The sequence below is a fragment of the Odocoileus virginianus genome, chromosome 30 (assembly GCF_023699985.2).
Source record: "Odocoileus virginianus isolate 20LAN1187 ecotype Illinois chromosome 30, Ovbor_1.2, whole genome shotgun sequence".
NCBI classification, from domain to species: Eukaryota; Metazoa; Chordata; class Mammalia; order Artiodactyla; family Cervidae; genus Odocoileus; species Odocoileus virginianus.
The window spans coordinates 38,229,865-38,369,993 of record NC_069703.1 but is presented as its reverse complement, the minus strand read 5'-3'; the positions used below and the strand labels follow the sequence as shown (position 1 = coordinate 38,369,993).

General features: G+C 54.3%; 3 protein-coding genes across 13 annotated transcripts; all 3 read left to right on the top strand.

The window, feature by feature from the left end:
* The first annotated feature begins 11,690 nt into the window (after window positions 1–11,690).
* Window positions 11,691–15,253, top strand: IFI6 (interferon alpha inducible protein 6). Of its 3 annotated transcripts, XM_070459011.1 has the most exons (6): window positions 11,691–11,799; window positions 13,090–13,193; window positions 13,572–13,646; window positions 13,733–13,882; window positions 14,840–14,928; window positions 15,016–15,102. In XM_070459011.1, exons 2-5 carry the CDS (start codon window positions 13,121–13,123, stop codon window positions 14,911–14,913), a joined length of 372 nt encoding a protein of 123 aa, XP_070315112.1. In that variant the 5' UTR covers window positions 11,691–11,799; window positions 13,090–13,120; the 3' UTR covers window positions 14,914–14,928; window positions 15,016–15,102. The 3 variants fall into 3 exon arrangements, with proteins under 3 accessions (XP_070315112.1, XP_020764790.1, XP_020764789.1); XM_020909131.2 differs by lacking the exon at window positions 14,840–14,928 and having other exon boundaries at window positions 15,016–15,253; XM_020909130.2 differs by lacking the exon at window positions 14,840–14,928 and having other exon boundaries at window positions 11,701–11,819; window positions 15,016–15,253.
* Window positions 15,254–37,279: 22,026 nt separating this feature from the next.
* FGR (FGR proto-oncogene, Src family tyrosine kinase) lies at window positions 37,280–56,035 on the top strand. 6 transcript variants are annotated; one of them, XM_070459010.1, is made up of 13 exons: window positions 37,280–37,477; window positions 44,895–44,957; window positions 45,918–46,147; window positions 46,621–46,723; window positions 47,494–47,592; window positions 51,126–51,229; window positions 51,687–51,836; window positions 52,517–52,672; window positions 52,801–52,980; window positions 53,746–53,822; window positions 54,060–54,213; window positions 54,985–55,116; window positions 55,222–56,035. In XM_070459010.1, exons 3-13 carry the CDS (start codon window positions 45,928–45,930, stop codon window positions 55,428–55,430), a joined length of 1,584 nt encoding a protein of 527 aa, XP_070315111.1. In that variant the 5' UTR covers window positions 37,280–37,477; window positions 44,895–44,957; window positions 45,918–45,927; the 3' UTR covers window positions 55,431–56,035. The 6 variants fall into 6 exon arrangements, with proteins under 6 accessions (XP_070315111.1, XP_020764793.1, XP_070315110.1 ...); XM_020909134.2 differs by having other exon boundaries at window positions 45,915–46,147; XM_070459009.1 differs by lacking the exon at window positions 37,280–37,477 and adding an exon at window positions 43,428–43,912.
* Window positions 56,036–64,334: 8,299 nt separating this feature from the next.
* AHDC1 (AT-hook DNA binding motif containing 1) lies at window positions 64,335–129,421 on the top strand. Of its 4 annotated transcripts, none has more exons than XM_070459008.1 (7): window positions 64,335–64,423; window positions 65,113–65,210; window positions 107,874–108,051; window positions 113,316–113,427; window positions 113,561–113,598; window positions 113,983–118,893; window positions 128,753–129,421. In XM_070459008.1, exon 6 carries the CDS (start codon window positions 114,057–114,059, stop codon window positions 118,848–118,850), a length of 4,794 nt encoding a protein of 1,597 aa, XP_070315109.1. In that variant the 5' UTR covers window positions 64,335–64,423; window positions 65,113–65,210; window positions 107,874–108,051; window positions 113,316–113,427; window positions 113,561–113,598; window positions 113,983–114,056; the 3' UTR covers window positions 118,851–118,893; window positions 128,753–129,421. The 4 variants fall into 4 exon arrangements, with proteins under 4 accessions (XP_070315109.1, XP_020764796.1, XP_020764798.1 ...); XM_020909137.2 differs by lacking the exon at window positions 64,335–64,423 and adding an exon at window positions 64,442–64,867; XM_020909139.2 differs by lacking the exons at window positions 64,335–64,423; window positions 65,113–65,210 and adding an exon at window positions 91,850–91,871.
* The last annotated feature ends 10,708 nt before the right edge of the window (window positions 129,422–140,129 follow it).

Sequence of the window (140,129 nt, the reverse complement as noted above, 5' to 3'; positions counted from 1 at the left end):
TTAAACCTCCCACCCCGTCCCACCCTTTCAGGTTGTCACAGACCATCAGATCTGAGCTCCGTGGGTCATACAACAAATTCCCACTGGCTGTTTTATATATAGTAATGTATATGTTTCAATGTTATTCTCAATTTGTCCCACCATCTCCTTCTCCAGCTGTGTCCACAGGCCTGTTCTTCATGTCTGTGTCCCCTCTGCTGCCCTGAAAATAGGTTCATCTTTGTAGATTGCATATATATGTATCATATATGATACTTGTTTTTCTCTTTCTGATATACTTCACTGTGTATAATATGCTCTAGGTTCATCCACCTCACTGGAACTGACTTAAGTGGGTTCTTTTTATAGCTGAGTAATATTCCATTATATATATATGCCACAACTTTTTTACCCATTCATCTGTCAATGGACATTTAGGTTGCTTCTATGTCCTAGCTATTGTAAATAGTGCTGCAATGAACACTGGTGCACATGTGTCTTTTTCAATAACATTTGAAAATAGTGACTGTTCTCCATAGTAGCTCTATCAATTTATATTCCCACCGACAGTGCAAGAAGGTTGCCTTTTCTCCATGCCCTCTCTAGCATTTATGTGAAAACAGTTACATTTTAACTTTAATTCTTTAGCTCAGAAGTTGGTAAACTTTCCTGTATAGGGACAGAGAGTAAATATTTTAGGCCTTGTGGGCCGTTATGGTCTTTGTTGTAACTACTCTGCACTGTAGCGTGAAAGCATCCATAGACAATATGTAAATGAGTTAGTGTGGCTGTAATCTGATAAAACTTTGTTTACAGAAACAGGCAACAGGTTTGATTTGGCCCGCAGGTTATAGCTTCCAAATGCTGTCAGGAAAACACAGGTTACGCGAAAAGGAGTTTTAAAGATTTATTCAGTTATTTTTGGCTGAACTGGGTCTTCATCGCTGCGCTCCGGCTTTCTCCGGTTGCGGCGAGCAGGAGTGCTCCTCATTGTGGCGCAGTGGCTTCTCTTGTTTGGACCACAGCACTGAGGCTTGCAAGCTCCAGTAGTTGCGGTACATGGGCTTAGTTGCTCCTCAACGTTTGGGATCTTCCTGGACCAGAGATCAAACCCATGTCCTCTGCGTTGGCAGGTAGATTCTTAACCACCAGACCACCAGGGAAGCCCCATGTGAAAATTTTGACTGTGAAAAATTGTTAGTAATTTTGCTGAAACAAAATCAAGAAAAACACATTGGTGCCCCGGTACCCTTCAGTTCACCAGAAACAGACCTGTAGTTAAACAAGTTGGATTTATAACTCCCAGCAGTGAGGGAGAATACACACCACTGGAAATCATGGGATGTTTCAGAGAGTGTTAGGAAGAACCTGTTATAGGATCCTGGCTAGGGTTGAATGACTTGGGGGAAGGTCTGAGAAAGTGAGGGATTGCTCCAGATTAGACGTTAGAAAGCAAAGCAATTCTGTCATTGGGCGTATAAATTTGATCTATAGAAGGAGGTGACTAGCACAAGGGTAAAACTAGTTGGTAAGAAGTAGCTGTCACTTGGACTTCCCTGGTGGGTCAGCGGTAAAGACTCTGCCTGCAATGCAGGAGACCCAGGTTCGATCCCTAGGTTGGGAAGATCCCCTGGAGGAGGGCATGGCAACCCATTCTGGTATTCTTTCCTGGAGAATCCCCATGGACAGAGAAGTGTGGGGGCTACAGTCCATAGGGTCGCACAGAGTCAGACACGACTGAAGCGACTAAGCAGCCGCAGCAGTCACTCATTTTAGCTAAGGGGGGTTGTTTGATATTTTATGGATGGCACAGTGACTTTGTTGTCTATGCTTAAACAAAATATAAAGTGGCCTTGTTTTGTCTCATTTAATCATGGTCTCAGAGTAACTTTGTCTGAGACTGGTATTCAGTGTGGTCATTTATGTTCAATACCATGACCTAGATGTGAGTACTAAGCCAGCCTCCTCTTTTTTTTTTTCTTTCTTATATGTGCTATGCGCTTAGTCGCTCAGTTGTGTCTGACTCTGCGACCAAATGGACTGTAACCCGCCAGGCTCCTCTGTCCATGTGGATTCTCCAGGCAAGAATACTGGAGTGGGTTGCCATGCCCTCCCCCAGGGTATCTTCCTAACCCAGGGATTGAACCCAGGTCTCCCACATTGCAGGTGGATTCTTTACCAGCTGAGCTACCAAGGAAGCTTTTCTCATATGGAATAAATACATAATAACTTATTAATTGAGTATATATATTTTTTATTTCTCACCTAAGTATTTCCAGTCCATCAATAGAATACCCAGATATGTACTATGATAATTCAGTCATTTTATTTTTTATTTTAATAAATTATTGGTCATATAAAAACCATAGTTTTTCCATATATATTTTTCATTTTGTCATTATGAAACTCTGTTTGTTAAAGTATGAAGATAGAAGATGACTTAATTAATAGATTTTTGTCTTGATTTAGAGTTTTTAAATATTTAGACATCAGGTAGGTGAGCTTCCATTTACAGCATCGTCCCAGGCCCTGTAGAAGTGGGCAGTGGACCTTTTTGTTTCTCCTCATCAGACTCAAGGTGACATGACTAATGTCACATCAGAACTTACCATCCAAGCTCAGAAACCAAATAGATTCAGACAGTGAGGGATAGTCAGAATACTTTCAGAATTCAAGCACTTCTCACACCCCTGTTGTCAAAACTCTGGCCCAGTAAGACTCAGTTCAGTTGCTCAGTCCTGTCCAGCTCTTTACGACTCCATGGACTGCAGCACACCAGGCTTCCCTGTCCATCACCAATTCCCAGAGCTTGCTCTAAGTCATGTCTATAGAGTCGGTGATGCCATCCAACCAACTCTGGCCCCAGTCATTTCAATTTATCCTCTGGGTGGTGGGCTTTGTATTATGTCAGCTAAGCTAAAGCTGCAACTATGTTTCCCAGAGTTCCTTTCCTTGTCTAGTTTTGGGTGACAATTAGCCCCAGAGGGAGATTTAGGCAGGGTCTAGAAGATGAAATGAAGCTGCAGACATGCTTATATTTGGATGGCTAGTACAGGGTCAAGTGCTATGCATGTTTTCACTGATCTACCGCCCACCTCCCCCGTTGGTGTGAGGCTGCAGCCGGGCCACAGCACCCCCTTCCTGCCCCAATCTCTGTCTTCAGCTTCTCCAATTCCAGGATGTGTTAATGAAGGGCACCAGTTTTTCTTGCTGGTCATCGACAAAAGTGGAGACATAGAGGTGAGGAGAGAGAAATGTGGGGGTGTCTACAGATTCCATTCATCTTCATGGTGCCAGTTTGACTTTGCCCTCCACCATTTCATGTCCACCTTTCAGAACACCCATGATTTAGGACTTACGTGCTAACTCCTAGCCCACCATCAGATACGCAAGCAACAGCTGTACGTAAACTGTGTAACTAGCACCCATAATTACACATGGTCAAATACCTTTAACAAATGCCCTCTTCTTATCATTCCTAATGGTTCTGCTTCTCTGATGGAACTCTGATGGATACATCTGGATTATTGCAATTGACTCCTAACTGGTCCCTTCGCGTCTGTCCCTGCCCTCCTGGGCAGCCAGAGTGATCCTGTTAAAACTTTTCAGACATATCACTTCTCTGCTCAAATCTCTTCAATAGGTTCCCATCTCTAAGTATATGCCAAAGTCTTTCCTGTAGAGGCACATATTTAGTTTAGATGTCTCTCAGCAGTCTGTATCCTTGCCTCATCTCCAAACTTGATGGGCTGCCTCAGCATCATCAGGAGGCAAGCGCTAGCCTTTGGCATGAACTCAGTTAAGCCTGCTACAGTAGGAACACCAGAAGCTTTGGCACTCACGACTGACCCAGCTGGACTTATGAGGGCTCTGGCTTTCCCAGCAATGGGTCAGTGGAAGGAGTTAACACAATTCCAAAGCGCAGACTGTTAAGACCCTGTTGGCAAGCATGGGACTAGACAATGAAAAATTGCCGACACATATAAATTCCTCACACTTCTTCCTTACTATGGACTATTCCAAGACATACTGGTTTCATGTGACCTCACTGAAGAGATTCCATGTGACTGAGCAACTGACCTTGATTTTTGTGGAGCTCTGGCTAGCTAAGTAAAGCCCTTAGCTTGTATTTCTTTCCTTCCTTCTCTGTTTCACTTCTCTTCCCCCCCACCCCCCCACCCTCGCTTTTGCTTCCTTGGGATTACAACCCCCAAGGAAGCATTAACATACAATCTTTTATTCAGGCTCCATTTTCTAAGGAATGCAGGCTGATATTTAATGCCAGAAGAAGTTCTAGAAAACAGACCTTTGGGTGTGATTTTGTAGTTGAATTTCTCACCCATGTGAAAGCAAGAGGGATCTCATTGCTCGTAGCAAATGGAGTGATAAAAACTTTGCCCTTCAGTTGGCATCACAATTAGTAAAGCTTTCACTTGTTGTGAAGGGAAGGCTACATGGGGAAAAAGCACACCCAATCTCATTATAAGTGGCAGAGTTGCAAAGGTCTCTACAGGTACAGTGTCTAGATGTCCTATGTCGGTGTCAGGGTCCTGATAGGGAAAGAGTAGGGTCCTGATAGGGAAAGATTAAGGCCCTGAGACCTGGGTTAGGGATGTCAGGGTAGACAAACCTAAGACTCTTTACCTCATAAGTTCTCCTGGGTGGCAGAAGCAGCTCCTGCCCTCTTGCTAATGAATAATAGCTTCTCCTTATCTTGAGACTATACAATAATCTCACATGAAGCAGGTCCCTCATAAGATATTTGTTCTCTTCAATACAAATGTCATTTCCATCGCACACTCAAATAACTGGGGTCAGTTCCTAGCAACTCCTAAGTGGGGAGATTTAAGTACTGACCCTGGAAAAATAGGTTCCAAATCAAAGGAATTGAAAGGCCTAGCAAAAACATATGTGGGAGTGACCTTGGGAGTATTAGACATGGCAGTGAGGAGGCAGGCATAGCAAAATATCAGACTGGTTTATGGGGAATCCATCATCATGGACCATTTTGTTCACTCGCCCAGTCATGTCTGATCCTTTGTGACCCCATGGACTGCATCACTATGCATGCTGCTAAGTCGCTTCAGTTGTGTTCGACTCTGTGTGACCCTATAGACTGTAGCCTGCCTGGCTCCTCTGTCCATGGGAATTCTCCAGGCAAGAATTTTGGAGTGGGTTGCCATGCTCTCCTTCAGCGAATCTTCCTGATCCAGGGATCAAACCCCATCTCTTACATCTCCTATATTGGCAGGTGGGTTCTTTACCACTAGCGCCATCTGGGAAGCCCTCATGGACCAGTCTCAAGTAAATCAGGCTTTAATATGCATGCAAGGATGCCTGAGCTGATCTCTGATAGTTTTCAAAGCTGGTCACCACTGGGACTTCCCTGGTGGTCCAGTGGATAAGACTCCATACTCCTAGTGAGGGAGGCTGGGATTGGATTCCTGATCAGGGAACTAGATTCCATATGCCACAACTAAGATCCTGCATGCCAACTAAAGATTCTGTATACTGAAACTAGAAACCTCACATGCCACGATGAAGGACGAAGATGCCATGTGCCCCAACTAAGACCTGGCATGGCCAAATAAATAAATAAATAAATGTTTAAAAAAAATCCAACAAAGACAGTCATCATCAATTCCTTCCCTCCCTTTATGTACATGCCACTCCTCACATCAGAAAGTGGCATCTATTTCCCCCTCCTCCTTGAATTTGGACTGGCCTTACGACTTGCCATAACCCACAGAATATGGCAGAAATGACACGGATCCAGTTCCAGACCTGGCCTTTGAGAAGACGGGCAGCTCCCATGTCCTCCCTCTTGGATGCCAGCCACCATGTAAGAAATCCAACCACAGGGAGACACACTCTAAGGAGGTATGAGCTAGCCATGTGGAGATACCATACTGAGAAAGAAAGACGCCTAACGAGCCAAGATGTTCCACCCATTCCAGCTGAGCTGCCATTTATGTGAATGAAAAGGACATCCTGAACATTTTACCTCCTGCAACACCTGCAAACAACAGATGAAGCATATGAACAATCACCTGAGCCTAACCCAGATTGCAGAATTGTCAGAAGTTATAAATTGCTGTCATTTTAAGCCTTTAAATTTTGGGCGGTTTGTTATTCAGCAGTAGATGATTGAAATATGATCTTAATAGTTTGCAAGTATGCTTGATTAAAACAGGATGATGGCCTACAATAAATGAGGTCAAGATGCTAGAACATCCTTGGTGGAATATTTAGGAAGAGGTCAGAAAGTTCAGGGAGGTGGGAATGTAAGATCTAAGAACTCAGCACCGATATTCTCTAGGAGGGCCCACAGGACACTCTGCACTAAGTCAGTAAGGGGTTCATGATAAAGGGGACACCAGCATTCTGAGTAGCTCAGTGGTGACTGTTTTGGGTACCCTAGGATCAAGGGTAAGAGATGCTACTGTAGAACTGGGATCACTAACATCAATAGTAATGTTGGGATTCCAGAATGGCAGAGGTGGCATCCAAGATCAGGTGAAAATAACTGCTGTCAAGGGCAGCAAGGCCAGAGTGACAGTGAGGATGCCTCAATCTGCAGGAATCTATGGCAAGTTGATTATGGGGATGGGATGGATGGATAGCTCAATGGATGATCCTCTATTTTTGCTTTTTTTTTTAAGCAAGAGCTGGTAAGCAGAAGAGTGACATCAGCTGCTGCAATAGAAAACCACAACAGTCCATCATCTAGATTCTAGATATAAATTCACAGAGCCAGAACTCCTTGGCTACAGGAGAGGCCATTTCCCTTCAGAAACAACTCTACAGTGAGGCCATAATTATATATAGTAAATATTCCTCCACTCCTTCCCCAAAGGAATCTGATGCCATTTGCCAGGATAACTGTGTGTTGGAAAAAGGACAATATTCAGAATTTTAAAAGATTGTTAAAGAAATGGAGTCTGAGTTGACACAAAACACCATCACAGTTCTCTGGCTAAAGTGGGGAGTAAAGGAGGCCAAGTGATACAGATGGAATTTACTTTAAGTCCAGTGGGTCCTATAGAAGCTGACAGAATCCTGTGATTGGTTCCATGATCTGTGGAGTAATGGCTATTATGATAGGAAGAGCCAAGCAGAGCTCCTGAAACTCCCTGCTTTAGTCAGGGTTCTCCAAAGAAACAGAACCAATAGGAAGTATACATATGTAGAAAGGGAGTGATTTATTTTAAGGAATTAGCTCATGCAATTGTGGAGGCTGGCACGTCCACAATCTGCAGGATAGACTAGCCACCCGGAGAGCCAGGAAAGAATTGATGTTACAGCTGGGCCCAAAGGCAGGCTGCTGGCAGAATTCCCTCTCCCAAGGCGGAGTCAGTGTTTTTTTTTCTCTTAAGGCTTTTAACTGATTGAATGAGGCTCACCCACATTATAGAAGACAATCTGCTTTACTCGAAGTCTACTGATTAAATGTAAATCTCATGAAAAAACTACCTTCACAGCAACACCTAGAGTAGCATTTGACCAAATATCTGGGTTCTCTGGCCTAGCCAAGTTGACACATAAAATTAACCACACACTGCCCTGCAGATGATTTGTGCAGTATTATTTCTGATCTAATACTTTGGCTAAGCTTGGATTCCCCATCATATCCCCATTCAATTCACCTGTCTGGCCTCCAGGAAAACAGATGGATCATGGTAGATGATGAATAGACTACTGTGAATTTAATCTTGTGATAGCCCCCATCAGAGCTGCTCTTCAGGATGTGATACCTTTACTAGAGCATATCAGCACAACTCCAGCACTTGTGTGTGTGGTTGTTGATTTAGCAAAAGCTTTCATCGCAACACCCACGAGAAGAGACGATCAAAGGCAGTTAGTTTGCCTTTACATCACAATACTATGATGAGCACCTTTACTCTCTCCCCGGGCTTTGTTAGCTTACCAGCTCTGTTATCTATAGTCCTCAGGAACCTTGATCACCTTGAGACCCTACAGAACATCATGTTGGTCCACTATATGGATGACATCATGCTCACTCACTGGACATGAACAGGAAATGGAAAGCACCATGCTTGCCAGAGAGTGGAAAATAAATTGCATGAAGATTCACGGTCCTGCTACAACTGGGAATATTTTTAGGGGTTCAGTGTTTTTTGAGGCATTCCAGGCTCAGTTATCTAACCCCACACATCTCTTAGAAAAATGCAGTTTTTGGCTAGAGCAGTGGAGAGCTCTTTGGATTTTGGAGTCAGAATATACCCCCTTAGAAGTACTTCTCCAACCCTTTATTAGGTGACCTGGAAAGCTGCCAATTTCGAGTGGCGCCCAGACCAAAAGAGGGCTTTATAGCAGGTTCAGATCATAAAACAGCCAATGCTGCCACTTTGGATTATATGATCCTGCAGAGACAATGTTGCTGGAGGAATCTGTGGTGGATATAGTTTCTGTGGGGAGTCTCTGAAAGCTCAGATAGAAGGGCTGCAGTGAGGACCCCTAGGATTCTGGAGCAAGGTCATAATTACCATGGTCCATTTGAACAAAAAGGTTCTTCTGTGCTTCTGGGTCCCAGTAGTGACTGAGCATGTGACCACCAGAGGTCAGGTGGCTATATATCTAAAGCTAAATGTTATCAGATGGGCACAGCAGCAATCCAACATGATGGAAGTGGCACATTCAAGGCTATGCTCAAAGGATCCAGAGGCATGAGTAAATCAAATGAACAGACATCTCAGACTCCCATGACATCTAACTCTATGGACCTGACACTTCTTTAACTCATACCTATGGCCTCATGGAGGATTCCCTGCAACCAACTGATAAAGGAGGAAGAGAGTAGAATACATTTTACAGATAGATCATTGTAGGCAGAAGATGCTTGCTCCTTGGAAGGAAAGCTATGACAAACCTAGTCAGAGTATTAAAAAGCAAAGACACCACTTTGCCAACAAAGGTCCGTCTAGTCAAAGCTATGGTTTTTCCAGTAGTCATGTATAGATAGGAGAGTTGGACCATAAATAAGGCTAAGGGCCGAAGAATTGAAGTTTTTGAACTGTGGTACTGGAGAAGACTCTTGAGAGTCCCTTGGACTGCAAGGAGATCAAACCAGTTAATCCTAAAGGAAATCAACCATGAATATTCACTGGAAGGACTGATACTAAAGCTGAAGCTCCAGTACTTTGGCCACCTGATGCGAATATGCTGGGAAAGATTGAAGGCAAAAGGAGAAGAGGGTGGCAGAGGATGAGATGGTTAGATAGCATCACCAACTCAATGGGCATGAACTTGAACAAACTCTGGAAGATAGTGAAGGACAGGAAAGCCTGGAGTGCTGCAGTCCATGAGGGTCAAAAAGAGTTGGACATGACTTAGTGACTGAACAACAACAGAATAGGCACCAGATGGAAATGGACCACTCTGTTATAACCCCAGGTAGGAGTATCCCCAAAGGACAGCAGTCAGTCCTCCCTGGGGGCAAAACTCCAAGCAACATACTTTGTCATTCCCTCTGTGTGAAGGAAGCCATGGGCTGAAGCACAGACATACACTAGCTCCTACCAACTAGCAAATGACTTGGCTAGTTGGTCAAGGGCACAGAAGAGGAAGGGTGGGATTTCGGACATAAGCAGGTCAGGGTAAGGGGCATATACATGGACTTCTGGGAGTGGGTGCAAGGCATGCAGATCTCTGTGTCTCGCATTAATACTCACCAAAGACCATCGAGGCTCTCCAGCCAGAGGGTCAGATGTCCCACCTTGTGGAAGTCAACCATCGTCTAAACCTAGCCACCCTGCTATTTTGCAAAAGACCCATAAAAGGATGGCCCCAGTGGCAAGGATGGAGGCTATGAATGCACCTAACAACTTGGGCTCCCCTTTCATCGAGGCTGATCTAACAACTGCCAACAACTAGCCAACCAGGAAGCAGCAGGCAGCTGCACAGAAACGTTGGTTAGGGAGAGCAGCCAGTCACCTGGGTGCAGGTCAGTTACATCAACCCCCTTCCAGCTTGGAGAAGGCAATGATTCATCCTTACTGGAATTGTTCAGTTCAGTTCAGTCACTCAGTCATGTCCGACTCTTGGCGACCCCATGGACTGCAGCACACCAGGCCTCCCTGTCCATCACCAACTCATGAGTTTACTCAAATTCATGTCCATTGAGTCAGTGATGCCATCCAACCATCTCATCCTCTGTCGTCCCCTTCTCTTCCTGCCTTCAATCTTTCCCAACATCGGGGGCTTTTCAAATGAGTCAGTTTTTCACATCAGGTGGCCAAAGTACTGGAGTTTCAGCTTCAGCATTAGTCTTTCCAGTGAATATTCAGGACTGATTTCATTTAGGATGCACTGGTTGGATCTCCTTGCAGTCCAAGGGACTCTCAAAAGTCTTCTCCACCACAGTTCAAAAGCATCAATTCTTCAGCACTCAGCTTTCTATATAGTCCAACTCTCACATCCATACATGACTACTGGAAAGACCACAGCTTTGATTAGACGGACCTTTGTTGGCAAAGTAATGTCTCTGCTTTTTAATATGCTGTCTGAGTTGGTCATAGGTTTTCTTCCAAGGAGCAAGTGTCTTTTAATTTCATGGCTGCAGTCACCATTTGCAGTGATTTTGTAGCCCCCCCCCCCCCAAAAGCTGGAATTGTTATTTACTCCAAATATGGGTGGCATTTCTAATTCTTCAGTCATCACCATCCAGAGGTTGAAAGAATGCTCAATCCAATACCCAAGGCAAGAAGACCCATTTTATGGCAAAGGATCTGAGACAATGGCCTCATGAACACGGGCTTCACTGGTGTTACTATATACCCATCACCCAGAAGCAGCCAGGTTGAGAGAACAATGGAATGATTTAATTTCCACAATCTTTAATCTCCTCATCTGCAAAACACGATTATAAGCAGTGATAGTACTTCTCAAGACTGTTGTGAGATTGGATGCAAGTGCTCAATATATGACTTGTTGTTTAGTCACTAAGTCGTGTCTGGGGCTTCGCCGGTGTCTCAACAGTAAAGAATCTGCCTGCAGTCCAGGAGATGCAGGATATGCGAGTTCAATCCCTGGGTCAGAAGATCCCCTGGAGGAGGGCATGGTAACCCACTCCAGTATCCTTGCCTGGAGAATTCCATAGACTGAGGAACCTGGTGGGCTACTGTCCATGGGGTCACAAAGAATCGGGAACAACTGAAGCAACTGAGCACACATGCATGCAAGTCATGTCTGACTCTTTTGTGATCCCATGGACTATAGCCCACCAGTCTCCTCTGTCCATGGGATTTCCCAGTATTCCCAGAATACTGGAGTGGGTTGTGATTTCTTTCTCTAGGGGATCTTCCCGACCCAGGGATCAAACCCGAGTCTCCTGCATTGTAGGTGGATTCTTTACCTCTGAGCCACCAGGGAAGCTCCCCAATAAATGGTAGGCATTATTATTAATTCTATTAAATTGTCAGAGACTTTCTGCCTTAGGAGGAGCTGGTGGTCTGGCTTCACTAAGCCCAGTAGGACTGTGGATCCCAGTCTAGTCTGACCTGCTTTGAATACTCTGAGCTGTTCAGAAAGTCTCCAGCTTGAATTATGTCTTTTAGCCACAAAGCAGCTCAGCAGAGATGCTGTCACTGAGCAGAACTGGAAGGGAGGAGAAAAGCTGATGCAGGGCTCGAGAAACTGAAACGAAAAACTGAAACTAGAAACTCTGACACTGATTGGCCACTTGGAGGCAATCTGAAAGGGTGATAAAAAACCAGCCTGAGGACTGTTACTTCACTGCTGCTCCCTTCTAGCAGCAGGCTCCATCCAGGCAGGAAGATTCTTTCTCTGCTCTCCTCCAAGGTAAACCCAGAAGCTATAAGGTATGAGTGTCAAGCTGCCAACCTCTGCCAGACTGCCTGCCTGGGAGCCTCATTCCATAAGAGCTAGAATGCCCATTCCTCAGGGAGGCTATACTCCTGAGTGTCCCGGACTAAGACTGGTCTGAAGGGATGGGTTGGTGGGCTTTTAGGGGCTTGGATTGCAAAAACCCCCAAGAGTCATGAGATTTAGCTTTTAGGTGCTGTGTCAGCGGCCTGTGGCCTTAACCCTGTCACTCCATTTCTCTGGGCTTCAGTTCTGTAAAAATGAGGATCAAGCTACTTTACCTGCCCAAAGGACTGGATGATTTCTGAAACCCCTTTATTATAGGATCTAATGTGATGGTGAGTTTATCTTTGAGGATAGACGAAGGGATCCGAAGCAGATGTTCAAAGTGTGGGTGTGGCATCAGTTAACTGTGGCTTTAAATCTTTACTCTGCTTCTCCCTAACTGGGTAGGCTTGGGAGTGTCCCTTTTCTGAGCTTCAGTTTCCTTATTTATATGTGGTTGAGAACAATGGTACCTACTTCATGAGGTTGTTATAGGTATAATTAACCTTGTGCCATAAAGTGTTGAGTAAGTGCTCAGTCCAGGGTAAGTTTTGGGGGATTTCTGCTTGCTTGTTTTTATTTCAAGGAAAATGCATTGAACGGACAAAGATCACATTAAAGGTAAACTGTGGTGGGGGCAGGGAACTGTGTTTTTATTTTGTGGTGTAATGGAAAGAGCATAAGTTTTAGATTCTGACGGTCTTGAGTGTGTGTCTAGGCTGCAGGATTTGGGAGTGACCTCGGGCAAGTTCCTTTATCCCTTTCTGCTTTCTGAAAAATGAAGTTAATCTGAGGCAGTATTTGGTGCCTGTACATATTCAATGCACTAGAAGAATAAATCTATCAACAACCATTGTTTAGAAAACCCTATGTGACAGGTCCTGTTCTAAATGCTAGAGATCCAATGGTGCACAGTTGCAAAATCCACAGCCACCCCCTAAAATAGGCTCTATTAACACCCCCACTTTAGAGTTAAGAAAACTGAGGTTCAAAGAAGTCCCAGGTATCCTGGTTAAGGTCACACAGCCAGAAAATTCTCACGACCACTAGAGTGGCAGAAACATCAGCGTCGCTGGTGCAGCAAAGAAACGAAAAGCCTGCGGCTCCTTAGAGGTGACCCTGGGCTCAGTCCAGAGCATCTTGATGCTTTTTGTGGGAATTACCACCGAACGGGCGTGGTTCCAATAAGAGGACCGTCTCTTTCCTCTGCCCCTGTCCCAGGGACGGTGACAAAGCCTTGAGCTGCGCCACCATGCGGCAGAAGGCAGTATCGCTCTTCCTGTGTTACCTGCTACTCTACACCTGCGGCTGCTGCGAGGAGGAAGGTAAGGATCTTGGGACACCTAAGGATTAAGAAGCGGAGAGTTTCAGGATCCCTCGTTTAGAGACCCAGGCATGCCTCTGAATGAGAGGAGCTATTCCAACGGACAGCGCGGCGGGGGTGGGGGTAGGGGTGGGGATGGGAGGTGGTCCCTGTAGCCAGAGCCCCAGGTTTGAATCCCTGCTCTGTCCGTTCGTCCATTCTCTCGAAATGTATTCAAGCCAGTTCTGTGCCAGGCCCGGCGACCTGCGAAAAGCCGCTATCCTTCATTGAGGCTCTCCAAAATGGGAGGATGGTGGTCCCACCTGTCCGGGTGGTCTGGAGCTTCGGCATAGAATAGGGGACCTGGCTCCCCACTGGGCTTTGTCCATTCTCCTTCCAGACGAAAACAGATGCTCAAAGGAAAACAGCGACTCGAGCTTCTGGGGCACGGTGACCTACATGGCCCTCGGAGGTGGTAGGTCTGCAGGCTGGGGAGCCGGGGAAGATGCAGGCGGGCCCTGCAGCCGGCGTCCCTCACCCACCGCCCTCCTCTTCCTGCAGGACTCATGGCCGCGGCACTGCCCATGCTGGGCTTCGCGAGCACCGGCATCGCTGCCAACTCGGTGGCCGCCTCACTGATGAGCTGGTCGGCCGTGGCGAACGGGGGCGGAGTGCCGGCCGGGGGGCTGGTGGCCACGCTGCAGAGCCTGGGTGAGTGCGGGCAGGGCTCCTGGAGGCGGGAACACCCAGGCCAGGGGCCTCCTTTACTGTCCTGAGCCCTTTTCACTGCCTAACTCGGCTCGACACACCGTGGGGAAACTGAGGCACCCACCTGGGGATTAAGGGATTGACTCCAATTCTCCCATATAGTTAGTACCACCGCCAGTATTCAAACCCAGTCAGCAGGCCTTCTCACTTTCAGCCTGTAACGACAGAGGCCTCACCAATGCTCTGGCCAAGTCACAAGTCTCAGTTTCCCCGTTAACCAGGATAAGCATCCTCAGTTTAACACTTTATGAAGCTCATCCAGCCCAGAAAATCAGAGTGGCAACGAACCAGGGAGAAGTGACCCAATTCAAAGTCCTGCTCACCCTGGTCTTGCATTTCTTGAGCATCTTAATGGGGAAAGATACAGAGCACAGAGTGGTGCTTCTGAAAAACCTGCTTTCACTTCTCTTTCTGTCTCCCCATCCAGCCCTTTCTTTTTTCTTTTTCCCTCTCTCCCTCTCTCTGAGGCCTCCCACATCCTTCAGAAAAACCACCCCTGACAAACTGCCCCTCTGCCTTTCCCTCCATCTTCCCTCAGTTCTGGATGACAACAGCCGCAAGAAGCGGCCCAAGAGGCCAGGGCCCTTCTCGGAGCGGGGAGCGGGCAGTGGGCAGACGCAGATGGAGCCACACCCCCAGCGGTGGGAGAGGAAGTGGGTGGGCAAGCCCAGCAACAGTCCTGTGCTGTGAGACGGCTGTCCTCTCACATGTCACAGGGTCGTGACAGGTTGTCCTGTCACACATGGCGGGGACAAGGTGGACATATCTCACTTGCAAAGCACCAGCAGCCACCGAGGCCTCCACCAAGGAGGCGGTTCGCGTTACCCATAGCACAGCGTGTCCGCTGCAGACATGAAGAGAATGCGCTCTTATTTTTGTCATTTTCATCTCGGATTTGAGATGGCAAGTTGGCCGGGTGGCAATGGGAGTCCCTTCGCAGAAGTCCTGTCCCCTCTGGGCCTCTGTTCCTCTAGCTGGAAATAAAAAGGGTACGCTTGACCTGTTGTTTCCCCACATTTGGATTCCTGGGCCTGGTGCCTGGGCCCCAAGGGACCCGGCTGTCATTTGTGTTACAGGTGCTAGCGGTGGCAGTGCCCTCATGGCCAAGATCGGGGCTCTTCTGGGCTATACTGTCCACAAGCAAGTCGAAAGCAGACAGGAGAGAAAGGAGAAGAAGTAGCTAGCCGCTCCCTGGAAGCCCCTCCTTCCTCTTGTCTTCCTTTTCCAGCTGCAGTCCAGAGCTTCCTCTGTCACACTTGGCAATGACCGAGGTAAAAAAAACACACACACAGAATAAACGTCTCTCAGAAAGCACTCGGGCCTGCTGTGAGTCGTGGTTGCTATGAGAAGCCCAACAAGATCTCGCTCTGGTGTGCCTCATCCACACACCCCACCCCCATTCCCCTCCCCAGAGCCCCCTCACAGCTCCTGGAGCACGACCAGCTGGTTTTGCCTCTGAGCCTTGGTGTGTTCTGGTCTCGGCCTAGGACGTCCTTCTGAAGCTCACAACCTACCTCACACATACCTCATCCCCCGGGACTCCTTCCCAGCAGAGCCTTCCTGCTACCCCTGTCACAGCCGGAGCGCCCAGGCTCCATTTCACAGGGTGTCTGGGGAGGCAGATTCTTTCTGTTCCCAGTGAGCAAAGCTTCCGGCTACTTCCCTCATCAGGTAGGGATGGAGAAGCCAGACCTCCATTCCCCAAAGAAGCGCTAGAGGGGTCTCCCTCAGATAAGGCCAGGCCTTTGTCGTGGGGAAATGGTTTAAGAGCAGCTTTTGGGGGGGTGGGGGTGGTCAGCGAGGCCTCCCTTCCTTTAGAGAGCTCTGGGGACAGGGTGGGGAGTTTGCAGCTGGAGCCCACACGCCTTCTGAGGGGGAAAGGGAGGCCCAGCCCTTGGGAGGATCTGAGGTTCGGGAGGCCCATCCAGGGAACCAGAGTGCCAGGACCTCGGTCAGGGAAGGGCAAAGAGGCCCCGGAAACCAGTCAGCAGTAAAGCTTGGGCTGGTTCTGGCACTAATGCAGAGAGAGAGACAGACTCGAGCTCTGGTTCCGGCCTGAGTGGGCGTGCCAGCCGCGATTCCAGACCAGCCTTCTAGAGAGGTCCGCACCCCCTGGGAAGTGGCCATGTGTGAACCACAAAGCCGGTCACTAAAGGGCCCAGTCAGCTGTCCTCAAGCCTCCCCCACCCAGCCCCACTGCCAACGCAGAATTTCTCCTTCGAATACCAACGTGCAGTGGCGGTTAAGAGGCTGTATCGTGCTCGCTCCTGTCTCCAGGTCCGACGCCACCCTGAAGGTGGCAAACAGTTGGCCTCAGCTGGCTCACCCCAGGCCCCCAGAGAAGCCGGGCTTGTGAAAGAGGGGGCACAGGTGCTGGAGGCCCCACCAGCACCTCAAACACTGTCTCCACAGTTTGTTCCAGGAGCAGAAGCTGAGCTGAGTTCCCTGCCCTCAGAGTCACCACAGGGCATCAGCTGAGTCCCGCCTTGGTGGACTTCTGCGCACGTCTCAGGTGCCACACTCTCCCAGGCCTGCTAACTGCACCCCCGTTTGTCCACAGAGTTGATATCCCAGAGACGGAAGTGTGTTCCCTCAACCCCTTCACACCGGGCACTGCATCTCACTCATCTCGCCTCCCCAGCGCCTGGCATACAGCAGGTGCTCAATATATGTGGGTAGAATTGAACCTGAGGCCAGTCTCCTTCCATCCACCAGTCCCTTCACTTCCCCCAACCTTTAAGGGAGGCAGGGGCTGGACCGCTTGTTCTTTTCCTGGGGAGCCCTTGATAATACCCGCTGTCACTGCCATGCAGGCCTCAACCCCCTTTAACGCTGTGGTCAGGTAAACACAGGCCCCTAACTTTTGCTCAGTATTCTCTAGCACAGGTGAGGCTGGGTTTTCCATGGAGCAGAGGAGCAGAGTGGTTAAGGGTGTCCCTCCGAGCCCCACAGACCCGGGTTCAAAGCTGCCCTGCCCTCTCCGACCACACTTCGTGCCCTGCAAGGTCCCTTCCCTGGTCTGTGCTGCGCTTCCCTTGCCCGTAAACCGAGAACAATAACAGCATCTGTATGTTAGTTGCTCAGTCGTGTCTGACTCTTTGTGACCCCATGGACAGTAGCCCACCAGGCTCCTCTGTCCATGGGATTCTCCAGGCAAGAATACTGGAGTGGATTGCCATTTCTTATGAGACTAGATTAGATGAAATCATGAACAGTTTAGCATGATGCCTGACAAATGCTAAACACTCAGTAAATGTCCATTATTATTATGAATAGGGACTTGCATAAAGCAAAGAGGAAATAGCCAAATAAAACCAAGAATTAGATAATCTAACTTTGGAGTCTGGGTTTACTTTCTAGGGCTCATAGCCCTGGATCTTCTTTCTTCTTAAGGGTGGGCATCCTGCTCCCAGGGGCATACACCGTCCTTAGAGATCATATTGCCCTGAACAGCATTTAAGGCCAGAAAGAGGTGGACGACTCTGGCTCCAGATTTTAGATCTGAGGCCTCAGCAGTTCTCAAGCTGAGTGACCTTGGCAACGATCTGTCTTTAAGGTGATCATCTGCCTATCACAGGATCCCTTTGGGCCGGTGCAGGGTAACTCTTGACTTTCGTTCCCCAGCATTTACTGGGCACTCACTCTGTGTCTGGCACTGTGCCAAATATTAAGGACACTGCAGTAGAAGAGACCCAGTTCCTACTTACTTGGAACCCCTGCATACAAATTAGAAGCCCCTCAGAATATTCATGACCACCCCCCTCCCCCCCCCCCCCCCCCCGTTCTCCTTCCCTGTCACCACCTCCTCGCCCCCTTCTTTCACCCATCCTGGCCCTTGTCAACTTCCATGGACTGCAATCATCTTGTCCATAAAATATGAGACAGAATGATGAACATAAACCCAGAATTCGTTTGTGCAACAAGTCAGGAGACACTAATCACCTTTGGACTCCTCCTCGACAATGGTCTTCAGAAAGACACAGCACCAAATCCTGGTCCAGCTCCAGAGTGGGGCGCTCAGGCAGGTTACTTGCCTTCCTTGAGTCCCAGCTTCCTCATTTTTAAAACAAGGGGAGGTTGGACATCCGAGTCTCTGGGCACTTCCTGCTCTAAAACTGCTGAGCCTGAAGCATAGACTTCTGAATCCCCTAGGTCTGTCGGTTCCAGCCCTCTGAGGTTTTATTTTTGGAAGCAGCCAAAAGCCATCTTGTGGTGCCAACTTTGGTGACTAAGGTGGGTGATGGTGCTGAGAGATGCCTATTTGGTCACAAATAAGGGTGGCTAGAAACTAGCAGGGCCGTTCCTCACTCTGGGACCGCACCCTAAGACAAATCCAAAAATAGATCCCATCTGTGTGGCTGACTTGATGGAAAACAACGTTGAGGTCCTCTGACATCATCATTTCTCTCTGGACCTCAAGGTCCTAGTCTATAAAACAGAAGGGGAGAGCTGGAATCTCGTCTAGACCTAGAATGTCTTTACAAAGTGCTCAAGTTAGAGATGTCTTGCTCTTTGATAAAAATCCCTTTATCTAGAGATTTATTTTATTCTTTAAGGGGCCCCCTGGCCCCCAAGACCCTTGAAAGTCCACTCACTCCCTCTCCGGGCAGGCTTCCCACAATCCCACTGTGCCATGCACGAGTATGACCACCAGGTGGCAGTGCTGTCCCAGCCTGAAAACCGCCTCAGCCTGACTCATCCTCCCGCAGCTCCACTATGATCAACAGCTCTCCCTGGGGCCAGCCCCACCAAGGATGCTAGAGACCAAAATGATTCAGGCTCTGCGCCGGCTCTGCGGCAGGAGCTCCTGAAGCTCACAGGAGTGGTCAACGCTGAGGATGCCTGCAGGGCTGCCCTCTCCTCCCCTTCCAGGCCCTCGGTCCTGCAATGCTGGGATTTCCAAACTCCTGACCACAGCAATCAGGACACCCTGCGACCGGGTTTCACTTGCAGGCTCACAGCCTGTGCTCCCAGACCTGAGTCAAGGGGGATTTAAAGGCAATGAGAGGAGCTCCACACAGACCCTTCTTGTCGGGAAGGGAGATGGTGATACCCGGAACAGGGCATCTCTGGACCCAGCCTTGAAGGGGACCTGGGCCAGGAGAGGGCTTGGGTCAGCAGCAGCTGGAGGCAGAGGGGGCCTGTGGCTTCCTGTGAAGAACTGAAGCGCCACTTCCTTTAAGCTAGCCGGTGTGGGGGAGGGGCAGAAGGTTAGGGAGAATGGACTTCCTGGCTCGGGGGAGAGGAAGGCCCTAGGAAGACCCTATGAAGAAGCCCAGAGCAGCCTTCTGTTTCCTTTCCCTCTAGGGGTTTCCAAGGAACAGACAGGGCTGACAGGCAAGGTCACACCTTTTCCAGGTTCTGTGAAGCCACAAGGAGGTCAGATTAGGGGAGGCTCATTTGTACCAGATCAGTAAAGAAATGGGGTCTTGATCGCTCAAAGAAACAGGCCCAAAGGTACCTCTAGGTATGTAGGAACCTAGGCTAGACATTTGCCCAAAGGGGCCCCCCTACCCCCACTGACCTTCCAATGATAGCCTTCTTTACTCTGGGGTCTCCACTCAAATGTCACCTACTCTGAGAAGCCCCCCTTGACCACACTTTAAAGGAGCCTCCTTTTTTCTCGCTACCACAGCAGTTTCCAAACTTATCTACAGCTGGAATTACCTGGAGGGATCAAAACATACTGATATGTATCTTACCCACAGGAATTGTTATTTAACTGGTCTGGGGTGTAGCCTGGGCTTTGGAAGTTAAAAAAAAAAAATCGCTGGGTGATTTTTATGGTGCAGACAGACAAGTGTGGGAACCACTGGGCTAACATGTCATCTGTTTTAATTTTCTGTATAAGGCCAGTAAAGAATTGGAGACTTGGAGGTCCTTGGTGGTCCAGTGGTTAAGAATCTACCTGCTAATGCAGGAGACATTGGTTTGATACCTGGTCTGGGAAGACTACATATCCCTTGGGGCAACTGTGCTGCAACTACTGAGCCTGCATTTTACAGCCTGTGCTCCGCAACAAGAGAGGCCACCGTGATGAGAAACCTGCACACCGCAGCTAAAGCAGCCTCAGCTCACCGCAATTAGAGAAGGCCTGCGTGCAACAACAAGACTCCACGCTGCCAAAAATAAATACATTTTTTAAAAATAAATTTTAAAAAAGAGAACATCTTTAAAAAAAATTAAAGAATGGAGCCTTGATTGCTTCAAGAAGCAGACCCACTCAACCCCAAGTTCAAGTCTAAGGAACCTCAGAACCTAGTCCCAAACACCCAGATCCAAGGTTTTACTTATATCACCTCATTTAATCCTTACCACAATTTACTTAGATGTTATTAGGAGCTTCATTTCACAGAAAAGAAATGAAGGTAGAGAGTTGTCAAGTCACTTCCCTGAGGTGAACAGCTGGTAAGTGACAGGCCAGGACTTAAACCCAGTCAGCCTCACTAGGACAGTGCCTGGCCTCCAGAGGGCTCTCTATAAGTAACTGCCCAACCCAGTAATTTAACGTTAATCTCCTTCTGCCTCAACCATCCAACCCCATTTAGTTGAGCAACCAGGCAGCCTGTAGATCTATTTTCTAATCATTTCCTGAGTCTGTTCAGGGGTCTCCACTCACATGGCTCTCCTCTCAGCATCCAGGCCTAGAGGGCACCCACAAAGTCCTTCTAAGAGGTCACCCTGGGTCCACTCTTGATCCTTGTGTTCACTCATGTATTCTCCACACAGGGCCAAGGAGATCTGAAAACAAAGGAGATCAAGTGACACTCCTCCAAAAAACACAACCAGTAGCTGCCCATCACACTTAGAATAAAGTTCCACTTCTTTATTTTGGCCTTTGAGGTCTTTAATAATCTGCTCCCCCAAATCTCCAGAGTCTTATCTCACTGTGCTTCCCCTCCCCCAACTCTTTTCCAGCCATACCGGCCTCTTTTCCCTTCCCAGAACCCTGTAAGAGCCTGCCAAGTTCAATGCCTTTCCACAAGCTCTTTCCTCTGCTTGGAACACTTTTGTTGCTTCAGGAGTCAGCTGGAAGGTAACTTCTCCAGAGACCCGAGCCCCCAATCTAAATTCAACACTCCTTTATTCCGGCAGCCGGTTCCTTATGTTCCTAGAATTGATCACGGTTGTAATAAAAGCATGATCGGTGTAAACATTTGTTACTGTCAGACTTGCTCACTAGACTTGAGCATTCTGAGATACAAGCACAGGGCTCATCGGTGTTTATCACCAGCACCCAGCTCAGCGCCTCGCACACAAGAGACGCCCCAAAGCTTTGGCTGAGCGGACAGTTAAGATGGACAGCTGGATGCACAGACCGATAAATGGGTGGATGAGCGCCTGAGTGAATAAATACATTTTAAAACTTAGAAAACGATTCACCTGCCTGTATATTTCTCAGAGTAGCTATAACGTGCGCGATTTACAAGGGAGTTATTTTCACCCTTCGACAAGCCCCACCCACTGGCCCTTCGAGGCTTTTCCCAGACCCGGCCACTGGGCGGGACTTCCAGGGCCGGATGAGTGACGTCACGGGGCGTGCCCGGAGTCGGCCGCTGCCTCCTGATTGGCGGGCGCCCCGGCCCGCGGCTCTCACCGCCACTGCCGTCGGCGTGGAACCGTGGGAGCTGAGCCGAGGGACCTCGGCGATGTGTCCCCGTGGACCTCGGCGACGCCGTCTGCAGCTGCGCCGGCCTCGGCTCATCGGGGTCCCCTGGGGCACGTTCACGTAGCGCTGAGCCTTTGGCCAGGCTCTCCCCGTTCTGCCGGGAGATGGGACAGCGCAGGGGGCCCGCGCTGCGGCTGGACCGCTCCCCGCAGAGGGCGGGGCAGAGAGCTGGTGACCAGACCTCTGAGCGCTCGCCGAAGCGCCACTATTTTCGGCCTCTGACCTCAGCGAGGAAAGTACCAGAAACACAGCCCCACACACCACCACCACCCCCCAAATTTTCTGGACACGCTTCATCTCTTCCCCAAACCCCCACCCCAAACTCAGACCCCAAAGATCTGGACGAGGAGTAGCAATGGATTCCTATTGCCTCCGTCAGACTCCATACCCGCCCTGTAAGGCGGGAGATGCTGTTCCCATTTTACAGACGCATGAGCTGGGGTTTCTGGTTGGATGCTTTTTATCTAAGGTCGCACAAATGAGATAGTGGCCAAGCCAGGGTAGACTTGAAAGCCCAGCCTCTTTCTTCTCCCTCTCAGCTTGGTGCCTCTTGTCTAATGACCCTGCTTCCAGACGCATCATGAAGTCCTGAGGATCCATGGCTCCTGTTCTACACAGCTGGATCCCACCTACACTGGGGCCTCGGCAGCCAGCTAAGAGCTGACTGTATGTCAGGAGTCGCCCCTTCCTTCTGTACTTGGTCACTCCCCAAAACCACGGAGGGACCTAGACTAAAATTAGGCAGTGGCCAAGGAGCATTCTGGTAGGCATCAAGTCCCTGAAACTAGACTGGACCAGTTATTTCCTGCTTGACCTTCAGTGGTTTCCTTTCTTGGAACCTCTGTTTATCATCTGTAAAGGGGGACTATTATCCCTCCCCGGGGTCTCTGTGTGCCGGTTTTCAGGAAAACTGCTCTTCTTTCTCCCAGGTCTCCATACTACTATAGATAATAATATTTAAATCCTCAATAATTAAAACCTCCTGAACCCTCTCAGAGAGCATGGCCTCCTCTTCAGGGTCCCTGTGATGGCAAAACGCCAGCATAAACTGCATATAACCTGGTCCTTGATGGAAGTCACAGATCCTGGGTGGGGCAGGCAGCAGGTGAGGGGAGGGGGCATAGCTTCCCCAGCTTCAGCCCCTCTTGGCCTGCATCTCTGCTGAGGAACCGGCTCTCTCATCACCTCGACTCCCTCTCAGTTCCGTGGCCTTTGCAGAGCCGTTCCCCAGGGGAACCCTGTCTCTTCTGCCTCCTTCTGTTATGCTCTCTCCCTTCTCCACCGCCCCCCGCCGCCCACAATTGTTTATCCATGCCTACTCTGTGCATCCGTCACTGAATAAGCTCAGTGCCAGTCCTTGCAAAGGAGGAGACTGACAAGGAAACCGAGTTATAATTCATGCACCCATCCCCAGTCCTATTGCCCTCCCCGGTTCTGCCCTCAGCCGTGCAGTCTGCTCTCTACATCCTGATAAAAGGGAGGTCAGAACATGTCACTCTTCTGCTCAACCCCCTCCCACATCTCCCCAGCCCAGAGGAAAAGCCAGCGTCCTTGCTGTGACCTGCACGGCCTGCCTGAGCTACCTCATCGCCTCCCACTCTCCCCTCTGAGAGCTCCATTCCAGCTGCACTGGCTGCCTTGCTGTTTTTCAACATGCCAGGCATGCTCCCGCCTCAAGCCTTTGCATTTGCCCTTGGTGCCGCTGGAATGTCTTCCCCAGGTATCCGGGTGACCTCCTCCCATCACTCAGGTGTCTCCAGCTCTTTCAAGGGCTTCCTTGAAATACTGAATACGACTTCCTACTTGCCTTCTGTCCTTTTATCTACTTTATTGATGTTCTCTTGGCATTATCAAGTGACAGATAATTATTTGCTTATTGTGTGTTCCCCTACTTACAAGACTGTAAGTCCCATGAAATCTCCTATAGTTCCTCACCCCTCAGGGGAAAAAAAAATGAGGGAGGGAGAGAAAAGAGTATCAGGAAACTATAAAAAAAGAAAGGCAACACTCACCATACTACTATCGATAATAATATTTAAATCCTCAGTAATTAAAACAACTTGCTTTGGCTTCAGGAAGAGACAAAGGAGTGGGCTGGCTAGAATGTCCAGAAATAGACCCAACTGTACACAAGAATTTAGTACTTGATGAAAGTGGCATCTCAAAGTGAAGAATGGACTTGCTAATAAATAGTGTTGGGACAGCTAGGTAGCCAAGTGGGAGAGCAAATGAGTTCTCTACCTCACATTAGAGCAAAAAATTAAAATAAAAGCACTAAAAGAAAACAGGAGAATCTGTAATCTCATAGTGGGAAAAGTCTAACTGATGTCTCAAGAACTAAAATTGTCATTAGAAAAGATTGATAAAGTCAACTATATAAAAATCAAAAGCTTTTGCATGGAAAAAAATCATATAAATAAAAAAAATCACATAAATCAAGTCATAAGATGAATGACAAAATAGAGGAAAAGATTCACATCTCAGATCACAGAAAAGGGTCATCTCTCTAATTTATAAAGAATTCTTGGAAGACCACTAAAAGAATCAATGATCTAGTAGAAATAGGCAAAGATATGAATTGACAGTTAGCAGAAAAGTAAATACAAATGGCTTTTAAACATATGGAAAGAAGATCAAACACAGTTGAAAAAATGAAAATCAGGAAAAACATGGTGGGATACCATGTCTTATCCATCTGGTGAAAAATCCAAAAGTTTAATAATATACTCTGTGGGCCTTTCTGTAAGGAAACCATACTCTCACACCTGCAAATATAAATTGGTACAAGTCCCCAAAAGGGCATTTTGGCAAAATCTATCAAAATTACAAATGCATCCAGATATTCTACTTCTGGGAATTTATCCTTCGGATATACTTGCAGAAGTGAGAAATGATGTATGGACACGATTATTCTCGACAGCGCTGTTTGCAATAGCAATAGACTGGAAACAACTCAACTGTCTGTTAGTAAGTGCTGGGTTAGGCAGAGTACAATTCATCCACAAAATGAGGTACTATTTAACTATGAAAGAGAATAAGGGAGATCCATGCATCCTGACAGGGAAAGGATATCTGTAAGGGATAGTAAGTTTTAAAAGCAAGGTACAGGTACTTCCCTGGTGGTCAATGGCTAAGACTCCATGCTCCCAAGGCAGGGGCTCTGGTCAGGGAACTAGATCCCGCATGTTACAACTAAGACCCGACACAGTCAAATAAACAAATAAATTTTTAAAATAATATGTTTAATTTAAAAAATCCAGGTGCAGAGCAGCATATATGATATTCCACCTTTTGTAGGAGAAAGGGGAAGAATTATATATACAGCTGACCCTTTAACAATGCAGGATTATGAGCTCTGAATCCCTGCACAGTCGAAAATCTGTGTACTGCTATGTCTGCCTCAAAAACGAAGGAATTGGTAAATGATTCACACAAAAGCAGGAAGTTGGGGATTCCCTAGTGGTCCAGTGGCTAAGACTCTGCGCTCCCAATACAGTGGTGTTGGGTTTGATCCCTGGTCAGGGAACTAGATCCCACGTGCCACAACTAAGACTCTATACAGCCAATATTTGAAAGAAAAAGAAAAAAAAAGCAGGAAGTGGGAACAGTTCAGATAGAATCAGGATTCAACTTCAGTTCTTTTGATTCCATGAACTGGGATCTCTAATCAAACACAAACTTTCCCCCACACAATTAATTTAAAGATCTGTAAAATGAAATCCCTTGAAATCTCCTACAGATCTTAATATACCCATTTTACACCTGGGGTTTGTCTAGGTACCATATTTATTGGGAAAAAAAATTCGTGTATAAGTGGAGCCACACATCCCAAACCCATGTTGTTCAAATGCTGACTGTATATTCATAATTTTACTGAGAGGCAGCATAACCAGTGATTAACAGCACTGGCTTAGAAGTCAGACTGCCTGAGTGCAAATGTACTTTTAGGTGCCAGGCTGGGTTCAGTAGTGTCCCACCAAAATTGATGTCCATCTGGAACCTGGGAATGAATGTGACCTTATTTGGAAATAAGGTCTTGTTTGCAGATGTAATGAAGGTAAGACAAGGTCATCCCTACATTCAGTATGACTGGTATCCTTATAAGAAGAAGAAAATTTGGACACAGAGACAGGCACACACATATGAAGACAGAGACTGGAGTGATGCAACTACAAGCCAAAGAATTCCGAGAATTGCTGGCAACCACCTGAAACAAGGAGATGAGAAGCTTGGAACAAATTCTCCCCAGAGCCTCCAAGAAGGACTGAACCTTGCTGACCCCTCAGTTTTGGACTTTTAGCCTCCAGAATTGTGAGAGAATAGATTTTGATTGTTTTAAGCTACCCCATTTTTGATAATTTCTTCTAGCAACCCTTGTAGCTGTAGTGGTAATCTAGCTACTTAGAAGCTGGACAAGTTATTTAGCCAGCCTCTCTGTGCTCCAGTTTTCTCATTGGTTCTGGAACCAATCCCCAGCAGATACCAAGGGACAACAGTCACCGAGTCTCTATATTCTTGGACAAGTAATTAAGCCTCCCTGGGCCTCAGTTTCCCCATCTGTGAAATAGGAACAATGAGATTGATCTTTCTGTACATTTACTGTGCACAGTAACCCAACAGGCACCTCACATGCATCATTTCACTTCATTACATAGCAGATTTTATCAATATACCCATTTTACAGATGAGGAGGTTTAAGGAGTTTAAGCAGCTTGTTCAAGGTCACCCAGTAAATCAAAGAGTCAGGATTTGTCTAGAGGCCAATGTCAGGGTTATGGAGAGAAGGCAGTGTTAATCAGTTCAAGCAGACCCTGGGTCAGACCCCAGCTTGTTCACTCATACACTAGTTGTGTGACCTTGGATAAGTCTCTGGAGCTCTCCGGTGTCTAACCTTATTCACTGGAAGAATGACTCTACTTTGCAGGGAGATAATTCAGGTAGAATGTCTAGAACAGGGCTTGGCATACAGTAGGTGCTCAATAAAAGTGTCCCCACCCCGTTCCTTCTTTGCCTTCTCCTTTGCTTCTTTTCCTCCTCTGGAAGGGATTTCAGTCCTGTGGGCTAACCTAGCTGAATCGAGACACGGTTGGTGTTCCCTCCTCCCATACTGATGAAGACCAGAGGACTGCTGGGGGCATCCCCTACTCCCAGGGTCTCTCCATTCCCAGGGAGCCTCAGCCTGCGGCCATCTGGGGGATGGCCTCCAGTCTGATGTAGACACAGCCCAAGCGGTAAATGGAGATCCCAGCCCCAGGCCTGACGCGGAAACCACAGCGTTGTGCCACCTCATTGCACAGTGTGTGTGTGGCTGTGGTGTGCACACAGGAGATAGAAGCATTGGCACTATAGTGCGGGCGGTGCGGGGGGAAGTGTCTGCCCCTCTGCTCTATGTTGAGTGACCTGCTGGGACCACGACCTGTTGGGAGGTGAGCGCATTGTGTGGACGTCTGTTGGCACGGTCCAGCTGGTACTTGTCAAAGTGACAGCCCAGTTGGTCGCTAAAGCTACACATGGTGGAGCAAACAGGAATTGTACCCCGAGTGAGCCATACTGGCTCACTCTCTTCCGCCCACCGCCCATTGACACTGCCTCACTTAGCACCCTGGCCCCCCGAGGGCCTCGGGTCTCACAGGCTGCAGGAAATACCAGGGACCACTGGGGCAGAGTAACCCCCCCCACCCCAACAGGGCTCCTATACTCAGGAAATCAGCAAGCCCCCCGTAAAACAGGAGGGACTGCAGGTAGACTGCAGAGACACCCTTGGAAGCAAGGGTCTGAGCTCAGCAACGCTCCCCACTTCAACCGGGAGTCCCATACTTGAGAAAGGGTTGCTGAGGAAAGGAAAGGAGTCCTGCCCAGAGGCAGAGGGATGGCCAAGTTAACCTGACCCTTATCTGGAAGCTCCAGGGCACCAATGGGAGGCTACATCAGGACTGGCTTCTCCTTGGTGCCACCCACTTGGAGACAACATTGGATATTGGACGCCAAGGCCTTGGTCTCCAGCATCACCTTGGAAGCCACACTGAGGGACTGCATGTGGCTGAACTGGAGTGTGTAACCCTGAAGGGCAGGAGAGAGCATGAGACTGGACTTCCAGGCACTCCAGAATCACTGGACTGCAGACTCGGGGCTGAAGGAGTTCTCTGGCAGCCTCCAAAGCCATACACCATCTCCACTACTATTCTTACTCACCTCTGAAATATCCCAGTCCACCCCATGAAAGACTTCAACTGCCTCTGAAGGACTCTTGGTCCCTCTGAAATAATCCAGCCTCCCCCAGAAGACTTCAGCCTTCTCTCTAACATTCCAGCTTCCCTCTGAAATGCTGTAGATCCTCCTCATTCCCCATACTCTAGCACAGAGGTCCCCAACCTTTTTGTCTTCACAATTTTTCCACAGACCAGGGGTGGGAGGATGGTTTCAGAGTGATTCAAGCACATTACACTTACTGTACACTTTATTTCTATGATTATTACATCAGTTCAACCCTCAGATCATCAGGCATTAGACCCTGGGGGTTGGGGTCCCCTGCTCTAGCATCTTCTGAACCCAGCCCTTGGTGAAGTCCTGTAGCTCACCCGCTCTGCATCAGACAATATTCCAATCATCTCTGGAGTACTCCAGCACTTGCTTTGAAACTGCACTCCACTTTTAAACTGCAGCTCAACTGTAAATGTGTGCTCCAAGTTCAGTCCTCTTGTTTTCTGTCTGCAATATGCCAACATCCTTAATACTCCTCACCACACTAGAGTACTCTAGTCCTCACTCTCATTATAGTCTCCATCCCCAGTGAAGATCTTCCAGCCCCTTCAGTAATACTCCAACCCCACTCTATAGCCCAAAACCTCTGGAATGCTCTGCCTGGCCCCAAAGATGGACTCCCAGGTCTGCCTAGGACGCAGAGAGAGGTAGAACTTGCCCTGGCAACTCAGTCTGCTGTTCCAATGCCCTTCTGAGCCTCATATGGCTCCTGGACGTCAGCATAGCACACAGTGTCAGTATCCCTTCTGGGAGGAGGCTCCCACCAGCTTCCTCACAGTCCTCCAGCCAAACAGACTCTCCTTCTAGAAATCTTCCCCCGACTCTGCCCCAGTTAAGAGCCCCACTGACCAAACATGATTGTATCCGCCAAAGGTTAGGGGCACCCAGGGTCTGGGGGACAATACACTGCTGACCTGCCTGGTTGACTGGTCAGGAGCTCCCTGCCTGGGTCAGGTACCCAGGTAATCCAACAGGTTCAGTCAGCCCCAGCACCTGGCCGGTTCCCCTTGTGCTGCTCTGAGACACCTGTCCTGTGGCTCCACAGTCTAAGATAAAAAGGCAGTTAGGCCAAGGCCAAGTGGCCTCTGTTCAAAGAACACAGGCCACCCACTATGGCCCCTGAGTCACCAGAGAGCAGAACTGGGCCCATGAGGAGGGTTTGGGGGGCCACCGGCCCTTTTCTTTGCTTAAGGGTCACCCACTGGGTCACCCTTATGTGAGGGTGAATGTAGCCAGAATCTAGCAAGTCCCTGACCACAAGGTGGCTCCATGGAAGGGGCTATTAATTGTGGGTTAGCAAATGGAAGGAACTAGGTTCCAAGCCCAGCTCTGTTGTGTTACTTTAGGTAGATCACTTACCTTCTCTGAGCTTCAGTGGCTTAGCCTTTGAAACAGGTAATAATCTCTTTTAAAAAAATATTAATTTTTTTGGCTGCATTGGGTCTTAGTTGTGGCACTGGGGCTCAGTAGCTCCACAACATATGGGATCTTAGTTCCCTGGCCAGGAATTAAACCGTGTCCTCTACATTGAAAGGCAGATTCTTTTTTATTTTTTTAATATTTATTTACTTGGTTGTGCTAGGTCTTAGTTACAGCATGTAGGATCTAGACCCCTGACCAGGGATTGAACTTGGGCCCCCTGCATTGGGAGCACAGAGTCTTAGTCACTGGACCACCACGGAAGTCCCTGGAAGGCAGATTCATAACCACTGGACCACCAGGAGAGTCTCCAGATAATAACCCTTATTTTGCCCTGTACCAGTTTGCTTCAAGGCTCAAGTGAACTAGTAGTTATAGAATGAATCTTTCATTTAATAAATATTTATTGAGTGCCTACTATGTACCAGATCTGCATCAGACATAGACATAATATATTTATTATTTCTCCCTGCACCAACCAGTTTATGAGCATGAAGAAGGTAGAATATCCAGTGGTGGGGGAGAGATTCCAAAACTCCTGTTCAGACATCCCTCACTGGCTCCTAACAGCCTGTTGTACGCTTGCTATGTACAAGGTACTTTCAAAGATATCATATCCTTTACTCCTCATCCTGGGAGATGAGGAGTTCTGGTTTTACTGATGTAGAACTAAAGCTTAGAGTTATTAAGTCATGGTCTAAGATAACATAGTAACTTATGGGGCCTAAACTTTGGTCCATCATGCCTTTGACAAAGAAGAGGTCAGAGCAGCACCACGCCTCGCTGCCCTCCATGAACCAGGTCTGTTCCTGGAGCCAGGACCACTTCTATCCTCCGAGAGTCCCTGGTCCATACAAGACAAGAAGACCAGACTCCAAGCCAGACATCTGAAGGTTGAATAGCCCTCATAGGGCATCTTGTCCCACCCTGTCCTTGTACAGATCAGGAAACAAAGGCCCAGAGGTTGATAGACACTTGTTTGAGGTCACACAGCCCATGAGGGGCCCTGCCTCTTACCCAAGTGAAGACTTGTTGCCTGTAAAAGACAGCATGCCATTAGCCCTCCTTCCCAGATGGTCCTAGTTGTAAAGAACCTGCCTGCCAATGCAGGAGACATAAGAGATAGGGGTTTGATCCCTGCCTGGGTCAGGAAGATCCCCTGGAGGAGGGATGGCAACCCACTCCAGTATTCTTGCCTGGAGAATCCCATGAACAGAAGAGCCTAGCAGGCTACAGTCCATAGTGTTGCAAAGAGTCGGATAGGACTGAAGCGACTTAGCACAGTACAGACCAGAAGTGCTCCAGGGCCAGAGAAGGGGGAAAAAATGCAACCTGCCTAGAAGACTGAGCCTGCGCAAGAAAAGAGGAGAGAGAGGCTGCTGCTCAGGGGGACCTCTGGGCCAAGGGTTGGCAATCGGACTCGTGTGCATCACCAGGGGGTCCATCTCCTGCCCATACAAGAGGCCAGTCCACGGGGATCCCCTCTGTGAATCACCCTGGTGCCCCCTGAGACCAACCATTCTGCTGCTGAGCTATTCTGAGAACGTGGTTCTTCCTGCTCCTGAACTGAAACTCGGCCGCCCGAGGCTGCGCCCGCTGGTCAGAATTCTGCTGTCCGGGTCTCCAGAAGGAGCATCAACCCAGAGCCACTGGGGTAGGGGGGCGGTTCTATCAAAGTTCTCGCCAGTGAGCCATCTCCTACTTCTCCTTGAGAACCCATCAGACACTCTTTCCTCTGGGGATTCATCCTTATCCCTCAAGCAAAGTTCATTCCTTCCTTTATTCAACTTATTTTTATTTTTGGCTGCGCTGGGTCTTTGTTGCTTTGCCTAGATGCAGTAAGTGGGGTCTACTCTTCATCGCAGTGTGCAGGCTTTCTCACTGCAGTGGCTTCTCTTGTTGCAGAGTATGGGCTTTAGGCACGTGGGCTTCAGCACTGCGGCTCACTAGCTCAGCAGTAGTTATAGTCAATGGGCTCTAGACCGAGAGTTCAATAGTTGTGGCACAGGGGCTTAGTACTCCGAAGCATGTGGAATCTTCCCAGACCGGGAATTGAACCTGTGTCTCCTGCATTAGCAGGCAGATTCCTATCCATTGCACCACCAGGGACGTTCCCTTCATTCTTATTTTCAACCAATGTCTATCTATTGATGTGCTGGGAACTATTGATATGTTGGGAAGATCTAGGGACAAAACCCCTGCCCTAGTGGAGCCGAAAGCCTAGGAGGGAAAGAGGAAAACACATTGACCAATACACACCATGATAACTGTGTTTTTCCCAAGAACTCTGTAGCCAAGTTTTATATGTTATGTTTGGCAATGATGTTGTCTTTTTGGTCTCTTTTCATATAGCACAGTGACTCCTGTCTTGCCTTTAAAAAAAAAAAAAAAGACAAGAAGTTTTTAAAATGACCAGGTCAGTGGTCTTCCAGAATGTTCCACATTATAGGTGAGTGTGAAGGTTCCCTCTAGTGTTGTTTACCCTCTTCCTCTAAATCCGGTATCGCTTGTAAATGAAAGTTAGGTGGAGAGCACAGATTGGCAAACATTTTTTGTAAAGGAGCAGAAAGTAAATATTTGGGGCTTTGCAGCGCATACAGTCTCTGTTGCAAGCATTCAGCACCGCCACTGTAGCATGCACACAGCACGCAAATGGAGCACGGCTACGTTTCAGTGCAACTTTATTTAAGGATGTTGAAACTGAGATTTAATGTAATTTTCGTATGTCACGCAATATTATTCTTTGATTTGGGGGGAACCATTTAAAAATGTAAAAACTGGGACTTCCCTGGTAGTCCAGTGGTTGGTTAAGAATCCGCTTGCAATGTAGGGGACACTGGTTTGATCTATGGTCCGGGAAGATCCCACAAGTCGCAGGGCAACTAAGCCCACCCACCACAGCTGCTGAAGCCCCGACACCTAGAGCCTGTGCTCCTCAACAAGGGACACCGCCGCAGTGAGAAGCCAGAGCACATCAATAAAGAGTAGCTCCCGCTCACTGCAACCAGAAAAAACCTGGACGTAGCAATGAAGACGCAGCACAACCAAAAAAAATTAACAAATATATTTTTTTTAATGTAAAAACCATTCACAGTTCATGGGCTGCACAAAAACAGGCAGAGACCATCTTTGACCCATGGTTTGCTAAGCCCTGATTGGATTTAGGTTAAGAATTCTTCCTAGTGATGGTGATTACCTAACAGTCATTGAAGGAGGAGGCACAAGGACCAACTTACACGAGTTACGGGTGAGTTATGGGATGTCCACTAAATCTCTCCATTGAAAAGAGAGAGCCTCTCTGCAGAAGCCCGTCAGCTGTGGAGGACTCCTTCTGCATCATTTGAACACTGTGTTCTCCACAACCTTTCACCGAGGCACTTCCCCGGTGGTCAAGTGGTTAGGAATCCGCCTGCCAAGGCAGGGGGCATGGGTTCAATCCCTGGTTGGGGAAGCTCCCACATGCAGCAGGGCAGCTAGGCCTGCGCACCACAACTACTGACGCCCACGTAGCTTAGAGCCCGTGCTCCGAGACACGAGAAGCCGCCACAGCCGGAAGCCCAAACACCGCCAGCTAGAGAGCAGACCCCACTCTCTCCGACGAGAGAAAGCCCACATGCAGATATGAAGACCCAGCACAGCCAAAAATAAACTAATCTTTCAAAAAAATTAAAAACAAACCCCTTTACCTAGTGCTTTTGGCACTTTCAATACACTGAATTGTGTCCCCCGTCTCAATTCATAAGTCGAAGCCAGAACCCCAATGTGACTATCTTTCAAGATAGGGCCCTTGTGGAAATAATTAAGCTTAAATATAGCCATAAGGAGCTTCCCAGGTGGCACAGTGATGAAGAATCCACTTGCCAATGTAAGAGACACAGGAGACATGGGTTCAACCCCTGGGCTGGGAAGATCCCCTGGAGAAGGAAATGGTAACCCACTCCAGTATTCTTGCCTGGAGAATCCCATGGACGGAGGAGCCATGGGGTCGCAAAGAGTCGGACACTGAGCGTGCATTCATGTACCCAAAGCCACAAAGGTGGGGCTCTAATCCAGTGGGTATCCTGATAAGAAGAGACAGGGGACAGTGCCTTCTCTCTCTGCCAGGTGAGAACACATAGACGGTGGCCATCTGCAAGCCAGGAAGAGAGTTCTTACCAGAAACCCACCTTGATCTGGAACTGCTAGCTTCCAGAACCGTGACAAATAAATGCTTGCTGTTGGAGCCACAGAGTCTATGGCTTTGGTATGGCGGACCGAGGTGACTAATGCAACATTATTGAGAGTTCTTGCCTAAATCGATTATCATTTGAGGCAACAAGATGGAGCTTTTCTAGTTCTCACACTCCTGCTAGTATATTAGCTGGCATTTTTCTACAAAGAAAAGCTTTCCCTCAAGTAGCAATGAACTGCAGCCTCTCCAAAAAGAGGCAGGATAAATGCTACATTTTGGAGTTGCTTTTTTTTTAATTTTTTATGAGAACTTCTAAAACCTGTTTGTATGCTGATAGGTTAATTCTTTAGAGAGGGAGAGACGGTGCAAGAGAGGAGGTCACAGAAGGCGTGAAGTCCTAAAAAATGGGAGGATGTGGAGTGCAAGTGGAGGAAGGAAGGGGAAGGCAGAAGAAACGATGTGAACTGGTCATCTGGGCCGACGTACAAGGCCAGCTTACTAAGAAATGTGCCGGAGGATTGCTGGGCCTGGTTGCATGCATGCTAAGTCGCTTCAGTCGTGTCTGACTCTATGCAACCCTGTGGACTGTAGCCCGCCAGGCTCCTCTGTCCAGAATTCAGAATTCCTCTGAATTCTCTAGGCAAGAATACTGGAGTGGGTTGCTATGCCCTCCTCCAGGAAATCTTCCTGACTCAAGGACTGAACCCATATCTCTTACGTCACCAGCATGGGCCCGCAGGCTCTTTACCACAAGCACTGCCCAGGAAGCCCACTGGGCCTCGTCAGTGTTGTTGGAATCTGGGAGCTGTCACCCTGTCTGTCTGGCAGGTGCTTTTCTCCTCCAGACCCAGAGAAGGTGGATGGTTTGATTGCTGCAGGTCTGGGGATTTCCAGGCAAGCACCCTGGAGGGTGAGGGGCGTGGCAAAGGGGCACCATCACAACTGACCACAGAATCCAATATGGTTGAAAACAGAAGTGAGAGCAAGTGATGGCTAGAAGGGAAATGGATAGGAGTGCGCAGCTACTTGCTAGCCCTTGGTTTTTAGTTTTGATATCAGTTTTCAGAATTGATTTAAAGGAACATGCAAGCATGGGAACTGTGAGCACTAATGACAGTGAGGGAGGGTGTCCAACAGGCCCCTCCTGTGGCCTCTTTGTCCTGTGCCCACCGTGGGGAGCAAGTGCCACATGGAGGGAAGGGACTGGACCTGACTCCTGTTCGAGCCTCCACCACCCAGCCTGGCACAGGCTAGTGACAGGGAAGGTTGAGTTTGATTGACTGAATGAATGACAGCAAACACTTTATATAGCACTTACTATGTACAGGTCACTAGTACACATGTACAAGTCACTTTCTATGTCTGAGCACACTGATTTCTCCCAAGACTCCTGTAAGGTAGGCTCTTCCATTATACAGATGAAGAAACAAAAGCACAGAAAGCTAAAATAATTTGTCCAAAGTCATGGAGCTAGAAAGAGGCAGAGCTGATCTACAGACCAGGCAGTCTGGGCCCAGAGAGCCCGTATTCCTCATCACTGTGTTATTCTGAATGGATGAATAAGAGTCATAGAATCGGCTTGTCTCTGTCCTGGATGAAGCCAGGTATCTCTTGTGGTCAGAGCCCGCATCTGGTCAAGAGAGAGCCAAGATAATCAACAATGAACTGAGAACTACTCTATTCTAGATTGTGACGATGGCCATGAAGGAGACAAACTCTGTGCTAAGGGCAAGAATAAAGGGACCTCCTTAGATGACATGGTCAGGGATGGCTTCTCTGAAGAGGCAGCACTTCAGGTAAAGGATAGAAAAGAGCCAGTGCTGTGAAAAACAAGGGAAAGAGTGTTCTAGGAAGAGGAAACTGCATATGAGAAGATCTTGAGGCAAAAAGTCAATGTATTCTAGGAACTGAAAAGGATTGCAGTGTGGCTGAAGAGGAAGATGGCCCAAAAGGAACTGAAGAGGTGGGCAGGGGCCACGACTCTTGTGAAGCCATGAAAAGGGTTTGGATTTAGTTATTTTTCACTATTATTGAATTGTATTTTTGTTATTCCAAGCAAAATGAGAAGTAAACCATTAGAGTTGGGTTTTTGAGTTTGTTTGTTTGTTTGTTTACCATTAACATTTTAAGCAAGGAACTTATGTGGTCTGATCTGCATTTTAAAAGCAGAAACAGTTCTGTTCTTCCATTCATTTGGATATTCAGTCATTGATTCTTGGATATGTTCATTTGTTCTTTAGTTCTTACACTCAGTCATTTATTTTTTCATTGGGCACTTTCATTTGTTTGCCTGTTAGTTCCTTTGCTTCTTGATTGACTCATGCACCCCTGTACTCAGAGAACCTGCCTCTCTGTGCCAAACCTTGCCTGGACTCCAGGAGCATTGCCAAAAGCCAGACACAGTCCTTGCCCTTGAGGAAAACAGACCCCACACCCCACACCCCAGGAACCAGTGGTCGCCCGGCAAATGGTGCTGAGTGCGCTGCTGGAGATGAGAAGCCAGAACCTGAAGGATGCCAGAGCCTGATAGACTGCGGGGGACGGGGTCCTCAGGGACAGGGGTCAGTGTCCTTCATGTCTGTGGTCTCTAAACCTGACAACTGACCGGCAATGGTAAATATGTTTGTTAACTGAACAGGTGGGACAATGGTCAGGCAGGAAGTGCTTGATAGTGGAGGTGATAGTGTCCAGCCAGGGTGAAGCCACCCTCCCCAAGACCCTGCACCTCCATCTCCTCCCCTGTGTCTTCCTCCCCACTCTTCCTCCAATGAGAAAGGCATTCTTACCTGCACCCCACTGTTCTCTGCCGTCCCGCAATCATATTGAGACACACCTAAGCACACGCATGTGCACAAACACACAGGCATTCACATGCATCCCTGCTCACACACAGAAACACACATGCCTACATAATAGGTCCCCGTTGTTGATTCCAAAATTGTAGTCATCGTGTTCATTGCCTACAACCACACACTCACACATCTGTGCTTACACCCCTTCCCAGCCTCCCCACCATATCCCAACACACATACTTCTCCACCAAACAGCCTTCCCACACACATCTCATCCTCCCCAGGCAAGAGAGATTCTTGTGGTCCTGGTTGAAGGCTGAAGAAGTAACAGTGGTGGAAATTGAACCCCAGGTTGAGGAGAGGGGCCTCGAACCCTACTAGTTGGAAAGGCTAGAACTGTTGTGATAGAAATTGCTATACTTAGCTTTTCTAAAAGGTAGGTGGATGGGGAGGCTGACACCTTCCTGCTTGCTCAGTGTAGCAGGATGGCTGATTCCTCTGAAAAGCACAGAAGGGTCTTCCACTGCTCCTCGCTGTCCTAGAACCTCTCCAGGCCCAGTCCCCAAAGATGGCAGAGCATGGTGACTGGAGGCCAAGCAGCTCTGATAACAGCAGCCTTGGGTCAACCGGCTGTGAGAATTTGGGTTAAGGCCTGTCCCCGTGTGGTCCTCGATTTTTCTCAGTTGCAACGGCCAGAGGGCCGAGCAGTGGTAGAGAAATGCCCCCTCTTAACCTCAAATGCAATAACTCTAAATGAGCAGGTGCTTCTGGGTGTGAGGAACCTGCCACTTTGAAGGGGGTCTCGGGGAAGTCTATGCTAAGGGTTCAGGTCAGCGGAGAGGTGCTGGGATGGGTCGGGGGTGGGTCGGCGGTGGGCGGGGAGAGGCCTGGGAAAGCTGAGCAGCGGTAACTCGGGGGAGGTGGGAAGCGGGGGCGGGAGGGCCTGGGATGTGAGGGCCCCTCCCCGCTGCCGCCGGGCAGCTGGCTTGGGGCTGGGGCGTGACTGCAAATTCTCCCTGTCGCCACCGCCACCGCGCGCGCCGCCGCCGCTGCAATAAGAGAAGTCCGACGAGGCGGCTTCCTCCTCCCTGACGAGAGGGGGACCGCGGTCAGAGGCGGGCAGCACCCCCGTTTGCTCGCCCCCACCCCTTTCGGCACTCGTGGCTGCTGGGAGCCCCGGCCGGCTAGCCCCAGGGTCAGTCAGAAGCGGTCTCGCCTGGGACCAGGTAGGAGCCGTCGGGGGAGCTGGAAGGGCCGGCGGTACCCCGCCCCCAGCCCCTTCGTGGTTAGGAAGAAAGGGGGACGTGGGGTGCGGAGAGGAAGCCCTAAACTTGGGGAGGAGAGCTGAGGGAGTAGAAGGCCAAAGGGACCTCACCCCGAAAAGGACATAAGAAGGAAAACGGAGGGACCCTGGAGAGTGAAAAACTGATACAATTTGGGGAGAGGGCTGAGGGAACGCGGGGAAAGTAGACTAAAAGGACCCCCCCAAAAAGATCTGGTGGGAACCTGCAGAAACGAAGTTGGGAAGGGGCTGAGTCGGAAGAGGGAAACTGGGGGGATCCCCAAAAGGATCTGGGTTGAGAAACTAAAAGGGACCTTGAAAGTGAGAATCTGGGGAGAACCTGAGGGGTCTGGAAGAGAGGAACGACTTTTAGGTGGGCGGGGAGGGAGTCTGCCAGAAAGGAGTCAAGGAAAACCGTTTCTGGAGGACGCGGAATGTGGGTCGCAATCCCGAGGGTCCAGGAAGTCTCTCTATCCGGAATCAGCAGAAGTCGAAGGTGGGGTGAGGCCAGCGGCCGGGAAGGGAGGGGAGGCTATCACAAGCGCCCCCCTAGACGCTGCAGCCCCGCACAGGTGGGCGGGTCCCGGCTGGCGAGGGGACTCCTGCAACGCGCAGGAGGCGTGGGTCCCGGTTTCCTGGGGAAGTCCCCGCCCTCGGCAGGGATGGGCCTCTCTGGGTGCCCCCTCCCCGCCCGCAGCGGTGATCTCGGTCCACGTTCCTCTCGGGATCCGGGAATTGCTGGCCGCCCCGACGGAAATCCTGCCTTTGACCGCGATTGCCGGGAGGGGCTGTCTCCATGGTTACAAGAGGGCGGAGGGACTGAGCCTTGCTCTGGGCAGCCGCGGGGCTCAACGCCCGCGTTGCCCTCTGTGGGCCCCTCCCCCGCCCCCATTTTGAGTCCTTAGTTGGGGGCGAGCTGCGGGGCAGATAAGTAAGGCGACGATGTGCGAGTGTTCAGGGATCGGGGCGGCGGGAGATCTGCAGTCTCAGGGTCTTAGCCAGACTGGAACCTTGATTGCTGTGTGACTTTAGGCAAATTATGGGGCCTCTCTGGGCCTTAATTTCCTCATTTGCATTATGTAGGAAATTATCCCTGCCCCTACCCAGCTTCCACCCCCCAGCTTATCCCCAGTCTTGGGACTGGGGTGCAGTAAGCAGTTTCCCCCACCCCCATCTCCCACCCCACCCGGTGTTCTCGGGGTAGCCTCTTCAGTTTCTCATAAGCGTAGAGCTGGACCAGAAAGCCTGACAGGGCCTCCAGGGACAAAAACACAGGTGACTTCTTATAAAATAGATATTTGTGGGTCTGTTGAGGCCCCATACTGAGAAAGTCAGCCAGTTTGAGACTGTCCTTGACCCTCCCCTTATTATTATTATTATTATTATTATTATTTTTGGTGATTTTTTTGTGTGTGTGGGTTTATGGTATAAACACCGGTTTGTCAGCAAGTTTTGCTCTTCTCAATTCCAAATAATGCAAAGTTCAAGAATATGCATTTCATTGCAACTTCGTTTTCTTTTTTTAAATTGTTTTATTTAAAAAAAATGTTTGGCCATGCTGCGTGGCACGTGGGATCTTAGTTCCCCAACCAAGGATTGAACCCATGCCTCCTGCATTGGAAGCATGGAGTCTTAACCTCTGGACTGCCAGGGAAGACCTGAAACTTCATTTTATTGAAACCAGTGATCCCTGAGTCTTTTGACATCCTTCCATCTGTGAGTGTGGTGGTGGGAGAGCGAGGCTCTGTTCCCACTTCTCAGATGGGAAGATGGAGGTTCGGGAGTGAATAACTGACAGGTCAGCAGTAGGGACCCAGAAGCCGGGGCATCCTGTCCCTGATGTGGTGAAGGATGTAGACAGAACTGAAGCCTACATTCCCTCCTCATCCCGACCAAATTCCGTTGCCCTCTGGAGAGGAGAGGGGAGCCAGGGGGGCAGTGGTGAAAAAACATATGGGTTTCCTGGGCTGTGTGGCTGGTTCTTGCTTCCCAGTGGGTGTGAAGCTGTGAGTGAGGGTGGAGAGTGTTTGTGAGTATGGTTTGGGCTGTGAGTGAATGAGCTTGAGCATGTGAGCATGTGTGTGGGTGTTTGGGTGTTCTTTGCAGCCACCTGGGGCTGATGTGGCAAAGGAAGTGGCCAGACCTTGGGAGGATGGGCAGGGGGACCCCAGGGCGGGGGAAAGAGGACCCAGGGCCCTTCCTGCACAGTCACCCAGGCTGGCCTCTGACCGGACCTGGGGAAGGGTACTTCCTGTCTGGCCGCGCTGTGAAATTCAGACTCCTACTCCCTCCGTTCACCCTGGACCAACTCATGGCTTTCCATCCCCCAAGAATCTCAAGTCCCTCAAGATCTCTATTTTAGAGGCTAGTGGGTAGGTTTTCAGCAACCGATGAGAAAACACTTTTACCAACAAGAAGTGGAGAAAATTCAGCTGACACGGTGAGGACCCTGTGGACGGGAAAGCTAGTGTGGCCCCTCCCTCACCCCCACACACTGGCCTTACCAGAGTGATAGAATCAGAGCCGGCTTTGTCTTCTTAGCCCCTGGGTGTTAGGGGTGGGGGTGATAAGGCCTGAGTGATGTGAGATGGTTGGAGGTTCTATGAGAGATGCAGGCCTCAGTGAGGGAGATGGAGGCTCAGGAAGGGCACGAGAGCCAGGGAGGGGTGGAAGGTCTCAGTGAGGAATGGAAGCCTTCATCAGAAGGGCCAGGCCTTGGCGAGGGATGGGCTGCAGCGAGCCTGAGACTTGGGCCTGCCCACCGGGCCAGCCTGAAGCCCTGAGGAGAAGCCGGAACTCTTGCTGGATGGTGGTTTCCTGTGCCTTTTCAGTCCCAGTTCCCTTTTGGTGAAATCCCCCAGGCAGCTGGGCCAGCTCAGCCCTCCCACCTCACCCCAGCACTTCTCTTTCTTCTCTGCCCCATCACAGAGAGGGAGCCCTTCTCCTCCCTCGGCCTTGGAGGGGGCTTCCTCAAGGGAAAGGATCCGAAGTGAAAGTTCACAGAGCAACTAGAGTGCACCCGGTGCTTTTAGGGGCTTGACCGCAATTGAGGCTCAGGAGCAACCCCAGGAGGCAGAGATTTAGATTCCTATTTTCTAGGCGAAGAGACTACAGCTCAGCGAGAAGTGAAGCGACCTGCCCAATGTCTCAAGTCGGGTAGAATTTGAGCCGAAATCAGTCTCCAGATCCCACAGATACTTGGCAGAAGTCAGGGGGGAACAGGACATCCTGTGTCTACATCAAAGCCCTGATGTGCTGTTGGCAAGTATAGACCTCAAGAAAGGATGGGTGCATCTCGGGCTCCTATGTCCAGGAGGAGGGGTGGGAGGTGGGCAGTTTCTCCGCTTTGTGGCCAGCTGCCATATATATGGCAGGGGTGGTATGATCAGTTGTCCAGGGACTGGGTAGGAAATATGACATTCACCAATCAGAGAGGGCATGACCTCCCTGCTCAGGCTTTGGAGAGCACAGCTGGGAACAGAACTCTGTACATGAATTAATAGTGCTGGCTTTGAATCCCAGGTCTGGCTGTTTGACCTCCAACAACTCACTTCCCCTCTCCACACAAGAGAGAGGTAGACTGATAAATCATCCCTGGGGGCCCTTCTAGCTTTGCTGCTTATGGTTCTCAGTCTTTCTTAATCACACTGGCCAAGAGCCTTTCCAACAACTGCACAGAAGATAGAGATGCAAAAACAGAGGCTCAGAAGGCTGATGTCATTCAACCAAGGCCCCAAAACTCGGGAGGGCCACAAAGAAGGGGAGATGCTGAAGGTGGGAAACACCATGGTCCAGGATCGGACCTCAGCTCTGACATCCACAGCCTGATTTTGACCCAGATCAGACTTTGAAAGCCAACTCCTGTCAACCAGATGTTCAAGAGGCCTGTTTATTAACAGACTCAAGTCCCTGCAGTGACCAGAACGCTTGTGGCGGGTCTCTGAGCCGCTCCCTTTGTAAGCAGGCAACCTATATCGGTGCTGTGAAAAGAGAGACCTGAATTCAGATTTCTAAGGGCTATTGAAAATCGGTGGTTGCTGAGAGACCCTGGGAGGTCACTTCCCCCACTCTGGGCTGTAATGAGGATTCAGGGTGTGTAGCATGGCGCTTGGCACTCTGTGAGGGCTCATGAAGGCGCATACTGTGTTGATTTCACGAGGACTTCAAAATACAGCAGTGCTTATGATGGACTTTGGAGCCAAATTGATTGGGGTTGTGTTTTAGCTTCCCCTTACTCGCTGTGTAGGTAGTCTTTGGGAAGTTATTTAACACCTTTGTGACTTGGTTTCCTTATCTGTAAAATAGGGGTAATAATAAAACCTACCTCATAGGGTCACTAAATGAGATCAATCATGGGACTTGCTTGGCATTGTGCCAGGCACAGAGTGAAGTGAAGTGAAGAAAGTTGCTCAGTCGTGTCCGACTCTTTGCAGTTCCAGGGACTGAAGCCTGTCAGGCTCCTCTGTCCATGGAATTGTCCAGGCCAGAATACTGTAGTGGGTGGCCATTCCCTTCTCCAGGGGATCTTCCCAACCCAGGGATGGAACCCAGGTCTCCTGAATTTCAGGTGGATTCTTTACGGTCTGAGCCACCACCAGGGAAGCCCCAGGCACAGAGTAGGTGTTTAATACATTAACGTTTTAAAACTAATAGTTGTCGCCTCCCCACCCGCTTCCCCAGATTTCTAGGAAGTCAAATTATGCCCCTAGGCATTGGTAGCTTGTAGCTGAGATGAGAGCTAGGAGGACAAAGATTCCTGGGGGCTGTTTTCATGCAGATGCCGAGCAGAGAGGACCCTCCGTGTTCCCTTTCTCTTTCCTCTTTGTCTCTTTAGTTCTCTGTCTCTACCCCTCTGTTTCTCAGCCTCTGTCCCCCTCTGTCTCGCTGCCTCTCATTTCAGTCTCTGTTTGTCTCTTTGTTTCTTTCTGGCAGTGGTGTGCTGGAGCCAGCTACCTAGTACCGGCCCTGGGGAGCTGATTCTGCAAATCTCTTTCCAGCCCAGCATTCAGCAAGTCACTTCGGTAACTTGAAATCGGCCATGGTGGGAATATTTACACCATGGAAATCAGCAAATGCTACAAATCTGGGCCTTTTTATTCCCCCGTTTCTTTTAAGAGTCAGTGTACCAGCACGGACACGACTGAGCGACTGAACTGAACTAAACCGATACCAACACACCCTTACCCCTGCCCCCGCTGCCCATGCCATCAGCCTTGCCGGGGCTCTCCCTCTGCCTCCTTCTTGGAGGGTCTCTGAACCCCCTCCCCATTCCAGGTTTGCAGAATTCAGGGATCCTCTTAGGCTGATTTTTAAAGGTGGGGGTAACATATACCTGTCTATTGTTGGCAGTGGCAGCATCATGTCTAAGTGGGGACTCAAGAGATCGTGTAAGTTTGAAACTCGTAGAGAGGAGCTCTGTGTGGGTCTGTGACTGGGGGAGAGGAAGACTACATATATCTCTGGGTTTCCTGGTGGAGGCTCATTACACCTGTGTGTGCTTGAAGGAATGGCTGGAATCCTCTGTGTCTGTGACCAGGCAATGGAGAGAAGTGGTTCAAACCCTGGAACCAAACGCCAGGATACCTCATCTGTGTGGCCTTTGGCAAGTTTCTAAACCACTCTGTGCCTTGGGTGCCTTAGCATTAATAATAATACTTAACCTTGTAGAGTTGTCATGAGAATAAAATGAGGTAATATGTATAAAGTGTTTAATGCAGTGGCTGACATAGAGGAAGGCTGTAATGGGAGAGGCTCTGTGTGTGTGTGTAAATGGGTGAAGGCTGAAGGTGTGTGTCTATTCCTAGATGTCTATGTCTGTGAATCTGTACAGAGGAGCTCAGAGACTCCATGTGAGGCTCTGTTGTGTAGCCGAGGTGACAGGGGTGTCTGAGAATGTGTTGGCAGGGCTGTGTGCCGTCTGAGATGTGCGCGTGTCTTCCTGTGAGAAGACCTCCATTCTCACCCTGAAGGTTGTGTTTTCCTCTTACCCCCGTCTGACCCCTGAGTGCCTGAAATCCCCTCCCTTGGCTGGAGATGCCCCTCCTCCACCTCTGTGTCTGTACTCTCCATGAGCCTCACCAGCCCTGAGCACCTTGGAGGCTTTCACACAGTGGCTTCACCCCAGGGGAGGGGTCCTGAGGTCCTGAGGCGAAGATCTCGGCAATGGCTTGGTGAACGGGGGCTATTTTGGAGCTCAAACCACAGCCCGCCTCATAGTTCACCACATGGGTGTCACCCCCTACACATACACGGGAGAACGGTTGCAGCGGAGCATGAGACAGGCTGGTGGGTCTAGAGCGAGGGTCACAAGGCACTGATGTGACAGGGCCATCAGCCAAGCAGCTAGATCTGGTGGATCCAGGAAGGCTTCCTGGAAGAGGTGAGTGGTGCTGGCTGGACAGGTGGGGCCGGACCCATAGAGAGGAGAGGGGGGATATCCGTAAAGGGAACCAGACTCAGGAGTGAAGAAAGGCAAGGCAGGACACCTGTCCTGAGGGTCCTCTGGGAGAAACGGAGGCACACCGGGTTGGCCCCACCCTGGAGCTCACATCTGAGGAAGTTGAGCCCTTTCCCCGGCAGTTCCTCTCTAAGTGTTGCAATGGCGGAGTTTCTGGCAGGGCGTGGGGAGCCCTTGCTCAATGACCTGCCTGCCTTGTCACTCAGAGGACACAGCTACCGGGAAAGCCTTGGCTCCCTTGGGGGCACCCCAAGTCAGACCTGGTGGTCCTGACTTCTGACTTGGGCCTTTCCATGGTGTGGAACAAGCTCTGGAGGTAGGTTCCTCCTCCCCTCGGCTACTCCATGTGGTCCTGGGGCTGCTGGGGTTTACCCAGACCAGGGTGGGTGCCAAGGCAGGACCCAGAGGGAGGGCTTGGTTTTAGAAGACAGTGATCAGAGGCCTAGGGGGAACCGAATAGGGCCGACGGAGGCCTGGGTCTACCCCAGAGATGTGCGTGCGTGAGTGCACGGGTCTGTTGGCCTGAGCGGGCAACCTGTGTGCGCGTGCCCGTGTGCACGCTACCGTGCACCGGGGCCTGGGCTCGCGCGGCTTAGTTGTGTTGCTGTGTGGCGGTGCTGCTGAGCCCACTCACCAGGGGTGCGTGTACGTGTTGCGTGTGACTCTGCTGCTCGTGTACTGATGTGTCAGGTGGAGATGCGTGTGAGAGGGCTGGCGTGGGTGGTGGGTCTTGTGTGAGGGTGGATGTTTAAGTGAGCCGTGGAGGCCAGGACGAAAAGGAAGGAGGAGTCCTGTCGGGGCAGAGCCCAGGCCCCTGGCTTCCCTGGAGAGGACGGGCGTGGGCATCTGGCCGCCAGAAGCCTGGCAGGGACTTCATCTTCCGTGTCCTCTGTCTCGCCCTCAGGTCTCCGGCCCCTCCCAAGGACCATGCCGCAGCCCCACTGACGCAGGAGTAGGGGCCTGAGGGGTGAGTGGGGGCTGAGGGCTCCCCGGGTCAGGAAATGGGGTGGCGGTGGCCTCTCTGGGCCCCACAATTCCTCACAGCCCCTTCCTCCTACAAGGGCCCTGTTGCTAGGTAACAGATGGAGGAGCCAGAGTGAGGCAGCTTGAAAGGCCAGAGGCTGGACCCACGACAGGAAATGGCCTTGATCCCCCTCTGCAGGGACTCTCCAGGTGCAGGCACACAGCCCTCACACTCACTCACACACAAACATGCATCGACACACAGACATGCGCACATGCATGGACACGCACATACGCACACGGACTGATGCAGACCTGCACACACAGATACACACACGCAGACAGGCACAAGTGCTCCCACACAGGGCCACACGCATGGTCATGACACACAGACGCACTCACTCACACACGCCTGCAAACACAGACACACACACCCATGCTGACACAGAAACGCGTGCATATGGACACACTCCAACAGATATGAGCACACAGAGTCGTTTCATACAAGAACGTCCACACACTCACATACACACAGACACAGACATTCACAAAGAGCTGCCCAGACACACACAAAGACACGCACCCATAAGCAAACTCACAAATACTTAGAGACACAAGAAAGATACACACACAAGCACTCTGAGGGGGGTCATAGAAACCCAACACACTGAAGCAATAGGAGGCAAAAACATATAAATAACATATAAATAAACATCCCGAAACAGAAAACCAGTCCCGTGGAGGAGATACATACTCTCCAGAAACACTAAAGCAGCTGTGGGGGTGAACAGAATGGTGACCCCGCCCCCCTTTATCCCTCCACTTGGGGAGGACCCCCTCCCCCCAGGCCTGAGCAAGGCAGCTGCACGCCTGTGTGCGTGTATGTCAGTGTGCGTGCACATGTGCCTAGGGTGGCAGGTTTCACAGGGACCCCCGAGTGAAGCATGCCCCCCTTCTATAGCAGGGCACCTGGCATGGGCTGTGTGTTCTGCAAGAAGTTGGAGCCGGGGGCCAAGGAGGATGGTAGCCTAGAAGGGGACTTCAGGAGCTATGGGGCTGCAGACCGCTATGGCCCCGACCCTACTCAGAGCCGGCCTACATCTTCCTTTCCCCACATCCCCAACTACAACAGCTTCTCCCCTCAGCCCGCCAGCTCCGCCTTCCTTGATGCGGGCACCATCCGGGGCATCTCAGGTGAGTCCAGGGGCCTGGAGGCAGGCACTGACTGGACCCTCACAGGACCTCGGGGGAGGAGAGACTTGGCCTTGTCCTTCGTAACCTCCGGGATGACTTGGGAGACACAGCCCTGCCTTTAGCGCCCAGTCTGAGGGAGTGCGTCCAGCCTTACCCTCAGAAACCCCCATCTGAGGGGCAGACAGAGCTCTGTTCCCCGTCTGACAGAAGGACTCGGAAGACTGTTACCAGTGGGATGTCTGCTTGGTGGGGGAGAGCAGAAGGGACTCCCAGGGAGCCCCCAAGGGAGGAGGGATGAGCTCGATGGTATGTGTCCTGAATCCATGAGGTCCAAATCAGAAATCCACTGGATTCCAAAGACCTTTGAGCTCAGGGCGCTGTCGCAGTGGGGAGGCAGAGTGCCTGTATGGGGAACAGGACTCTGGGGGTGTAGCTTCTGGGGGGCCCTCTGATGAGTAACCCTGGCTCTGCAGGGATTGGGGTGACCATGTTCATCGCTCTTTATGACTATGAGGCCCGAACGGAGGACGATCTCACCTTCACCAAGGGCGAGAAGTTCCACATCCTGAACAACACGTAAGTGATCAGGCCCCCCCAGCTCAGGACCCAGAGAGGAATCTTACCTGGTCCTTGTCCTCAGGAAATGCCAGTCTAACTGGAGAAGGAGACATGACAATAACAATCTCTGGGTAACTGCTACTATGTAGGGGAAGCCTGAGGAACTACGGGCACGGAAAGAATACCAACCAGGGCCTCGAGGGTAGCAGTGATCAGGGCAGGCTTTCTGTAGGAGGTGATTTCTAAACTGAGACTAGAAAAACGAAGAGACATTGAAAGAAGAGGTAACAAAAAAGGAAGAGAGTTAGAATGAAACTAAATGATGACTTCTGGAAACCACCAAGTGGTTCAGTATAGGAGGGTCATAAAGTCTGAAGTGCAGAACAGATCCTGGAGGACTGGGTGGGAACAGATTCCGCAGGGCTTTTTAAGCCATCTTGAGGAGTCTGGATTTTATCAAGAAGGAAATGGAGCCATTGGAGGGGTTTTTAATGGGGAAGTGACCTACTTAGCTGTTCACTGCCTGCCCAAACCCCAGCCCAGCTGAGGTGCCAGAAAAGAACGCCAGGAGGCCCAGATGTCCCCGCACAGACTCCTTCTGCTGAGAAAAAGCTCCCAGGGCAGCTGCAGTGGCTGGGGGCAAAACAGGCAAAAGCCCTGGGGGTGGTGTGTTCCGGGTGAGGGGTTGGCAGGGCCAGTGTTCGCCTGATCCTTGATGTGACCCTGCCTGGCCCCACGGTGCCCCAGGGGCTAGGTTGCCAACGAAACCCTCTGTTCTGTGTCTCCAGCGAGGGTGACTGGTGGGAGGCTCGGTCCCTCAGCTCCGGACACACTGGCTACATTCCCAGCAACTACGTGGCCCCTGTGGACTCCATCCAGGCTGAAGAGTGAGTAAGGATGGGGGGACGCCAGCCTCAAGGGCAGGGCTCTGGAGTCCAGATTCAAGGCCACTCTTGAGCAAGTTGCAGCTACACTCTCAGTCTGTCTCCTTATCTATAATCCTGTAAGGCCATTGTGAGGATACGAGAAGATAAGAGAGATGATACTAACAGTTGGTAATATTATCCAGCACATACCATGTTCTGAGCACTATTCAGAGTGTTTTCTGTGTATTAACAAAGTCAGAAACTAATACTATACTGGTTTACAAATGAGGAAACTGAGGCAGAGAGGAATTAAATATCCTGCCCAAGTTCACATGGCTAGTAAATTCCTGGAGCTGGTATTTGAACCCAGCTAGTCTGGCTACATTTGCTAAGCATTATATGTATATGAAAATGCAAGTTAGTCTCACAGTCATGTCCAACTCTTGGCAATCCCATGGACTGTAGCCTGCCTGGCTCCTCTGTCCATGGAATTCTCCAGGCAAGAGTACTGGAGTGGGTTGCCATTCCCTTCAGCCCAGGGACTGAACTTGGGTCTCCTGTGTTGGAGGCAGATTCTTTCCCAACTGAACCACTAGGGAAGCCATATATAAATACATATTCTCTCAGCGATAACAACAATGTACGAGCTTTTTAAAAAACCGTGAAGTGCTAAACACATAGAAGGAGACATTACTTAGAATAAATTCTGTTAAGTAATCAAAGAAATATCATTTTTTAATACCCTGATGAAATTGAGATACTGTGACAGGTACTTTATATACCTTGATTCATTTAATTCTCTATGGATTTTACGGACGAGGAAACTGAGGCTCACAAACAGTTTTTATCTAGCTTCACATATACATCCATATATAGGAAAAGTAGAGATGGGAGAGACCGCAGAGTAGGAGTCACAAGGACTTGGTGACTGATTTGCTGCTGGGTTGTGGGAAGTGAGAGGAATCCAAAGTGACCCAAAGGCTTCTTGTGGAGCCAAGTGGGTGCTGTTTGCTAAAGTGGGGAACCCAGGAACAGGTACAGATACACGAGGAGGGGTTTGCTTGTTAGGTGGAATTCATGGAGGGGAACACTCACAATTAGGTCAGCAGTTAGATTGGGTATGCTTTGTATGAGAACTGCCCAGCCATGCTAAGCCATGTGCCGGCATTAGCCCAGATGAAGGGGCATCCTTTTCTAACCATCACTGAGATTCCTTAGTTTGTTGGCTGTGGCTCTTGCAGAGGTCACGCCTGGGCTGGGGTGGAAATTCAGGACTCTTCAGAGTGGAAAGAATCGTCAGAGCTGCACAGAGGAGTGAAGGAAGAAAATGAAAGAGACTGGTCCTAGGACCCAACTCTGGAAAAAGCTGGACGTGAGGGAGAAGGAGCTGTTGGCAGACCAGGCCAGGCCAAGTCAGAACAACCAAGAAGGCAGAGGGGAGGTTTCAGAAAACAAGAGAGGGAATGTCAGAAGCTGCCACTGGATTTGGCAACAGGGTTGGCCTTGGTCAGACATCCCTCCGCGTGAAGTCAGGGTGGAGGCCAGACAGCAGAGCCTGGGAGGGAGTGGGAGGTGAGGAAGCAGAGACCCAGTGTGAAGGGCTTTTTCAAGTGAAGGAAGGTGAGAGATACAGCAGAACCTTGGTGGTAAGATAGAGCTTAGAATGGTTTCCTTTGGGGAAAGAAGAAGTGTGGCCACATGTAGGGGCTGGTGGGATGGAGAGGAGGCAGATGGGGGCTGGCCGCTGGGGGAGAGGTGTCCCTGAGCAGAGGCCAGTGGACGGGCTCCAGAGCTCAAATGGCATGAGGCCTTCATCCGGAGAGGGTGATAGGAGGCTTCTTGGAGGAGAGGAGAGGTGATGAGGCACGTGAGAAGTCTGGGGGTCCACATCTCAGAGGCAGTGTCATGAAGCTCTGAGAGGTGCTCCGTGCAGCGTTGTGGTTAAGAGCGCTGTCGTGGTTAAGAGCGCAGGTCCGAGAGCAGACAGCTTGGGTTCCTATTCTGGCAGCACAGCTTAAGAGTTGTGTAGCTCTGGGTAAGTTGCTTAACCACTAGGTATTTCAATTTCCTCATCTGTCTAATGGGGGTTAATAACTACTTATTTCACAATATTGTTATAAGAATAAAATGGATACACACATGTAAGACAGCAGAGCCTGACACAGAATAGGTGCCGTTATTGTTGTGTCAATGATTAAGGAAGTAGCTAATATCCCGGTGTGAGGAGGGGGCAAAGCATTGAAAAAACTTGAGAATGTGATCTGTCTACATAGCTTCTCCTTTCCCCACCCTGCCTGCCTTCCTGGACACTACTCGCCAACACCTTTCCTTGTTCCCCAGACTGTGCTTAGTAACCAGGCATAGCTTGACAGTCCCAGAGTTCACTGAGACTGCCACCTCCCTTAATTTGAAAACTGTGTTCCTTTTAATTCAGCCCAAAATGATCATAAGCCAATTTAGCGATCAAATGACACCTGAGTCTTCTGTGGCACCTATGGTCACTTTGGCTGTCCTCGCATTGTACTCTCACCATTGGCTCAAGGCTACAGTTCAGTCCCAGGAGGTATATCCAAGAGATAGCAGGAATACTTGAGGTCTCAGTTGAAGTTGAGACTTAGAACAACATTCAGACTTTAGAAAGTGGAGGAAAAGCAGCAGTCAGAACTGGGCAGGAGCAGTTCAAAAGAGGGAGAAGGGGACTTCCCTGGTGGTCCAGTAGTTAGGACTCAGCGTCCTAACTACTGCCTTGGCCTGAGTTCAATCCCTGGGGCAGGGAACTAAGATCCCACAAGTCATGCTCTATGGCCAAGGGGGTAAAAAAAGAAAGGAAGAGTAGCAGAAAAGGGTGTTGTTCTGGATGCCAAATGAGGAAAGGGTTTGAGGGGCATGTGGAGAGAGGAACCAGAGTGACTGCATGTGATGATGGGAAAAGAAGTAGGGCAGGAGGCAAAGGTTTTAGATAGCGCTCATCAGCTAGCCTTGTGGGCAGGTCAGTTCTCCTCTCTGAACCTCAAGTTCCTCATCTGTAAATGAGCCTATGGAAGGAACTGTAGTGACCCCCTGATGACGTCTAGCAATTTTAATTCAGGAGACACTCAGGAGATTTCCCTAGTGGTCCAGTGATTAAGAATCCACCTTCCAATGCAGGGGACAGGGATTCGACCCCTGGTCCTGGAGCTGAGATCCCACGTGCCGTGGGGACAGCTAAGCCCATGCACACAACTACTGAGCCCGCCCTCTAGATTGTGTGAGCCCCAACTAGGGAGAAACCTTCGCAGTGAAAGGAAGATCCCTTGCAGCCAAATAAATAAATAACTAAGAGGGAAACCCGGAGAGGGAAGAGGAGAAGCCTAAGCTTCATAGGGTAACTTCTGTGTGCCAGGCATTCTCTACATCTCTGCTCTGTGATCCTCCTTGTCAGGCTGCAAAGCAGGTGTGTGATCCCGTTTCATGGGTGAGGAAATCGAATCTTGGCTAGTGAGGTGACTTTTCCTGGGAGGCTCAGTTGGGGGTTGAGCCAGGTGTATCTGACTCTCGCTGGCCTTTCCCTACAGGTGGTACTTCGGAAAGATCGGGAGGAAGGATGCTGAGAGGCAGCTGCTCTCCGCAGGGAACTCCCGAGGGGCTTTTCTCATTAGAGAGAGCGAGACCACCAAAGGTGAGGGTTCTGCCACTGCCCACCCAATGGGGGCAGGCTAGCCATTTGGGTGGGGCTAGGAGCAATGGGCTTCCCTTGTGGCTCAACTGGTAAAGAATCTGCCTGCAATGCGGGAGACCTGGGCTCGATCCCTGGGTTGGGAAGATCCCCTGGAGAAGGGAAAGGCTACCCACTCCAGTATTCTGGCCTGGAGAATTCCTGTATAGTCCATGGGGTCGCAAAGAGTTGGACACGATTGAGCAACTTTCACTTTCACTTCACTTTCAGGAGCAGTGGGGTGGGGCTTGGGTCAGGGCCAAGACTGGGAGAGGGTTGGAGGAGCTGAGCTAAGACAGGGACTGGGTTCAAGGGGTGTGGCCATCCAACTTCAGAGTCCCCAGCCTTTTGGGCTTCCCCAGGCTCCCAGACTAGGGGTGGTAAAGAGGAAAGCAGACCCAAAGGTGATCCTTGCCCACAGGCGCCTACTCCCTGTCCATCCGGGATTGGGACCAGGCCAGAGGCGATCACGTGAAGCATTACAAGATCCGGAAGCTGGACACCGGGGGCTACTACATCACCACGAGGGCCCAGTTTGACTCCGTGCAGGAGCTGGTGCAGCACTACCTTGGTGAGGGCAGCCCTTCAGGCTGGCGTGCGTTTGAGATTCCTGAACCAATCGGCTGCGACTGAGGTGCCCAGGGAAGGGAAAGGGCTCCCAAAACAGTTGTGCCTGGACTGGAACTAAAACCCAAGTTGTCTGGACGCCTGGCCCAGGATCCTGCTCTGTAAGTTTCCAGAGGAAACTGAGGCGTGAAGCTCTGCATGGTCGAGAGCACCCCCCTAACGTCTGAGCTGAGTAGGAGACTGAATGAACCTGACTTGGAGGATGGGCTCTAAGGTGGAGGAGAAGTTTAGCATCCAAACCCAGTTTTTGCTTTGGTTGATTAGGCCAAGCATAGGTCTGTGGAAGGGTGAAGGCTTCGTGTCCACACCTTTGTCTGGAATTCCCAAGTCCATTTCCACCTGTCAGAATCCCATCTTATCCTTGGAGGCCCAGCTGGGGGCCACCTCTTAAGGGAAGGCCATCAATCCTTACAGGAATTATCTCTCCCTCGGGTGCCACCTCCTTCCCAGGGCAGCAACATGTTCACCTACTCAGTGGGCTGGGTTGCCTTCTGCCTTGGCCTGTGACCCTCAGCTGTGCTCTAGTGGCTTATAACTGGTCTTGGAGGCTGGGGTTGGAATGAGGAATGTGTGGAGCATCCTGGCCGCCTTTGACCTTCAACTTCCCAATGCCCCGCTGCCCAGAGGTGAACGATGGGTTGTGCCATCTGCTCACTGCGGCCTGCACCACCATGAAGCCGCAGACGCTGGGTCTGGCCAAGGACGCCTGGGAAATCAGCCGCAGCTCCATCACGCTGGAGCGCCGACTGGGCACCGGCTGCTTCGGGGATGTGTGGCTGGGTACGGAGGTCCCGAGAGCGGGGGAGGGGGTGTGGGTGGGAGTGGTGGTGTGGGGGATCGGGGCCGAGGCCGGGGCAAGGTCTGGGCGCGGCAGGGAGCTGGTCCAGACAAGCCTTTCCACTCAACAGGCACGTGGAACGGCAGCACCAAGGTGGCAGTGAAGACGCTGAAGCCGGGCACCATGTCCCCGAAGGCCTTCCTGGCGGAGGCGCAGATCATGAAGCTGCTGCGCCACGACAAGCTGGTGCAGTTGTACGCGGTGGTGTCTGAGGAGCCCATCTACATCGTGACCGAGTTCATGTGCCACGGTGAGGGGCGGGGTCAGCACGCGGGGTCTGGGAAGGCGGGGTTTTCGGGGGGATTCCCAGTTTAAGGTGGGTTTATCTGGGGGAGGAACCGGGGTGGTGATTTGTGAAGGGACGAGGAACGCTGGGCAGAGGCCGAGTGAGGGGCCCTGGAATGAGAAAAAAAACACTGGGAGTTTGGGCGGGGCCAAGGTAGACTGGGCGGGGTCTGTGCCCGGGGGCGGAGCCTCGTGGGGCGGTCCGAGACATGTGGGCAGAATAGGGTTGTCGGTGGGAGTAGGGTCTGGGCGAAATCCGTGAGGGGTTGAGGCACCTGGCGGGATCTCGAGTGGGTGTGTGTGTGGGGGTTGGGGCGACGCGGATCTAGGGTGAGAGGCCTGGGAGCAGGGGGCGGGGCCAAGCGAGAGAAGGCAGGCCCTAGGCTGGGAGTGGGGTCTTAACTGCTGCTTTTCTTTCTTTCTTTTTTTAAAATTAATTTATCTTAATTGAAGGATATTTACTTTACAATACTGCGATGGTTTTTGCCATGCATCAGTATGAATCGGCCATAGGGATACATGTGTCCCTTCCACCCTGAAGGTCCCTCCCGCCTCCCTCCCTATCCGTATCCCTTCGGGTCCTCACAGAGCACCAGGTTTGGGTGACCTGCTTCCTACATCAAACTGGTTATCTCTTTTGCATATGGTAATGCACATGTTTGGATACTAGTCTCTCAAATCATCCCACCCTCTCCTTCTTGCTGCTGATTTTCTGAGTTCTCCTCCCCAGGTAGCTTGCTGGAGTTCCTCAAGGACCGGGAGGGTCATGTTTTGAAGCTGCCCCATTTGGTGGACATGGCAGCACAGGTAAACTGAGACAGCCACCTTTATCTCTCAGAGCCCCTCCTATTATCTTCCACAAACCCCTGGGTCCTCCAGCACCTAGCCTGCTCCTGGAAGTGCAGCCCCAATGCCTGGACCATCTGTGCAACCTGAGGCAGGACCCTGCCTCTCTCTTTGGGCCCCACTCTGAAAAATGGGATTTTTTCAAAAGATCGCTTACACAAATATGGTGTTCTCATCTCTCTATACCTTCGCCCCCAGGTTGCTGAGGGCATGGCCTACATGGAGCGCATGAACTATATCCACCGTGACCTCAGGGCAGCCAACATCCTCGTCGGGGAGCGGCTGGTGTGCAAGATTGCTGACTTCGGGCTGGCCCGTCTCATCGAGGATGACGAGTACAACCCCCAGCAAGGTGACCTGCCTCACCCCTCCTTCCAAGAGCTCCCCAGTGCACCAAGGGGCTGCCCTGGGGCCCTGCCTCCTCCCAGACCATCCCGGACACTTCTACTCCGATATAATGTAAAAGGCAACTCTGGGTTCAAGCCCAGTTCCTCCACTTACCAGCCATGTGGCCTTGGGCAAGTCACTTAACCTCTCTGGGAGCTGTCTTTTCTCACAATGGAATTCTCAGTGAATAATCCCAATGAAAATACTCAGACAACAGATATTTATCAAGCACCTCCTATGTTCCAGGCACCTCTATAAATCTCAAGTGAAAGACCATAGAGTGTAATAGCAAAAACGCTGTAGCCAGAATGCCTAGGTCTGAATCCTAGCCACTTGGAAGCTGCATGATTTGGGCAAGTTATTAACTACTTAGTGCCACCTTTTCCTCTTCTGTACAATCGGGATAATACTAGTAAAAAAAAAAATATTAAAACTCACAGGGTTTTCCTGAAGGTTAACATGAGTTAATGCACGTAAATTGCTTAAAACAGTGCCTGGCACATGGTCGAGGCTATATGGGTGTTAGCTATAATTATGATGAGAATTATTACAATGTTTGCAAAGTGCCCAGCACTATACTAGACCCTTAGCAAGTTCTGGCTAGATACCAGGTCTTTCCTGTTATGCCCAGAGACCTCTGTGCTTAGGGTTCCCATCCCTAAAGATGCCATTCTTTTAATCCAGCGATTCTCAGGGATTTCTTCACTAACTTTCCCTTCTCCCTCGATCTCTCCAGGGACCAAGTTCCCCATCAAGTGGACAGCCCCAGAGGCTGCCCTCTTTTGCAGATTCACTATCAAGTCAGATGTGTGGTCCTTTGGGATCCTGCTCACTGAACTCATCACCAAGGGCCGAGTCCCCTACCCAGGTTTGCTGGGGGAGTGGGGGTGGAAAGGTGGTCATGGGAAGAGCCTCTTCCTAGCTGCCTCTTCAGAGGGCCAGGCCCTCTGACTGACGGAGCCCTACCTTACAGGCATGAATAACCGCGAAGTGTTGGAACAAGTGGAGCATGGCTACCACATGCCGTGCCCCCCAGGCTGCCCAGCATCCCTGTATGAAGTCATGGAACAAACCTGGCGTCTGGACCCAGAGGAGAGACCCACCTTCGAGTACCTTCAGTCCTTCCTTGAGGACTACTTCACCTCCACAGAACCCCAGTACCAGCCTGGGGATGAGACATAGCCTGATTGGGCATCAACCACCTCTCTGGGGGTGCCTGCCAACCCCTTCCTATTCCTAGGGTTCTGGTCCCAAAACCTCCAGGCCTAGAACCCTATAGAGTCCTAGCATGTCAGAGTAAGCAAGTTGCTTTAGGTTCATCTAGGGCAACCTGTTCATTTTAAAGATGGGGCAAATTGAGGCTCAGAGATCATCCCTCACCCACTCTGGCCCCAAGCTCTATCTCTCCCCTTCCCACTTAAGCCCCTACATGCCTCTAGCCTTCCTGCCTGTGCCCCTTCCCCCCAAAAAAGAAATGCTGAGATTTTTTTCTAGTTATTTATAAAATTGTATATCCTTTCCCTCACTTACCTCCTGTCCCTGCTTTCTTACCTGTCAACCCACCCTGGTCCAGACCCCCAGAATTCACCTCCTACTCAATTCCCTCATGTCTGTAAGTTACAAACACAGGAAAAATTTCTGTCAGATTCCTTTCCCGCTGGGTGGATGCTGTCGTCCACAACTGGGGTCCAAGCCAGGGTGAAGGAGAGGGTTGCTGAGGGCTCATCACCTCTCTGAACCATGTGTGTGTTTACTGATTTTGTAAATAAGAAGAGTGACCATATGAATCCTTGAGCCATGAAAATTTCTTTCTGTGGGAGGGACGGTGGTCAGTGGGAGGTGAATGGGCCTGCTTTGGCTGCTGGGAGGAGGAGGAGGTTAGAGAGAGCCCTAATGCCTGCTAATCACAGGGCACCCAAGGTGTGTTCTAGGACACCCCAAAGTCCTGAATCTCATCCTCATATGAGCTTAGGATGAGCTGAGAGATGGATATAGAATCAAGTAACTGGAGATCAAAATATCCCCTTCATTACTGATGTGGCTTTCAGTCTGCATGCAGTGGTTTCACTAAGTCTTTACTTGATTTCAACAGATTTACTGTTCATCACGGGCACCTCAGCAGAACTTCAGGCCTCCTCCACTGAGGCAGGGGGAGGACCACAGTGAATCCTCTGCAGCTCCCCAGAAGGGACAGAGGTAGGGCTGGGTGGGCAGAGGCCTGAGAGTCTAGCTCCTTGGATTTCACTTGGGGCAACTCTGCACCCAAGGGGCTTTTGGAGAGGTTTGGAGGCAGTTCTGTTAGTCACAGTGATGGGGGGGGAGGCTCCTGCTGGCATGTAATGGACAGGGAGTGGGGTACTTAACATCCTGACATGCACCTGTGCAGTGAAGACTTGTTCTACCCCCTGGGTCCCCCTTTGAGAAACTCCTGCACCTGATGTGACTCTGGGTGGAAACAAGAACAGGGAATAAGGATTCTCACCTCTCCCATCAAGAAGTTGTTGACCCTTAACTCACTAAGGGAAGAGCCAGGGGAAGGAGTCTGGGAACTGGGAATCAAGGCTATGCTTGGCAAACAATGACTCAGTATTGGCTCTGTGAAGGGCCCTTTGCTAGGCAGGAGCCTGGGAACACAGACCTGAACAAGACCTGTCCCTGTCCTGGAGGAGTTCACAGTCAGGCCTGGGAGAAATAGTAATAATAATAACTCATTTATTAAATGTCAGCTGAATGCCAAATGTGTTTACGGTCATCTTTTTGTTTAATCGAGTCCTGAATCTGGTTCTATGATCAGCCCCCGATTTACAGGCAAGGAAACTAAGGCCCAGGGATTACCTGATGTACCAAGCTCACACACATATATGAGACAGAGCTGGGATCTGAACCAAGGCCCATGATCTGTCTACCAGACCTTGCTACCTCTGGGTTTTGGGGAAGGATCCTGTCTGCCCCAGTGGATGTTTAGGGGATGCTTCTGTCTCTAAATATTGGTAGAAGGATTCCCTGGAAACTCCCCAAGTTGAGCGACCTAAAGGAAACAGGATGAGGTGGCCAGTGCAGATGGAGCATTCCCTGTGCTCAGCCCTCTGCTAGGGATGGCTGAACTGGAGCAATAAGATGCAGAGAAGCCAAATGGCTGCTTAGAGAAATGGTCGCAGCGTTGGGAGACTTCGCTTTGCATACTCCAAGTCTCAGGGGCCAAGGCTTCCAGAAGGCCATGGTCTCTGGCCAACCAAACTCATAAGAACCTGATGTTTAAATCAGAGGCCCAGTGTTTCCATTTGCCATGGAGTAAGCAAATAATAAGAGCACAGCTCTGGAACTGTCGTGTAATGTTGTGAATCTTACCTCTACCACTTGCTAATTGTGTCATGTTGTACAAGCTATTAATCGCTCCAAGCCTCAATTTCTTCTTCTGTGAAATGGCAATAAAATGCGCAACACATGTTAGTTGTCTTTGTCACTACCATTTATAGATCATTCACTCTATGTGAGGCATCCTATACACACATGCTGCCATTTAATCCTTGAAAAGTCTTATGAGGAAATAGCTATTATATCTTCATTTTGCCAATAAGAAAACTGAGGCACAGTGAAGTAGATTCTAGGACATAAATGGCAGAGCAGGGGTTTGAACCAAGTCCTCTGACTACAAAATCAGCGCTCTTAGTCTCTAGAGCTTTTTCTTGGGACCAGGATATTCCCGTCTGCCCCCAAGGGGCTCTGCCTGGTACCTGGATATCTGTTTAGTTTAGATGATGGCCCAGCAGGGCAGTGAGCCACCTGGAGTCCCCCAGGTCCCCATGACTCCTCAGCTGAGACCAGAGCTGCCTGAGCCTGGAATCCCTCTGTCTACTGGTTCCCCGTCCCTCCCTCTGATGCAGCCGAATGAATTCTCCCTTGCACCCCCTTTTCTGTGCATCCTTCTGTTCCCTTTAGATAGAGCACAATGCAATTGATTAGGCCTCTGTTTTCTCAATTTCAATCACATCCTCGCCCTGCCTCCCTGAGATTACAGGCGGGTCACCTTGATTGCGGTTTCCACCGTTCACAAAACTCTTCAGTCATTTACAAAACCATCTCTCGCCTCATTCACTCCCCCACCTGGCTCTTCTCCTCTGCGATGCGTGATTTTACTGGCTTAAGACTCAGAGGGCAATTTTATTTCCAAGTTCATGGTGGGGGAGGAAGACACGTAATTGACTAATGCTGTGTGTTTCACATGCATCATCTAATTCGAGCTTCACCATGAGGTAGCGCAGAAGTAGGATTATTCCTGTTTTACCAAAGTGGAAACAAAGACTCTGAAAGGCCACAACGCTTGCTCAAGGTCACTCAGCTGGACAAGAGTCAGGATTTGAACCCAGATTCGTGTGACTTCAGAGTCTCGGGCATCCCTCTGTGTCTCATTCCCTTATTTGATGGAACAGCATGGGACAGTGTGATACTAACCCAGAGTCAGCTCCAGGGAGGACATGCTGCAGACTGGGGTGGCGGTAGCCCCACATCTGCTGGACTTTTCATAAAAGAGCCGACTCATTTATTAATTTCACACACATCTACTGATGTCTCCTGTAGGCTGGTCCTGACCAGGAGGCAGAACAGTAAACAATTACAACACTTAGGGGCAAGGTCAGTCTGGAGACCAAGGGAGACTTCTTGGAGGAAGTGAAAGAAAAGTCTGCCAGATGAAGCAGCCAGAGGGTGAGATCATCTCCCACTGAGAGAATAGCTTGTGCAAAGGTCCAGAGGTGTTGTAGAGCAAGGTCAAGTCAAGCAAGTATAAATAATTATATTTGGGAGGGTTGAGGTGAAGGATGAGGCATGGAAGAAGGAGGTTGGAAGGCCAGAAACACAAGATACTGGGGGGTCAGGAAACCAAGGGTTATGGTCCCTGAGTTGAGAAAAGTCAGTCAGAAAAAGCTTGGGTGGCCTAGGACATATTGGGATGAGTCTATTCTGGATTCCACTGCTCTGGTACTGAGCTGGGTGGACCCACTATCCACTCCTGGAGTTCTCTCCCAAATACCATATCAAAGTCTCCCTCCCACTCCTGGAGATACACACACCCACCCAACCACCCACCCCTGGATGGTCTTGCAGTGATGTCTGTACTCTCTCTAGTGGCCATTCTGGGCACTACATCCAAAACTGCAGGAAACTTTCTGGGATAGAAGAAACCTTCAGAACCTTCCCATCTCTCAGGATGGGAGAGAGAGTCATTCAGTACAGTTCATGCTCTCAGAAAGCTCACAATTTACTGGTGGTGAGCGTGAAGAGCACAGGAAAGCAGAAGATGTTGGAGATCAGGAGAGGGTCCTAACCCAATTGTGCAGGGGGACGTCTTCTCGGAGGAGGTGTTTCACTACCAGAGACTTGAAAAAGAAATAAAATTTTGCTTGATAAAGAAGCAAGAGAGGGGCATCCAGACTTGATAGAATTAAGTAGCTCAGAGGCAGGAAATGGGACTGTGAAGAGAGTTAAAATTAAGTAGCTGTGATTGGAGTGAACAATTTGAGGGGGATCTGTGGCTAAAGATGTAAGAGATGGCGAGGTCGGCAGGGGTTGTCTGCTGTGTACTCAATCTAGGATTCCAAACCTTGGGTCACAGGAAGTCACTGAAGAGTTCTGAGCAGGGGAGTAAGAGAGTCAGATCCACTTTCCAAAAGGAACCCACTGGTGACCCACGTGGAGGAAGGATAGGCAGGGAAGAGGTGGGAGAGGAACACTCTTCTTGGACACAAAGAATCACACCAGGTCACACTCACTGGAGGACACAGAGCTCTGGGCAAGCCTGTGAACCAGACGTTGTCACAGATGACAACACCTACAGACTTGTCAGTGGGACCCCAGGCTGAGCACCCAGACACACACACACAAACTGACATATACTCAAACCCACAACTCAGGACCTCGAACCTGAGGAAGCCAAGGGCATACATTCACTCCCAGCCACAGGCGACAGTGAGAACCCAGCCCTCTGATGGACGCCGGAATCCACCCGCACGTACTGTGGCTGTCAAGGGCTCTTCCCTGCCCCGCCCCACCCCCATCCCCGGCCCTCACCACCTCGGGCAGGAACAAAGCTGACCTTTGCCCCCTGGCCTCTGGCCTCTCCTCCCACACCCCCTGCCCAGAGGGAGGAGCTGTTTGAAGTCTGGGCTGCAGCTGGGGTTTCCTGTTGCCTGGAGGAATGTGGGAGGACTCGCAGGGAGGGGCGGGTGCGGGGAGGCCAGCAACGGAGGAGGGATAATGGGGACCTGGGGGCCTTGGTTCCCACTGTACCACAGTGAAGGAGAGCTTCCTGCTTCCACGGTCTCTGGGGCCCCAGCTCTGAGCTGTTCCCATCCAGAGGAGGGGAAAACCAAGGCCGAAATGGCTGCAGTCCAATGGGCCTCTTGTTCCCGGATCTGTAGCTCAGTGGTTCAGGACAGGCCCTCCACCTCTTTGGGCCTCAGTTTCTCCTTCTGGGGACTAGGTTGAATCCCTCTGCAACAATCCAGACCTTTCCTGGGGGTAGCTCCAAGAATGAGGCCAGCCCCAGAACTTCTGTAGTCAGAGAGGGCAGTGCCCATTCCTACCCAAGGCTCACTTTACTCTGTCCTTTCCAGGAGCTCCAGGGGCCTGGTCCAGGCTTCTGTGACTTCTCAGTTATCGCTATTATTATTATTATATGGCTCAATAATTCCCCCAGCATGCCGGTGCCAGTTTTTCAAACTGCTTTCATATCCATGTGTTCAGTAAATCTTCTCAACAGCCTTGCCTGTAACACAGAGAAGGGGTTACTCTCAGTTTTACACATGTGGAAATGGAGACTCAGAAAGTTAAGGACACACAAGCAAAAGCAGAATCAGAACCAGGTCTGGAGAATTCCCTGGCTTTCCAGCGGTTAAGACTCCATGCTTCCATGGCAAGGGGTCCAGGTTCAATCTTTGGGAAGGGAACCAAGATCCTGCAAACTGCTCAGCACAGCTGCAAAATAAAAAGAACTAGGTCTGTCTGCTTCCTATTCCACATGCCCTCCAAATCCTTAGGCCCCACAACTTTTAGCCCCTCTGGACTCTCACTTCTATTTCCTAGGTCTAGCTACATAACACCTTCTGCTTACATGGAGACAAAAGTGGTTGCAGTGAGCTGAACCTAGAAAGGGATGATTTAGGTTCTTCCTCTCCTTCAAGTCTGCTTTCTCTGGGAGCTTACAGCTACCCTGCCCAGTCTGTGGTGACTCCAAATGCTGTTTTGAAAGACTGGGTAGTCCCCAGTCCATCCTAAAGGACATCAGTCCTGAATATTCATTGAAAGGACTGATGCTGAAGCTGAAACTCCAATACTTTGACAACCTGATGCGAAGAAGTGACTCATTTGAAAAGACCCTGATGTTGGGAAAGAATGAAGGCAGGAGAAGGGGACGACAGAGGATGAGATGGTTGGATGGCATCACCGACTCAATAGACATGAGTTTGAGTAAACTCATGAGTTGGTGATGGACAGGGAAGTCTAGCATGCTTCAGTCCCTGGGGTCGCAAAGAGTCAGACAGGACTGAGCGACCGAACTGAACTGAGACCCCTTCAGACTAGGCTGATAAACAGATATAGCAATTGGACACTAGGTGGCAGCAGCCACCCACAGGAAGACTTCGCTTGAGTTTGGGGAGGAACCCCCTCCACCCTCTCCACAATACAATTTATTCTTTTTTTCCCACAATACAATTTATTTTTTTTTTTCCACAATACAATTTAAAGAGGCTCCAATAGAAAGTCCAATCCCCAAGTTCCTGGGAAACCCTGTAGTGCTTGGTTTCCAGCAATGCCCAACACCTTGGGGGCCAAGAGCACCCAGCCTCCCTGGGACGGGGGCTGCTCAAGCAGACTGGGCTGGGAGGGGTTTGCATGGACAACCCTGCCTAACTTCTATTCCCCTCTCACTTACAGAGCCACGGGCCCTGTACCTCATCACCTAATCTCTCCTCTCCTGTCTTTCCCAAACTCCTCTTCATCCCACCCCACCTGGGGCTCCCTATTGCCCAGAAGCCATCCTGTATTGCCCCCCAATTCCCTCCTCAAACTTGATTCAGCTTAGGTGGGGTCTTCATGCCCTGGGGCAGAGCCTAATAGGTAAGGATGTTGTGAGGGTGTAAAAGAAAGGGGAACCTGGGCCTCTCCTAGCCTCCCCACTGCTAAAGTCTGACTGGTGGGGGACCAGCTGGGGCAGGATGCCAAAGCCTCAGCTATTTGTGATAACTTTAGGTCAGGCTTGGGAGCTGCAAAGGGCCCCTAATGACTTTAACCATTGCTTTCTTTAATATTAGATCTTACAATGGTTCCCATTCAATGAATAAATCTTTGAACCCAGGGCTTGCCTGTAAGAAGAAGCTGCTCCCAAATGGGGGCCTCTGCGCTGGTCAGTAGCCCCATGATGCCAGATCAATAGATGGAACTATTTAGAGCCCTAGACCTCTCCCATGGCTGTGGTGCATCCAGTCCCTGCAAAGGGCCAACAGAGTGTCCCCCAGATTCCCCCCCACTTCTTTGTCTCAGAGGAGGGGCTTGGGAAGGGTGGAGGTGTAGGGAAGGTGGTGACAGGGAGCTGCCATTGGCAAAACGACACCACCTGCCTTCTGTCACACGCTGGCCATCATCTCGTATCACCCCACAGGGCCAAAGGAAGAGTCCAAAACAGGTGGACCAAGGACAAAGGCACTGCTGAAGGGACTTCAGACACGGGGCAAGACAGAAAAAGCCAGCCAACATTGGACAAAGGAACGTCAGACACCCAGATGAAGCGGGACTAGCACAGGACCAGTCGGGGCCGGTGTTGGTAGACGCCGGGGACAGGACAGCCACCATGCATTATTCATCTCCGTGTCCCCTGTGAGCCCTGCACACCTCAGTTAACATTTGTCGAATTGAAGTGCCAAGGGAGGACACACAGACGCCAGGAGAGAAGGTCAGATGGAGAGCTGAGGAGTCACAGCTTCCCGCCTGACCCAGAGGTTAAGCAGTGAGCTTTGGAATGGAACAGACCCAGGCAGGCTCTACCAACTTCATCAATAGGGGTCATGGGCCTCAGGGCCCTCATCTCTAAAATGGAAATGAGAACAAAATCATTCTACCAGGTCTTTGCAGGACTCAAGAGCCTTGCGGTGATCAGGAGCGGCAGCACCAGTTCTCCTTCTTGGGCTATCCAGAGACCTCTCCTTGGTAACCAGGCCCTGGCAGTGCACATTCCCATCTGTGGGGATAGGCCAGGCAGGGGACCGGGGCTAGGGGCTGGATAACAGATGTGACCTGCAAAGGAGGTAGGTGAAAGCGCTGAGTCCAGCTCCCTGGGCACAGCAGGAGCTCTGGACTGTTGAATCTGAATGCTGCTTCCTGACACCAGGAAGAAGCTCAGTCGAATTCAGGAAGGCAACGGGTGTGTGTGTGTGTGTGTGTGTGTGTGTGTGTGTGTGAGAGAGAGAGAGAGAGAGAGAGAGAGACAGACAGACAGACAGACAGACAGACAGACAGAGATCGGTGGAGAATCCAGGACTTCATGCATGCTCTTGTCTTCCTCGGACTTCTAGAAAAACTAGTTTTTGGTGGGGGTGGCTAAATACAGGGCTCAGAACTTTAGATTGGGGGTTCCTGAGTGAGGAGGAGGAGGTGCGGGCGGGCTTTGAGTTTTCTGGAGCAGCCCTCTCTCCATCAACCCTTGCACTTTACTCAATAGGAAACCTTCCCTGAAGGGAGAACGCCTCCAGGTTCAGGGAGCCGGCCGTCTCCTCTTCCCGCTTCCCCTCTCATTTAATTGGGACGCCCCCAGAAAGTCTCAGGCCCTTTTAGCTAGTCCCTCGATTCCCCCATTCTACTCTCTTTCCATTCTTAGACCCCGCCCCTTCACTCCCACCCGCAACCTCCGCTCCGGCCAGAGACCCCCGCGGGAGGGACGAGGAACGTGGGAAACGTTGGCGATCCTTAGGGAAGGACGCAATCCCCCTTTGGGTAAAGAGGACGCGCGCCCTCGCCCTACCGGCTCGGGAGCTGGGTGACCCCCGCGGGCTCCCGGCCGCGCCGTCGGAGCTGCCGGCGCCGCCCCGCCCGCCCCGCGCGCGGAGCAGCCGAGGCGGGGACTACAAGTCCCGGCGAGCCGCGCGCGCGCTCCCCCCTGGGGTTCCGGATGGTGAGCGGCGAAGGTAAGGCGAGCTCGCAGAGGCAGCGGCGGCGGCGGCGGGGACGGAGAGAGGCAGGCAGGCAGGCGGGCAGGCAGGGCGAGAGACGGCGAGGGGAGGGAGCGAGCGAGGCAGCCCAGACAGACAGACAGGCGGGCGGGCGGGCAACGCGAGCCACCCGCCAGGCTGCGCTCAGCCCCGCTCGCCGCGGAGAGAGCAGAAGGCAGGAGGAGGGAGGGGAGGAGGGGGAGGGAGGGAGAGAGGGAATCCAGCTACCACCACCCAAAGCCAGCGTCTGCTTTCTGTCCTCATTTCCTTTCCCACCCAGCTCTGAGAGCAGAGAAAGGCAGAGGGAGCGAGAGATTGAGACAGTCAGAGGGACAGACAGACAGCCAGAAGAGAGCGGGAGGGAGGAGGGCGGAGGAGGAGGAGCAGGAGGAGGACTACGCGGGGCGCGTTCCCTCCCAGGTTTGCAATTGGGGGGGTGGGGGCGGGGGTGTCCAGGGCTGTGAGAGTGTGTGCGCGGTGGTGGTGGTGGGGGGAGCAAGGGGGGCGCAGAGAGAGAGCGAAGGAGTGATCGAGGTTGGGGGGCGCCGCGGGAGCTGGGGGGCCGGGTCCAGCGGAGTTAGCGGCGGAGAATGTGAGCCGAGGCGCGAGCCATGCTGTCAGCAACGGCGGGCGGCTCAGGGCTCCTCCACGACTCCTCTCCCCAGCTGCCGGGCGCCCGCGTCGCTGCCGCCGCCGGAAGACAGACGCCCCCCGAAACCCCTCGCCTGGCTCGGACCCACGGAGCCGGCAGCCCAGCACTCCGGTGAGTGGCGCCTCCTCCCCAGCCCTAGACCCCCGCTGGGGACCGGCCGGCCGGGCTCTTTTGTGCAGCGCACCGGGGGGGCCCCGCGCCCCCTCCGCGCGCCCCGGTCCGGTCCGCCGGACCCCGTGGCTGCGGTGCCCGCGGTGCGATCGGTCTTTGTTTCCACCGGGGCCCGCGGCTCGGCTGGGCTCGGCTCGAAGCCTGGCAGGCAGCGCCGGGAAGGGGGAGGGGGAGGTGGACGAGAAGGGGGGGCGGGGAGGGGGGGTTCTCGGGTTTCCTGGCCGCCCCGCGGCTCCCCCGGCTCGGGGGCGAGGTGCGCGCCCAGAGCTGCCGCGCGCCCCCTCCTCCTTCCCCCTCCCTCCGTCTTTGGATTTAAAACTGCAATTTGCTCTCCAGCTTGCTGAGAATGTGGGGGGGTGGGTGAAGGGGGGGGACCGTGGGAGCGGAGAACAAGGCTGGATTTTAGGAACGGCGCTGGGAAAGGGGGAGACTGCGGAGGGGAGGAGCCCCTCCCCTCCAACCCCCAAATCCCAAGGTTCCGCTTGTGCTCTGGGAGTTGAGGGGCGGGGACCTAATGACCCGGAGGGGGTGTGGGGCGGAGGAGGGATTTGGGGGCGGCCGGGGCCGGAGGGGTTGGGCCGCGTGCCCGGTTACCTGGCGAACAAAGTCGGCTCACTTTTGCATAAATAAATAAATAATCGCCCATCAATGCGTTTCCTCTGAGGCTCTGATTGAATCGGGGGCCCCCTCTTCCCCAGGGGGTGGGGTGCTGAGTGACAGCTGTCAGCCCCCTGGGCCAGTCGCTGGGGGTGAATCGCTGAATCCCTCCGCTTTCTGGCTCCGGGCGCATTCCCCTGCTGGGTCTTGGTCCCCGGGCAGAGCCAGAGGGGCAGGGGGCTGGCTCCGAGTCTAGGAAATAACCTTGTTTCCTGTTCTACAGGAAAAGGGACAGCAACCCGGAGAGTTTGGGGGCTGGGGATGAAGACTGATGGGAGCCGGAGGGGTTCCCCAGCAGCCTGACCCCCCAGCCTCCTGCCAGGCGCAGGGGCCGGCCGAGGGAGGAAGGATGTGGGCCTTGCTGGCCCGAGGCGGGAGCTGGGGCTGTCCCCGAGGCGGGCAGCGGGCACCGAGAGGGAGGAGGGAGGCAGAGAGCAGCGGGGGCGGGAATTCTCTACCGCAGACCCTGGGGGCCGGGGCCAGATGTGGAGGGGTGGGGAGTCCCCCCTCCCTGCTAGCTTGGGGGCCCCGGGGGCTGGGCTGGGAGGGGCTGAGCCTAGTGCCCTGGGTTCTGCACCAAGTGCCTGACTGGCAGGGCCAGCTGAATTTGGGCCCAGGCGTCACCCTGGGAGGCAGGGCCAGCCTGCACCAGCCTGGTCCCTGAGCACAAGGAGGGACCCTTGGGGGGCCTATGCCTGTCTGGCTGGGCAGGCGTTTCCCGCCGGACCAGTTGGTGTCAGGCGGGACTTGGCCCCAGCTCCCTGGGCAGAGCTCAGGGTGTGAGGACAAGCTTTGCCTCTGGGTCAGGGTGGCCACATTTTGTCCGCTGCTGCTGCTGCTGCTGCTGCTGCCGCCACTGCCGCCACCGGCGGGGCGGGGGCATGTGCCCGGGCCTGGGCAGAGTCCTGCCAGGAGCATTTGGGGTGTTTCTATTGTTGGCTTGTTCCTGTTCCGTGTGGCCCGGTGTGTGTAGCTGTGTGAGCTGGGGCTGTAAGTGAAAGATTACCAGTCAGTCCACCCCCCCACACCCCCCCCACTCCACCACCACCCCCCTTCCCCCGCTGCCCGTCTTTGGGGGGCAGGCTGGGTTGTGGTGGTGAGCTGTGGGGACCCCCCCAGGTGGCATGTGCCTGCAGCTTGCCATCTCCCTCCTTTGAACAGATGTATATTTATTTTTATAGTAATGGAAAATCAAACTGGATAGTAAGTTGAATTCTTTTTTTTTTTTTTCTCTTCTGCTGTGTCAATAGTTGGAATAACCCCCAGAGACTTCTTGCCCCAAAGCTTCCACCCTCCAGAGGTTGCAGAGATCAGTGAGGGCATGAGCTTTGGGGGACCAGTGGGCACCAGTTCAAACTGGTGATTCTTGTCCCTCTCTGGCATTGGGGCAGGTGCCCAGGTGGGCAGGCATTGCCCCCTCCCCAGGCATCCCCCCCACCCCTACTCCCCCAGCATAGTCTGTCCTTTAGGCCACCTCCTTGGTCAGCGCCTAAGCTGTGCCCAAGCCCTCAGGGGACGTTCTCCTGGTGGGCTCTCTCCCCCTTCCTGGGCTCCTGGCCCACGTGCTGATATTTATTTTCTGTAGTAAAATCCATTTTTAATGCCGTTACTTTTGAAATAATATAGAGAGAAACAAATGTGATGTGTTTAAGTTGCCCTCTGTGAGTTTTTAATGTGATCTATGGCTGAGGTAGTGATGGAAGGAGCTGTTGGGCTTGGAGGAATTTGGTGTCATAAAGAAAAAGAGCTTACTGTTTATTATGTTTGCTGGGCTGGGGGGTCTGGATCAGGGTCGTGGGGGCCAAGAGCCCCAGCACCCCCAGGTGCCGTGATGGGCAGCAGTGCTTCTCAGTTTGGAGGTGTGTGGTTTCCAGGACTCTTTTGCCTTGCTCCCCAGCCCTTGATGGGGCCTTTGGTGAGGGGGCCTGGGGGCTGGGGGGTTTGTCCCCCACCCCCACAATTCCACCAGGTTAGATTTTGCCTGAGAGGCTTCTGGAACCCCCTGCTGAGCTAAGTGAAGGTGTGTTGTAGCGTGGATGGATTTGGACTCTGAAGGAGATTAAGAGATGGGATCTTGACCTGCTTGGTGTGCCTGTGCCAGATTCTTGAGGGGCAGACAGTCCCTGGCAGAAGACCCTTTTTTAAGGGGGGTTTGCTGCTGTGGACCGGCAAAGCCCCCAAGGGACTTTGCTGGTTTTCAGGTCAGCCTGGAGCACTGGCTGGAGCCACTGCCTCCAGTCGCTTCTGTTCCCCATTGGACAGGGGCTTCCTCCAGGCAAACCTGATCCCCTCCACTTCCCCTCTTCTCTGCTCTGCCCCACCCCAGGGCAACTTTTTTTTTTTGGTTTGTGGAATACAGAGCTCTGTGTCTCATGCCAGCCACCCAAGACCACAGGGTGCCCTGCCTTCTCCGTACCAGATGCCCAGGCGCTTCTGGTCTGATTCGTGAGGTCAAGCAGATTGGCTATTATGGGATGGAGCCCAGCTCCGTCGCTGGGTCCCCTGGGTCTCTTGGGACAGAGCTGAGGGAGGGGGAAGCCAGGATGGGGTGGAGCTGGGAACTGAAGACAGGGGGGAGCAAGGGCAACATTGTTGCTAATGTCAGCAGATGGGCCCCCCAGGGAGAGAGCTGGAGTTGGGGGAGGTGGGGAGGAAAGAGACCCAGTCACACGCGAGGTGAAGAGAGGGAAAGATGGTGATGGTGGGGGAGCGGGGAGAGGGGGAGCAGAGAAAACAGTCTGGAAGAGCCAGGAGCAAACCCCAGGAGATGGGGCAACCAGACGACCTAGAAGGCCTAGGCATGTGCCACTCCCCACCTCAAAGCCCGAAATGAGCGGGCACTTGAGAGCCTCTCACCCAAGATCAAATGCTGCTAGGACTGTGTTTGGAGACCAGACAAGCAAATGTCTCAGGGAAGAGGGAGGAGGACAGACAGGTGGGAGGGGGAGAAGGGAGGACTCCCACAGGAGGAGGGAGAACGGGACACCGGGGGATTCCAAGGGTCACTAGACTGAGGTTGCTGCCCCACGCAGGGTCTCCCCGCTGCTTTGCCCAGATGTCTGGGGATGGAGCCTGGCTCTTCTTTGGACCTGGGGGCGGGGCCGGAGGTAGGTACAGCGCCCCACAGGTTGTGGGCGCTCTGCACCAGGAGGCATCGGACTTTTAAAAGCAGGGAACATCAGGAACATTAGAGGCACTAGGGTGCCATGCAATTGCATCCCCCCCTCCTTGTTTGACGGGAGGAGACCCAGTCTAAAGAGCACCCCCTAGCCCGTGCTTGCCAGGGGTCAGAGGCGGCAAAGCCAGATCTGGGACCTAGGCGCTTTCCCTCCACCTCTCTGTAGTTAGAGAGTTGGAACAGCTGCAGGGGGGCCTCCTGGGTGCGCAGGGGGGGGCCAGAGCCTGGAGAGAGGAGCAGGCAGGCACCCTTGTGGCCAGAGCCCCCCCAGGGGAGGGGGAGGCGCCGCTGCCGGGAGAGAGAGAGAGAGGGAGGGGAGAGAGGAGGGAAACAGTGAGTCAGGCTTCCAAGAGCTGAGGATGAGAGAGCCAGAGCTGGGAGGGAGAGGGCAGGGAGCGCTGCTCTGAAGCGAGGAGAGGGAGGGGGCCCAGCCAGGGGCAAAGAGAGCTCTGGAGGGAGGGAGCCAGCCCCTGGCCCCGGCCCAGCGGCAGGGCTGCGCAGGGCTGTGCGCCCTGCGGAGGGTGCAGCCAACATGGACTCTGCCCACGGCGGGTCAGGAAGGAGCCAGGTCCTGCCCCTGCGGGGCCCTCTCGTCATCTGTGACCCCACCCCAGGGTCTCAGGAGCTCCTGACTGTGTCGTCCCCTTCCCTTCTTCGGTTTCCCCATCTAGCGTGAGATCGGGACCGTGAGCTCTTCTCCGAGAGGGAGTAGGGGGAACAGAGCCTCCTGAGAGGGGTCTGAGGGCTACCTCCTGCAGCCGCTGGATTCCTGCTGGGGACCCTGTTGGAGGCCGCTGCCAGTCAGCATAGGGGGCAGGTCTCTGGATTGGGGCTCCTATTAAGCCCTCTTGAGTCGCTGGGCCACAGAGTGGGGTGTTAGGCTGTGAGTGCTTGGGGGGGCAGAGTGTGTATATGTGGGTGTGAGGTGCTGGGCTGGCCATGGTAGGTGGACTGCCTGGGGTCTTTTGATGGCCAGTGCCTCGACAGGGCCACGATCTCTACATGTCCAGAACCAACCTCCATTTGGGGAAGGGGGGAGACATTCAAGTGATTTCCACCCACCCCCCCCCACCCCCAACTCTGCCTGCCATATCCCTGTGGGTCAGAGGCTCTAGGGCAGCGTGGAGGTGGGAATGACCCCTGTGGAGCTGATGAGAACTGCATCTGCAGCCCCCCGTGTCGTGTCTGGAGCTGGGACCAGAACTGGAGGGGTCCCCAGGGACTGCTGGGAAGGGCGGCGAGGCAGGGAGGAGCCCCCCTCCCACCCAGCTGACAGGAAGCTGTTGCTCCAGCCCCTTCTTTACCGAAGGCCTGGTGTCCCCCAACCCTTCCCTCCTGGATCCCCCGGTGTCTCTTCCATGGGCGAAGGGATGAGGAAGGTGGGCATAGAAGCTTCCTCTCCTCCAGGGCCTGGCTTTGGGGGGGAAATGGTGAAATGAGGACAAAGTGAGGCCCCCTGCCTCCTCTTTACACACACACACATAGACTCAGCTGCAGTGAGGCCCTGCTTTCTCTCCTCTCTGCTCTGGGGTCCTTGGCTTGGGAGCCCAGGGGAGGGACCGCTTCTGCAGCTGGCTGGCCCCGAACTCCCAGCTCAGCCCAGCTGCTACTGAAGCTTCCAGAAGCTGCAGCTCTGCACACACACCCCCCCCCCCCCCCCGAAGCCAGGAGAGGCCTTTGCTGACCTGGGGGAGGGTGCCTTGGTGAGTGAGCGGGTACCCTCCGAAGGACTTGCACAGACAACCAGACAGATGGGTGGTGAAGCAGATGGACACAGACACCCACGCACAGGCAGGCGGAGAGAGACGGACAGATGGACCAGGACAGGGAGAGACGGACAGACAGAGGTGCTGGCAGAGAGAGGAGTCAGAAACATGGAAGGGTCTGGGGAGAGAGAAACAGACAAGAGACTTGGAGACAGGGAGATCCAAGGAAAGAGACAAGGTGACTGAGATGGGAGAAGGAGAGATATGGGGAGAGAGTGAGAGGCAGGAAGAGATAAAGAGAGGGGGAAACCCAGACCGAGAGAAAGAGAGAGAGGCTGGAGGCTGCAAACCACAAACAAGGATTTGATGAGAATCTGGAAGGTGTTTTCTCCTGCTTCCCTCCCCAAACCCCCAGGCCAGCCAAGTCTCCATTCCTTCCACCCCCAGCTCAGTTTCCAGCTGCTAAAGAGGTCAGGGAGAGAGAGAGAGAGGAAGAGAAAAAGAAACACACACTGGCCGGATCCCAGAGACCCTCCCTGCTGATCTCTTTGTGGGGGCAGGGAGTCTCAGAGGGCACCTCTCCTGGCCCTGACCCCTGTTCACAGATGTACATACCTCTTGTCTCAGGAAATATTCCAGAATCCTCCCCACTCACTGGGTGTGTGTCTCTTCATAAAAGTGCACCCCCCGCCCCATACTCATACCTGTCCACACAGGCCTGGCCTCACACACACTCACAAACACATGTTTTGTGGCTCTCACACTCTGCTTGAATCTCACAAACAGAACCCAGTGACCTTGTCCCTGGGCTTTTTACCCACACGGGCAGTGACACCCAGGACTGATCGTGGGTTCTCAGGACCTGTTCCTACCCCCGTACACAGTCACATTCACACAACAGTGGCAGTCACCCCACAGCAGAGAGAGGACCCTTTCTGGAGGGGAAGATCAGGGGTCCCAGGGAGCCCTGGTATTGTGGGGGCAGCGGAGGGGGTTTGCCCCCAACTCTGAGTTGGCTGGCTGGAGTGGAGGCCCTCTGAGCTGGTGGGAGCCCTCCTGGAAAGTGACAAGGCCTGTCCTGAACACTGATCAGCTGGCTGGTGTGAAAGAGCTGAGAGTTGGTGAGAGTGTGTGTCGTGTGTGCACATGTACAAACCTGGGCACGTACATGCAGGTGTAAGGGATAGCAAGTGTCTGTTATAGTGTGTGTGAGAGACTGAATGCATGTGAGATGGGCTATGGGTGTGACAGGGAGATCCGAGGTGTGTGGCGTGTGGGTGTGGGTGTGATCGCTACTTGTCAGGTATGTATGTGTGTAGGCATGTATATGTGACAAGTGTGTGTGGTCGTACCTGGCTTTGCAGCATAGGGTGGGGTGTGATGGGCGCGCGTATGCAAAGGACTGGGACCCTGGGCCGCGGGTAGACGTGTGCCAGGGTGCAGTGTTCTGCAGATGTGAAGGTGTGGGGGCCGTGTGTGCGGGAGTGTAGGCAAGGTGCATGTGTGAGGGGTAGCTGCCTTGTGAGCCTGTGAGCGTGGAGCCTGGCTTGTAGGGAGGGCTGTTTTCCAATGCAAGGCCGCCGCCATGAACACAGGCGAAGAAGGGGCTCCAAGGCGCACAGTCGGGCGCTGACCCACACAGACGTCCAAGGACAGACCCTCCCCTGCCCTCTCTCCCGGCATCAGTGTTTTTCAGAGGAGCCTCCAGGAGGGCTGTTTTCTCTGCAGAGCCCCCAGCCCCCAGTCTGTGTCTCTTCAAACACAGCGATGCCCTCCAGGCAGCTTTGTGGAGGCTCCTGCCTCGACCATCTGAAGGCAGATGGGTGGGCTGGGATCTGCTGCCGCAACCCCCCCAACCCTGGAGAGCGAGGAGGCGGCTCTGCTCCTCCGGCCTGGCCGGGCACAGGCTGATACAGATGGACAGCCGGTCTCAACACCCCCACATGGGGGTCTGAGGGCAGGCAGGCACCCCCCTCCCACCCCAGCAGAGGGGTTCCAGCAGCAGGCAGCCCCCAGGTGGCTGCAAAGGCCAGGACTCTGCCCTTCACCTCCTCAGAGGGGTACCCCACCTCACCCTGCAGCCCCCCCACCTGTCGGGGCAGCCGGGGGCACCCAAATGCAGCCCCCTCACGCCTCCTGAGTATACAGCTACTTCCCCACTCATGGCAGCAACACCCCCAAACACACAGCTCCAGCTGCTCCACAAACACACAACCTCTCCACATTCCAACACCTTCCTCATATCTGCTGCTACGGGCACTCTCAGCCCCAACACAGCACCACCGCACGCCTACCCCCCCCACATAGTCACAGCTCTAGTACTGAAAACCCAAATTTTTATGACCCCCAGTTATATCCCCTAACACCCCAACACACACACACACACACACACACACACACACGGCTTCTATCACATCCTCAAACATCAACTCCCCTCTCTAACCCAACACCTCCCCAGATACAGCCAGGACCCTGCTCCAGCCCTAATACCACCCTGACTCTCAGAGCCCCAACACCTAACAAGACACCCACAGACTCTCCCTACAGCCCTGATGTTTCCCCCCGCTGGAGCCCAGCATGTCCATAGACACCCCCTACAGCTCCCACCCCTCACACAGACACAGACACGCACGTTGCCTCACGCAGGCTGCCACAACAACCACTCAAACGACAACACCTCCTGCGGCCATGCCATTCACCCCAGACACACAAACATGGCTTCAGTTCTGTATCTTTGAACAGGCAGTGTCCCCCCAGCTTCTCATGCTTCTCCGGGCATGCGTGTGCAACACACACACACACACTCCCCAGATCCCACAGCATCTCAAACAAGCGGTCCTCTGAACATCCCCAACAAGCTCCAGCACCTTCCTCTGCCATCCAAGGGCCCAGGGACAGCCTCCAGCCCTCTCCAAAGACCAGTCCTGCACTCGTGTACACACACACACACAGCCCCAGCTCCATCACAGCCCTGCACCCATTCACCCCTCAGAGCAGCGCTGCCCTGTGCCCCCTGCACCCCCACCTCAGCCTGCAGCCCCCACTCCCACTGTCGCACATTCCAGCACAGCCTCCCTTGTTCTTCCCACCCCCCGCCCACCAAAGCCCCTCTGGATAGCCTCAGCCTTGCACGCACACGCACACGCACACACTGGCCCACTCTTCTGTGCTGTCTCTCTCTCTCTGCTGCCCGGTCCTCCCCCACTTCCCAGTGCCGCCTCTGCCTGGGGAGGCATCTCCACCCCGCCTCATTGCCCCAGGCCTTTCATTCCTGGACAGTGAGGCTGTACATCTGGTTCAAAGCTGCCCCACCCAAGACCCTGTGCTCTGGGCACCCTGGCCTGGACTTTGGGGTTTGAGGCCTCTTTGGGGGCTCTTGGCACCTGGTCATCCTGGTCTCTCAGCCAAGAACTCTGAGTACCCAGCCCTGCCCTGACTCTGGCATGTATGGTGGGGTGGGGGGGGGGGGCATGGGGCTAGGCAGGGGAATTTACCCCCAGCCTGCACTTTGTCAGGTGCTTGCCAAATCCCCCTCCTCCTTGGCTCACCTGAAGAGGGACATCAGGCCTGGGACTTCAGGGAAAAAGATGGGGAAGGTGCTGGCTTGACCTGGTACCCCCTCCCCAAACACTCCCCCCCCCAACCCAAGATCCGGGCTTGGGGCTTGGTCTCCCTGGGAGTCAGTTCCGACAGTGAAGGTTACTTTACTAGATGCATGATTTTAAACGGAATCTCCACCATCTGTTCCACCCCCTAATTACAGATGCACAGAATCCGCCTCAGAGGGCAGCGTGAGGGAAGTGATTTAGAGGCTGAGCTGCTTCTGCCTGCATTAGGGCTGAGGAGATTGGGGTGGGGGGGGGCTCTGGGTATTGCTCACAGCCCCCCCAACCCCACCTCTTCCCCAGGGGCCCCTCATGCCTCTTCTCTTGCTGGGGGAAGACTCCTAGCAAGGTGCCCTGACCCCCTAGACCTGAAAGAGGAAGCAACTGCGGTGCCAAGGGAGGGGTCCCTGAGACATTGCCCGCGTCCCAGGCCCCAAGTCTGGGGATGCAGGCTCCATTAGAGCCTTAAAAAATTCAGTGGATCGATCTCCTGCCTGCCTCGTGAGCCCCGGGGAGCCACAGGCACAGGCCTGGCCCAGCTGTCTGTCCACCCCAGGGGTAGCAAGGAATTGGTGAGGTAGGGAGGGGGCGGTTGGAACAGAGGTGGGGACATCAGGGTTTTGGGCCGCAGAGGAGAGAGCAGGCACGTCAGAACCCACCAGGCGTGTTTGCGCATATGTCCCCGGCTGCCTTGCGCCACTGGCAGGCCCGACCCCAGCTTGAGCCGCGCCCTGTGGGGCTGGAGGGGCACCAGGGGCCAGAGGGGATGGGCCGGACCTGGGTCCCAGAGGGTCCTAGGGGACACCGGGCCACACCCCGAGGACGGGGACCTGGGCCTCCAGCAGGCTCGGCGGTGGCGGCCGCGGGCACACTGCGGTAGGAGCTGGAGCCTTCACCGTGGGGAGAAAGGGAGCGAGGCCGGGCTGGAGGAATTTTAAAGATTGCTGCAGGCAGGAGGGTCTCAGGAACCCTGTGGAGCGGGCAGTCATGCAGAAGTAATCCTATCGCCGCCTGCCTGGAGGAGAGGAGGGGGGCAGGGAGGGAAAGAACAGGCGGACGCCCCCTTCCCACCTCAGCCCCTGCCCTGGCCAGCGGTGGAGGGAGCCTGGCCCCCAGGGCACCCCTCTCCTGGGGGAGGCACCACCCTTCGCTTCTCCTGCGGCCTGTGCCCCCTGGAGGGGCAGCACTGCAGCTGTTGCTGGGCCTGGAGCGCTGGGTTTTATAAATAAAGCAGCTTGGAGGTGGGGGCCAACTCAGCACCCCCCCCCCGCCCCCCAGTCACCTTGGGTCACCCCCTGGGGACATCAGCTCCAGCTGGCCGTCCTCTCCCTTGCAGCCTGCTCCTTTTCTTTGGCTGTGTGAGCTTGGGCCAGAGGTCCAGTCTCTCTGGACTGGACCAGGGGCAAAGGTGTGTGGAAGAACCTAGAATCCCCTGCCCTCTTGTACCCCACCCACCTCCCCCCCAGGCTTCACAGGTGGACTGGCCACTGGCTCAGCACATCCAGGCTGGGAAGGGGTGACTGGCCGTTCAGGAACCTCCCCTGTCTCCAGTCCCTCCATTTTGCAGATGGAGTAAACAAGTCCAGGGAGGGCAGGATGGCCAAGGCCAGCCAGCTGATGAGCGCCTCCTTCCTGCCCCGTTCTGCTGTCACTCAAGACTCTTCTCAGCCTCAGCTCAGCTAAGAGCAGGGCCTGGGGGGGGGTGTGGGGTGGGGGATGTTTGGGAAAGTGGTTGCGGCTGAGAGGTTGCCATGGCGATGCTGCAGGATGCCGAGCTGAAGTGGGGGTCCTACAGGGTCTCTGGGGCCCCCAGCTCCGCACCCCTGTGGTCTTCTCCTCCCCATCTCCTGTCCCCCCACCCAGATGCCTGTCAGGCAGCTCCGGTGACAGGTGGGGTGGGTGACAGGTGGTGCAGGTGATGGGCTGGGTGGGTGACGAGCTGGGTGGGTGACAGGTGGTGCGGGTGCAAGGCAGGCAGGTGACAAGCTGGGTGGTGACGGGCCCTGCTGATGACAGGCAGGGGGTGTGGTTGGCGGGGATGCTGCCTCCTGGCTGGTGGCCTGTTGCAGCCCCCCACCCACACGCGTGTGCACATGCACAGACTCTGGGCTCAGAGCTTGGGGCTAAGATACTAATGAGGCTTATTACGTGTGGAGGGGCAGGTGCCCAGGCGCACTAATGAGAGGCCTTTAACGAATAGGGGAGACAGCTGGGGGGCTTCGAGGAATTTGGCTGGCCCTCCTGGGCCAGAGGGTGAGCCAGGTCGGGACCCCTCCTCCTCGTCCCCCCTGGCCACTTGGCTTTGTGTTAATACTACCCACAGTCAGGATAGCTACCATTGCCGAAGCGTTTGCTACACTGGCCGAGCCCATTACATGCATTGTTTCTCATTTCACCTCAACAGCCTGTAGGAGGGAGGCACTATTGCCCATTTTACAGATGAGGAAATCTGAGGCTGAGAAGGCAAGGGACTCCACACAGCAAGTGTCTGTTGCAGCTAGCATTTTAATCTAGGTCTTTCTGACTCCGAAGTGCATGCTCTTAACCATCCCACCAGTAAAGCTCAGGTCTTGGTGCAGACCCCAAGCCTCTCTCAGGGCCTCAGTTTCACTCTTCTAGAAAACAGATGTGTAGTCAAGTGGGGGGAATCACCAGGCTCTTCAGCTCTGAGTTGGGTGCCTTCAGGGACTCCTCCAGGTGACCCCAGGGCCTCACCCCATCTGGCCCAGATTCTCGGTGACAGCCCTGGACTGGAGAGAGGTCAAGGCTTAGCCCTGAGGGAGCGGAGCTAAAGGGGGGACACCTGGGATCTGAACCACTTCCTGCGTCATGTGGTGGGGAGGTTGAGGTCTGGAGAGGACCAGCAACTGCCCAAAGCCACACACCCTGTGAACTACAGGCCCCTCTCTGGGATCCCAGGTCTCCTGGGCTGTTGGAACGGCGGGGCTGAGGGTGGTGCCAGGGCTGGGAGGTCACCTCCTCCTGGGCCCCACCCTCCAGCATAGCTTCTTCCCTGGAAGTTGTGAGCCCTTACCTCCTGGAAGGGTGCAGGGGGCTGTCCGGCTGCTTCTTTAGGACCTTGCCCCATCCCCGTCAGTCTGGGCCCCGCATGTCAGTTGAGCCCCCTCCTTTTGGGACTCATTGGGGTGGAAACTCCCTGGCAACAGCTGATGGATGGGTTAGGACCTTGACATTGGCCTGGGGCCACAGCGTGACCCTGGAGGGACCAGGCTAGGGATGGGGGGCTTGGAGGGGAATTTAAGGGAGAAGAATTAGGCTCATAAATCTTGGAGCGTCTTGGTTCTCTTCTCCTCGACCTTAATCTCTTACCAAACCTGCTCTCCGGCTGCTCGGCCAAGGCTGGGGGTTGAGGGAGTCCACCTGGCTCATTCATTCCCTTCTCCCTCCAACGGGTGCCTCCCCCGTCCTGCAAATGCACCCCTGTGGGGAAGACTGAGCTGCCACCACTGTTGTTGGGCGGAATGAAGAACTTGTGTGTCTTAGACGACTGGATGTGACCTCCGATTCATGACGGCAGGCAGGGCAAAAGGCCCCGCTGCCTCAGTTTCCCCAACCTTGGATTTGAAATCCTGGCCTGCTGCTTGACTGCTCAGTTGGGAAGGAATGCTCAGATCAAGCGGGACGTCACAGCTGCAGGACACATGGCCCTGTCCTGGGGAGCCCCATTCTGAGATCAGCAGCACAGCCCTGGCCTTCCAAGCCCTCAAACCCCAGAGGTGAGGTCTTGAACCCAGGCTGGGCGTGTGCGGAGGCTCAGGCAGGGAGTGGATGGTGCTGGGTGGCTGGTCCACAAGGGCTCTCTGAAGCAAAGGCTGTAGCTGGGGAGATGCCAGGAGAAGGGTGGTGTTGTGCCTGGGGGGCCAGGGAACCATCATCGATGGTCGGGGTTGGAGCCCAGAAAGGTCTGGCTTTCCCATAGGTCTGGACAGCTGTAGCCTCGAGTTCTGGGGCCCTCCTAGCTCCCCAGGGAACCCACTGCTGCCTGGCCCTGGGGACCCAGGCGTCCTGGCGGGTGAGGGCGGGTCTCCAGCAGGCGCCCTGCCAAGCCCCGCAGCCTGCTCACCAGGAATCTTGTTGCTGAGAGATGGAAAATCCCGACCGGGCCTGCAGCTCATCCCTCCCCTCCGGGAGGAGGAGGGGCCCAGAGATTCCTTCCTGCAACGCCCCCCCCCCGCCCCCCCTCCCTGCCTCCCATCTGGGGCAGGGCCCTCCTCAGCAGTGGGTGGGGCTGGTGGGGGCCCAGGACAGGCCTCTAAGGCTCCATCACATGTCCTGGAGCCTAGCCCAGCCCGCAGTGGGCACCAGGGCACTCTGGAGGCAGAATGGGCCTGGCGTGGCAGAGGAGAGGTGGGGGTGGGGTGCTGAGGCCACAAGGGGGTCTGGACGAGGGCCTAAGCCTGGCCCTGGCCCCACGGGCTCCCCCAGGGCTGAGGGTGAAGAGTTGGTTCTCTCCTTGGACAGGAAGACGAATGATCCCATTATGGGAGCGTGATTTTATTCCACGTGTCACGGAGTCTGAGATTAACTTGCTCACCAGTCTGTGACAAACCCCTCACACCCTCACATCCAACACACGCATCCACACATAGAGGCACACGCACAGATCCTTGGTCTCACAAACACATGTCCCACAGGCACACAGGAGCATTTCCACATTACCACGCGTGGCAGGAGTCTCTCAAACAGAAACACAAGCACATACTCACACTGAGGTACCCCAAGGTCTAGAAGCACAGCCTCAAAAGCAGTTCTCTCACTCACACCAAGGCCAGCCATCAGAGACGCAAACAGGCGGCCCAGGGCATGCTGGCGGCCCTCCTGAGGCTTGCACAGCTCAAGGACACACAGCGCTCCACAGACACAGATACACCCAGACGCACACACACCCCAGAGACAGTCCTGTGGGCAGGCCTGGACCAACAGCCACACACACTGAGACAAAGGCCCAGATACAGACAGACAAAGACAGGCGGCGACACACAGCCGGCAGCATGCACAGAAGCACAGGCGTGCACACCCGGACCCAGACAAAGACAAATACATGCCCAGAGGTTTCGCTGTGGACACATGTGAGGCGCACACACACATCTGGGCCTCCTGCTCGACCTGCCTGCCTGCGGACGTGGTAAGCTGGCGCCTGTGGCTCGGGGGAGAACTCTGAGGAATCTTCTGCTCAGTCAGAGCCCCCCCCTCCGCCCACCCTGGGCCCAGGGCCAGCCCCCACCTCTGGCACCGGGCCCATGGCCGAGGCCGTGGCAGCCACACCCTCAGCAGAGCCTGACGTCCCTTACCTCATTGTGCACGCTCACGGGCACACTGTCTCCTCTGCACACGCTCACGACGCCCTCCACGCCCACACGCTGACAGTTCTTCACTCACACCCCCCTCAGGTGCCCCGCTCCTGGTTGTCTTCCTCAGTCCCTGCCCCCGGCCTCACAGGCACGCACAACCCTCAGCACCACAGCCTTCATGGCCCACAGCCTCGCCCCTTCACACGGACCCCCACGCACGAGGATAACACATGGGCTCTTCTTCCCAGACCCACGAGCCACGTCCGTGCGCCCCTGCACAACCTTCCTCGCCGCTGCTCACAGACTGATTCACAAATGCAGCGCGCGCGCGCACACACACACACACTCCCCCGCATACATCCCCACCACTTTCTCACATGCGTGCGTGCACACACACATACTTTCAGAGCCTCCCTCACACCATCACTTTCCTTCCTCTGTCTCTCACAAACACTCCCTCTGCCAAGAGGGTGGCTCTGCCGCAGAGCAGCCCCCGAAGTGTTTGTCACTGTTCTCCATCACGTCCTCCCTGGCCTCGGGCTCTTCCCTTCCACCTCCAGGCCCGCAGACTGGGGCCTCGTGTTCTTCGGTCATTTCTCTGTTATTCAACAATAATACACAGAGTGTCCATTTAATTCATTCAGCATATGTTAATGGAGCACTGATCACGGGTTAAGCTTTGGGAATACTGTGGAGACGGATTTCCCTGGTGGCTCAGCGGTCAAGAATCTGCCGGCAGTGCAGGAGACACGGGTTCGATCCCTGGGTTGGGAAGATCCCCTTTGGAGGAAGGCATGGTAACCCACTCCAGTATTCTTGCCTGGAGAATCCCATGGACTGAGGAGCCTGGCGGGCTGCAGTCCATAGGGTCGCAAAGAGTCAGACACAGCTGAGTGGCTTGAGCACACACACGCGCACACTGGTGACAGAGGTCCCTCCCTCGTCGAGCTCTCGGTTTTGTGGCCAATTTGTTGGCCGCTTGTCTCGCCTGACTCCATTGTTAAGGTAACCCTTGATCTCCGATGTTGAGAAATGAGTAGGGATTCACAGGAGGAGAAACAGGGCACGGGTGTTCTAGGCAGAGGAAACAGCATATGCCAAACCTACCAGTGAATCAGGGTATGGTAGGCTGGAAACCAAGGTGATGTTCAGAGACTGGAGGAACCGCTGCCAAGAGGGCAGAAGCCAGATGTCACAAAGCTCAGAGGCCATGCTCAAGGGTTTGGATTTTGTCCAGTGGCCCCATGGAGTCATGGGAAGTCTTCAGTGACAGGACAGGGTGCGCAGATGATGGTGGTCTGACCTAGGTGAGTGGGAAGGAAAGGAGACTCATCCAGGAGCAAGGCCCCGTGGTAGGGGTCCAGCTTCAGAGCTGTGACCTCAGGGAAGTCACACAACCTCTGTGCCCTGGGTCCATCATGGGAGGATGGGACAGGACAGGGGCTGGGCTTATAGTAGATGCTCAATAAACTATAGCAGTTATTGTCAGTCATCAGTAGAACATGGCAGGGCAATCAGATGAAGAGGAGACTGCACACCTACTGAGTGCTGAGTACCGTGCCAAGTGCTGGGGCCCAGAGGCGAGGGTGGTCTGCGGCTTCGGGAAGCTCACATGCCACAACCACAGCTCACGTGGACAGCAGGGGGTGAGGAGTGGGGTGGGGGCAGAGCACCTTGGAAAGTTAAGGGAGCAGGAGGGCTCTGGGGGCTTACAGAGGGGTTGGCACTGAGGCTGGGTTGAACTTGGACGGGCAGAGGTGGGAGAAGGAGCTTCAGTGAGGCGGAGCCATGTGAAAAACAGCCCAAGGGCAAGGAGTCTAATCCGGCTGTTGTGTGGGACACAGGAAAGGGGGGTCGTGGGATGGGATTATGGAGGCAAGACCGTGGTGGCCAGGCTAAGAGGGAGGTCAGCACGGGACTGAGCCGCACTCCAGAAATGCCATGTTTTGGTGGTGACATGGAATGTGTCCATTAGAGACTCAGCTCCAGGCTCTGCCAGGAAGCCATGGGGTGACGGAGAACAGATGCCTTGCCCTCTTTGACCTCGGTTTCCCCATCTGTGTGATGAAGTGTTTAGTCTTGTTTAGGAGGGAGTTCCAGTATCACGTCCTGGGATTGGTCCAGCCAGCTTTGCTGGACATGAGATTCTGGGCCTCAGCGGTGCTTCCTTCCTGAGCATTCTCAGCCAAAGAAAGGAACAAAATGAGGGGTTCCCTGGAGGAGGTTCTGGGCACTCCAAATGAGGGGCCAGGAGCCTGCACAGAAGGGAGAGAGAGGTCTCTACCAGGACCCAAATCCAGCCCCAGAGGGAACCCAGAAGAGAAGGCCAAGGTCCCTCTTCCCTCCTGCCCTGACCCGTATGGTGGCAGATGTGGGCCATGTGCCCAGGAGGGCACAGTGCCCAGTCCCTGGCCCAGAGGGCATCAGGACCCTTCTTGCCCACTGACAGAGGAGCAGGGCTTGGGTTCAGGAATGTGGCCGAGGGCTTAGAGTCCCCTGAGATTCAGGAGCCAGGAGGCCAATCTCAGGGTGGCGGAGCCAGTAAACGCCCACGGGTGGCTGGGTTCACGGATACTTGGTATTGCTGGTCTAAGGCAAGTCCTGGTGACCCCCAGCTGCCCGGGATCCTGGCTGCAAGGGGCTCTTTAAGCATCTCACCTGTGAGGTGGGGCTGGCAGAGAATTAATTTCCTGTGCTATTTTAATTTTGCTGTATTTAATTTGCTGTTTATTTTAATTAATTAACGGCGGGTAATGGTCTATCGTAACTTGCTGCCTGCCGCTGGCTCCTCTTTCTTTTCGGAAGGGTGGAAGGCCAGGCCAGGCAACTGCCAAGTTGGCAGTGGGGGCACTGGACGGCCTTGGGGGCCTGCCCCTCTGTCCCTCACTCCAGAGGTCTTCTCTGTTCTCCCCAGTTCTCCGAAGGGGGGCCCTCGCCTCCCCCTCACTGGTAGCCTCTCTACTTCTTCCTCCTCTCCCCTCAGGCCTTCCTCAGGGCCTCAGATGCCGTAACTTCATGAAGAGAGGCTGACACGAAGCCCCTGCCTGTCCCCCAAGAACTGTATTTTTATGTCATAGGTCGACTAAAGGACAGGGTGCTTGGCTTGCAACCTAAGTGGTGCTTACAGGCCGTTGGGAAAACTTATGAAGTGTGGGTCAGTTTTAAATAGCAGCTCCCTTCCCCACCCTGGTGCCAAACAGCACGCCCATTCCGTGTGGTCAGGCCTGTGAGACACTCACATGTTCAGATACCTGTGAACACATCCATGGGTGTGATGTCAGTTATCAGTTAATCTCTAGGACAGACTTCCAGAGGACGATTATCCCCTGTAGAGAGGAGGAAGTGAGATTCAGAGAGGCTAAGTGACTTGTCCAAGGTCACACAGCAAGGAAGGAAAGCAGGGCCTGGACTCTGTCTATAATCAATCTGGCTGCACAGAAAGAGTTAATAGGTAGAGGGAAGCGAGAGGAAGTGGCTTGGGGCTTAGGGCAGGGGGATAAGGTCAGGAAGGGGCCTGGAAATGGCATCCTCTGGCTCTTGAGGATGTGGGGAGAAGAAGAGAGTGGGTCCCTGCCACAAGGGGCTTCCCGAGGTGTGAGGTCTCCGCCACCTGTTTCCATTTCCCTCGGTGTCTTCGGTTGTCTGTTTGGAACTGGGGCTTGCTTTGTCATTTGCACTGTACTTTACAGGGTGACCCTTCCGTGGCTAGGTGGAACGCTACATTTATTTATTTAACAAACACATAGCACTTACCGTGTCCCAGATACTCTTCTAATTTTATAAACAGATATTCATTTAGTCATCATAGTAGCTGTATTATTATCATCTTTATTTTACAGATCAGAAAAGTAAGGCTCAGAAAGGTTAAGTAACTTGTCCAAGGTCACACAGCCAGTACCTGGTAGAGCAGCCTTGGAACTTGGAACACTGGGATCCATTAGTCCTTGTTCTGAGCCACCCTAACCATCCCTCCCACGCTCTTCGTGGGAGAGGGGAGCCCTGAATTCCCAGAGATGTGGCATCTTTGGGGAGCCTCTAGCCTCAGTTGAAGGGAAATCCAGCCCCATACTCACCAAGCCCAAATCTCATAGGGCAAAGAGAGCCCACAAATCAACAGCTGCTTTGTGGGGGAAGCTGGCAGAGTGTCTGAGTGGGCCTGGCTGGGAGGTGCAGGTCAGCAGTTAGGAAGCCTCTGTGGAGCTCCGGCCTGCGGCCACAGTGCTGGCCACGGTAGGGGGTGGGGGACACAGAGACACTGACAGAAGCGTTGGCTTCAAACTGAGCCCTCAGAGAGCTTACCATCTGACTGACTGGAAAAACAAGGCAGGCATGTGTGACCAGTTAGCAACAGTTGTGTAAGAAAGTGGGAGAAAAACAGCATAAAACCTGGTGCAATTGAAGGAGTTTGGGCTTGGACTCTTGTGTGGCCTTAGTTATTTGACCTCCGTTCTCAGTCTCCTCACCTGTCATGAGGAAATAATGATGGCACTGACTCCATTGCATCTTGTGAGGCTCAAATGAGATGAAATGTGAAGGGTTTGAGCTCTGAATCCAGGGCCCAGTGAGCACCCATCTAAATGTGAAGGCTCGACACCTGGAGAAAGAAAGGGACCTGCCCTTGGGGTTGGCCTTGGAGCAGATCAGGATGGGAATAGTGAGAATGAAGAGGCCAGTGAGGGTCTTAGCTCTGGAGTCAAACTGCTTAGGTGTAAATCCCAACCATGATGAGTAACTTACCCTCTCTGGGCCTTGATTTCCTTGTCTGTAAAATGGGTATAACAATAGTGCCCTCCCCATAGGGTATTCTGAGGATTAAACTAGTTAACTCATTTATTCAATAAATAATATTGAGGGGATTTCCCTGGTGGTCCAGTGGCTAAGACTCTGCAGTCCCAATGCGGGGGCCCCGGGTTCGATACCTTATCAGCGAACTAGATCGCACATGCTGCAACTAGAGATTCCGCATGCTGCAACAAAGATCGAACATCCGGTGTGCCGCAACTAAGACCCGGCACAGCCAGATAAATAAATAAACAAATAATAAGCGATATTGAGCACCTGCTGGGTGCCAGACATATCTCTATTCACCGCAAATAATAAACAGTCAATACACGTTAGTGATCTTATTATCTTCATCAGTCATTTTCAGAGGGTGGGGAACTGTTTCAGGGAGGAGAAAAGAGGAGGCTGAGGGTTTTCAGGGTCTTTGCCTAAATGGGGAGGCACGACATGCTGATCACAGGTTGATAGGTGATGAGTTCTTACTATGTGCTGGGCAGGTCAGCTCACGAGACAGGGGATCACGTCATCCCCCTTTCGCAGGTAGCAAACAGGTCCAGAGATGTGCAGTGACCTGCCCAAAGAAACACAGCTAGTTGGGGTGGAGCTGGAGTTTGAGAGACTCAAAAGCCAGGCCCTTGTTTTACAAAGCTTTAACCCTGATTGAGAGATGGCATGGGGTGGGGGCAGTGACCCAGGAGAGGAAGGAGGGAGAGACCTGGCCAGGAAAGGGACAGACGTGGGCAGATAGTGAGGAATGGACCAAGTCAGCATCTGTCTCTCTGGTGGGTTTTCCCAGCAGTAAACAACTGAGGGAAGAGAGTGAGTGAAGATTAGCTGCCAGGCTTCTCAGAAGAGGTGGGTCTTGAGAAACAAGCCGAGGTGGAAGAGATGGGAAGCCAGTGCCTTCCTGGCAGAGCGCACATCAGCAAAGGCCCTGAGGTCAGCACACAGCACGGCACGGGGCTGAGATGTGGCAGGAGATGGCTGAGGGAGGTCAGAAAGAGGACTGGGAGGACTGGAGGCCTCAGGGCCCCAGGGACAGTGACAGCCCCAGGGAGATAGGGAGGGTGACAGATTCAAGAGGCCCAGCTAACGTAGAAATAGAAATAACCTCCCATCTGGACAGGAAGTAGAGCACAGTGATCAAGAGCAGGTCCTGGACATTCTAGCCAGGCTACTTCCTACCGTGTGGTCAGAGCAGGTCGCTTATGTCTCCTTCTCAAAATGAGGTACCTCTCTCCCAAGACAAGACCATCTGTGGAGGGGGGGCGGGGCTTTGTGCAGTGCCGGGCATGTAGAAAGTGCTTGATTCATCCACTTATTCCTCAACAACCAAGTGCACCCTTGGTGTCAAGCACTTTTCTGGGGCACACAGCAGAAAACAAAGTAGATAAAAATCGCTGCCCTCAGAGAGCTTACATTCAGAGGGTAAACAACACAAAGACCAGTGAAATACATGGTTTGCTGGATGGTGATATGTGCCAAGGAGAAAAATAAAACATGGAAAGCACTTGGGGACTGCCAGGGTTACGGGGTGGTTGCAGTTTTAAGTAAACTTATAAATGGAGGCTATTGTGTAGAATTATTGTATGGCTATATTATAACATTATTTGCAGAACAGGTTGTAGCAGAAAAAAGTGCCTTCCAGTTTATGAGGCATTTATCCTTCATTAGAATCACTCGAGGTGTACGTATTGCAGTTCCCATTTTATAGATGAGGATGTTAAGGCTCAAAGAAAAGAATCTGACCTTGAAATCATGACTCTGAGGACAGGCTGCAGCGCCTGACTCCAGATGACTCCCTGTGACAAGAAGAGTGTTGTTCCTGAAAGTCTAGAGGAGAGAGAGGTTAATTGGGGGTGGGGGGGGGGGGATATAGACAGGGGCCAAGGTGGGTCAGCATCTCGGGGTGGGGCTGAGCTGGAGAGGAGGGGCAGAGGCCTCCTTCCAGAGCCAGAGCTGTGGTCAGCATCCCTCGGTGTGGCCTGATCAGAGTGGGTTCGAAGTGGCCGGCCCCAGGGGCAACCCTGAGGGCAGAGCGGGGGCAGCAGCAGGCTGGCCCTGAGACACTGCATGATTGAACAGAGGGGCAGAAGCCGTCCAGAACTGAGTGAGTGTGGGGGTGGTATGGAGAATATGGGGGAGGGGGGAGGGCTGACCAGACAAGAGAGAACAGTGAGGACGTTGCAGAGCCAGAGCTGGCCATCCAGCTCTTGAATATCAGGGTAGAGACCTCGGCCTTGATGTTGTCGTCAGCGGTGGGGAGCTCTTAAAAGTTGTTGGAGCAGGAACACAGGTGTCATGGGGATGAGATTGAGGAAGAAGAATCTAGCACTAGGTGGAGCAGATTCAGGGGAGGCATTTGGAAGTGAGGAGCCCTCTGGGGGACTGCCATGGCTGACTGGGCAAGAAGTGATGAGGAAGTCAGATCAGAAAGACTGCTTGGGCTGATGGACAGAGTGGGGCCTGGGAGATGCTACTCCTAGGTGCTAGCCTTGGGTCTGCCTTGCATTTACTTTTTTTTTCCTTGGCTGCGCCATGTGCTGCTTGAGGGATCTTGGTTTCCCTACCAGGGATCAAACCCAGACTCTCAGCAGTGAAAACACCGAATCCCCCAGGGCACTCCTTGCCTCTCATTTTCTGAGGGACCCAGGGCTAGTCCTGTTCCCTCTGTACCTGTTTCCTCATTTGGATTGAACTAAAGCCCCGCCCCGCCTTTTTTAACCCTGTGGGCAAAGAATCCATTTTGAGAAGATGACGGACCTCTTCAGAAAAAATACTAAAACACATTTTGGTTAAAAATTGCGTGAGGTTTACAAACTTGTCAAAGACCGTTCATGGAGACAAGCTAGATCATCAATAATAGAAAAAATAGCAACCAGCATTACAGGCTTTTGGTGGGGAGGGGAGAGGGTGGAGCATGCCACAGCATGTGGGATCTTAGTTCCCCGACCAGGAATCAAACCTGTGCTCCCTGCAGTGGAAGCATGAAATCCTAACCACTGGACTGCCAGGGAAGTCCCTGGCATTACATGCTTATTATGGGCCAGGTGCTGGGCAAAGTGCTATATACATCATAATCCTGTTAAGTCTGCTCAACAACCCTATGAGGCAGGTACCATTGTTTTATTCTGTTATCAGACCGGGAAGCTGAGGAGGCCTAGGCCTAGAGAGGTGGAGTGTCTTGCCCAAAATCAGAGCTGGAATCAAAGCCTGGCTGTGTCAGCTCTAGAACTTGAGACCTTAGCTGCTTAGGTTAAAGGCTAGGATTTTAGGATGGAGGAAGGAGAAATGGCAAGAGGAGAGTAGATGTGGGAGGATTTTCAAAGAAAGCCATGGAGAAGCAGCACAAGAATAAAACCATGGAGTCCTGAGATGATGGGCACAGGTGGTTGTAGGGGAAGATTCCATTTGGAGGTGGCTTGTCTAACTTCCAGGGAGTTGGTATCTGTCCCACATGACCCCAGCTAAATGACCTGCTCTGGAGCCTGCTGGGAAGGGGAGGGGCTTTTCTGTTTTCTTGGCTTGATCATGCCCTGCCCCCTTGGCAGGAAGAGCTTACCCCCCCCCCCCCCCCCCCCCCCCCCGACTCTTCTGACTCTTCGACTCAGCCTCCAGTGCTGTCTCTGGAATCTACCCTTCCTCCCTCTTCCCAAGGCCATTGACAAGGGCCAATGGGCCTTGATCTCTCTAGGAAAGTTTGTAAGTGGGAACACCCTTTCCATCCCAGAAAAGAGTACTGAGGCCCATCTCCTGAGATCAGAGTGGAATCTGGAACCCAAACAGCATGGGTGTATGTTAGGTTCTGGTTTAGATCCAGGTCAGCAGTACCATCTAGGGGAGGTTTTCTGGATTAGACCAGGCCATCGTTTCAGGTTGGAATCTAGATTTATTGTGGGTGGGACTTGTTGGTCATCTAGAATAGGGATTGGAAACTTTCTGTACATAGTTTAATAAAAGTTTTAGGCTTTATAGACCATTGGGTCTCTGTCATGACTACTCAACTCTGCCACTGTACCTTGAAAGCATTCATGACAGTACATAAAATGAATGAGCATGGCTCTGAACCAATCAAACCTGAATCGTAAAAACAAACAGCAAGCTAGATTTGGCCCTTGGGCCATAGTTGCCAACCCCTGGTCTAGAATCTTATTCTTCCTGTAGATGGCTAGATCTCAAATATGACTAGACAGTAATCTAAGCAAACAAGAATAGGTGATCTAGAGCCACTCTCTTGCTGGATCTAGATATTGGGAGCTGGTGATTGAGAAATGTACTAGACCGTGCTTTCAAGCAGACTAAAGCATAATCTCTGGCTGAGCCAGATTCACAGAAAGCTGGGGAGGCCTGGTGTGGGGTGGTAAGATTTAGACCCACACACAAGGCTGTGGTCTGAACATGGGGAAGTGGATGAGCTAAAGCCACACAGATATTGATCTAGAGCAAGCAAAGTCTTGGTCCAAAGCCAGAACACCATATGATCTAGGACAGGACTGTCCAATAGAAATGTAATAGGGGCCACATATGAGTCTAAATTTTCTAGTAGCCACGTTAAATAAGGTAAAAAGAAAGAAGTGAATTAATGTTAATCATATAGCTTATGTAACCCAATATATTGAAAATACAATCATTTCAATATAAAACCATTGTAAAAATCATTGTGCTATTTTATATTTTTTTTCATATTTATACTTCAAAAGCTAGTGTATATTTTATACTTACAGCACATCCCAGTTCCAACTAGCCACATTCCCAGAGCCCAGTAGTTAGTTTCTACCACATTGGGTGCATATTCATCCAGCGTTGGGCAGTTTGGAAGCAGACTTTTCTTTGGGACCAGGGTCCAGAGGAGTCATGAGCCAGAATGCTCTGGAGTAAACAGAGCTGGTCACACCGGAGGTTATATTCTTAGCAGACCTGAACTGGGTATAGACTGGCTTATCCTGGGAGAGCATCTAGGCTCCGGATTGGGGGGAGGAAGAGGTGGTGGTGGTGGTGTCGTCGTCGTCCCTCCCTTGGAGTCCTGACCAGCTGGCCTCCAGCTCTTCCCTCCCTGCTCCCAGTGTCACCTCTGACTCTCGAGTCCGGTCTGGTCTGGCAGGTGGGGGTGGGGCAGGGTAGCAGCTGGACCCTTGAGGGAGCAGGAGCTCCACCCCTCCAAGCCAGCTGCTGCCAGCCTTCCTGGACTGACTCTGTGGAAACAGGGGGCCCAGAGACAGAAATAAACTGCCAGGTTTCCGGGGCGGAGTAGGGGGCCTGCCAACCTTTGTGCTTCCTTGCTAAGGGGTGGTGGAGGGGGACAGGAAGCAACTCCAGGCCCTCTCCCAGGCTGTTACCCCTGCATGTCATCTCTCCTCACCCCCACGTGTCCTCATCCTCATGGGGAGGCTGGGCTAAGTCTAGAATTTGGTGGATTAGTGAATCCTGGGGCATGGGAGTCTGGGCCTGACCCTTGGGAGCAGAGCATGATCCCTCAGGGCCCTGGATACAGTTCTGTGCCCATTTCTGGATCCCATCCTAGGGCCACGCTCACTGCCCCAGGGCAGGAGCTGAACAGCTTCAGAGTGCTGCACAGGGCATTAGACTAGGAGTTGGAAAATCTGTGTTACATGCTCCGCTCTGCCACTGACTGGCCAAAGGCAACTTGGGGCAGATCGCTTTGAGCCTCAGTTTACCCTTCGATGAAAAGGGGACAGTGTTTGTCCTGCTTGTCTCAGGGCACTCTAGTTCAGTGGTTACTCAGACTCTGGAGCCAGAGCTTATCTGATTCTGGCCCCTGCCACTGTGTGACCCTTGGCGGGTCACTTAACTTACCTGAGCCTCAGTTTCCTCATCAGCAAAAAAGGAACATTACCTCCTTTATGGGAACTTTTTAATTAAATGAGTTTACTGCATGCAAATTATACAGGGCAAGTGCCTGGTGCTGGTTCTTGCCGCTGGGTAGTCCATGAGCTCAAGTGGGCTGTAAGTGAAAATGCATTATTCAAATATAAGGGATTCTTCCTCTGTTAAGAGTCCTCTCGGATTCCCTCATTTTATGAACGAGAAAACTGAGGCCCCCCCAAAGAGAAGGCGTTTTGGCCAAGGAGAGGCATACGGCGAGCAAAACCTTTATTTCCGTAACCCCCCTTGTAAAACCAGGTAAGGCTCATCCCCAATTTACAGGTAAGGAAATCGAGGCCGGTGATTGGCCGCTAGTGCGTAGCCGCGCCATCCAGTAAGGCCTGAGTCCGTCGCTGGGGAGGGAGTGCCCTGGCCGCCCGTGTTCACCGGAGGAGGGGCGTGCAGGTAGCGGGCGCCCTGGAGCCGCAGCCGGAGCCAGGCGCGCTATTAATAATCCCGCCGCTCGGCCTCGGCCGAGAAGCGCAGGTCCGCACCGCCGCCGGGCGCCTCCCGGGCCTGGGCCCGGGCCCGAGCTCCAAGCCGGATCGCGGCGGCCCTCCCTTTCCACCGCGCCCCCCCCCCCCCCGCCACGTGACCCCCCCTCCACTCCGCGGGCAGCCGAGGGCCCGGGCTGGCGGGCCGGGGGCCAGGAAAAAGCCAAAAAACACCGAGGCCGGGCCGCTCCCCTTCCCGCTGAAAATAGCCCCCGGCCGGGGCTGCCACGCATTCCGTTGGGCCCGGGGCGCGGGAAGGGGCGGCCGGCCGGGCCCCCCGCCCGGCCCGACGTGGCTGCCCGGCCGGGTTGGAGGCGGCGTGGGGCGGGGGTTGGGGGGGAGCCGAGGGCGGGCCGCGAGGCCGGCCGGCATGTGGCTCTCCTTCGGGGAGCCTTGGCAGCCCGGGCTGCGCGCTGCGCCGGGATGATGGAGAGCTTCTGGAATTTCCTGCAGCTGGAGAGCGCGGCCGGCCGGGGGAGCGGGCTGAGCGCGCGGCTCGGGAAGGGGCGCCTTGCAGGCCGACCCTAGGGGGCGCCCCCGCGGCGAGGGTAATCGGGGGGTAGGGTGGGAGGGGGTAAGAGATCTCCCGCCCCGCCCCTGCACGGCGCGCCAGGCGAGGCGGGCGGCACACACCGCCTTCGGGTCCCCCGCCGCGCTTTTTCGGGGGTCTGGCGGGGGTCCAGTCCCGCCCCCTCCCGGCCGGGCGGCCTAGAGGGACCAGGTGCAGGCGGCGCCCCTCCCCCAGCCGCCTGGTTTCCCTCTCGGCCCGTCTCCTCCTCCAGGAGTCAGTAGCTCTGCGGCCTCATCTGGGGGGGTGGGGGGGGGCGGGGGTGGCAAGGCTCGGGGGCCCTTGCAGGCCTGCCAGGTAGCCGGAGAGGCGGCGGCGGGAAAAGGCGCGGACCGTTCGGGCCCGAGAACCGCTGGGCCTGCAGACCAGAGCCTCCTGCTCAAGCTCATGGCCCCCCGAAGGCTTCTAGAAGGGAGGTGAGGCAGCCAACTCACAAGAACCCCCACTCCCCATCCCCATCCCCATCCCTCGCAACTGCGGACCCGGTGGGGGTCGGATGTGCCGGAAAAATCCTGGATGGTTTTTTCGATGGCGGCGACAGCTTTCTTTGGGGGGCCCGCTCTGCACCTTGCAGGTCTGGGAGTCCAGAAAAGGGCTCCTGGGAGGGCTTCCTTTTACAAGGAGCCTTGAGATCCAGGGGAGTAGGTAAGTGACCTCTTAGGGCTCGCTCTTGGCACGCTGGCTTGCGGGAGGGAAAGAGGTCTACCTTGCCCTTTGTGGGGGAGGGGAAGGGATGCTTTCCCACCACTTCGCTAGTTTCAGTACCATTTGGTGCTCTGCAAACCGAGGACCGTTTGGCAACTCAGCAGGCGCCTCCCCGTCCTGGGTTGGACCCCACCCCCGCCCTTGCCAGTGGTCCCTGTTCAACTTCACGTCCTGCCCCAACCCAGCAAACCCTCACCGCGTGAAAGAAGCCGAGGGGATCGAAGGTACAGTTCTGATACCTTCTCTGCTGCTCCATGGCTGGGTCACCTTGAGCAAGCCCCTTCACTCCTTAGTCCCTTTGCTTATTTGAAATACTGGATGGTAGAAGGTAGGCCACAACAAAGATAAACAAAACAATAACGAATTGAAAGGTAGTCCGCGGCCTTGTAGTGGGGCTTAAAGTTGCACAATATTTAAAGCAATTCCTATAGTGTCTGCATACAGTCAGGACAGGAAATAAAGGGCACCTGTGTATGAGACAGCCAGCCCCATTCAGAGCCTTCAAAAGTGTTTGAATCTCTCCTCCAAAAGCGCTGAGAAATTTGACTTTGCAAGGTAAGTAGTGCCTCTCAGTTGGGCTGGAAAGATGGAAGGAGGTTGGTTCTATTGAGTGTTCATTTATTCACTGAACACACATTTACGGTTATTCTCAGCTCCAGTCTGGGGGAGAGACTTACACATTTGCTCTGGAGACTGAGAATCAGGGTGGTCACCACATTGTTAAAGCTGGAAGGGCCCTTAGAAATCCTTCCTGCTAGACTTTCTTTTTTTTAACCTGGGAATTCTCTGGTAGCTCAGTTGGTAAAGAATCTGCCTGCAGTGCAGGAGACTCGGGTTCAATCCCTGGGTCCAGAAGATCCCCTGGAGAAGGAAATAGCAACCCAGTCCAGAATTCTTGCCTGGAAAATCCCATGCAAGGAGGAGTCTGGCGGGCTACAATCCATGGTATTGCAAGAGTTGGACACAGCTTAGTGACAAAACCACCACAGGCTACTCTTAGTACAAATGGAGAAACTGAGGCCCAGGGATGGGGGTAGGGGCAGGGGCTGGCAGAGAGCTCTGGGCCTGAGAAGTTGGGGCAGCCCCTGGCCCAGCTCCCTGGGGTATGGTCCAGGCTGGCTAAGAAGCTGATGGAATTCTGCTTTCCTCTCCCTCCCATCTTCTTGCTGACCTTTCACTCCACCTCAGCTAGAGTGGGTGGGGGTGGAACCCAGATACCCAGATTCAAATTCAAATGCTTGTTGGCTACCCCTCAGCCCAGGATGTTGGGCCTGGGCCTGTGTCAACTCCCACCCTTCCCTCTCCTCCTCCCCCTCCTCCCCCCAGTTCTCCCTGTTTCCTGTTGGATGGGCCTTCCCTGTGTACTGGAAGGAACTCAAGGCTCCATTTGTTGTCTGTGTGAACTTGAGCAAACTACACCACCTCTGTGAACCTCATTTTGCTTTTCTGCAAAATGGAGTTGAAATAAAAATTACCTTGCAGAAAATCTCTTTCGCAGCATCCCAAAGGCTCACTGGCAGAGATCTATTTAAATAACAAAAGGCAGGGACTTCCCTGGTGGTCCAGTGGTCCAGACTGTTCCCTTCCACTGCAGGGGGCGCATGTTCAATCCTGGTCTGGGAACTAAGCTCTCCTGTGCCATTGCCAAAAAATAGTAATAATAATAAAAAGGCGGGGATTCCCTAGACATTCTAGGCTAGGCTTAGGGAACGGAGCAGCCCCCTTTCACCTTTGGTTTGGGGAGGGAGCTCTCTGGAGCCCTGGAATAGGAAGTGGGTTGGGGTGAATGTGTACCAGATAATTTTGGCAAAGTTCAAATTCGAGCAAATCTATGTGGACCCCAGATTCCAGGGCTGCCAGGGCCCATGTATCTGAAGATACCGCAGGGCAGTTCTCATAAGCTCTCCAGGACTGCAGACCCTCCCTCTCCCAGCTAATCCAGTTCCATCTCACTCTGGGCTGAGTGTCCTCCACCCCCGACCCCCATTATCACAGAGGACTCTCAGAGACTAGAAAAGAAGGGCTGTGTGGCTTTGGGCAGGCCGCTTCCCCTCTCTGGGCCTCGGTTTCCTCCTGCCTAGAGGAAGAGGCTGGATTAGTGACTCCCTAAGGCACCTTCCAGCTCTGACAGGCTCGGAGCCTGTGTTGACTGATGTATCCTAGGAGATAGGAGCACACAGAACCGAGTCAGCTGGGAGATTCCTGGTGAGGTATATTCCACCACCCCCCTCCCCAGAAAGCTGGAGTGCCTCCCTCCCCGAGACACACCCTCCAGGGATACTGGCTGAGATTGTGGTGGGTGGAGGGGGGCATATCACCCAAGTGGTGCTACTGATTCCATGTCAATAGAGAGGCCTGTGCCTAAGAACAAGAGCTGGGGTGGGGGGGGGGCTGTGAGACTCCTTGCTTCTAGGAGAAGGGAATGTGTGTGTCAGTGACCAGGCAGCCTCCAGGGAATGGGGGGCGCGGTGCATGAGGCAGCTAGCTTGTGGGATGGTGTGTCCAGAAGAGTGGTCACAGGGCCAGTTTTCTGGTGTGTACAAGACAAGGAGGCTGACAATGGGAGGGAAGGAAAAAAAAAACATGAACCACAGAGCCAGGCTTTGGGTTAGGGCAGGCTGTTGGGGAGGCACTAGCCTCATGGGAAAGTGTTGGAATATTCAACAGTCTGACACAGTTTTGCCTGTGCCTAGGATTGTCAGCTTGTTTATAGGTGCTGTGCTGAACCGCACTGTTCAGAATTGTGGTTGTCACATTCTGATGGGGTATCTGTCAGGGTGTTGTCAAGGTTTACTGAACAGCAAGAGTCTGGCTGTTTGCGGAGAGTATCTGTACAGGATGGCATTATAAGGCAGTTAGGCAGCTTTTGTCTATTTGGGATGCTATCAGATTGTACGAGGGGCGTAGGTTCTGGCTGCTAGGAAGCCTTGAGCCATCTTGGGGACATTGCCAGGCTGTTAGGGAGGGTGTTTTCAGGCGGTGTGAGCATCCTGGCCATGCTTTAGGTGCCTCTTCCTCTTCCATCTCTTACACACTAGGAGAGAGGTCTGTCTTCATCAGTCCGTCCGCAGGTAGGCTAGCAGGCAGTCACAACCTGCTCACACTCACAGTAATTTTACCACGGTGCCTAAATCAGGAACAGGCGTGAATTGACCTTTTAACCCCTTCCCCGCCAGGGGATTAGACTCTGTTTCCTGTTCAATCTCCTCCAGAGCCAGTTCCATTCCTTCTGGAACTTGGGGGGGGGGGGGCCCAAGTAGCGGATAAGCAGCCCCCACCATCTCTTTTCTTCCCTTCCTCTGTGGAGCCTTGGGGAGAGGCGGTGGGCACGCCGGGTGGATGCTGAGGTCCAGGCTGGTGCAGGGCCTGGCAGGAGCTGAGGGCCCAGGCGGGAGTGATAAATATTGAAGAGGAGGGATTTCGGTGTGGGCTGGAGCAGCTGCAGTGGTTCGAGTGTCACACTATCTCTCCCCAGGTTTACTGACCCATTTCCATTCACGCGGCTGCCGGTTTCCTAGCAACGGCAACAGTCCCCCCAGAACAGGCGGAGTGTGTGTCTGCCATTAGCGACTGCCGCAACTGTGTCAAGGTTACCCCGCTCCCTGCAAACCCACCCCGGCGGGTTTGTTTTCTGCCAGCGCCTGGCACACACCGTGCCAGCCAGGGAGGGGGAGGGAGGGGGCCGGGGGCCAGCCCAGGGGCTTAGGTGGGGGTGGGGGGCCGAGGAGGAGCTGTAGTTCCCGGTCCAGTGGGAGCCAACTTGGACTCAGGCCGAAGCAGCCCCCCCCCACCCTTGGCTGGTGGAATTCCTGAGCCCGAGGGGAGCAGGGGGCGGGGTTGTCCCTCAGCCCTGACCCCCGAGATTCCAGAGCCTAGGGGGAGGGGTGTGGGCCGAGGGGCCTCCGGGAAGCCTGCCCGATCTGACCCCACCTGGCTTGTTCTGCTCCTGCCCTGGCTTCCTCCCACTTCTGCGCAGCTCTTCTCTGCTCTGAGCTCTTTGTCCCAGCCTCTGGGCCTGGTCTCCCCCGTCAGACTCCCTAGGGCGAGGTTGTATTTCTCCCATCAGACTAGGAGCTCCTGAGGTTGGGGTTCATGATACCTCCTTTCCTTCTCTTCCCTCAGCTCCAGTTCATGACTGTTTTTCTAAATGTCATGGGAGATGAGACTAAACATTTGGGGTAGCAAAGGATAAGTTGCTTTAACAGGGACTAGCAGGTCAAATACCCCCATTCCACCTCCTGGGTGAAGTAGGTTCTGCCTGCATTGCCTAGGCTGGCAGCACTTGTAGGGGAGGGGCTGCTGGAAATAGAGGAGGACCCTTCTTTTTCACCCTGAAAGCCTGGCTGCAAAGGGTTAAAGCAGTTCTTCCCCCCACCTTGGTATGTAAGTTACCCCCCAGGCAGGGGGGATGGGGGGGGGGTCTGTCGCCTTATAGCCACTCATGTGGTCAACTCAGACCTGACCAGTCACATTCCTGCCCAGGAGGATGGGGCTTGAGGTGGAGGGGTAGGAACCTGGAGGGGGCTGGGTGTGTAGGATTTGGGGGGGTTGGAGGTACCGAGAAGGTGGGGCATGGGGCTGCTGGGAACTTGGAAGGATTGTGCGATGTAAACCTCTGGAAGCCTGAATCAGCCTCCTGTCCCTCTGGAACTGTCTCCCTGTCTTTCCTCCTAGTTTGCACCCCCAGAACATTCCCGTGGTCCCCATCGCTGTGACACAGGTACAGATGCAGTCCCAACTCTAAACAAAAGAAAAGTGTGTAGCGGAAGTAGTTTCCCACATGCAGGATGGAGCAGAGATTTGTGGGTAGTCTCCACTGTGACTTTCTGGTGCTTGGAGGAGGTCGGCTGGATTTTTGGCTGGGTCGGAGGCTCTAAGATCTAGGGTACAGAGCAGGCTGTGCTTGACAGTAGAAAGAGACCTGGGCGGGGACCCAGGCAGCCTGGTTCTCTGCCCAACCTTGTGCCTGACTCTCCGTGGTCTCAGTCTCCCCATCTGAGGGGCTTAGGCCAGTGGTCTCTAACAGCCCTCCTGTCCTATTGTCAGTGGTTCTGGGTGAGGGATGAGGAAGTGAGGGGCAGTGGTCTGGAGGGACTGTGGGAAGTTGCCAGCTCCAGGGGGAGTTTGCAACGTGATCCCAGAGCGAAAATAGCCCAGGTCATTTTCAGCTGCTTGGGCGGAGGTATCTGATCCCGCCAGGGCAGGGCAGCTTGGGCAGGGGGCAGGGAGGAGCATTCTATAAAGCCCTCTGGGAAACCAGACCCCAGGATGGGAGGGTGGGGAAAGGTTGGCATGCCCGGCTGGACTTCCTGAGGAGCCCCCCCACCCCCACCCCATGGGGGCTCTGGAATTTTAAGATGAAGAATGCAGAGGGTTAACAGGAGGTGAGGGCTGGACTCCAGCCCCCTTTGGGTCCTGGCCTGGATGAGGTGAAAGGTCAGCCCCAAGGAGTCCAGGCACAGCTGGGGAAGGAGTAACCCGATCCTTCTCCCTAGCCCTGCTCAGGGGATCACAGAGCTGCCTCCCCCAGGAAAGGTACTTTGACATCCCCAGGAAGACTTTGTTTCGACTTGTTCTCTGCAGGCAGTGAGGGGTAGGGGAGGGTCGTGGCCCAAGGGGTCAGGGAGAGCTCCTAGCCTGGAGCCCCAGCCAGAATGGCAGTGCTTTGTCATCCTAAGGTCAGGGGAGGTGGAGGTGAGCTTGCTGGAAAGGTTAGAGGTAGCCTGTTGTGGACCTGCTCCCATTCTGTGTCCCATTTATGACTCTTGATGGCCAACACTGAGGATTGAGGAATCTTAAAGTTAGGAGACTACCTGCCCTCAACACACGTAAACTGATTAGTGAGAGAGGCTGCCTGCTACTAGACAGTGACATTGGGATGTGTTTGGGGTGGTGAATTACCCTGACTCTGAGATGGCTTTGCTGTGTGTGATGGAGTCGTTACATAGAGTGTAGGATGGTGTGGTGGGAAGGCAGAGATAATACATGGAAGAACATGGACTCTGAAGTCAAGACTGACCTGGGTTCAAATCCTTGCCTCTGTCTCAGACAAGCTTTTTAACCAAAGCCTCAGTTTCCCCAACTACAAAATGGGACTGATCGTCTTCATCATAAAGGGCAATCGTGAGGGTTGGGAGAGGACAAGTGCTCAGTAAAAAGTAACCCTTAATGGGCCTCATTGTGTCCCAAGGCTCCAGAGGAGTTGGTGAGCTACAGCTGGTCTGAGGAAGAGAGTTACGAGACTGTAACGGGGTCAGTGTCCCCAGGGCTCTGTGTGAGGCTGTGGGAGTATCCAGGTCACTTGGGGTTGGATGGGGTGAGGTAAATGATGTTTAGTCTGTAGCAAGGGGTGGTTGGGGCAAGGTTCTTCTTAACAGCCGACCTCTGAGGCTGGCGACAGCCCCTCTGTTGCCTACCCCTGCGGGTTTGTGCAGCCATGTGTGGGTGTAGCCTGTCCCCGGAGTGTGGCTGTAGGTATGTTTGAGAAGGCGCAGGCATCCCAAGAAAGAACAAGTCGCCTTTTGTACAAGCCCAGCCCTGGGCCGGGTTGGGCCCTCTCTGGGGGATCCCCTGTTTCTGCGCCGGCTCTCAGCCCACGGGACAGCGCCCCAGCCACGCCCGCCACCTGACGGGGCTGCGAGGCTGCCTGAGCGCCCCCTCCCGGGAGACCCACGCTTCGGGCTTGGAGCTGGAGGTGCGGGGAGTGGTCTGGGACAGGGGGCGTGCCCGGAGGCTTGGTCCCGCCCATATGACGTCACCCCAGGTGCTACCAATCTCCGGGTGTCGTGCCCACGGGCGACCCGCCCCTTCCAGGCTCCGCGCTCTGAGATCTGGAGGCGCCGTGGGTGGAGGCGGCGGCAAGGCCGGCCCACGGGGCGGGAAGACCATTGAAAGGCCTCGCCCTTCCTGCCTTGGGCGGGGCTGAGCACACGAACCCTGAGAACGAACCGAGCTGCTCTCTTTGAACCTCACAAGACCGCCTCTCTTCCTGGAGCACTCAACCTTCTTGCCCACCTGTCCAAATCCTACCAGGTACCACTTTCTACAGGAAGCCTTCCAGAACCGACCTCCCCCCCACCCCCCACCAACCTGTTTTCTTATTACCTACTCCCTTTTAGCGACCCTCAGTCATACCAGTACTGACGGCTACTAACCCCAGCAGCTGTCCACTAAACCATTTACTGTGTACCAGGCCGTTGCGTGTCTTTTATGGAATACCTTACCTGATAGATCTCTGCTTTCCACCTTGTATTATGAGCCTTTCTCGCCCACTGGATTGGAAGTTCCTCTGGGAAGTGGTTCCAGACATGGCTAGGCTCAGAATAGGCACTGCTGAATGTTTAGGATGGATAATAAATGAAGAGACAGGCTCATGGAGGGAGAATATCCTGGCAGAAGTCCCACAGCAAATAGGTAGAAGAATCAAAGCTAGAAATGAGGTATCCAGGCTCCACTCAGGCCTTTAGTTCTGGTGTGTGACTAAGAGTAGGGAGTTGTAAAGAAGGATGGCATAATCCTCCTCTCTCCCCATAGGAGGGCTTCTCCCCCCAACTCCACCAAAGATCAGAGGAACCCAAAATCTGTTTTCTTTTGCAGTTCACACACCTTGAACCAGAATCTCTGGCTCTTGAGAGGATGGGGAAGAAGCAGTGATGGAGGAGCTGGGAGGGCTTTTGCAGGCCAAAGTGGTACCTCTGGGCTGTAAGGAGTAGTGTGGTTCCAGTAATTGGGGGTACGGGTTCTGAGGACATAAGGCATTTAGTTTGCAGGTGGGAGGTTCCAAGTTGGGCCACGAGGAGGGTTGGGAGCCAAGGTATGTACGGATTGAGTGCAAGGGAGGCAGGGTTTGTGCTGGGCCAGCACTCCCCCCCACCGCAGCCAGCCTGGTGGAATGCTGGGAGGCCCGGGGGATGGGGCCAGGCAGCCAAGGTGTCTCCGGTGGTACAGAAGCAGTTAAGAGCTGCCTCAGCCCGTTCCTTCAGACAATTAGTGACATCTCGCTTGACAACACCACACTGAGCTGATGCAGACCTCAACCCCCCTCCCGGCCCCCCCACGGCCGCTTCAGCTGTTTATTCTTGGGCTTTAACAATTGGGATTCTGACTTGGAGGAGCGGGCGCCCCGCGCTGCCCTCTGACCCTCCGTCGCCTTGGCAACTGGAGCCCGGTAGGCCTGGGCTCTGCGTTAGGATTACAGATCCTGAATTCACAATCTTGCTGCTCCCCTGCAAGCAGCAGCAGCAGCATGTGGGATCTTCAGCTAGACTGGAGGGGACGAGAAAGAGGATCCCCAGGGGCCAGCCTGAGGCACAGGTGGGAACCAAGGATGCCCAGAGCATGTGCGCCCCCCATGGAGTGGAGCAGAGCCCAGAGCCTTCCTCTGTTCCCAACATCTCCCATCCTCTGGAAACTTTCTTCCTGGTAGAGCCCCCAGGGCAGGGGCCAGGCTTCTTCATCACCCTCCCCGTTTTTCCCCCCAGTCAGCCTCCTACCATGCCCAGACCTCCAAGTGCCAGCAGACTGTGCCCCTGCCGTGCCCGCAGCCATGACAACAGGCCCCCCCCTTCTGAGCTCTCCTCCTCATCCCCCCACTATCCCGCCCCCCCCCCCCACCCCAGCAACCAACTGCCCCAGCTGAAACCGGAGCCGACGCATCTGTGAGCCTCATGCCCAGACTCACATTCCATTTCTGTCCGCTGTCCCCCCCAGCTCTGGCGACGACATCTCCCCCTCCTCCTCTTCACACCCCCTCCCTCCTTGCCTCTGTCTACTCCTCCTGCCCCCACCCCACCCCACCCACACACTTTATCACTTAGTGTCCCCCTTCCTCCCTTCCCAGTCTCTGAGTGCCTCTCACCGCTCCCTGTCTCCGGTGGTCTTTGGGTGTGTCGGTCAGTCCCTCTGTCTGTCTCCAGTCCCCTGTGCCTTGCCCGTCTGTGGCAGCCCCTTCTCCTTCCCTTCTGCAGGTGTCTCGCTCGCTCTCTCTGTCTTTGTCTCTGCCTCCTTCTGCTTGTCTCTCTGTCTCTTTGTCTTTTTCTTCCTCCTCTATCCCTCTCTCCCTGAAGGGAAGACTTCCTGTCTCTTTCTGGCTCTTTTCCTTCCTCAAGCTTTTCTCTGTCTTTTTCTCTCCCTCCCCATCTCTGTCTTCTTAACCTCATTCTGCCCTGTTTCTCTTGCCCCCCACGTGCTTCCTCTTTCCGCCTCTCTCTTCCTGAATCCGATTCTCTGCCTTGGTTTCTCCTTCGTCTCTCTTCTTCTGACTCTCTCCTCCTAAAATACATAGATTTCTTTCCAGTCTTCTTTCTCTGTTTCCTAGCTGGCCATTCCCCTCATGGCCCCTGGGATGGAACTGGGGTGGGGGGCCCCGCTGGAGTCACCCCAAAGGAGTCCTCTTTCAAGATAATCCTGACGTCCATTGGGCACATGCAGTTGAACCTGAGATGAGATGGGGAGGTTCTGAGAGCAAAGAACCAGCAGGGGGTGGGGCACGAGGAGCCAAGATTACCAGGCCTGTCTTCCTTTCAGAGGACGGACTCCATCATCTAGTTTACCTTCACCCAGCCCAGGTGAGGGCAAGGGGTAGTTCTTAGGGGCTGAACTGGCCCAAGAAGCCCCCTGGCTCTAAGGACTCTATGAAGAGCATGTTTAGGCCTCCTCCCCTGATTCCTGGGATTTGTTCTTCCCCTTCATACAATGATGGCTGTCTCAGACTGTGCCTCAGTTTCCCCTCTGGTACAGCGGGTATACTCCCCTTGTTCTACCTCTGGCTCCTCTAAAGTGCTTTGAGTTTCTGGAGCAAAATCAGGGTTATAAAGAACAGGGAAAGGGTGGAGTGACTTCCGCTGCCCTTGCTCACCAATACTTCTGTGCTGGAGGGGGACTTCAGCACAGAAGAATTGGTTTGGCTTAGGGCTGGGGTGGAATAAGGGTCCTGTCTCCTTAAGTGTCTGGTAGAGGACAGTGCCCCCGCTCCCCCCGACCCACGACTGGCAGGCCTTGCTGTCAGGCCCTCCTCCTCACACCCCCTCTTTGGAATGAGCTCGGAGTCATGGGAAACAGACCCTGGGATGGCGGTGCCAGGTCTCCAGGGCCTAACCCTTGCCTCTGGGTGTGATGAGACCTGGGCGGGCAGACAGTTCTAGGACCCCTGGGTCTGGGCACTACTCAACCAAGGGGCCAGGCGGGGGAGTAGGGGTGCCTGGGGGAGGCGGGTTGCACGCAAGGCATGCTGGGCCCCCTTGGCGGGTGGGTGGGGGGAACAAAGCTGGCATCGAGGCCTCAGCTAAAATTAGCCGCTTCCCTGCGCGGGAGCGAGCATGCCTGCCAGCCGCCCAGATCGCCGCTGCCTCGGCAGGCCATCTGTCGCCACGTTTTGCTCAGTCCCTCAGGGCCCCCCAGCTCCAGCCATCCCAGGGGCTAGAGAACTCTGCTCTGAGGCTGTCCCTGGCCAGGACGCTGGACACTGCTGCTCTCATGCTGTGTGACCTCAGGCTAGGCCTGTCCCTCTCTGGGCTCCTGTGTAACAACAGGGCCCCGGACACTGACATCCCAAGACCCGCCCCCCCCCCCAGTCCTTTCAAGCACCAGGTGCTGGCGCCACTCATGGGGGCTGGGGTGCGGGCTCTCTCCCTCCCTTAGAGCTAGCCTTCTGGTTTGAAGTCTGCAGGTGGACCACGTGGGGTTTAGGGTAAAAGTCGGGCTATATGACAAACTCCTGTCCATTTTCTTGATCTTCAGTGGACAGAAAGGCAGCTCTGTAGGCAACAGCACCCTAATACACACACACAGACACACACACTCACTCACTCACTCACTCTCTCTCTCTCTCTCCCTCCAAGCAGTCCTACAGAAACAGCTTCAGCCTGGAGGCAGAGGCTAGGTTCAACTGATACTAACTTGCCCTGTGGCTCGGGCAAGCCTCCTGCCCTTTCTTAGTCTTATCTTCCGCTCTTCAGTAAGAAGTTTCCATTTCGGGACTTCCTGGAGATCCAGTGGCTAAGACTACACTTCTAACGCGGGGGGCGTGCGTTCGATCCCTGGTCAGGGAAGCCTCTCTGCTTTCCAGTTGAGGCAACTGAGCTCCAGAAAGCAGAGGTCCCTGGTGAGGAAGCAAGCAGTGGGCCAGGGGGCTGAGCTGCCATGTCCTCCTTCGGCCTCAGCGCTCCCCAGCTTGCTGTCTCTTCCCCCTCCCCAGAGCCAAAGAGATTGAGCCTCTGCTCCAAGGTCACTCCGCTTGGCCTGGGAGGAGCTCAGACTTGAACCCAGGCCTCTTGGCTCCTGTCCTCCTCACTTTCTGGCCAGCAGGCTGGGCCTGTTCCCTGGGTGAGTCATGCCCCTGGACTTTGGCCTCCTTGTCAGGCTCTGTGGCCTGAATTGGAGAGGGGGCGTTGGTAAGAAAGAAGGGCTCCCCTGGCCTCAGCGGGCGTCTGAAGCGATCATCCCGCCCCGTCCGTCCTGGGCCCCCAAGGGTGTGGTGACAGCCACCCCTACCCTGCCTGACTCCACAGTCTCCGAGAAGTCCTGTTAGGACCTGCTCCTCAAGCCTTAGGGCCAGGACCGCCTCTTTGCCCTCTGCATTCTGTTTCCCCAAAACAACTACACGTTCAATTAGAAATGGGGGGTGCTGCTTGGGGAGGCGGCATTTCCAGGCTGTCTGCGCCCAGGCGGCCTTCTTGCCAGCACTCATCTTCCCGGCCCCGGGTTACCCAGGAGGGAGGCCACGGCGCTGCCCCTCCTGGTGTCCAGGGACCAAGGTCACGCCCAGAGCCCTGTGTGCCTCCACCTCCTGGGGCCAGCGGTGTTTGTCACTGGGGCAACGTGTGGCTGTGCCCGGCGCTGGCAGTGCTGGGGTGACATTCATGCCCTGTGAGCTGTGACGCCTCTGCAGGCAGAGGACGGCACCACCAGGCTGGCAGTGATGGGGGAGGGGCCGGTGGGCTGTCACCTGTCCAGGGCAGCCCGGGGTGACATGTCCTTTACCCACCCTGCAGTCTGCAGGGAGGACTCACAGGGAAGGTTGTGTCCCCGGCTTGTACTCCGTGTGTTGTGGGGAGGGGTCTGTGCCTTTGTCACACCTGGAAAGTGGGGCACACGCACGTGTGTGTATGTGAGAGAGAGAGAGACAGACAGGTTCTCTGCATTTCACGCCCTGTTGGGGTCCTGGTTGTATGTCGGCCCCACCCTCTGGAGGGTGACAACCTGTGTTCCTGTCTCAGACTGTCTGGAAGTTATCAGGTGTGCCCATCTCAGGCTTTGGAGGAAGTGACAGGTTCTGTGCTTGGCCCATCCTGTTAGGAGGGTGATCACCCATTTGTCCGCCTGTCTCTCTGATTGTTGTGTGTGTGAGTGAGATGTCACCACGTGCCCATCTCATGCCAAGGTGGGGAGTGACATGTGATTATCTTGTGCTGTTGGGGGGCTGTCGGGAACTTGGGAGCTTGTCTCTCGACCCTAAGGAGATGACATGTTGCCCAGTGGCGTGGGGCTGTCAGTGGGCAGGGCCTCAAAAAGCAAGCCAGAGCCAGTCTGCAGGCCATGGGCACAAGGACAAGCTGGGATGGGGCAGGGGTGCAGGGCAGGAGGGATGGTCTGGGCTCCCCAAGACCTAACTTGTGACCCAGGTGCCAGCCCTTGGGACCGTTCCCCAGGAGGAAGGATCCGCTGTTTTTCAGATGGTGTGGACCAGGGCTGCTGGGCTGGGGCAGGTGCGACTGGGTAGGCAGGGCACCAGGCAGGGCTGGCATGGGGGGGCTTGTGTCCCCACGAGTCTGGGGGACCCTGTGCCTCGCCTCTCCTGCCCCTGAAACTGTTAAACTAATTAAGGCTGTGGAGCCGCAGGATTAATCGGGGCAGCTCGGCGCAGGCCGGGAGCTCAGGTAGTCGATTAGTGCGCCGCGGAGGATATTGGATTTCTGAACCGCAAGTCAGCACTATTCGGGCCTGTTATCTCTCCCAGGCTCCAGGGTCAGGAGGCGGGAGGCTCCGGGGCTTGCTGGCCGCCCCCGCCCGGCTGCTCCAGGGCGGCCACTCCCCCTGCCCACCCATCGCCCCTGCCCTCTCTGACCCTGCATCAGGTTCCCCCTGAGTCTCCCCTCCATCAGGCTTGCAGCCCCAGCGCCCCCCCACCCTGCCCTCTCCCCCTCGGTCCTTCCAGGCCTGACTAGCACCCTGCGCCTCCTCACTGACACGCTCCTCAGCTCCCGACCAGCCTCTCTCCACCTTGGTCTCCTTACCAGCCGCTGGCCCTGTCCCCCACTGTTAGCCTCGCCCATCATCACCCCATCCTGTCTCTCTGCTTTGGGGTTTGTGTGTCCTTGTCTCTACTTCTGTCTCTCTGTCTCTCTCCCTGTGCATCTCTGTTGAGTCTTTCTCTCTCTCCCTGTCTTTTCCTCTCCCTCTCTCTCTCTCTGTCTTTTCCTCTCTCTCTCTTGTGTGGTCTCGGCTGGTGTCTGCAACCAGAACAAATCTCCCCCAGCCAACACCCCCTGAACAAGGAGGCCAGAGCAGCTAATGGGAAACATGTGATGCTGCCTTGCGCCTGGAGCACCGTGAAGGGAGCCTTAGTCCCAGCTCAGCCCCTGCTCCCACCACCCCCCCTTGCCGCATTCCCCCCACCACGCTGTCCCCTGCCTTCCAGCCCGTGTGGGCATAGTCACAAGTTCCCCAGTCATTTCCATCTCAAGGGGCGGGGGAGTCGGCAGTTATCAGTTGGGGAATATCAGGTTGGGGAGGGGCTGGGAACCGCTTCACTCCTCAGGTCACCCCAGCCCCCAGGGCCAAGCAGACCTCATGCTGACTCCCCCCAACCAGCAGCACCATATGTAGGAGAACAGGGCCAAGATGATCTGAGCTCCGGGGGCCTGGATGGGGGGCAGCCAAGCCACCCCTACTGGAGGGCTGTGGGGCCACCCAGATTTCCATCGTATCCACCCTCCTGGGCCTCTGGGGAGCCACAGAGGTGGGGGCTCCCCGAGGGCTTGGGAGCTGCCTGGCTGCATTTCTGTGCCCACCCAACCATGGGGGGAGGGGGGATGGATCAGAGGAGGGAGGCTCTGGCAGGTTGAAATTCTCCTTCTCTGCCTGTGGATAAATTGTCCCTAATCCAGGCTTGGGGAGTTGTCTGGCTCCTACAGAGAGAGAGAGAGAGAGAGAGCAGGAGATAGAGAGGGAGGAGGGAAGCAGGCATACAAACACAGTGACACAGACACACACTATCACAAAGAGTCTCACGTACATGCACACACACGTGCACTGACAAGTTACATAAAGGTATCACACGAACACTGAAGCACCATTGTGCTGACAGGCACACCATGGCACACAGACTCACACGTGTTGACACTGACACAGACATACAGTGACATGGCACAAGGGCCCACTGACACACACAGGTGCACAGTGATGAGGGCATACAACACGCACATGCAGGGTCACAGTCAAGCACACACTGACCCGCGGTGAAACAGTCCCGCAGGGACACGGTGACCAAGTGCACCGTGAGCCTGAAAACCCAGAGAAAGGCAGCGGGAAGGAGGGAGACGGCACTGATCCAGTGACCCCACTCACTGGCCTCAAGACTGGAAACCTGTGGGGACGGCAGAGGGTCCACCCGCCCCCACCCCCACCCCCACCCCAATGCACAAGCCCAGAGAATCGGAAATGGGCAGAAGTCAGTTCAGCTCCTGACACGGCCAGATGCAGAGTGTGTACACATGGGCACGCATGCCCCAATCACAGCTGGGTACACCTGCTCACACATTAGGCACATATATCTGTGTGTCCCCATAGGTGTGCAAACATAGACTTAGCTGAACACACACAGAGAACTGAACAAACCCAGATACACACACCCACATGTATAAGTGAAGACACCAACTCCAGTAAATATCAGCTCACACACACACAGACAGTCCTATACATGGGCACTCTTAAACACATATATACTTGCATAGACATACGGAAATACACAGAGAAACATACAGAAGGCCTAGCAGACCCAGGAAGCCACACACAGGTGCATTTGCCCAGATAGCTGAATGCTCAAAGACATGCAGGATCTCTTTAACATGCATGTACACACACATTCCCAGGCAACCAAAACCTATGAGCAGTATATGAGGCCTGGTTCCCAGACCCCTCGGGGCTCAAGTACAAACCTCAGGGAGGCAGACAAATGGGCAGGAAGCAGAGGGGGTGAGGAGGGCCCTAGTTATTAAAGGAAACAAAAGAGAGAACCAGTCTCGGGTGGAGAAGGGTAAATGCCAGCTGCGTATATACCCCTCATGAAAATCTGCAGTCACCGTCACTTTGAACAGTAACTCTCACACCTGCATTGTAAGTGAGCTCTTAGCATTTATAGTTTGCCTAGAGCACTTCTCCCCGTTCATAAACTCTCCCTATTTTATAGATTAGGAAACTGAGAGCCAGAGAGGTTAACTGACTTGCCTCAGATCACACAGGTGATGAAAGTTGAGCCAAGGACCATTCTGACTCTCAAGACCAGGTTCTTTTCACCATAGCATATGTGTTCTTGTTCATGCATACATATCTGCCCATGCAGATACTGCCTGGGGTTTCAAGATATAGTTAATAGTCCCCAGTGAAATGAGGTTGGAGCCAATTTCTGTGCAAGACTAGACCCACCTAGGATGGCCTCCTGGTCCCTCCATCCTGTATCCGTGCTTATGTCTGGGGTGCTGTTTTTGTTTTCACAGATGGGAGCTTGCCTGCCTGTCTACCCGTTGGCCTGGACCCCAGAGCCTGCCCAGCTAAGTGCGTGCAGAGGGCCCCGGGTTCGGGGCGATTCTCAGGCTGCCGAAGAGACCACCCTGGAATCACTGGTGAAGACAGGCCTTTGTTGCTGAGCTGGGCCTGTCTGCACAGCTTGCTCAGGTAACAGTGTACAGAGAAGCTGGGTCTGCCGGCTACCCCAGGAAGTGGGGATCAGGGGTACTTCCTTCTCAATCCTATCAGGGATCCCCCCTTCCCAGCTTAAGCCAAAAAGAGGCCCTTTAGTATCAAAATACTTTAACCGCACTTCCTCAGACTCCCCATTATCCAGAAAGGCGAGGTCCATGGATATACAGCCGGTTCCCCTGAGTCCTTCCTCCTAGTTGGGGGACCTGCACCTGGATAACCTGAACTAGGAAGCAAAGGGGGTTGTGACAGTGACCAGAACCCAGGGCAGAGGTAGAAAACAGAATGCCTGCTGTGTGAAGCTGACCCCCCCAGGACCCCTCTCTCCTAGAGTCTGTGGAAGCTGAGAGGACCTGGGGAGTAGAGGTACGCTGGGCTGCCCTCCTGGGATGAGATGGGGCAGGGGCAGGGGCAGGAACCACCTCCCAACCCTGGGCCCAGATAAGCCCACCCAGGCAGGCTGGAGAGCCAGAGACCAGGTGGAGAGGCAACTCCCCGAACTGACACATGGAGCCTCAGGCTCCAGGAAGCTCCCTAGAGCCCAGCCTGCCTGGGGACCCCACCCAGCTTCCAAAAGAGCATTCCTGGGGCCTGAGGTCTGGGGGTGGAGTCTCCCGGGATTGTCAGGGTGGGGATGTCAGAGCTGGGTGTACCCAACTGTAAATGTTCAGGGCATCTCGTGTGCAGGTGCTCCAGTTTGTGTGCAAGCAGGCTTGTGTAGGACTCTGTCCTGAGGTGTGCAGGGTGCTGTTCGTAAAAGTCTAGGTGGACTGGGCTGGGAGACATTCACAGGCTGCATACGTGGTACACGAGAGTGAGTGTGCAGGACTGAGGGTGTGTCTTGTGCAGGTGTGGGGAGGCGAGAGTGTTGTGCGTGCCATGCTGGGTGGTGTTCCTGGGCAGGCTGCTAGTGTACACTGGAGAGGTGTGTAGACAAGACTCTGAATACACCGGGGTGATACATGAGTACACACTGGGTGGGGTGGGTCGTGTACACAGAGGTTCTTCCGCGTGTCACCAGGGAAGCGTGTGTTCAGGGTTCTGGCTGCACACACTGGGGGAGGTGTGTGCACGTGGCTCCGTTTGTGCTTTGGAGGTGGGCTGGGCAAGGCTTCAGCTGAGCTGGGCTCAGCAGTGCCCAGCCTTGTGGCCAAACTGCTGAAGTCACTTCCTTTCCAGCAGCAACTTTCCAGGAGGAGGAGTTTTTTAAACCTGGGCGGGGAGGGGTGGGGGGGGGCGGAACAAGGAGCTCTCAGGGGAAGGAGGTGGGCGGTGGTGAGGCTGTGGGGAGGGCCTGGTGGGGCTGGAGGAGGGGTGTCCTCAGGGAGACAGAAGGAAAGACAAGGACAGGAGTCTGGAAGGGCCAAGGGCAGGAGGGGATGGGGGCGGAGCAGGCGGGAAGCACAGTCCCTGGGTGACCTCGGAGAGAGGAAGGGAGGGCCGCCCAGCAGGGTGACCCTCGGGTTCAGCCAGAGCTGGCGGTGGTGCCCACACACCTGGCACCCAGGGCAGGGGGCTGGCAGGGGGCAGGTCTAGGGCAGACCTGCTTGCCAGGTGCCCTGCTCCGGGCAGGAAGGGGGTGGGCAAGGGCTGCACAAAGGAGCTCTGTGTGGCTGGGGGTAGGGTGGGGTGGGGTGTGCTGTGCTATTGAGGGGGGGTGGCCCTGATGATTCCAGGGGGTGGGGCGGGGCTTGCTCCCCTTGGGGGCATCAGTGGCTCTAAGGGGACACCTAGTGGTGAGGGAGGGTAGTGCATTGAATGACCTAGGTGGGAGGGGTGAAGAAGCTGAGAGGAAGGGGTAGATTTAGAAGTCAAAAATTAGAACTGGTCGTTGGGACCGAGACAGTTCGAGGAAGCTGCAGGGGAGGGGGCTGACTCTGGACAGTGGAGAAGTTTGGTTCAGAGGAGCTCAGCTAACCCAAGTACAGACATTCTTCCCTGTCATGGCTGTTTGCCCTTAAGGGCTTTTCTTAACCTCTCTGAGCCTCATTTACTTGCCAAATAAGTGACAGCTGCCCGTTGTTATTTTCATCATTGTTACTTTTTTGGTAACGATTCTGGTCCGGAGTCAGGTTGGAAGGAGATCTTCAGGGGTGGGTGGGTGGGAGGGGGCTGAAGAGAAGGAAATTGGGGGCGTACATAGTTCCTGAGTGGGGGTGGTCCTGGCAGATAAAGGCCCCCCTCCAAGGGAGGTGATTGACGGGAGGTTTCACCGCAGCAGTGATAGCCCCCTTTGAGGCCTAGTTTTCCATTTGAGGACATCCCTGGGCCTTCAGTCCGGGCTGGGAGGGAAATGGTGTGTGCGGGGTGGGGGGGTGGGGGTGGGGAGGAGGCTGGAGAGAGGGTCATGAGGCCGGAAGTGAGAGCTGGGGCTGGCAGCCGGGCTCCCCTGGGGAGGCTGCGGGTGGGGGAGGGGGAGGCTGGCTGGGGAAGGGGTGGGGTGGTCAGAGCCGCAGCGGGGGAGGGTGGGGCTGGGGACTCAAGGATGTGGGCTGGCCCTTCCCGGCACTGCGCGCAGCAGGTTGGGGCCCCCAGCCCCCCTCCCAGCCGGCGGGTGTCCCCACAGGCAGGCTCAAGACACACTGACCCAGAAGCAGACAGACGACGGACAGAGAAACCTTTGCGACTTTGTTCTCAGACGTAGGGATAGGTGGTACCCTTGGGAGGGGGTCCAAGAAAACGTCTGCCTGGGTGTGGTGGGGAGGGGAGCCAGTTGCTTCCCTCAGATCCTGGAGGCCGTGGACAGTCAGGAGGTCTGGCAGGACGGCGCGCCCAGAGGTCTTCACGGGTGGGTGGAACAGAAGCAGCCGCTGGAGAGGCGGTTTGTCTCTTCTGCCAAGGTCACACCCTCAGGCCCCCGGTGGGAGGTCTCCAGAGCAGGGAGAGTTGGTGAGCCCCACCCTCCGGAGAGAGGGGCGGTGGCTTGTGGTAGGCATCTCTGGGAGGGCAGCGGGAGCCACGGGTCAGCCTTGCTGTTGGAAGTAGGACCCGGAGATTCCAGAGTCTGAGCCCCTTCCCTGCTTCGTGAGTGTCTTACCCACAGTTCTTCCCGCAAGAGCGGAGGTGAGATTCTTGAAGCAGAGAGGGCCTGGCCTAGAAGGGGCCCGACCACAGTCTGCAGGCGGGCATGAGAGAGAACAGAACCCGAAGTGATCTAGTAAATGGGACAGTGAGGAACAGCTGCGGCCTGGGAGCTGAAGAGACATGGGGGTGTTCTGCTTGGATGAGCAGCACACTGGGGCCCCCCCTCCCCACGCTATCTTGTGGTCTTGGGCAAAGTCTGTTTCCCTCTTCAGTCTTAGTTTCCTTGCCTGAAAAATGGGAGGGGCATGAGGTGACACTGGAACTGTGTACCCACTGGGGGAGCCAATTAAAAATGCAGATTCCCAGGGCCTTCCTGGGTGAAGTGAAAGTCGCTCAGTCCTGTCTTAACTCTTTGCAGCCCTATGGACATAGTCCATGGAATTGTCCAGGCCAGAATACTGGAGTGGGTAGCCTTCCCCTTCTCCAGGGTGGTCCAGTGGTTAAGACTCCATGTTTCCACTACAGAGGGCACAGGTTCGATTCCTGGTTGAGGAACAAGATCCCACAGGCTGCACAGTGCAGCCCAAAAAAAAAAAAAAAAACCCACCAGGTTCCCAAATGTCCCTTCAGATTTGTGAGTCAGACTCCCTGGACTAGGGTCTGGGTATCTGGAAGGTTAGACAGCTCCCCAGGCCCAGGGTTTGGAAGCCCAAGGGTTAGGTGATTTTAAGGTTCCTCCCAGCCTTAATTTAGACCGCAGCTCTAGAAGAAGCACTTTCAGGAGTGGCCGGAGGAGCATTGCAGGAGCTGGGAGTGGAAGGAGGCTTTGGACTTGGCAGAATTAGAAATCTTGCCACTTAGCAGCTATGTGACTTCAGGCAAGTTATACAACTGCTCTGAACCTGCTTCCTCTGTAACATGGAGGTAATAATCCACGTCTCCCTGGTTCACTGAAGATGCAGTGGGTCATATATGTGGAGATGCTTTGTAGATGGGATGTTGCTGCCCACCAGGGGAGTGGACGAGTGGCCCTGCCCACACCTCCCTGTCCCCCAGTCAATCTACTGTATTCCTGTGAAGTTCAAAGTGATCCTCCCAGTGATCAGGGCCCATTCATCTTCCTGCTCCCCCAAACCAGCTCCTGGGGATCAGCCAGGGCCCTGAGTCCCTAGTTCCTCTGGGAGTCAGACCTGCCTGGATCTAAATCCCAGCTCAGCCCTACCAGCTGAGGGAGTTGCTCAGTAAATGTTTACGTAGCATCCAGAGCCCAGGCCCTGGGATCAGGGGATACAACGGTAGACAAGACAGACTCTGTCCTTACCCCTGAGAGCCCACACTCGGGGAGAAGGCACACTAAACAGCCAGTCACACAAGTAATTGACTACAGTCCCGGTAAATACTGTGAAGGGGAAATAAAAGGGGCTCTGAAAGTACGTGGCAGGGCCGAGCTGAGGCTAGAGGTGGCAGGGGAGCAGAGAATGTCCCTTTTCACGTTCTTAATCTCCCTCCCTCTTCCACATCCTACCTGGGTCCCACTTTGGGGTCTGGAGAAGAATGAGAGAGAGCCTTATGGAGAAAGGCTGATTGCTCTGTGTGCCTCATTCGTTCAGTAGATATTTTTTGAAGCACATTTATGGGCCATGGTGTTGGGGGATATACACTTGACAGTCAGCAGAACGGAAATCCTTGCCTTCATGGTGCTTACCACCTTCCAATGGATGGTTTCCTTGACTGTAAAAGTGGGGGTGATAATCGTATTGATTTCAGGTTTGCAGGGGGGGTTAGATGAGATAATCCATATAATGAACTTAGTCCAATGTCTGGCAACAGAGAAAGTGCCCCCAGGGCATGAACTTTTATTGTTGTTGACTCCTGGTATGATTGTTGAACCTCCGGCCTCAGGCGCTCTAAAGTTTTTCTCTGCTGCTCTTATCCCACTAATAATTACATCACTTATGATTGTCTCATCAGTGTTTGTCTACCCAGTGTTTGTGTACAGTAGGCACTTCACAAATAATGAGTATATGAATGAATGAATGAATGTTACTTCATCTCTGAGCCTCCATTTCCTCATCTGCAAAATGGGGTTATTAATAGCCCCTACCTCACAGGATTGATATGAAGAATTAAATGAAACGATGCCTGGACAGCTTCCAGCCCAGTGCCTGGCGCCCAGTAGGTGCTCACTAAACCTGAGCTGCGATGGTCCTTTCCAGGCGCTGTCCACACCCCGAGGCCTGGGCTCAGGCCAAAGTTGCTTCACAACACCCCCAGCTGACAGCCAGCGACTGGCAGAGCCCCCAGGCACGGGGGCCCTCTCTCTTCCAGGTCAGCCAGAGTTCCTGGGGTGCTGGGGTTGGGGTGTGGGGGGAGATGGGGCCCCATGGGCAGGTGGACAGTGGTTGGGATCTATGGCTCCCATACCACTGAGATGGTTTCTTATCTGTCTTGTCGCCCACAGAGATCTCCAGTGTGACAGCCCAGGCGGCAGAGCCGAGGGTGAGTGGCCAGGGTTTGCCTGGGGGATGGGGCAAGAAGGAAGAGGCCATGTCCTTGATAGGACCTCCAGGCCCCCTCCTTAAATTTGCTCTGGAGTGGTTGCTCCACCCCGTTCATAAGCATCTCTCTCAAAAGCAGGTGAATTATTCTCCCCCAGTCCTTAGCCCAGGTCTAGACAAAAGTGGGTGCACTGTCAGGAAGTGGAACTGGGGCCCATGGGGGTTCATGGTGCACATGGTGGCTTAGGAAATGCTGAAGGTCACCAGAGGGATTGGGCTTTGGGAGCAGACTCAGGAGAGGGGTGCAGGGGGCCACGGGGGACATGGAAAGCTGATGGGGGCTTGGGTGTTCAAGGAGGGACCTGCTGCCTGTCCCACCCGGCAGGTCCTGGTCCCGGCTTCTCGCACCCTCATGTCAGTCCCGGCCCCGCCCGGCGGCCCTCGGAGGACAAGGTCAGGATGCGTGTGAAGCCCCAGGGCCTGGTGGTGACTTCCAGTGCCGTGTGCAGCTCTCCTGACTACCTCCGGGAGCCCAAGTACTACCCCGGCGGCCCCCCCACCCCCCGGCCCTTGCTTCCCGCCCGGCCCCCCGCCAGCCCACCCGACAAGGCCTTCGCCCACACCTTCTCCGAGAACCCACGCCCACCCCCACGCCGGGACCCCAGCACCCGGCGCCCACCAGTCCTTGCCAAGGGGGACGACCCGCTGCCCCCGAGGGCGGCCCGTCCTGTCTCCCAGGCCCGCTGCCCCACACCCGCGGGAGACAGCAGCAGCAGCTCCCGAAGGCGCTGGGACAACGGGCGGGCGACCCTGCGTCCGGTGGTCCAGCTGATCGACATCATGAAGGACCTGACCCGGCTCTCCCAGGACCTGCAGCACAGCGGCGTGCACCTGGACTGTGGTGGTCTCCGGCTCAGCCGCCCCCCGGCCCCGCCCCCCGGGGACCTGCAGTACAGCTTCTTCTCCTCGCCCAGCCTGGCCAACAGCATCCGCAGCCCGGAAGAGCGGGCCACCCCCCACACCAAGTCCGAGAGGCCCAGCCACCCCCTGTACGAGCCTGAGCCTGAGCCTCAGGACAGCCCCCAGCCCGGCCAAGGCCACAGTCCCGGAGCCACGGCCGCGGCCACTGGTCTGCCACCAGAGCCTGAGCCCGACGGGCCCGATTACTCAGAGCTCGCTGACGCCGACATCCTTAGTGAGCTGGCCTCCCTCACTTGCCCCGAGGCCCAGCTGCTGGAGGCCCAGGCCCTCGAGCCGCCGTCGCCTGAGCCCGAGCCTCAGCTCTTGGGCCCCCAACCCCGCTTCCTGGACCCGCAGGCTCTAGAGCCGCTCGGGGAAGCTTTGGAGCTGCCGCCCCTGCAGCCCCTGGCTGATCCTCTGGGGTTGCCGAGCCTGGCGCTACAGGCTCTGGACACCCTGCCCGACTCCCTGGAGTCGCAGCTGCTTGACCCGCAGGCACTTGACCCCCTGCCCAAGTTGCTTGACGTCCCCGGCCGCCGCCTGGAGCCCCAGCAGCCCCTGGGACCCTGTCCACTGGCCGAGCCCTTGCGCCTGGACTTGTGCTCACCCCATGGCCCTCCGGGGCCTGAGGGTCACCCCAAATACGCCTTGCGGCGCACCGATAGGCCAAAGATCCTGTGTCGCCGACGGAAAGCCGGACGGGGACGCAAGGCAGATGCCGGCTCCGAGGGCCGCCTGCTACCCCTGCCTATGCCCACCGGGTTGGCCGCCGCACTGGCCGAGCCACCCCCGCCGCCTCCTCCACCGCCTCCTGCCCTGCCCGGGCCAGTTCCCGTCCCGGAGCTGGAGCCCGAAGCTTCCCAGACCCCTGTGGTCCCTCCCCGCAAAGGCAAGTGCCGGGGCGTCCGGCGCATGGTGGTGAAGATGGCCAAGATCCCCGTGTCCCTGGGGCGGCGGAACAAGACCACGTACAAAGTGTCATCTCTGAGCAGCAGCCTGAGCGTGGAGGGCAAAGAGCTGGGCCTGCGCGTGTCCGCCGAGCCCACCCCGCTGCTGAAGATGAAGAACAATGGCCGCAACGTGGTGGTGGTCTTCCCACCCGGCGAGATGCCCATCATTCTCAAGCGGAAGCGCGGCCGCCCTCCCAAGAACCTGCTGCTGGGCCCCGGCAAGCCCAAGGAGCCGGTGGTGGTGGCGGCCGAGGCGGCCACCGTAGCAGCAGCCAGCATGGCCATGCCGGAGGTAAAGAAGCGCCGGCGGCGGAAGCAGAAGCTGGCGTCCCCGCAGCCGTCCTACGCGGCGGACGCCAACGACAGCAAGGCCGAGTACTCAGACGTCCTCGCCAAGCTGGCCTTCCTGAACCGTCAGAGTCAGTGTGCCGGGCGGTGCTCCCCGCCCCGCTGCTGGACGCCCAGCGAACCCGAGTCCGTGCACCAGGCGCCCGACACCCAGAGCATCTCCCACTTCCTACATCGCGTACAGGGCTTCCGTCGGCGAGGTGGCAAAGCAGGCGGCTTCGGTGGCCGGGGAGGGGGCCATGCAGCCAAGGCCGCCCGGTGCTCCTTCAGTGACTTCTTTGAGGGCATCGGGAAGAAAAAGAAGGTGGTGGCCGTGGCAGCCGCGGGGGTCGGGGGCCCTGGCCTCACCGAGCTGGGGCACCCGCGCAAGCGAGGCCGGGGGGAGGTAGACGCCGTAACTGGGAAGCCCAAACGCAAGAGGCGGTCCCGGAAGAACGGGACTCTGTTCCCAGAGCAGGTGCCCAGCGGCCCCGGCTTCGGGGAGGCGGGCACTGAGTGGGCCGGGGACAAGGGTGGCGGCTGGGCCCCTCACCACGGGCACCCAGGCGGGCAGGCTGGCCGAAACTGTGGGTTCCAGGGGACCGAGGCCCGGGCCTTTGCCTCCACTGGACTAGAAAGCGGGGCTTCAGGCCGTGGCAGCTACTACAGTGCGGCCGCACCCGCGGGCCAGGCCGAGCTCAGCCAGGAGCGGCAAAACCTCTTCACCGGCTATTTCCGCTCCCTGCTCGATTCCGACGACTCCTCCGACCTCTTGGACTTTGCTCTCTCGGCCTCTCGGCCCGAGTCCCGGAAGGCATCAGGCACCTACACAGGGCCCCCCACCAGCACCCTGCCTGCCCAGCGGGGCCTGGCCACCTTTCCCAGCCGGGGAGCGAAGGCCAGCCCAGTAGCGGTGGGCAGCGGCGGGGCTGGGGCTGAGCCCTCCTTCCAGCCGGTGCTGTCCGCTCGCCAGACTTTCCCACCCGGGCGGGCAGCGAGCTATGGGCTCACCCCGGCCACTTCAGACTGCCGGGCTGCAGAGACCTTCCCCAAGCTGGCGCCCCCGCCTTCCGCCGTGGCCCGCTCACCTACCACCCACCCGCCGGCCAACACCTATCCCCCGCAGTACGGCGGCTATGGGGCTGGACAAAGCGTATTTGCCCCGGCTAAGCCCTTCACGGGCCAGGACTGCGCTAACAGCAAGGACTGCAGCTTTGCATACGGCAGCGGCAACAGCCTACCTGCCTCACCCAGCAGCGCCCACAGCGCCGGCTACGCCCCACCGCCCACCGGTGGCCCCTGCCTGCCACCAAGCAAGGCCTCCTTCTTCAACAGCTCTGAGGGGGCCCCCTTCTCTGGTTCAGCCCCCACACCTCTGCGCTGTGACAGCCGGGCCAGCACGGTCTCGCCCGGCGGCTACATGGTGCCCAAGGGCACCACGGCCTCTGCCACCTCCGCCGCCTCCTCGTCGTCCTCGTCCTTCCAGCCCTCGCCTGAGAACTGTCGGCAGTTTGCGGGGGCTTCTCAGTGGCCTTTCCGGCAGGGCTACGGAGGCCTGGACTGGGCCTCGGAGGCCTTCAGTCAGCTCTACAATCCCGGCTTCGACTGCCATGTCAGCGAGCCCAACGTGATCCTGGACATCTCCAACTATACCCCGCAGAAGGTGAAGCAGCAGACAGCTGTGTCTGAGACCTTCTCCGAGTCCTCCTCCGACAGCACCCAATTCAATCAGCCGGTCGGCGGCGGTTTCCGGCGTGCCAACAGCGAGGCCTCGAGCAGCGAGGGCCAGTCGAGCCTGTCCAGCCTGGAGAAACTGATGATGGACTGGAACGAGGCCTCGTCCGCCCCCGGTTACAACTGGAACCAGAGCGTCCTCTTCCAGAGCAGCTCCAAGCCTGGCCGTGGCCGGCGGAAGAAGGTGGACCTGTTCGAGGCCTCGCATCTGGGCTTCCCGTCGTCCGCCTCGACCACTGCCTCGGGCTACCCGTCCAAACGGAGCACGGGGCCCCGGCAGCCTCGGGGTGGCCGGGGCGGTGGCGCCTGCTCGGCCAAGAAGGAGCGGGGCGGGGCGGCGGCCAAAGCCAAGTTCATCCCCAAGCCGCAGCCCGTCAACCCCCTGTTCCAGGACAGCCCGGACCTCGGCCTGGACTACTACAGTGGGGACAGCAGCATGTCCCCGCTGCCCTCCCAATCGAGGGCCTTCAGTGTGGGCGAGCGAGACCCCTGTGACTTCATGGGACCCTACTCCATGAACCCATCCACGCCGTCCGATGGCACCTTCGGCCAAGGCTTCCACTGCGACTCGCCTAGCCTGGGTGCCCCTGAGCTGGATGGCAAGCATTTCCCACCGCTGGCCCACCCGCCCACGGTGTTTGATACAGGTCTGCAGAAGGCATACTCGCCCACCTGCTCACCCACCCTGGGCTTCAAGGAAGAGCTGCGGCCGCCGCCCACAAAGCTGGCTGCCTGTGAGCCCCTCAAGCACGGGCTCCAGGGGGCCAGCCTGGGCCACGCGGCTGCAGCCCAGGCCCACCTGAGCTGCCGGGACCTGCCGCTGGGCCAGCCTCACTACGACTCCCCCAGCTGCAAGGGTACGGCGTATTGGTACCCGCCAGGTTCAGCTGCCCGCAGCCCACCCTACGAAGGCAAGGTGGGTTCAGGGCTGCTGGCTGACTTCCTGGGCAGGACGGAGGCCGCGTGCCTCAGTGCCCCACACCTGGCTAGCCCACCGGCCACACCCAAGGCCGACAAGGAGCCGCTGGAGATGGCCCGGCCGCCCGGCCCACCCCGTGGCCCCGCTGCAGCCGCTGCTGGCTATGGCTGCCCACTTCTTAGTGACTTGACCCTGTCCCCCGTGCCGAGGGACTCGCTGCTGCCCCTGCAGGATACCGCCTACAGGTATCCAGGCTTTATGCCGCAGGCGCATCCTGGCCTGGGTGGGGGCCCCAAGAGCGGCTTCCTGGGGCCCATGGCGGAACCTCACCCTGAGGACACATTCACCGTCACCTCCCTGTAGTGCCAACTGAAGTGCCGACTGGACCTCGAGGTTTTGTTCCTGGGTGAGTCTGAGGATGTGGGTGCAGTGGGCAGAAGAAACCGGGGGGCTGGGGCTGGGGAGGCATGAAGACATTAGAGCTTGGGCAGGGGGCAGAAGGATAGCCACGAGCTGGAAGGACTTGAGGGCAAGATTAGGGACCTGACAATAGGACAGGGAGTTGGGATTCAGGGAGTCTGGCATTAGCTGTTGGAAACGGTCTTTTTTTGGGGGGGAACAGTCTTAGGGAGGAGGTGAGTGCTTGGGTGGTGAACCCAGCATGGGGCTTAGACATTCAGGGGTCCCATTACTGAAATGGCTGGAGGACTGTAGACAGGATGGAGCCATCTGGTTTGGTTCATCAGGTGTCCGTTCCCCTTAGCCATGCTCAGTCCTGAGCAGAGACCACCTGAGTCCCAGCACACACTCATCACTTGACCTCTTGTAAGGGAGGGTGTTTGCATCACTCTGCATGAGACAGATGAAGGAAAAAGCAGGTTGGATAATTACCCATGAAGGCCCATCCAGGATCCTGATCCTGCAGGCTTCCTTGTCTCCTTGGGAACTTCATTTAATTTAAGATGCGGTCTGACAAAGGCCAGGCTGAGGCTGTGGCTAGGATGTCCTTTTCTGGCCTCACAGGGTACCCCAAAGGCTGTTCTTCCACAGGGGTATTGGGATTTCACTGTCTGGGAGCCTCCAGCTAGTGGGTCTGTCCCCAGGTAGGATGTTTCCTACCAAAAAAATCCCAGGCCCTTTCCTGAAACCAAATTCATTCCTTAAGAATTCAGTTAAGTATTGTTACGTATTTAGATACTGTTTTATCAGGTACTGTCACCTCCTTCAGTATTCTTTTAAGATTTTGTGTTCAAGAAAAAGAAAATAAAAGAGGGGGAAATGCCCCCAAAATGGTCTAAAAGGACAGAGTTGAAGGAATCATTTTCTTGATGAACAGTCTGCTCCAGAAATGTAGCTATAACTGGCCCTTCATTTCCTCCTTTTGGAACAGACCTGTCGCAGAATTGACCTGGACATGGTGCATAGTGATGGAGTGGGCTGGGGGTCTGTCTGAGCCTCTCACCCCACCTCACACCTCTGCGACTGCTGCAGCCTCCTGGGAATGTCTGTTCCTGGAGAAGGAATGGCAGGGCTTCTGGAAAGCCCCATCCCTGCTTGGGGAAGGCCATTCGAGGCCAAGGTGACTCAGGGTCCTGAAGTCATGTCAGTGGCAACTTACTACCCCCTCTCTGCCTGACCTCAGCTCCCTTGGTGCATGGAGATGGCAAAGGGCAGCACGTGGGAGTCAGGAGGCCTGGGGAAAGACCATTCCTCAATTGGCCAACTTGCTACATGCCCTTGACCAAGCTTTTACCCCTCCTCCTCCCCCCCCCCCACCTCTCTTTCCCCATCTGTTCAAGGAAATTGACTTTGGTAATCTTTTGGGTTCTTGAAACTCTGCATGGCATAGAGAATGGACCAGACTTTCTTGGGGGCAGCATATTTTTCCTCATAATGAAGCCAAACCAAGATTAAAATGGCCTTCCATTCCCCATGCACCTCACTGCAAGCGGCAGAGCCACAGATCTGAAGCAGGCCAGGGAGAAGCTGCTTAGGGCTTAAAATGTCAAACTCTTGATCCTTCTCACTGGAGGGAAGATGTCTTGTGGATAATCCAGAAAATGTGAAATAATCTGAAAACCTTTCCTCACGGGCTCTGGGTGGGAAAATAAACCGATGTGGGGGCTGGGTTATTGGGCAGGTCACGGCTCAGTGAGATACATAATGGAACCACCCAGCGAGGCCTGAATGCAGGAGGAACTGGGACGCCATCCAGCCCCACATTCTGGCCCGCTCCCCACTCAGAGCTGGGAGTTGACAGCACTAGTCCTCAGACCGAGGTACTCAGTTGTTCCAGAGACATCCATCCAACACCCACTGCCTGCCAGGCGTTGGGGACACAGCAGTGAACACCACAGTGAGCCCCTGGTCCTCAGGGGGCTTCCAGTTTAGAGGGAAAGATGGGAAAACAGAAGAACACAAAGCATTTGGTAATATGGCCATAGGAAGGACCATGCAAGAGAATAAAAGCCAGGAAGCTGTAAAGGTCTGCAGCCGGCTGGCCAGGTGCTGAGCTGATGCCTGAAAGATAAGGGGGCGACAGCTAGATAGGGATGGGGGAAGAGCATTCGGGGCAGGGGGAATGGCAGTGGGTAAAGCCCGGAGGCCAAAAAAGCACCTCAGCTTTGACGACCTGATGGGAAGACAGTAACGCTAATGACGGGGTGAGGAGGCAGGGCCAGATCATGCAGCCATTGGAAGGAATTTGAAGTTTGTTCCAAGACAAATGGGAAACCATTGAAAGGTTCTGAGCGGAGGTACCGCGGCGGCGGAGCAGGCAGGTGCTGCAGGAGGGAGACCGGCTGCGGTAGCTCAGGCAAGCAGTGGTTGCTGGCTTAGACCGTGATGGCGGGAGGGCTGTCCCCCCTTCTTCATCCAAGATGGCACACCCGCCCTCATCTCGGGCAACCCCCGCTCCCAGTGCCAAGGACTGATTAAAAGCATTGTGGGGAGTGAGGAAGTGTTGGGGATGCAGGGAAGGAGAGCAGTGAGGAAGAAGAGTTAACAAAGGGAGTGGCGCTTATTAACAGAGGGCTTAAACAAGGAGGACAGTGACACTGATTCACCAGCAGGGCAGCGAGCCCTTTTGACCCAGGGCCGGGTGCGGGAGAAGTCACTGAGCTCAACCTCACATCTTGAGCATCACCCCCACCTACCCTCCGATGCCTGTCCCAATGCCAGGCACAGCCCGTGTCCTCGAGGGCCCATGAAAGCTAACCCAAGCCCACAAAGAGCCTCAAGCATCTGGGTGTGAGATGGTAGGGAAAAGCAAACCTCATGCACCGGGAAGGCGGGCCACGGCCCGAAGTCACCTCTCTGTCCCTTTGGTAAGAAAAGGGATGTGTATTCGTGCTGGGCCGTTTGTACAACACAGCCTCACTGGCCCTTCACAACAGCCTGAGGGGTCGGGGTACTTGCCTCTTCCTTCAGTGAGTCAAATCTCTCGGAACGCAGGTGCAGCTCCGAAGCTTGCCCAGGGAATCCACGGGTAGGAAACGGCAGAGTCGGGATTTGAACCCAGCTCCCCACCCTCACCGATCCTGGATATTCTGCCTCGCTGGTCCCCCGCACCCGATTCCCCACCTCCAAAATGACGGAGTGGTTGGATACTTCCCACAGCTCTTTCTGGGTCTGACATTTTAAACGGATTTTGAGGTTCTGTGAAAGAAGCTGCATCCGAGCTCAACCTTGAAGGATAGGCGAGATGTGGACACACAAGAGACTGGGGGAAGGGCGATTCCAGGCAGAGGAAACTGCGGGCAGGGGCAGGTCACATCCCGATGTGAGTTAGAAGAAGAAAGCTGGGAGGAACCAGAGTAGGGAATGTGGGACCTGACTGTCTGGGAGCTGAGCTGACAGGGAGGGAGGGGGGCGGGGGGCGCCCAGGCCGGCAAACATCTTCCCTAGTCCCTTAGATGGAACGCAGAGCCAGACAGACTGGCTCCGCCTTGGGCCCTCACAGCTGAAGATCAGCCCCTTCTAGACCCTGGGGACAGGCTTCGAGGGTGGGAAGGGCCCCTCCAAGGTGTTCAGGGATCTCGAGTCCCCCTCTCTTCCCCATTCCCTCTTGGGTCTGGACCTGAGGCCAAGAGAAATGTCACAGGTCCTCCAAGGTTATACCAGCTGGGGCAGGAAGCAGTTTCCAAGGCCACCAGCCAGCCAGGGTCAGCAGGCATGCCCGGACCTGGGCCAGGCCCTGACCGCTCTGGGCTTTGTCTCTCCCCGTCTTGAAACCTCAAGAGGTCACCTGATCTTGCCTCTGGCCCTGAGCAAGAGGCCCACACCTCAGGGGTCAGGCAGGCTTGCCCGGGCTCCTCTCCCCACTGTCTGGGGCTGTCCTCACTCCCGGCCTATCTCTCGCCTCTCCTACAGCCATTTTCAGGCCAGGCCTTCTTGTTCTGAGCCCTTATTTCCTGGAAATGTAATCTCTCTGTGAGCATGCCTTCTCAGGCCCCTCCTCTCCCATTTCCCCGCATCCCTGCGGACCCGGAAGAACCCAAGGAGGCTGGAGGGTGGTGGCTGGGAGCAGGCCTGTGGGTGCAGACAGGCCTCTGTGCAGAGCCCGATTCCATCCCTTCCCAACCATGTGACCTGGTGAGTCATGTCACCTCACTGCGTCTCTTGTGGGAATTAAATGAGATTACCCGTGAAGCACTTAGCCCAGTCCCTGGCACACAGGAAGCACGTAATCAGTGGTTGGTAGATGAGTGAATAACATCCCTCCTCACAGTGTGTGTGAGTCACACACCTATGACCCTTTTCTCCAAGCTCAGGACTCTTGTAGCCAGCCCTCCTTCACCTGCTCTCCCCGCTTCCTTCCTGGGAAGGAGCTGGTATTGTAGTGTAGGTTCGGGGCCTTTGGGTTTGGGAGGCTGTGAAATACCACCTGGTTACATGCCTTAATAATGGGGCTGAGTCCTCCCTGGTGGGGGGTGCAGAGTCAAGGTGAGTCACAGGTCCCACCCCAGCGGACCTAAAGCCTGATGGGCAACAGGACCCAGACTGCTGCGTGATCCAGGTCAGCTGGAAACTCTCCTCATAGTTATCCACACCAGTTCTCTGTCTCAGTCCAGATCATCTGAAAAAAAAAGATTTCCTTGTCACTTTGTCTTCTAACTTTGGCTACCATAGTGCCCTCCGTTGGTGCCGGAGGGCAGGAGAAAGTAGGTTAACTCTGGGTTCAGCCCACACAAATGAACCACCTGGCCTGGGCCAGGCATTGCACGTGGTACTAAAGGAGCCACTGAACAAGATGAGCATTGCATGTGGTACTAAAGGAGCCACTGAACAAGATGAGCAGTATCCTGCCCTCATGGAGTTTGCAGCCTTTAAATGGGTGTTCATTACAAGCATCCATATGGGCATCACTCACCAAGGGAGGGACTAAGACGCTCCCACTAGACCTACTAGAGACCACCCTCTTGAACCAGGGGCAGGACTGGCAGGAAGAGCTTGGGGGGGTGGGGCAGCAAAATGGGTCTTGAACAAACTCGAGGCTTCGGAAGCTATAACCTTGGCTCAGCCACTTGGGTCAGCCCAGCCAGCATCTGGCAGGTCTCTGCCCCAATATCCTCCCACTCTCCACCCCAGGAGCCCATACCCCCATTGTGGCTGCCAGATATCCTTCAGCTTTGTGGGATGCTGTGTCTGGACAGCTCCCCACTCCTGAATATTTACTGGATGAATTGATTCAGACATATCTGCTCTTGTGGCTTCATTGCTTAACACCTTTTGATTGCATCCTCAGCCCTTCAGCCTCCTATCCTGGTGTTCTAGGCATTCAAGGCTGCGTCTTCAGCCCCAACTTCCTGCTCACACAGCCTCCCTTCCCAGCCCTAGACTGTGGGGTCTGGAGAGAGCTTTCCCCAGCGTGCCTGCCCCTTTGATGTTGGCTGTTCCTTGGCCTGGGCCACTCTTTCCTAGCCACCATCCATCTCCCACCTGTCAGTTCCTATCTTTCACTCAGACACCACCTCCTCCAAGAAGCGTTCCAGGATCCTTCCCAGGCGCAATTAATCTGCAGCCTTTTATGCATCTGTGACAGCTTCTCCTGGGAATGACTTCCTCACTGCACCATCAGCTCCTTTAGGGGGGTTACTCATTTCTGTGCACTGTCCCCTCAGTGTCTCATTGTGCCTGGGACATTTCTGAGGTCAGGGTTCGTGGTTGTTTTTTTTTCCCTTGAGTCAAAGAAGGGCATGTAGACCAGGGAGAATTGTGAGAGAAAGGGTTAGGCATTGGGACAAGGACATGAGCTGGTTTCTCTCAACCCCGCTGTTACCAGATACGCTCCCAAGGATGGAGCAAGGGTGGGGTGTGTAAATAAACCAGTTCCAACTCTCATGGCTCACCGGGCTCCTGGAGTTCTTCAAGTGCAGCCCCTCCAAGTTTACAGAGAGGAAGAGGGACTAGCCCAGCCATCCAGGCAGGAAATCACAGAAACAAAGAGCCAGCGAGGACCCTTGGGGTCACCCAGGTCCACGTTCTTGCCACTTCTCAGCTTCCATTCAGTTGCACACCCAACACATTACCTGTGGGTGACACCTGTCCTGACACAGGCAACTCCAATTGGGACGAGAGATGGGTGTTAGGGGGATATATATAACCTCCTCCCAGGACAGGTAAGGAGTGTGAGGCTCTGAGAGGTGAGAGATACACAGAAGGCCACACAAGCTGGGTGGGCAGCCATGGCTGTAAACCCCACCTTGTCTCACTAGCATCCCTCCCTGTGCCCAGCAGTGGGGGGAAGCAACGGAGGGTCCCTAAACGGAGGGTATGACTGGCAGAACTGGCGTTGAAGGAATGCCTCTGGTCACTGGTAGGTGGATTCTGAAAAACTCTGGAGCAGGGAGAGCCACACCCACCCACGCCACAGCCTACCCAGCCCGTTGGAAGCTTCATCCCTCATCAATGTCTGGGTCCAGCCTAGCTGAGGGTATCCCCATCTGCCAGGTGTGCTTTGGGTCTCGTGTTGGCGTGTCCTCTCCACATTTAATGGACTCACAGGCCAGATTTTGCCTGAAAACCTCGGGATGGATCACCTTTGGGCAGCTGTGGTTTGTCTCTGACCCCCTTGTCTTTGGCACATTATCTCAGTGCCTAAAGATCTTTCCCATTCCCTGTTCAACCCCCTTATTTTGTATAGAAACTGGAGCCCAGAGAGGGCAGGGACTTGACCTAGGTCACACAGCACATCGGTCTCTCAAATTCTCACGCACTCTTTGCCTTCTGTTCCACTGTCATATTTGAGGTTGAGACCCCCCTTTCTGGAGGGTAGAGACTCGAAGGTGGGGCTATATTTTAGACTACCTCTCCGCTGGTTTGCTTGAGTGAATGCACGAACGTGTGCTCCTTTTGCCAGGGAGAGCAGATCTCTGGACAACCTGGTTTATCCGTGGTCTTCAGCATTTTAAATTCCTGCTCAACTCAGCTCTCCCTTGGTGCCCCCAGTGCCAGCCCCCACAGACAGGCAGAGGCCACTGAGAGACCTGGCCCCACAGACCAGGTGAAACTGCTGGAGCATCAGGCTCCGTGGGATATAGCTCTGCAGCCCTTCATTATGGAGGTACTCAAAGGTTAAGTCTCGTGAACAACGGCCGGTGTCCTGGGGCGTTAGCCGCGTGCTCCATTGGAGATGCCCGGGAGGAGCTCGGAAGGGAATGACAAGGGCCTCAGTAGCTATGGTAACAGGGTGGTCTGAGGAGGCGTCTGGAGGTGTGCAAGATCTGAGCTGGACCTTGACTCCCCCCTCAGACGTAGACCAGTCACAGCTCCGTCATTCAGCCCCTGTATACCATTGACCCCAGCGTGTGCTGGGCGCCCTGCTCAGAGTGAGTTGGAAGAGTCAGTCTCTCCCACCAAAGCTGGGTGAGATGTGTTCCCTGAGCCCCCCAGGGCTTCTCTTGCCGTCCCCCCATCTCCCTGCTTTGTGAGCCTCTGGTTTAGGGGTCTGCTTTGCTTCCTTCTCTGCTCTGGGAGCCCCTCCTGAGCAGGAACCCAGATCCGTCTTCCTCTCTTTGTCCCCAGTGCCCAGCTCTGGGCCGCCTAGCCCAGCAGCATGGCTTCAGGGCCGGGGCAAGTCGCACCTAGTGAGGTCAAGGTTCTACATGGCCACAGCACTCTGCCTTCCTGGCTCAGAAGCCTCTGGTTTTGATTCTCTCCCCATCCCCCACCCCCCCCCACCATCCCCCAGATTCTGGCCAAGTCATGAAAGCTGGGGAGGGCGGTGGGAGGAGGAAGGTGAGACAGCGGTGGCTTAGCAGAGGGTGAGAAAGCCTCCCCGCTGCCTGGCCGCCGGCACCACGGGAATGGTTCTGGCAGGAGCTGCCTGCTGGGCTGAGATCACCATGGAGACCTGGCTTGGAGAGGGTCACTGGCAGTGGCTAAGGGCTGGAGGGGGGCGGGGGCGACAGGGATTTGTGCAGAGGCTCCCAGCCTGCCCTGGGGCCCTTAGGGGAAGCAGGGGAAGCTGGGGTTCGGTACAGTTTGCTTGTTAAGTGGTTTGGAGCTGCTCATCCTGAATCTCCCCCTCACTTGTCACCCCAGTACACCATATCTGTCACCCCAACGGCCGTTCCTTAGCTTGGCAGCTGTTCTTCAACTGCAGTAAAGCTGTCTTACAGATAGATGCCCCCAGCCCTCCAGCAGAACCTGTCCCCCCCACCCCGTTTATCACTCCCCTAACTGGAGTGCTGGCACCCACCCCAACTGCATCCCTGGTCCCCACCACTCCAGTTGTGATACAGCTGTCACCCTAACAAGCACACCTCTTACCCCTACGGCTAATTTTCCATCCTCCTCTCACCAGCAGGAGACCTGACAGCCTGACAAAGATACAGCCCTCCCACTCACGCCTCTGCAAGCCACCTGGGCTGATGCACCAGGATGGGATTCTGTCCCACCTCCCAGGGGTCCACCTGGCTCCCCTGGCCCTTGAGGGGAGTCCTGGCAAGTCCAGCCTCAGGACAAAAGTCTTCCCCGGGGCTGACTGCCCAGCAGACAGCAGCCGGGGCTGAGCAGAATTTAAATGTGGCCCCATTGGAAAGGGAAGCCAAGAAAGAGGACAAGAGAGGAAAGGCTTTCAGTGGCTGCTGGTGGGGGGGGGGGGGGGGGATGGCTCCCTGAGGAGTCTCAAAAGGTGGTTCTAGCACCCCCCACGCCTGCCCGTTAATTTCAGTGGCATTTCACTCACCAAGTATAGGAGACGTGAATTTTAGGGCTCTCAGAAGATGGACCCCCAAAAGAGCCAGGCTAGTAACTAGAGGTCTTGAGACTATCACTTCCCCACTGGACATCTTCCTGCTCACCCCAGCAAAGCTGGGGTCTGGATAGGAAATCAGGTCCCCAGAGCCCTGCAAACATAATTAGGACCATCTAGGGAAGTGGGTGACTTCATATCTCTAGTGTCTGATGATTGTAGGGACTGGGGAAGTTTCTGAGCTTCTGGAAGGCAGGGGCTGCAGACAACACAGATGCTATTGTTGTCTTTTTTCCTTTATTCTGACAGACTTCCTCATCACCTCACCTCTGTAAGGAACAGAATGGCAGTGGTAGGGAATGGGGAGAAGGTTGGATTCGGAAGAAATTAAAGCCGCAGTTCACACCTGTGCTGTGCTAGGGCCTTGTCTTCCCATTATGTCATCCCTCAGAACAGCCTCAGTAGGAGGAATTACTAAACTTACTGTTACATTAGGAAATTAAGACTTGGAGAGCCTAGCTGGCCCGGGCCCCAAGAATATAATGACTCGTGCTGATTAGTATCACTTATGATACATTTATGGACCAGGTGTAATCTGCCTCAAACCACTGAATCTTCCCAACAAATACACGGGATAGTTCTGTTATCCCCTTTTTACAGATGAGTAAACTGAGGCCCGCAGAGATCCACTGACTTGCCCAAGGTCATAGAGCTATGAAATGGAGGTGCTAGCATTTGAGCTCAGCTGTGTCTGACTCAGGAGCTCAAGTTCTTAACAGGTTGTTCTGCCTGAAACTCCACCTTCTTATCCAGCACATCCTTTATCCCTCAGTGGTGTGGGCCTTGGGCACACATCTATCTTACCAGTGGGGAAATTGAGCTCAAAGCAGGCTAGAAGCAGGCCAGAGTTTCATGAGCAGGGCTGTTTGGAATTTTCTGGGAGGAGGAACAAGGCAGTTCACTTCTGGGTGAACTGGGTGGGGGTTCCTGCTCTTAGACTCCCTGTTCCTGGAGCTCAGAGTCTGTCCCTGCCACTGACTTCTGCCTCTTCTCTTGTGTTTCTTTGCAGCTTTCAGAAAATCAACGCCAAGACCCCTCCCAGCGTCCACATCGTCCTCCTCTGCCTGCCCTTCTGCCTCCTGCCGCCCACCCCCTGCCCGCACCCCCTGCAGCCCTGTCCCCTGCTCCCACCCCTCCCTGTCCATCTCCTCCACGCAGAAGCCGAAGGTGAGCCCTTTCTGCACAAAACCAGCAATTGTAAATACTTTTTAAAAATGTACAAAACTTAAAAAACAAAACACAGTTTTAGAAAAAGACAAAAAAAAAGAGAGAGAGAGCGCGCGCGTGTGCAAGAGGTTGCGAGCGGGGCCTCACGGTGTCCAGAGCCCCTGCAAGTATGCACTGAGAAATTTATCTACAGGTCGTTTGACAAAAATGAACAATATCCTATTTATTGTATATACTGTTTTATTATAAATCGTGGATTGTATATTGCATTCTGTAAACCTGCTGTGGTCCCGTGGTGTGCAAATTCGCATGGTGGGGGGGAGGGAGAAGAACCTCTTGCGGGAGCTTTATTTTTTTCTTTCTTTCTTTCTTATTTTTCACTCTTTTGGGTTTTCTCTTCTGTTGTTGTTGTTGTTTTCTGTTGGCAGGACACACCCAAAGATCCAAGTTTGTATTAAAAAGAAATGAAAAAAAGCAAAAAAAAAAAAAACAAAAAAAAACAAAAAAACAACCTCGTGTCTTGTGAAAGGGGGTGAATGAGGGTGGACAGAATGGAAGGGGTGTGACAGCTGGGGGTCATCACTGTCCACCGGGTCCCTGGAGAACTTGAAATACCTCCGCCACGTTCCCTCCCTCAGAGTTCTTCTTTCTGCCTGAGATCTGTGTCACTTTTGCATCTGGGCCCCTCTCTTTGCACACCAGGCCTTGGGTCTCCCCTGTCTCTGGGCTCCTCAATCTTAGCCCCAAAGTTTCCTAGGCCCTGATGCATTCTGTCCCAGGTCCAAGGTCTACCTTTTATAGCTTCATTTTGCTTTAGGTCCTGGGTCTCCCCTGATTCTGAGACCCCTATTCTCCCCCAAGTCCTAGGTTTCCTCTCCCTGAGGAACCCCCATTATAAATCAGGTCTTGGGTCCCCCCCTGCTTCTCGACCCCCTCACTCCATCTTCAGCCCTGGGTCTCTGACTCTATCCCCTTCATTTGTCCTGTGCCCCCCCCCCCCCCCCCAGCCTTTGGGCCCCACAGTTATATTCCGGTTCAGGATACTTGTCTTTGAGACACTCAATCCATCCTAAGGGCAAGAACCCTTGTGGTTCACCCCGTTTCCCCACAAGGACTGGAGCATCCCCTGTTTGCATGTCCCCTGTTTATCCTAAGGCCTGGGTCTTCTTTGTCTCCAGCACCCCCCTCTCCCACTTTTTTGCCCCAACACACCTTCACCTGCCTATGCAAACTGCAGGGTTTGACTAGGCCAGTGACCCCAACATTTCTGCCTTCCCCTGTCTTTCCACCCTGAACCCCAAAGGCCAGGTCTGGATTTCCTCCCAGCTTCTGTAAACTTTGGAAAAAGAAATCTCCTAATCCTGAGCCTATTTCTGGTAGACCTGGCAGGGCGAACTGTGTCCCACCCCCTGACCTTGACGAGCTCTTGGCTGCCCTTGACCAAATAATGCCCACATTGGGCTGCTTGGTCCTAAGCAAGCAGCTTTTCCCATAGCCCCCGTTTATATTAAAGCTCTGCTCTGTGTCCCTCCCTGCTGAGGCTCAAGGTGACCCCCAAGGGACAGCTCCATACCACCTGCCCCCCACCCCACCCAACCAGCATGGTCCAGGCATTGGGAGAGTCAGAGGAACCCTCGATCTGAGAGAAGAAGATAAACCCCCAACTTCTGGGCATCCCTGTCTGAAAGAAGACGCCGGAGGGTTCAGACGGGGGCAAGTAACAGCCCCCAAAACTTCAGTCTCTGTGCTGGATGTGAAGGTTCATTCTCCCACCAAGCCCCCCTCCTTTGCAGTCTCAAGACTCACGCTCCTGCACAGTGAGGACCCAGGCATCAGGCTGCAGTGGGGTGGGACTGGCAGGGGTGGTAAGACCTGCGAGGGTTTCCTGGAGGCCGAGACCAGGGTAGAGGCAGAAGAACCAGGGAGTTCCCGTAGAGGGATAGAGCCAGGGGATGAAAGCTGCACGTGGCTAGATCCACGAGGAGACTCTTGTCTGTTTGGGGAGGAAAGAAGGCTTTCACAAAGTCACCCCAGGGCTAGGGGCGGGGCGGGGGGGGGGGAGGCTGGTTGGAAGGGGGGGGGGGGGGGCCTCAAAGGGACCAGCGGGGGAGGCCTTGAGATGTTTGTTTTCAGCCCCAAGAGTCGCCTGCAGGGAGAAAATGAGTACGTTCATTGGCTGCTGAGGAAGCGGAGGAGACCTAGGGAGGCAGTCCAGGTGGGGCAGGCTGGGTAGAGGGTGGGGCCCCGGTGAGCAGTACTGAGGGCGGGGGGAGGGGGTGCCGAGGGGAAAGGGGGTAGTGGAGGGCTTATTCGGTGGAAGGCATTGCCGGCGCTCAGCGAGAGGAAGGACACAGAAGGGTGGTGTGCCCGGGAATTGGGGTGGGGGTGGGGAGGGGTGGCCCAGGAAGGAAATGGGAGTTGAGGGAGGTAATTATAGCCCTGCAAGGGGGCTCTGTAACTCCAAGAGGGCTCTGTAGGAGGGGTGAGGTTTCACTGAAAAGAGAGGGGCGCCCAGAGAGGGATGGAACCCAGAGAAGGCCTTGTGGTTTCCGGGATGGGCGGTAGGCTGGGTGAGGAGGACGGGGGCTCCTTGAAAGGTGAAAAGGCGGCTCCTGGAGCTCAGGAAGCGGAGGGGTCTTAGTCTAGGGTCTGTGGCTTAGTCTGGGCTGGGGGGGGGGGGGGGGGGGGGGGGCGGGACCTGAGGTGTATTCGGAGAGCAGACTCGGGGGAGCTGCCAGGGCCAAGGGCACAGCCCTTGGGATGGAAGGTTCTCTTGGCCCTTGGGCCCTCAGGCTTCTGAAGGAAGGGGAGCAGAGACCCTGCTCAGAAGTTTGGCCCTTCACAGCCACCATCCCACACCTGATCCCAGAATTCATCAAGGCAACTTGGCTCCTAGGTATTTGGATTTTGCCACTGTTTATTAAGCCCCTCCCTGAGGCTTTTTACTCCTCAGGACAATCTTTGAGGTAGAGAAAAATATTCACCTCATTTACAGATGGGAAGACAGGTTCAGAGAAACAAAGTAACCTGTCCCAAGATCCCACAGGAAGTGGCAGAAGTAGGTTGACCCAGAGTCTGACTCTGAACCATTGCTTTTTCATAACAAAGGTGAAAAAGTCTTGCTTATAAAATTCATCCCCAAATTCATTCATTCTGTGATTAAAAATTTAAATGATAGAAGATCAAGAAATAATTATATATGTACTAGTTACTGTTCTAAACTAGATCTATAAACTCATTCCATCCCCATGACAATCCCATGAGGCTGTATTGTAGTGATTATCATCCCCATTTTACAGACAGGAAACTCAGGTACAGACAGGTCACTTACAAAGACATCTCAATAAGGAACTAGTGACACCACCATTGAAACCCAAGCGATCTTCAGGAGTCTGCTTCACTATACTGTTCAAAGTGAAAACCCGCACTACCCCCATTCTTGGTAATAATCCTTACGTCAACATTTTCGAGTCCATTCATCTAGATCAGTGGTTCTCACCCCAGAGAGATTTTATCTGTTGGCTGGGTGGGGCCTTGGCATGGGGATTTTTAAAAGCTCCCCAGGTGGTTCCAATGTGCAGCCAAAGTTGAAAACCTTGAATCTAGCTATTGTGCTGAATGTTTGCACACAAGCAGCCACCTGTGTGCACACACATGTTTAACGTGTTGTCCAAGGTGTGCATAAAATGCTTTCTCGTGTGTACACTAGGGTACCCGTCAAGTCATTTTCACTGAATGACTGGTTGTAAATTACCATGGGTTCTCTCAGTGACTCTTAGAAACACGATGTGAACACATTCATTTAACCAATATTTCTTAAGCATTTACAAGATTCCAGGCACTGTCCCAGGCATCTGGGGATACAACAGTGAACAAGACACATGGGGTTCCTGCCTTTGTGTGTGTGGCCTGATGGAATTGACACATTTGGTCTTCTGTCTTTCCCTGTGGGTCACAGGGGTTGCTGAAGGGCGAATGGCAGGCTGGGGGAACTGAGGAAGGTGAGACCTGCTGTGCGCATGGTGAATCTTCTGGCCCTGTGTATAGATGAGGAGAGAGAGGGAGACTGAGGGCATGTTTCCGGGTGTGAATGAGTGTGGCTGACTGTGTGGCATGTGTATGAAGGTGTGCATGATCTGGACCAGTGAAAATGTGGACAACAGTGTGTGTGTGTGAAGGGGGAGGTGTGTGTGTGCTTGTGCCTTTGTGTATCTGTGTTTGAGCATGTGGTTGTGTCTGCCCTCTTTGTGCCTGTGCGCCTGTATGTTCCTTAAGGGCTGTGTGTGTGTGTGGTTATGTCCGTGTGTATGCCTGTGGCCCTGGGAGGGCCGTGTGCAATTGTAGGCACCAGCCAGGAATAGCACACAGATGGTAGCACATGCACACTGGAGCACTCGCGTGCATGTGCACACGCACACACATGCACACACGCACAGCCAGCTGCTGCAGGAGGGGGCTGGGTTCCAGTCCTAGGGCACAAACTCTCAGGGCCAAGAGAATTCTGCGTTGGGTGTGTGGAGGAGGCACAGCTGGGGCTGGAAACTCTAGAGCGGGAGGAAGGGAGGGAGAGAGGGAGGGAGGCTGGGGAGCCACATCCTTGATCTCTGGTCTGTTTCAGCAGTTCCGGACTTGGTGCTCTGGGTCTCTGTGTGACTCTGGGTCTCTCTAATGTCTGAATCTTGGATCTCTGTTTCTCTCTTCTGTGTTTTGGGCTCTGAGGCTGATCACATGACTCTGGGTCACCACCTCTGCAGCCTGCTTGGCTCTCTGTGTCCCCTTCCAAGTATCTCTGTCTCTGCCTCTCTGCCTGCCTCTGTCTCCGTGTCCTTCCTTGTCCTTGCCAGGTGGGAGGAGGGGGCCCAGGGCTCAGGGAGCAGGTGTCGGCTCACTCAGGCAGCAGGGAGTGAAGTTGAGGAGGGCACAGAGCCAGGAGCTCCTGGACACAGAGCCACACTCCAGGACACAAACTCAGGGCACTTACAGGAACACACGATGACATACATGGAGAAGTAGGTTCTGGAGGACATACAAGTACACTGTTCAACACACAGCTGGGCCCCACCACACACAAAGATGCCAAACACCAAGGGTCATGTGCAAAGAAATCACACATACACACTGACAAATACTCATCTAGGCACACCCGGATATACAGTCACAGGCACATGGCCTTCTTCCCGAGGAAAACCCAGGGCCATGGGCATACACATGGACATAAACACACACACACCCCCCTCAAGGAACATACAGGCACACAGGCACAAAGAGAACAGACACAACCACACGCTGAAACACAGATACACAAAGGCACAGACACACACTCAGTTAGGCTGGGGCAGTCACACTCAGAGCCACAGACAATCAAGAGTAAGAAGGCAAATGAGCACAGGCAGGCAAATACCCTCAAGGACAGCCAGACACAGAGGAACAACAGGCGCGCTGAGGGACACACCCAGGCACAAGCGGATCATCCTCAGGTACACTCCCCCCCACCGCGGGGCTCACTCTGGAGCACCTGGGGACACGCCCACAGGCGGCGGGCGCGGAGACCCGGCGGCCCAGCGCACCTGGCGCCCACGGCTCGCCCCCAGGCGCCCCCAGGCGCCCCGAGTGTGCGTGCCCGCGCGAGCGTGCCCGGCCCGCGCGCGCCGCCACCTGTGGGAGGAGAGGTGCGCGCTGCGCCCGGGGCGGCCTGGCCGGCGCGGCGAGGGGGGGGCGGTTGCCGTGGCGCGACCTCATGCTAATGGAGCGGCCGCTGGCGCTGCCCCGGCCCGGCCCGCTCCCTCCGCCCGCTCCTTCCTCCCGCTCAGCCCGGCCCCGCGGCTAGGCCCGCGCACCCCATTCCGAGAGCCAACACACCCCGCCGGCCTGGGGCCTGGGGCGGTCGGGAGGCTCGGGTATGGGGGGCGCGCTGCGGGACCCCCAGAGGAGGCCCAGGCCGGGTGAAAGGCGGCGCGGGGCGAGGGCCTGGGGCGCTGCGGGGGCTGCCTGGCCTGGGCACGGGCACCAAACGGGCATTGGCAGCTGGGAGCGCAGGTGCTGTCTTGGAAACGAGGGGTCGGGGGGGTGGCTAGGAGGGGGTGGCTATCCTGGGAGAGGGGGGAAATAAAGGGGGGATTTAACCCTTTCGTTGCCAGAGGGTCCTCCAGCCAGTCTTCCCCAGGCTTGACGGGGAGGGGGAGGGGACTTGACCAATCGCTAATACGGTCTGCACTCCTCACTTTCCATCTGCTTCCAGCATCTCTCCAGTTCTGGCGGGGGGCATCAGTTACCTTCCCTCCAGTCCTGCCCTTGTCTGACGGGTGAGGAGGGGGGGAGAGTGGAGGAGTGTGCTGAGGACTGGGGGCCAGCGGACAGCGGCACCAGAAGGGTTACACCTCCCCACACCTTAATCCCAGTCCCAGAGCCCCCCTTTCACGCAGCCTTGACCCCCTACCCTCTCAGTCCCGCTGTTTTAATTGGCATGGAGGGGGCGTGGCCGTATCCCGGGGTGGGGGGGAGCCAGCAGAGGGTTTGCAGGTAGAAGCAGTGGGAGGTGGGGGCTTAATAGAGGGGGGGAGCCAGGCGGTTGCCTAGCAACCCCACAGCTGTCTGTTGACCTAGAAGAAGCTGCGCTGTCTTGACACAGCTGGTGTTTACATGTAACCGAGGCTCTGGCTTACCGCTTGCTCGGAGGAAAGCTGAGGCAGTGCCCTGGTGGCAGCCTGGCCTCGGCTCCCAGCTGTGGTGGGCTCCGTGCCTGGGTCCTGCCTGCCCTCTTTCCTTCAGCTCCCACCTCAAGTCCAGGGAGAGAGGGTGGGAGGGCAGATCTCAGAGCTGGAGGCATTGGGGCTGGGGACAACTGATAGACACACACACACACACACACACACACACACACACACACATTCACGGCACGAAGCGGAGACCTTCAACACAGAAATGGTGGGAGACTGAGAAAGGACTGAGGGACAGGGGTGCTCAGTTTGTGCACAGATTTCAACCCCCACAGACAATTCCAGCATTTGCAGGAACGCATGGACACACAGACCCACGAAATCAAGCTGACAGCAGGCACACACGCTGGCACAGAGGTGCCCGTTGACAAAATGACATCCAGGCAGACACACACAGACACACGGAAACAGAGTCATCAGGTGGCGGACATCCCAACACACTCACGGACCTCTTGATACAGAGGACAAACAGGCACTGACCATCTGATAGAGACACACACTCCAACACGCCGCCAGGCCAAATTCTCCATGTGGTAACACCGGCAGCTATCACACCACCACAGTTCATTCCAGCCTAGAGTTTGCAGGTCTGCATTATGAAAGAAACCCAGGCTCACATACAGAGGAACATTCACACAGGGGAACACCCAGCTCCCCAAACTTCCATTGATTGCCCACAAGGTTTAAGGCAGGCTGTTGCTGACAGCACGGACATAGGCGAAGACACACCCAGGAGCCTAACATGTGATGGGACACAGGTCCCTGAAGAACCACGGGCCCTGACATGTCCCGCCCGCACCCACACAAACACCCGCAGCACAAACACATGCCTGCCTGGGGTGTGAGCCGAGCTGAGGCTCCTCCCTGCCCACAGGCTCTGAGAAGCAGCAGATGTGCCTTGGGGTCAGGGGGCCCTAGTGGCTCCAAGACCAGCTCCAGATGAACCCACACAGCCTGGGCTGTACCCTTGACCCTCAGCGCTAAGGAGGAAACAGCACCAGCTCGTTCCCCGGGAGCACCCCCCACCACCAGGCTGAGGGGGAAAGATATAGCCCATCCCCAGAACCCCTGATTGGAAGCTCTGTCCTCCCAAGTCCCCGCCTGGACTGACAGGGGAGACATGGTCCTGCCCACAGGAGCCCTGGTCAGATGGAGGCTGTATTTCCCTCTCAGGCACCTACAGACACAGAGACACACATACACCCCAGCATGTGGCAGCTCCCGGGAGGTTCTGGAGGGCTTCCTGACAGAGGTGAGCCTAGGGCCTGGTTTGGGAGCCCAAGAGGAAAGGAGGAGGGGGTGTGCTGAAGAGGGCCTCCTTATCTTACCCCACACGCGCCCCCTCGCCCAGCAGTTCCTCCTCCCCCCAGGGCCCAAGGGGCCTGCTGGGGCCCCACAGCCCCATCAGCCCAAGCAGTGAGCAGGAGGAGGAGAGAGGATATTTTTAGCTTCTCTGCCACTGACATTTCGCAGCAGGCGACCTGGGGTGAAGCTGAGTGAGTGCTGAAGGCTGGGAGAAGCCGCCAGCGCCTTCCCGCCCCCATGCACATGTACACACAACTGTGCACGCACACAGACACATCCCCCAACACTCCCAACGCTCACTGAAGGGGCACAGCTTCAGGTACACAAGTTATGTGCTTATCTAGACACACACACACACACACACACACACCTGTACACCCACTTGGTTCACAAGTCACTTCAGCCTCAAACTGCACACACCTGGACAACACCAAAATATACCTGTTCACACACCCAGATGCATGCACACACAATTCAGACATACAACACACTTCCCACGCTTAGCCCAGCATGCGCACATTTGCTCATCATTTAGTCAAGAAATAGGATCCAATGCCTACTGTGTGTTGAACACTATTCTAAACACAAAGGGTACCATGAAGGAAACAGACCAAAATTCCAGCCTCATAGAGTTTACATTCTGGTGGGTAATGTTTGACCATAAATAAAAAATAGACAAAGTACCATTTCAAGAACCACACATTTAACCCAATCCCCCAAAATGTACAACCACATATGTGAACAGCTCCTTCACATTCACTGTCCCACAAATACAACTGCACACACCACCCTTAGTCAACTCACACACACCACTCCACCTTGTACCTCAAAACAATCACATATGTGTACACACCTGCACTCACATGCAATTATACACTTCACATATAAATACGCAATCAAACACAATACACACACACAAATCCAGCCACACACACACACTGCACATAGCCGTATAAGTACTTACCTGCATACACAGAATACAGCCTCCACAACAGCTTGTAAATGCAGGGCCACACAGCCTCCTCCACATACCCGAATGCACATACACACACACACACACATGCATACAACCTCAGGGTAAAATTCCTCTTCCTGACTAGAGCAGACACACACACATACACATTCCCACAATCCTCCCCCTACCCAGTGAAGTCCAAGCCTGTGTGCCTGTGTTCACAGGTGTACACACAGTGTCTTATCACGCTCACAATGTCACATACACACCTAACTCCCAAGCTCCAAAGAGGCCACACACCCAGGTTCGCACCCACCCTATTTTCTCTTAAGGTGAGTCTAGTCACTGCACATCACACTTGCACCTGGAATTCTGCCCCCAAGATTCCAACCCTACTGACCCCAGGGTTTGGGGGGGTTGAGTCCAGGCCATAGAGAAACCGAGCAAGGGGCAGGACTCCCTCAGAGCTCAAACTCTGCCCTTGGTGCCCAGGCTGGAGGTGGAGCCAGGAGAGTCTAAGCTTCTCAGATCTGCCACCAGGCCCCTCCCTGCCTCCCTCTCTTCCTCTTTTTTTTTTTTTTTTTTTTTATTTTTTGGCTGTACCAGCTCTTAGTTAGGGCATGTGGGATGTAGTTCCCTGACCAGGGATCGAACCCAGGACCCCTGCATTGGAAGCATGGAGTCTTATCCAGTGGACCACCAGGGAAGTCCCCTTCATCTCTTCTTGAGTTCCTTTCCTTCTCTTTCTCCACCTCCCCATCCCACCACCACTTCCCCAGTAGCCCTTGGCCCAGAACCAAACTCTCCTTTTCTCTTCCAGGTTCTGCTGCCCAAGAGGGTATTGGCGCCCTTGTGATAAACAGACGGACTAACAAGCAGACAGACACATCACTTGGGACAAAAACAAAAGCAAAAGCCAGAGGTCATTGTTGTATCCTGAAAAACTAGGAGGGAGAAACAGCTCAGTGGGTCACGGGAAGGCTAGGATAGGATGGACTGGCTCCTGGGCCAGAGCGCACAGCAGGCATATGAGGCAGCGCGGGAGCCCTGGGTTCCAGGTCTGACTCTGCTGTGTTACCCTGGATCAGTTGCTGCCCGTCTCTGGGTTGCTTTTCTGCTTCTAACAAAGAGAGAGCTGCAGTTGGTGATTTCTGAGGCAACCAAGATTCTCAAAGACACTGCAGCAGTTGTATAATATAACAGGGAGGGGGCCCGGGAGCTTTGGGAGTCTGATTAGAGTAATAAGAGGCCCCTCCTTAGGGGCTGCCCCCACCCCTGCAGCCTCCTCCCTCTTCTAGGCCTGGGCTCTCCCCTGGGTTGAAGCACCTGAAGCCAACAGCACCCCCTGCCCCCCAGTACCTATAAACACATGTGCTCCTCTAAGCCTGAGCCACGTGTTTCGCCTCTCTGGACCTTTGGCTTTCCAGGCTTGTGTATTTAGGGGCTCACATTCGGGCTCTGTGCCGGTGAGCCGGTCTATGTGTGCACTGTCTGTCTGTCTGTCCAGCTGCCAGCAGCCTTCAGGCGCCAGGAGGAGAGGTGGGGGCAGGGAGGGAGGTAGCGTTGACAAGTTCCAATGTCTGGCTTTCCCTCCTGGAAACCCCGAGCTGGGGCTGGCCCCCCCTTCCCTTCCTGTCTCTCTCGCTCAAGCACGTCCCTTCTAAGAGCCCCTCTCTGCAGACACCCCCAGTGGAACCAAGCCCAGATTTGCTGCCAAGAAGGCCGACATTTCTTCGACTTGCCACGTTAAAGGGGCCTGCACAGGCACGCACTCAAACCCCCCCCACGTCCTCCTCCTGTGCACATTCAGACGACCCGAAACACACAAAGACACGGTTGGACACAGCGGCCACCTGTGCACACAGGAGGTAGCACATGGAGCGCATCTGACCCCAGGCTCACAGACAAGTACAAACACAGCCATGTGCTCCCCCCCACACTCAGCTTACCACAGACCCCGAAGCACGCCGTTCCCAGCACGCGGTGCTCACAGACACGCATAAGCACAGTCACACACAGGGCCTCGCCGAGCAGAGAAACAAGTGCAAACCCATAGCGTATTGTCTCCCTGCACGGCACAGCCGCTGCTACCACCACGGCTGCTGCGGCCCCTGCGGAGGCAACCCCAGGAACACAACACCCAGGCTGCCTGTTCTCTGAACACACAGCCCAGCAATCGACAGTCACACACGGTCATCCTCTGCGTGACCAGAGATAACCACGCTTACAAAGCCCGCTGGGCA

Excerpts from the sequence above, each read along its gene's own strand:
- IFI6 (XM_020909131.2), top strand. The coding sequence starts at position 13,121 with ATGCGGCAGAAGGCAGTATCGCTCTTCCTGTGTTACCTGCTACTCTAC. Across the intron at positions 13,194-13,571 it reads CGGCTGCTGCGAGGAGGAAG|ACGAAAACAGATGCTCAAAG; the intron begins GTAAGGATCTTG and ends TTCTCCTTCCAG. Across the intron at positions 13,883-15,015 it reads GGCCACGCTGCAGAGCCTGG|GTGCTAGCGGTGGCAGTGCC; the intron begins GTGAGTGCGGGC and ends TTTGTGTTACAG.
- FGR (XM_070459010.1), top strand. The coding sequence starts at position 45,928 with ATGGGCTGTGTGTTCTGCAAGAAGTTGGAGCCGGGGGCCAAGGAGGAT. Across the intron at positions 46,148-46,620 it reads CACCATCCGGGGCATCTCAG|GGATTGGGGTGACCATGTTC; the intron begins GTGAGTCCAGGG and ends CTGGCTCTGCAG. Across the intron at positions 52,673-52,800 it reads CTTCGGGGATGTGTGGCTGG|GCACGTGGAACGGCAGCACC; the intron begins GTACGGAGGTCC and ends TCCACTCAACAG.
- AHDC1 (XM_070459008.1), top strand. The coding sequence starts at position 114,057 with ATGCGTGTGAAGCCCCAGGGCCTGGTGGTGACTTCCAGTGCCGTGTGC.